This window comes from Rosa rugosa, chromosome 6 (assembly GCF_958449725.1).
Source record: "Rosa rugosa chromosome 6, drRosRugo1.1, whole genome shotgun sequence".
Lineage (NCBI taxonomy): Eukaryota > Viridiplantae > Streptophyta > Magnoliopsida > Rosales > Rosaceae > Rosa > Rosa rugosa.
In genome coordinates this window covers 47,403,406-47,544,781 of record NC_084825.1, presented here as the reverse complement: position 1 = coordinate 47,544,781, position 141,376 = coordinate 47,403,406, and the positions used below count along the sequence as shown (strand labels likewise).

General features: G+C 38.0%; 14 protein-coding genes, 1 long non-coding RNA gene and 2 pseudogenes across 17 annotated transcripts in view; 7 read left to right on the top strand and 10 right to left on the bottom strand.

Annotated features, from left to right (window-relative positions):
- Positions 1-14,467: 14,467 nt before the first annotated feature.
- On the bottom strand, positions 14,468-15,366 carry LOC133716895 (transcription factor bHLH80-like). The gene is made up of 2 exons (XM_062143537.1): positions 14,968-15,366; positions 14,468-14,602 (listed from the first exon to the last, which is right to left on the bottom strand). The coding sequence occupies exons 1-2, from the start codon at positions 15,364-15,366 to the stop codon at positions 14,468-14,470; spliced, it is 534 nt and encodes a 177-aa protein (XP_061999521.1).
- A 20,517-nt stretch (positions 15,367-35,883) lies between these two features.
- Positions 35,884-40,431, top strand: LOC133715186 (serine/threonine-protein kinase ppk15). 2 transcript variants are annotated; one of them, XM_062141578.1, is made up of 7 exons: positions 35,884-36,357; positions 36,861-37,623; positions 37,919-38,198; positions 38,394-38,501; positions 38,762-39,040; positions 39,308-39,451; positions 39,922-40,431. In XM_062141578.1, exons 1-7 carry the CDS (start codon positions 36,069-36,071, stop codon positions 40,108-40,110), a joined length of 2,052 nt encoding a protein of 683 aa, XP_061997562.1. In that variant the 5' UTR covers positions 35,884-36,068; the 3' UTR covers positions 40,111-40,431. The 2 variants fall into 2 exon arrangements, with proteins under 2 accessions (XP_061997562.1, XP_061997563.1); XM_062141579.1 differs by having other exon boundaries at positions 36,231-36,357; positions 36,833-37,623.
- A 782-nt stretch (positions 40,432-41,213) lies between these two features.
- Positions 41,214-43,761, top strand: LOC133715188 (uncharacterized). Its single transcript, XM_062141580.1, has 6 exons — positions 41,214-41,686; positions 41,776-41,904; positions 42,033-42,153; positions 42,252-42,333; positions 43,026-43,179; positions 43,299-43,761. Exons 1-6 carry the CDS (start codon positions 41,396-41,398, stop codon positions 43,428-43,430), a joined length of 909 nt encoding a protein of 302 aa, XP_061997564.1. The 5' UTR covers positions 41,214-41,395; the 3' UTR covers positions 43,431-43,761.
- Positions 43,762-44,512: 751 nt separating this feature from the next.
- On the bottom strand, positions 44,513-48,430 carry LOC133715184 (probable LRR receptor-like serine/threonine-protein kinase At3g47570). The gene is made up of 3 exons (XM_062141577.1): positions 45,696-48,430; positions 44,939-45,424; positions 44,513-44,782 (listed from the first exon to the last, which is right to left on the bottom strand). Exons 1-2 carry the CDS (start codon positions 48,370-48,372, stop codon positions 44,946-44,948), a joined length of 3,156 nt encoding a protein of 1,051 aa, XP_061997561.1. The 5' UTR covers positions 48,373-48,430; the 3' UTR covers positions 44,513-44,782; positions 44,939-44,945.
- Positions 48,431-49,015: 585 nt separating this feature from the next.
- Positions 49,016-57,385, top strand: LOC133716894 (uncharacterized; annotated as a pseudogene).
- Positions 56,065-60,600, bottom strand: LOC133715185 (putative receptor-like protein kinase At3g47110; annotated as a pseudogene).
- Positions 60,601-76,624: 16,024 nt separating this feature from the next.
- On the top strand, positions 76,625-79,448 carry LOC133718423 (putative serine/threonine-protein kinase-like protein CCR3). Its single transcript, XM_062145258.1, has one exon. The coding sequence runs from the start codon at positions 76,861-76,863 to the stop codon at positions 79,231-79,233; it is 2,373 nt and encodes a 790-aa protein (XP_062001242.1). The 5' UTR covers positions 76,625-76,860; the 3' UTR covers positions 79,234-79,448.
- A 3,340-nt stretch (positions 79,449-82,788) lies between these two features.
- On the bottom strand, positions 82,789-87,805 carry LOC133717530 (NF-X1-type zinc finger protein NFXL2). Its single transcript, XM_062144245.1, has 14 exons — positions 86,652-87,805; positions 86,433-86,546; positions 86,292-86,347; positions 86,135-86,201; positions 85,669-85,761; positions 85,226-85,311; positions 84,945-85,107; positions 84,671-84,844; positions 84,304-84,494; positions 84,131-84,212; positions 83,761-83,967; positions 83,571-83,660; positions 83,321-83,485; positions 82,789-82,981 (listed from the first exon to the last, which is right to left on the bottom strand). Exons 1-13 carry the CDS (start codon positions 87,762-87,764, stop codon positions 83,330-83,332), a joined length of 2,592 nt encoding a protein of 863 aa, XP_062000229.1. The 5' UTR covers positions 87,765-87,805; the 3' UTR covers positions 82,789-82,981; positions 83,321-83,329.
- Positions 87,806-89,498: 1,693 nt separating this feature from the next.
- LOC133713809 (phosphoinositide phospholipase C 2-like) lies at positions 89,499-93,139 on the bottom strand. 2 transcript variants are annotated; one of them, XM_062139836.1, is made up of 9 exons: positions 92,766-93,139; positions 92,479-92,675; positions 92,238-92,373; positions 91,868-92,143; positions 91,566-91,792; positions 90,874-90,991; positions 90,403-90,555; positions 90,222-90,308; positions 89,499-89,989 (listed from the first exon to the last, which is right to left on the bottom strand). In XM_062139836.1, exons 1-9 carry the CDS (start codon positions 93,084-93,086, stop codon positions 89,696-89,698), a joined length of 1,809 nt encoding a protein of 602 aa, XP_061995820.1. In that variant the 5' UTR covers positions 93,087-93,139; the 3' UTR covers positions 89,499-89,695. The 2 variants fall into 2 exon arrangements, with proteins under 2 accessions (XP_061995820.1, XP_061995822.1); XM_062139838.1 differs by having other exon boundaries at positions 91,566-91,789.
- A 1,827-nt stretch (positions 93,140-94,966) lies between these two features.
- Positions 94,967-98,383, bottom strand: LOC133713808 (phosphoinositide phospholipase C 6-like). Its single transcript, XM_062139835.1, has 9 exons — positions 97,653-98,383; positions 97,275-97,471; positions 97,025-97,160; positions 96,721-96,885; positions 96,415-96,635; positions 96,191-96,308; positions 95,930-96,082; positions 95,768-95,854; positions 94,967-95,516 (listed from the first exon to the last, which is right to left on the bottom strand). The coding sequence occupies exons 1-9, from the start codon at positions 98,142-98,144 to the stop codon at positions 95,205-95,207; spliced, it is 1,881 nt and encodes a 626-aa protein (XP_061995819.1). The 5' UTR covers positions 98,145-98,383; the 3' UTR covers positions 94,967-95,204.
- Positions 98,384-100,344: 1,961 nt separating this feature from the next.
- On the top strand, positions 100,345-102,322 carry LOC133714352 (peptidyl-prolyl cis-trans isomerase CYP20-1-like). Its single transcript, XM_062140451.1, has 8 exons — positions 100,345-100,506; positions 100,628-100,696; positions 100,779-100,848; positions 101,052-101,099; positions 101,190-101,213; positions 101,352-101,534; positions 101,667-101,742; positions 102,002-102,322. The coding sequence occupies exons 1-8, from the start codon at positions 100,432-100,434 to the stop codon at positions 102,138-102,140; spliced, it is 684 nt and encodes a 227-aa protein (XP_061996435.1). The 5' UTR covers positions 100,345-100,431; the 3' UTR covers positions 102,141-102,322.
- Positions 102,323-112,768: 10,446 nt separating this feature from the next.
- Positions 112,769-116,598, top strand: LOC133715456 (cucumisin-like). The gene is made up of 9 exons (XM_062141962.1): positions 112,769-112,996; positions 113,126-113,324; positions 113,800-114,043; positions 114,144-114,660; positions 114,759-114,862; positions 115,079-115,306; positions 115,381-115,492; positions 115,619-115,811; positions 115,949-116,598. The coding sequence occupies exons 1-9, from the start codon at positions 112,904-112,906 to the stop codon at positions 116,476-116,478; spliced, it is 2,220 nt and encodes a 739-aa protein (XP_061997946.1). The 5' UTR covers positions 112,769-112,903; the 3' UTR covers positions 116,479-116,598.
- A 9,995-nt stretch (positions 116,599-126,593) lies between these two features.
- Positions 126,594-129,139, top strand: LOC133714355 (uncharacterized). Its single transcript, XR_009848619.1, has 4 exons — positions 126,594-126,653; positions 126,857-126,904; positions 126,995-127,547; positions 127,803-129,139. It is a non-coding gene; the product is annotated as an uncharacterized LOC133714355 (long non-coding RNA).
- LOC133714354 (protein EARLY FLOWERING 4) lies at positions 128,716-130,171 on the bottom strand. The gene is made up of 2 exons (XM_062140453.1): positions 129,654-130,171; positions 128,716-129,143 (listed from the first exon to the last, which is right to left on the bottom strand). Exon 1 carries the CDS (start codon positions 130,122-130,124, stop codon positions 129,678-129,680), a length of 447 nt encoding a protein of 148 aa, XP_061996437.1. The 5' UTR covers positions 130,125-130,171; the 3' UTR covers positions 128,716-129,143; positions 129,654-129,677.
- Positions 130,172-130,711: 540 nt separating this feature from the next.
- Positions 130,712-133,666, bottom strand: LOC133714353 (DNA replication complex GINS protein psf3-like). The gene is made up of 7 exons (XM_062140452.1): positions 133,530-133,666; positions 132,858-132,962; positions 132,706-132,774; positions 132,524-132,624; positions 132,115-132,207; positions 131,223-131,362; positions 130,712-131,127 (listed from the first exon to the last, which is right to left on the bottom strand). The coding sequence occupies exons 2-7, from the start codon at positions 132,900-132,902 to the stop codon at positions 131,018-131,020; spliced, it is 558 nt and encodes a 185-aa protein (XP_061996436.1). The 5' UTR covers positions 132,903-132,962; positions 133,530-133,666; the 3' UTR covers positions 130,712-131,017.
- A 633-nt stretch (positions 133,667-134,299) lies between these two features.
- On the bottom strand, positions 134,300-137,285 carry LOC133715546 (GDSL esterase/lipase CPRD49-like). The gene is made up of 6 exons (XM_062142079.1): positions 136,987-137,285; positions 136,713-136,790; positions 135,996-136,136; positions 135,628-135,704; positions 135,398-135,535; positions 134,300-134,800 (listed from the first exon to the last, which is right to left on the bottom strand). The coding sequence occupies exons 1-6, from the start codon at positions 137,095-137,097 to the stop codon at positions 134,581-134,583; spliced, it is 765 nt and encodes a 254-aa protein (XP_061998063.1). The 5' UTR covers positions 137,098-137,285; the 3' UTR covers positions 134,300-134,580.
- A 2,258-nt stretch (positions 137,286-139,543) lies between these two features.
- The window catches only part of LOC133717528 (putative ABC1 protein At2g40090), a 5,205-nt gene continuing 3,372 nt past the window's right edge, over positions 139,544-141,376 (bottom strand). Inside the window, exons 10-12 of the mRNA XM_062144244.1 lie at positions 141,122-141,301; positions 140,702-140,815; positions 139,544-140,256 (exon numbers count right to left, since the gene is read on the bottom strand). Of these exons, the coding sequence (XP_062000228.1) occupies positions 140,047-140,256; positions 140,702-140,815; positions 141,122-141,301 (504 nt within the window). The 3' untranslated portion in view covers positions 139,544-140,046. The remainder of the gene's footprint in view (positions 140,257-140,701; positions 140,816-141,121; positions 141,302-141,376) is intronic.

Here is a 141,376-nt window from a genome sequence, read left to right as displayed (position 1 = left end):
GAAATAATGTTTCCCCAGGTACATTGAAACTGATCAAAGTCGACGGTCCACTGAACTTGAAGAACCAACAACGAGATGAATGAATTGAAGCTTCTAATTATGTGATTAGTTGCGGCTAGGGGGTGAATTAATTTGGAGTAGCCACGAATTTGTTCAACGTCCTTCTCACCTAGGAATTGAAAACTGTTTGGGACCATGATTGAACGTGCTTGTCTCATAAAGCTGGTTCGATATGATTTCCTTCATTAATTTCTTTTTCAATCATAATCAGTACTATGCATAGTTTTGAATTTTGATCATCATATCATCGGATCATTTATTATATTCATTATTCAACAAGTGTCTTCAATTTGTATTTTGGTAACTTACAACTTAGAATATGGAAGGAGAGAATTATTTCTTTCTCGCATTAATTGAGGCAATTCGTGTTTATTATATTTTTCTTGAGAAAAAAATTATGTTGTTGACTTTTGAGTTAATTATATATAAGTGCATTTTTGAATGTTTTTTTAGCTATAAAGCCACAAACTAATTTTTTCCCTCATAAGACCACTAGATTAAAAATTGTGTTATATTTTGGATATAAAAACTAACATATTTACATAAATGCTACTAGAGTAAAAAGTCAACAATCATTCTCTCTCTCCTCTTTAGCGAGGTCTCCGGTCAACTCCGGTGGGTCTCCGGCCAACTCCGGCAAACTCCAGCGACCACAAAAGCTACTGTCATTAACACCAAAAGCTACTGTGACTAGTAAGACCATCTCCAACGGTGGTGTCAAAATCCACCGTGGAGCTCCAACGGTAACATAAGGCCTGTGAAACCAACTCCAACAAATCTGTCAAATCCTACGTGTATTTGACATATCAACCCAATCTGTCAAATTTGAAAGATCTCTCAAAACTGTCAAATGCCTCAAATAGCTCATCTTCATCCGTTCATCGTCTTGAAAGATTGTTTTTTTTTTTTGCCAGAATCAGAAAGGCTGTTCCCAAAAACCCAAATCGAAAAACTTCTTCACGATCTCGATTTGAAATCCCAGATGGCCAGATTCGTTATTATCATGACAAGATCCAAAGCTTTCTCTCGATTTTGATATGAAATTCTCTCTCTCGATGTCGATCTAAAATCCCACATGTTGATATGTATATGAAATTCTCTCTCTTCTCAACATTGATGTTGTATGTCGATCTCAAAGAAACATTAAACTGCAGATAATTGAGATAGATGAAGAAGAGAAGATGGAAAAGAATTGTTGGAAAATAAATGAACAAGAACTCACCAGCAATGCCGATCTTTCAGATCTTGATCTGTTTCCCAAAAACTCAAACTAAAAAACTTGTTCATGATCTAAATATGAAATAGATGGAAAAGATGAAGAGGAGTCGTTGGAAGACAAATGAAAAAGAAGAGTTGCGGCAGGTTGCTGAAGTGAGAAGGTGAAAGATTGATTGATGAATAATTGATGATGGGTTGGGTTTTGTTTCCAAACCCAGCCAAAATAATGAACAAAGCAACAGCAAGAAGGGGAAGTTAAAAAAACAAGGGGTTGGATTGGTGGGTTGGATTTGGTGGATGGGTTGGAGGTGAAGTCCACAAAATGTTATTTGCCAAGTCAGCTGTCAAATTTAAATTTGACATCTCTTGTTGGAGGTGCTCTAACAAAAAATACTCTGATGAGATTTCCAGCAACCTTTCGGTGAGGTCACAAAAGCTACTATCACTAGCAATAAAAGCTACTGTCACTAGCAACAAAAGCTACACTGGTGAGATTTCCGGCAATGTCACAAAAGCTACTATCACCAGCAACAAAAGCTACTATCACAAATAAAAGCTACGCTGGTGAAATTTCCAACGAGGTCACAAAAGCTACTGTCACAAGCAACAAAAGCTATTGTCACCGACACAAAAAGATACTATCACCAGCAACAAATGGCTACTGTCACCATCACCAGCAACAAAAGCTACTCCTACCATTTTCAAAAGTTACTCTCATTACTCTTATCAACGCGCAAAGCAATAACCAAGCAGAACAAAAACTACTACCAAACAGAACAAAAGCTACTCCCAGAGACTGAGAAAGCTATTCTCATAGACTAACAAAGCTATGTAAATGTAAAGAATACAACCAAAATAAAAATGCTACTGCAATTAGAAAAGAAAACATGTTCAATGATACAAAAAATATGCAGCGTTCAACAATGATATAACTATGTAAAAAGCTACTTCCATAGTTGTCAAAAGTCACTACCATAGTTGTGAAAATCTATTACAATAGTTGTATAAAGCTATTGTCAATGTTGTAATGCTACTATCATTTTTCAATGGTGACGCTCTAAACCCATAGGCATAATTTTGCCATCTTCAGTGCGAGACTTCATTTCAACATTTCTTGGTTGGCCGAATGATCTCTTGGTGAATGGAGGCTTCAATATCCAAATTCATATGATTTTTGAAATCTACTACTACAAATGCAAAGGAGAAGAATTCTGCAAAAATAAAGATACAACAAAATATTAGTATTTGAAATGAAAACTGAAAGCAGCAATGTACCGCTGCGCCACAAATGTAGCACTCATTATCAACGAGATGATAAAAAAAAGCAATCTAAAAAGCTACTGTCATAGATATTTAAAGTTACTACAACACACGTACAAAGCTACTAGACTAGTAATAAAAAGCTACTAACATAGGTACAGAAAGCTACTAGACCAGTTATAAAAAGTTACTAACATAAGTATATAAATCTACTATAACACATGTACAAAGCTGTTAGACCAGTTATAAAAAGATACTGACATAAATATTGATTATACAAAACCAGCTGATTAAAAAGCTACTGACATTAGATTACAAAGATACTAACATATAGATAGAAAACTACTATCACTATGTTGGAAAGCAACTATAACAGTTATAAAGAGCTACTGATTTGAAATCAATAAAAATGAAAACAAAAAAACTACTAACATAAGGATAGAAAGCTACTATCACTGTGTTGAAAAGCCAGCAATACAATTGGCACAATATCACATATCACAAAATCACCCAAACAAAGCTCCAGTTAGGCAAGTGACTAATGCTTATCCCTATTGCTTCATATTTAGAAAGCCATGTCTTCGAGTAATCTTAACATTGCAAAAAATTCACCAAATTCTTAATCAATCAAAATATGCCCAATGTGCATTGAAATTTCAATTATTAAATCTACACAACGAGAGAACATGTGGACATTGTTTAGATGAAAGAACATGTGGACATTGTTTAGATGGTTATCGAGTTAATAATCAAATCAAACAGAGACAGAATAACATATATAAGAGAATCAGTAATTGAACAATCACTCATACAAATCCAATAAACAAAAGAAAACTCAAATAATACCCGAGCAGCCGGATTTGGAATTTGATAAGAATGCTTCAGGTTCACGATTCTGAACTACACTATACACACAAATTTCAACCAAATACCTCTATCGTTTCAGTCATCCACCACACACAGTTGAAAAATGAACCTAATTTTAAAAACCATAACAACAAAACCTCTCAAACCAAAACCTTCCAGTCAAAACTTAATCCGTTCAAAACCTAGTGGATCACTTAATACATAATAGGCTCTACATGAAAACAATTTCATACATATAAACAACCATATAATTCCACAAAATGCGGCCACACATACACAGAATTCCAGTACATCAAATCTAACCAACACAAAATGTCTCAATCACTCACTTAACACAAATCAACAAACATATCTACCAATAGAGATCACTGTAAGATCATACCTATTGCACAACAATAGATATGAACTAGCTATTATATGTTGTATGCATCAGTTAATGTAAATGAGTTATTTTGAATTCAAATGTAAATACATTAACCAATATATATAAACTTTTTAAGTAATCGAATTAAGTTTATATATTAGAATATCTGTTAAAGAATTTCAAATTCAAATGTGTGGTTATCCAGACAAATCTATTGGGAAGTTATTTTGACAGTTCCTTGATGGAAGGAATTGCCATGTAACTGCTGTGTTGAACAGCTTTATAAATAAAGTGGAATTTGTATTTGATCCATGCTAGAACATAAAAACGCTCTCATTGAGTTTGTCCCATCAAGCAATAAAGAGAGATACGGTGTGTATCTAGGAGAAGATCAAATAGATAACGGCAGCAGATCACCAATGGATAATGGCAGCAATCCACCAAGATAGTTTTATGATTTTATTTCATAACATTGATCTAACATTTGAGATAGTATACTTGAGTTATAAGTTTATGTTTCATATTGAATCTAACAATTGGTATCAGAGCAACTATGCTCAGATTTAGATCGATGTTTATTATAATGCAAATTTATATATATCCTGAGACTTGATGATGACATGTTGTTGTTCATATAAATATATCTGCATATCAATTAAATACAAAGCGATAATGACTTTACTGCTGTTATCTATTGTTGATGTCTAAAGTTCAGCGGTAGTTGAACCTTGGTTAACGCTGATCCGATGAGCGGACCACTACTTGTGATACTCAGAGCTTCCGCTACCTGTCAAGTAAAATACAGAGGGCGTCAGAGGGAGACCGCGTTGGGCGGTCTTCTCTTCTCCGATGTCTAAGTTAGTCAATGTATTTATGTTGACAAAGTAACGGTAGGTAAGTAGTAAATGCGTAATTAATGAGGAAAGAGGAGAGAACCTTTTATGGGTGAGGAGGGAGCTGATCTTCTCCATGTTTTCGATGTGGGACTGATATGTTTCAGTTCCTAGCTTCTGGAGCTTCTGATGCTATATTGGTGCGGCGCGTGGCGGTGCGTCAGCGGTGATCTGGGGGTAAGCCGGGGCTCAGGCGGTAGCCTGCTTGGCTGTGTTCCCGTAGATCACTCATTTGGCGGGTTTTGGTACTGCTGGCGGTAGCATGAGCGTGGCTCATTATAGCTAATTATGCTTGCAAATACCTATGTAAGTACATCTATATAAACTGAGTATTGTTTTTATCGAATTATATAATGATTATTTGTTATATGTATACATGTGAAAATTGTATCTAACTTCAGAAACTACTGCATATTTCATGTAGATTCATATTGCTGCCAAAGTAGCCATGATTATACTGATATATGCAATAGGCTAAATAAAATTTTTCTTTCTGAATGTGTTCAACATATGTATTCAATGCTATCAAAATAGTTGTAATGTATATGTATGAACATACATTCACAGAAGAAAACATGAAGAAAACTCGAAATTTTAAATTACAATCTAACTTCCAAAGCGGTTGGATATCAAGATTAGGCTTTCTGGTTTAACATATGTATGATAATGAACATTCATAAATATATCGTTAGAGATAAGTGTATCACAAATGATACCAGCATCTTGAACATTATATATGTTTATTTATCTATCTATATGTGATTCATTTGAAATGTTTATTCTATATGAATTAACATTTGGGATATGCATATAATTCTAGTATATAGTCAAACTGGAATATATGATGAATGACTGATTTAGATTAATTTCATCCAACCATGCATTTTCTAATGAGCATTAATCAAATTAACACAATGGAGAAAATGACAAGCTTGACTCAAAATCAATAAGTTCATATTTATTGGTTATTCAGAGAAGTCAAAAGGATTCAAATTTTACTGCCGTTTAAGAATCAACAGAATTTTTGAGACACATAGAGCAACCTTCTATGATGAAATGTTTGATCAGAATGAAGATGTGAATGTGGAAAGCAGTATTGTTCAAATGTATAACAACATGGAAGATTGATTCATTTTTCCAGAATTTGTGCCACCTGAAACAGATGATTAGTGAAGCACTTTTACCAGCAGCACAAGGTGAAGCACTCATACCAGCAACACAAGGTGAAACATTCATACCAGCAACACAAGGTGAAGCATTCATACCAGCAGCACAAGTTGAAAATCAATCTCAAGTAGTCAATTTTAGAAATCAAAATGATCCAAACGATGACGTTTAGGACAATGAAAATGCAGAAATCCCAGTAGTAGAAGCACATGAAGTCCTGAGAAGATCAGAGTAAAGAAAATCTGCAATATCCAGTGATTATCATCTATATTTGACTGCAATTGAGTTTGATTTGGGGGAAGAAAATGATCCTGTGTTTCATTGAAAGAAGCTATGCAATCTAATAACAGCCATAAATGGAAGTTAGCAATGGAAGATGAACTTCAAAGCATGTTACAGAATGGAGTTTGGACATTAGTAGATAGAACTGTAGATTTGAAACCAATTGGCTGCAAATGGGTTTATAAAATAAAAAGGGATGCAAATGGCAAGATTAATGAAAGATACAAAGCTAGGCTTGTGTCAAAAGGATAGAATCAGAAGGAGGGTATAGATTACAACGAGACTTTTTCACCGGTCTCAACTAAAGATGCCTTCAGAGTTATAATGCTTTGGTTGCACATTACAATCTAGAATTGCATCAGATGGATGTTAAGACAACATTTTTAAATGGAGACTTGAAAGAAAACATCTACATGCTTCAACCAGAAGGGTTCATTGAGGATGAAAAGAAAATCTGCAAACTCAACAAGTCCATCTATAGACTCAGGTAGGCATCCAGACAATGGTACTTAAAATTTGCTGCTGTGATTTCAGATTTTGGCTTTGAAGAAAATAAATTAGATGAGTGTGTGTACTGCAAGGTTAGTGGGAGTCATTTCATATTTCTAATTTTATATGTGGACGATATCTTATTAACCAGCAACAATATTGGTTTGCTGAAAGACACAATAGAATTTTTTGATGAAGAACTTTGACAAGAAGGATATGGAGGAAGCTTACTATGTACTTGGAATAGAAATCAGCAGAAACAAAAATCAATGCATGCTGGGATTATCACAAAAGAATTACATAGATAAGATGTTGCTGAGATTTGGTCTAGAAAAATGCAGATCAGGAAGTGCTCCTGGTTCTAAAGGTGATAAGCTGCACAAAGGGCAATGTCCTCAAATTCAAATGTGTGGTTATCCAGAACCAGAAGGGTTCATTGAGGATGAAAAGAAAATCTGCAAACTCAACAAGTCCATCTATAGACTCAAGTAGGCATCCAGACAATGGTACTTAAAATTTGCTGCTGTGATTTTAGATTTTGGCTTTGAAGAAAATAAATTAGATGAGTGTGTGTACTGCAAGGTTAGTGGGAGTCATTTCATATTTCTAATTTTATATGTGGACTATATCTTATTAGCCAGCAACAATATTGGTTTGCTGAAAGACACAATAGAATTTTTTGATGAAGAACTTTGACATGAAGGATATGGAGGAAGCTTACTATGTACTTGGAATAGAAATCAGCATAAACAAAAATCAATGCATGCTGGGATTATCACAAAAGAATTACATAGATAAGATGTTGCTGAGATTTGGTCTAGAAAAATGTAGATCAGGAAGTGCTCCTATTTCTAAAGGTGATAAGCTGCACATAGGGCAATGTCCTCAAAATGTTCTAGAGAGAAAAACCATGGAGAATGTACCTTATGCTAGATTGGTTGGAAGTCTCAAGTATGCACAAGTTTGTACCAGGCCAGATATAAGTTTTGCTGTCAATATGTTGTCCATATATCAATCAAATGTTGGACATGAACATTGGGTTGCTGGAAAGAAAGTTTTGAGATATTTGAAATCTTCCAGAGATCACATGCTGGTATACAAAAGGATTGAAGATCAAGAATTAAAAGTGGAATGTTTTACAGATGCTTCATATAAACAGGACTTGGATGACTTGAAATCAACGTTTGGATATATTTTCATGTTTGCGGAGTCATTTCATGGAAGACTAATAAGCAATCATTAACTTCTACGTCAACCTTTCAACTTCTATTCAAATATAGTACTGCATAAGTTAGCATGTATATACATTCAGACGTTGCTGATTTCACATCAGCAAATATGCAGTTTGAATAACTCCATCAGGATCACCAATGCTTGTGAAAGTCGATTACTACATAACAAGCATGATCACACTTGAGGTAATCCATGTAATTTTGATTACTATGATGTGATTATAAAAGACTGGCAACTTGCTAATTTGCTATCCTCTTCTATGATCCAGCTTAGTAAATCTTAATTGACAAGGTTTTGTAAAACAGATAGTATTTTTGAATTCAAGTGCACAATAAAGAAATAGGTTATTTACATGGTATACATCATATAATATCTAGTTCAGTGGGAGATTGTAACATCATACCTATTGCACAGCAATAGATATGAACTAGCTATTATATGTTGTATGCATCAGTTAATGTAAATGAGTTATTTTGAATTCAAATGTAAATACATTAACCAATATATATAAACTTTTTAAGTAATCGAATTAAGTTTATATATTAGAATATCTGTTAAAGAATTTCAAATTCAAATGTGTGGTTATCCAGACAAATCTATTAGGAAGTTATTTTGACAGTTCCTTGATGGAAGGAATTGTCATGTAACTGCTGTGTTGAACATCTTTATAAATAAAGTGGAATTTGTATTTGATCCATGCTAGAACATAAAAACGCTCTCATTGAGTTTGTTCCATCAAGCAATAAAGAGAGATACGGTGTGTATCTAGGAGAAGATCAAATAGATAACGGCAGCAGATCACCAATGGATAACGGCAGCAATCCACCAAGTTAGTTTTATGATTTCATTTCATAACATTGATCTAACATTTGAGATAGTATACTTGAGTTATAATTTTATGTTTCATATTGAATCTAACAATCGCAAATCACCATAGGTCCATAAATCAACCACAAAATCCAGTGACAAAAGCCAAGAATGCATCAAATTAGGCACATCGAAATCGATTTGAAGAACGAAATTGAAAACAGAAAGCAGCAATCGAAACACCAAAATGCAAATCAGAGAGAAGAGGTGGAGATCTATGATTAGAGGTGGCTTACAGCGTACCTAGTGGTGGTTGAGATCGAATGTGAAGAGAAAGCCACCGGATAGAAGAAACAGGTAAAAAGCTGAGTGGCGCCACCAGAGATGAGCTGATAAGCCGTATGAACTACGTTGGACAACCAACACTTCCCTCGCTCGGCTTGGTTCGGAGGCGGACTAGAGTAAGGAGTCGTCGGCAGCTTGCGGGACAGTAGCTTGCGACCTGGGATCGTCGAGTTCGGTGTTCCAGATCGGTAACCCCCGGGGGAGAGAGAGAGAGAGGGAGAGAATTTTTTTTTATTTGAAAACCAGAGAGAGATATTATAAATTGAGAGGTCATAAATTGTGGAAGGGCACAATTGTCATAGATGAAATAATTTGAAGATAGAAGTGGCCTTATGTGTACAAGAAAACTTAGGTGGCTTTATGGCTAATTAAAGTTTCAAAGTGACACTTATAAGTATTTTCTATTGACTTTTTAACAAATTAAATTCACTCTTTATCGTTTTGATTTAGTATAATTCGATACCATTATTTTGCCCTTTTATTTTTGTGATAGTGATAGTTTTAACTTGTAGACTAACCAAAATATAACCAGGCTGCTATATCGCGGCTCTCTCTCCTTGGCTCTCTCCCTCTCTACGTCTAGGGTTAGGGTTTTTGGGTAGTACAGTTGTGTAACGTTTATGTCTCTGCAATGTTGCTTCCATTGCTTCGATGACAGCCGAACTCGCGACAAGGTTGTCGCTCAAGGAAGGCGAAGAACCGATGGATCTCGACAATCTCCGCTACCCCGGAAAAGGTTTTTTGGCTTCACAGTTCTTCATGGTAGGGCGTCTGAACAGCACTAAGCCTATCATCCTGGACTCATTCGGAGTGTTGTTCGATCTATGTGGAGGTTGTCTGTACCAATGGACGTGCAGGAAAGAATGATCGTTTTCTTTTCACCTTTGCCAATGAACCTAATCTCGGTCATGTGAAGAAAGGGTGACCTTGGGGTTCCAACGTGCAATGATGCTCCTGAATGACTATGATGGCTTCTCTGACATACCAGTGCTTCCTCTGATTTCGTGTATATCTAGGTGGAGATTCAATGCCTACCACCGAATCTGATGACTGCAGCCACAACTAGCTTGGTTGGGGAGACAATCGGACCTATTATGCAGGTGGATCATCCTGGAATTCGACAAGGTGTGCTGAGGGTTAGGGTTTCCCTCACAATCAATGATCCTTTTCATCTGGATCGTAGGGTTCGGGTCTCTCCGGCATATGTCATTACTCTGCATTTTCGGTACGAACATCTTTTAGGTCGTTGCAGGGAGTGTGCTATGAAGAATCACTGTGGTGCGTGTTGTCCGAGACAGGTGGAAGTGGAGACGGCCTCAGAGATCAGCAGATCGGGGGTTGCGGGTTTGATTGTGCCTACCCTAGTTTTTAGGGAAAATGTGCAGCCGACTTTGCCGCCGTCCTCCCTTGATTCCCTCTACCTAATCTGTTTTACCGGGAGAAACAAGGGATTAGCATTCGACCCCTGCTAGAGACCACTGCACAACCTGCTCAGATCTCAGGCGTGCGACGTCAATGCGAGGAAGACTCAGAGGAGGCAGGCAAATGAGCCAGGCATAGTTTGGCTCTGATTCCTATAGGCATCCAACCGAAAGACCTAGGGCTGGCATTGTCTTCGGAGGGGCTCTTTGAGGTGTCCATCACCTCGATGGAGACCAAATCGAGGAAAAAGGGCAGACCCCGTGTTCGGAGGGACAATCCTAAGCCCAAGTAGAGTGTTGATGTGAAGAAGTCGGAGTCCAGGGCGACAAGCTCAGGAGGTACTAATGTGGGTGCCCTTTATGATGTTAGTGTGGCGCAGGAGACCCTTTCCAAGGATGGTTAAGGAAGGCAGCTCTGCATTACCCTAACTTTAGGTGTTGCTTGTGTTGACTTGTGGAGAGGTACACTGATGGTTCTTAGGCCCCAAGTAAGTCAATGCGGGTTCTTAGGGTTTGGGTAATGCAAAAGCATTTTTTTATTCTTGTTTAGTTGCATTTTCTTTTTTGGATATTTAGTTACTGGATTTTCTTTTAGGATTATAGTAATGAATATGATTAAATTCAGTTTAGTCCCTCAAACTTTAGGCCAAACATCAGTTTGGTCCCTCATCTTTTTTTTTAATCCAACTCATCCCTGATCTCCCAAATTGCATCAACCTCGTCCAAAATTTGAATTTGACTCCGAAGATGACGTCATGCGTTGAGTTGGAGCCGACAAGGAGGTCCCACATTTTTTATTTTGAACCACAAGAAGGGCAAAATGGACTTTTCAAATTTAATCTAATTTCTAATTTTTTTTTCTCTTATTTTCTCTTTCTTCTGCCTCGCACTCAATCTGAAACCTCCTCTCTCTCTCTCTCTACTCTCTCTCTCATTCCTAGCCACCATGAACATCTCCTCACAAGCTAAACAGATCCAACACAAACAATCGAAAGAAAAAGCAATCCAAAAATCTCAGCAAAAACGAAATCAAAGAAAGCATAATATCTCGACGGATCACAGAAAATGAGAAACCTCAGTGGGCGGAGAATACCACGGCATTGAGTGGAGTAACTCGGCAAGACTGCCGCGCGGATCACGGAGGACGACCTTGTCTAGGCCATTGACGAACTCGACGCTGTGAGGAGGAGTGGTAATCGCCCTTAACGAACTTGACCCGGCAGGCGATTCGGTATGTGGATGGAGGAGTCAGAGGACTTGGAATCGGAATGGGAAGGGGAAGAGAGAGAGAGGAGGTTTCAGATTGAGTGCGAGGCAGAAGAAAGAGAAAATAAGAGAAAAAAAATTAGAAATTAGATTAAATTTGAGAAGTCCATTTTGCCCTTCTTGTGGGTTCAAAATCAAAAACGTGGGACCTCCTTGTCGGCTCCAACTCAGCGCATGACGTCATCTTCGTCGTCAAATTCAAATTTTGGACGAGGTTGATGCAATTTGGGAGATCAGGGATGAGTTTGATTAAAAAAAAAGATGAGGGACCAAACTGATGTTTGACCTAAAGTTTGAGGGACTAAACTGAATTTAATCCTAATGAATAATTGAGCAGTGATTGTATTAGAGGGATCTCCGGATCTCACTTGTTTGACCTAGTAAGGTCGTATAATTGTAGTCAATGGAATTTATCTGTTCCCCTAAAAAAAGCTTGAAGACTAATTTCACAATGAGATGTAATTCTATAAATAAATGAGATAATAGAAATAAACGAGGTGTTTTTTTTAAAGGGGGGGGGGGGGGGGGGGACGCTAATTTCTTAATGAAAGATATAATATATGAATTTTTCAATAAAATGTGACAGATTTTTCTTCGATAATAGCTAGATGCATGTCATGTAATATCAAGGTTTTTATACATAATAACTTAGAACACACATCTAGTCTAACAATATTTATAATTTAGGGGGAGGGGGCTAATTTCTTAATGAAATATAATAATATATGAATTTTACGATAAAATGTGACCGATTATTACGTTTAATAGCTAGACGTATATCATATGTAACATCAAGGTTTTTATACATAATAACTGAGATCACACGTTTAGTCTAACAATGTCTATAATTTTATGAGTGACAAAGCACAAATTTGAGGAAGTTAAAGATTAGCAAAAAGCTTGAGGGCAGCCGCACTATCCATTTATTCAAAAAAAAAATTAGCAAAAAGAGCTAAGCACGACAAGACATCATAACATGCAGTTTTGAAAAGCAATGGACATGGAACCCTCCACTTGCCAAAGCAAGAAGAGATCAGAAAACCAAAACGATCAATAGTCCAAAAGCCAACTCGCATCTTCTCCTATTCCCCATATTTGGTACATAGGTCCAACATTTCTCAACTTTATAACGCAACAACTTTAATAATTTGATTTGAGGATGTGTGGAGATTCCTATTCCTTGGTAGGAGATGCGTATGACTATGTACCAAACGTTTGAGGTGATCCTTCAACTGTGGAAGAAAAGGTCTGGAAAGAAGAAAGAAATTAAAGTGATGAAACATGAACAAGATGTGTTGGGTGGGTGGCTGAGTGGCCGAGTGGTTGATGATCGATATTGGATTTCTTTACCAAAAATAGGAATTTATTTGGCTTTGAGCTAGTGGGGAACCTAGTTCTTTCCTTCCATTTCATGATTTTGACCAATTCTCACTTTTCTTTGTGATTATTTATTTATTTTCGGGGGGTCTTGGTTTGCAATGAGTAGAGAGTTCACTGTGTTTTGAAATTGTTCCTCCACTTCGTGTTGCCTCTTGATTCAGCTACACCCACTAAACCACGAGTTTCGTTTCTTTTTGGTAAAAGCAGAGCCAAAGCCGAGTAAATCAATCGATCCGAATTGAACTGAATGTTGCTTCAACTAAATCGGAGTCCGTTTTTTATTTCGAATATCAAAACAATTCATTCTGGCTTAGATTTGCATAAAAAATAGGACAATGATATAGGGCCACAAATCTGAGCCCAAAAACCACTATTTTCCATCTCCAACCCAAGGCTATGCTATAACAAAAACTTATTTGGGGGGCTTGGCTAGGCTAAACATAGCCCTTTGTTTAGCCCTTGGACTTCTTCTTCGTAGAGACCACGCTGGTGGCTCAAAATTCTGATCAACAAAACCAATGGCTGAGATTAAATGGCAAACAATAAAATAACATGGTGTTTAAACTTATAGCCCTAAGGGTTGGAGATGATAGAAATTATAGTCCTTACTATTTTAGCCCCCCACAACTGGAGATGGCCTTAGGTGTCATACCATATAAGCAAATACAAATTTTATTTTTAATTCCACATACTATTGCTTTTAATTCCACCTACTATTGCAACACCAACTTTACCCTTTTATATTTCCTTTTAGATATTAGGGGGTGAATCAATTACATTAATGAATTTAATTAGGTGATAAAAAAAGATCAACTATTAATTATGTATTAATTTAAGAGATATGTATTAATATTTTTCTTCATTTAATTAAATTCTTTCCTATATTTTTCTTTTCAAATAGCATTATTATATTGAATTAGGTGTCAAAAAAATAGGCATTAACTTTTCTTTCCATATATTTTATAGGGTTTTTGTCTATTTACCCTAATTCTAGGGATTTTTTTCCCACTTACCTCATTAATTTTTTTTAATTCCCCATTACACATAAAGACTCTAATAAGGTCTTCCCTAATACCCAATTAAGTTTTATTTTTTATTTTTTTTAAGACTATTTTATCCTCACCCCGTTAGAGAGAGAAGTCATAGGAGACTTCGCCGAAGTCCCGTCATCAGCCACCAGACTTCGGTCACCTGCAGTCGGATTCTTACCACCAGTCGCTGGATTCCTGTCAATGGTCGCGGGAATCCAGTCATCAGCCGCCGCCCACCAGACTTCTCTGAAAACCTCGCCGGAGGTCCCTAAAGAGGTCGTCGGAAAGATTTATTGCCCCTAAATAGATCTGTATTGCCCCCCAATAGAGGGGCAATAAACCTCTATTGCCCCCAATAAAGGTTTATTATGGGGCAATAGAGGTTTATGAAACATCGCCAGAAGTCTCCAAAAAGGTTGTCGGAAATTTCATGTGGGGCCAGAGAGGTGTATTGGCCTCAAATAGACCTGTGTTGGCCTCAAATAGACCCTTTAGTTGCCGGAATGGGAACCAATCTCCCTAAAATCAGACAAATAAAACTTTTATTAAAGGAAAAAATGAGGAGATTATATCAATTCAAAATATTTATTGCCCTCCAATAGACGTCTATTGCCCCCCAATAGCCCTTTATTGCCCTGCGATAAAACTTTTTTTTTTTCTTTTTGGGCCTTCTGCCCTCATTTTACCGAAAAAAAAAAAAGAATAAGAAAAGAACATATTGTAGAAAGAAAACAAGACCAAATTAGATGATAAAATTCTTTTCAAAGCTCTGCATGTATAGAACAAGACCAAATTGTATATAATTTTTTTCTTTTCTTTTTTCTTTCATTCTCGGCATTTAACCCACAGTTTACTAAAAAAAAAAAAAAAAAAAAATTACTCACCACCTCCCTAACCCGCTTATTAACCAAGGAAGAAGAAACGCTATTGAAATTCGAGTGCGAGGCATAGTCGAGGCTGGCCGGAATCCCGAAGCCGTAGAAATACCATTCGGACCCATCACTCGAATTCCCGACAAAGTTGGCCGAAGAGCTGTTCTGTCTGAGAAACGTTGCAGCTGGACCCGTCGTCGTATTCGAAGCAAACCCCACTGCTGTCGTTACGATTGAACTGGGCCCCTCGCAGTTATCGGCAAGAAGGTCAGTGAGGCACTGGCTCGGCTTCAAAAGGTCCTCTTCTTCGTCCTCAAGCAGCGCTTCCAAACATGACGCTGGGGCCGAGCATAACCGACCAAGTCCTTCGCGAGTCACTTCTCCTTCACTTCTGCCAGGTGCCGGTTGCATCTGTCTCGTCTCCGCCAGCCAGCTGCGAGTTTTCCTCGTTGATTTATAGGGACATTTTCGCTTCAAGTGTAGAAGAGAGAAGGAGCTAGCTGGTCATGTAGCCGTGAAATTTTCTCCAGCCCTGGATAGAGAGAGGAGAGAGAGAGAGATCGATAACATGGACGTGATTCATTAATTAGGTCAAGGGCGAAGTTGTTATTTTACTTGAATTTGGGTAAGTAGGAATGAAAATCTGTTGTTTGGGTAAGTAGGATAATTTTGACTTATTTTAGTTCTTTAGGTCAAGGACCCTTAATTAATTTCATCTAAAAAAATAGCATTAATAAATTGAATTTGGAAAATAGGTATGTCAGGCAAGAAAAAATTCCATGTTAGTAGCAATCATTAGTTATCATCTATAATCTAAATATAAGGGAAGAAACAAACAAAAAATAATAAACTCAAATATAACGTTTAAACCCTAGCTATATAAAGAGAAAAAAAATGGTTATTGGGCTGGAATCCTGTTTGCACCTTGCTGGGCCTAATGGTTATTGGGCCTGGACTTGGGCATTGGCTCTAAATTTATTTTCCTTTATATTTTATTGTTGTTTATATTTAGTTAATTGTGGTTTTATGCCGGCAATAAGTTCCTATCACTTAATGGTAGGGCGACGTGGGCTTAGTCCCAGCATGCACCTTCAGTGTGCCTTGTCTAGCATAGCGAGGCGGCGAGCTGTTTATATCAAAATGGACGCAATCTCCTAGAGGCATGATGAAATGGAGTGTCAATGGATTTTATTTATGTGCGGCAACATAGTGGGAAAGCTGTGATATTTGTAATGATGCTTCAAAGTCAATATTTGTAATGATGCTATTTTTTCCAAATATTTATTAATTTCATCCAAAAAATAGCATTAATAAATTGAATTTGAAAAATACGTATGTCTAAATTAAGAGGTAAGAAGAAAATTCCATATTAATAGCAGCCATTAATTATCATCTACAATCTAAATATAAGAGAAAATAAAATAAAATAATAAAATCAAATATAACGTTTAAACCCTAACTACATAAAGAGAAAATGGTGGTTCTAGTTGGACCTCCAAATTTGTTATCTGGACCTCCAATACTTAGTACACCTCTAATTTACTTTTTAGAATACTTGAAAAGCTAAGTAGACCTCCTTATTTTTACCAAAACGCCCTTGAACATGAGATACAACAATCTGTTACTCTATTTTTTTATCTCTATATTCAACCACGAGAAGAAGAATGAATCAAAATCACATGACATTGCTCTCTTATGAGTAGGTCTCTTCTCCACCAAAATTAATCAAAGGGTTGGTTCTCGATCTTGATATGTTGTTGGAACCCCTTTGAATTTGCTAAAAGAAGGATTTCGAGGGTTTTGGGTTTGAAGATCGAGTAATAGCTATATCATAATATTCAATAAATTTAGTTTAAGAAAATTTTAAATCAGATTGTTTTGAATTTACTTTTGTAATAAATGATGGGCCGTATATAAAAATTATTATTTTTACTTAATTATTTTAGGTAAATTATAAAACTACATAGGCAATATAAGGAAATATGAAGAAAAAAAAATTGAATATTATATTTGGTTGAATGTTATATTTGGTTGGAGGAGGTAAGAAGAGTATTTATTTATTTATTTATTTTTCTCTCTTTGTCCTTATTTGTCTTTTCATATAAGTTGACAAAGTCTATTAATAATTGAAAAAAGTTGGAGGTCCAAATATCAAATTTGGAGGTCCAACTAGAACCACCCAAGAGAAAAAAAAAATGAACAAAATAATATATATATATATATATAATCATATGAATATGTATTTTTCACGTTTTATTTTCAAAATTTACAGGAACCCAACAAAGGTTAAATTCATATACATGTGTTATGCAAATCTATTGACTGAATTATATGAAATTTTTTCTATGGGTGGTTCTAGTTGGACCTCCAAATATGCTATTTGGACCTCTCATACTTAGTACACCTCTAATTTACTTTTTAGAATACTTGAAAAGCTAAGTAGACTTCCTTAGTTTTACCAAAACACCCTTGAACATGAAATACAACAATCTATTACTCTACTTTTTATCTGTATCTTCAACCACGAAAAGAAGAATGAATCAAAATCACATGATATTGTTTCTTGTAAGTAGGTCTCTCCTCCATCAAAATTAATCAGAGAGTTGGTTCTCAATCTTGATGTTGCTGAAATCCCTTCAAATTTGCTAAAAGAAAGATTTCAAGGGTTTTGGGTTGAAAAAACGAGTAATAACTATATCATAATATTAAATTAATTTAGTTTAAGGGAATTCCAAATCAGATTGTTTGGAATTTAATTTTGTACTAAATGATAATTATTATTTTTACTTAATTGTTTTAGGTAAAATTATAGAACTATATAGGCAATATAAGGAAATTCCGGAAAAGAAAATTAATTGAATGTTATATTTGGGGAGGTAAGGAGTGTTTTTTCTTTTTCCTATTTTTATCTCCTTGTCTTTTCATATTACTTAACAAAGTCTACTAATAATTGAAAAAAGTTAGAGGTCCAAATATCAAATTTAGAGGTCCAACTAGAACCACCCTTTTTCTATTCTTGATTGAAGAAAAAAAATTGTTGTTTAAATCTAAGCATAAGTGTAATGAAAAGAATTTTTTTTTTAATTTTTTAGAAGAAAGCCAAAATAACTTAGGCCCCGTTTGCTTAGTAGGAATGTCAAAATTGGAAAAGGATTTATTTTCCTTTCCAGACGGATATGGAATGGAATATGTTTTGGTATTTACATGTGAGTGTTTGGAATATTACTAGAAATTAAATTTTGGAATTAATTTTTCATTTTTATTGTAGTGTTTTTTTTTTTTTTGAATCAAACCCACTGGGCGAAATAATATATTCATCACAAGCCAGAATAGGCCATTACATACCATGCCGCTGTCATTTAAGGACATAGACAGACAAGGAGGTAGTGATAGTACTCACAATGGTACGTAGAAATAGACCCACTCATTGTAAATTTCAGATCGTAGAGAGAGCGGAGATCCTCCTTTGGTACTACGCCAGAGGCGCTAGAGATTTAGGTTCTTAATACAAGAACATTATTGAATTTAGATAAAACTAAAAACATAGGGTTGGGCCAAGGGCCTAAACCCTAGCCCAAATAGCAATGGACTAGGGCAGAACCCCAGCCCAATAGTTCGTGGCCCAATAGGGTAGTCCACCAAGGAGACATGCTTTAGGTCCGTCATGATGGTTCGGGCCAAGTCCACCTTCCCTTGCACCCCGTCGTACCATCACCGTTCGGCCACGCTCCGTTCGACCCACACCGCCTGAACCGCGTCTTCCCGAGTCGGCCTGCCACCGCCGCAACCAAGCCACCCTCGCTGACCTACATCAGCACAGAACAAACCATCCCGGCGATCTAAGCTGTCTTGAGTCCACGCCGCCGCCACGATCTGCACCAAACCAGAACAGCCTTCCTGGAGCCAGGCGTCGCAACCGCACTCCATGGCACAGTCGATCCAACAAAGCCCAGCCACAGGGATTGACAAACCTGACTGTGACGCCACGATCCACCCTTCACCACCATCCCAGCCGAACGCAGTGACGAAACCCGAGCAAAGCCCTTCGACAACCCTATGGACAGTAGGTCTCCCGTCCGACAGCAACCCTATAACGATGGTGAGGCCAGAGGCCATCTCCAACGTTCGGGCGCCGCCGGACGAGAACAAGATTGCAAACCAGAGGCGGCCTTAGGGTTTCTCGAGTAGTTTTTAAGTTACTTACTTATCCCGATATGCATATTCCTATCTATTAGGTAACTTTTTTATTGTAGTGGTAAGTAATAAGAATGAAATATGAAATTATAATTTTCAATAACGCCCTTTTACTAATTAAAGTACATCAATTTATAAGGAATATTGGTGGGGAATATAAATTTTTAGAGGGATAATTAATGTAATTTTTCCTTTGACAGTGGGAAATGGAAATAGAATACAACCCCTGACTAGGTAATTCAATTCAGGCTTTATGAGGGAGTCAATTTCTAGTCAAATCTTATTTTTTATTTCCTTTCCGATCTTTAATTACAATCAAACGGCACATCTAAATGTAAAATGAAATTAATTCCCATTCCATACCATGATTTCCTGCCATCCAAACGGGGCCTTAGAGTCATTAAATTTTAGAAGGATAAGATGGTATTTTTCTCAAGAATTACATGACATGATTTGACAAATAGGTGATGTATGTAGGATATGGTATGACACATAAGATTAATGCCACAAATCTTTGGCCTCATTGAGGCCACAAATCATTTTCCTCTTTAATGTCTTCCCTCCTTCCCACAAACATCAAGAACACCTTTGAACCCCACCCACATCTCTCATACGTGCAATTGCTCATAGGAGGTAGTTTCCCTGGATCAAATAGGGTTTCAAGTTTCATAGTTCGGTTCAGGGAAAAAACCGACTCCCTCAACCCTAGAAGTACCAAAATATATTTATGGGCCTATCAAAAAAAGTGGCCCAAAACTTATTGGCCTAGGCTTTGTTTTTATGTATATATTGGATAGTCATCTCAGTGCAGCCTAATGATATACATACAAGCGCAAACCAACTGACTAACTAGTTCACTGTTCACATGTCATGAACAAAAAAAGATCCGAGTTCTACAAGGACCCACCCACCACTGCATTTCTTTATGGGCGAACCTTCATCAGAGTTAGCAACCGATGACAGTTCCAATTTCAGTGCCGTAAAATACCCTTTTGTCCTTTTATGTATTTTGTATTCACACACTTAATGTTTCTTGTTCTCTTTAGGGATGACAATAGGGAGGGTAGGGTAAGGGGATTAAATTACCACCCCCATACCCGACTTCATTCTCCACCCCCTTACCCACCCCAATCCCTGTAATAAGCAACTGGGGATTCCCCATCCCCGTCCTCATTGGGGATTAATTAGGTCCTCGTACCCGCCCCAATTCCCGTTAACAATATTACTTACTTATTATATAAAAATTCATACAGATAATTATGGATTGTAAAGTATGAAGTTAAAATCAAACATAAAAATAAAATAATTCTTTATTTCAATCAAACAAAAATAAATACAAGTCTCGCTTAGAAAGGAACAATAAAAATCTGCATTCGACAAAAAAAATTCCACAATCAACTGCTTAGTGTAACCTAATAACTTGCTCATTCACTCTAACAAGGTGAAGTGAATAATATCAAAAATATATTGACAGAAATTAAATATTGATAAAAAGATGAAGTTTACATAAATATTTATTTATAAATAATATCAAAAATATATATAATAAATAATATATAGGGGAAATGCCCATACACCCCTAATCCTCTAATATTCTTCCCATACACCCCACAAACTTATTTTTATTCCCTTTCACACAAAACTTTTCCCTTTTTCTTCTCATCTACCCATCTTACCTACTTTTATACCATTAGTACCCCTTTTCCCTTTCTTTCTCCGACCTTTGACTATTACTATGAACATTATTTTCTCTTTCCTTTTGATGAAATGTGGTGGGCCCATTTTAAAGTTATTTGTTTAGATAATAATTACAATAGAATTCATCCTCTATATTCGAAGGTAAACAGTTAATTTTCACATAATATCGATCATCTCCAAATTAGAATTAATTGCTATTTGCAAAATAACCAGTAAAGAGTTAGCTGAAGAAAAAGAAAAGTTGAGAAGTTAAAAGATTACAGGTCAAGGCTTAAAAGAGAAACTCCCGATTATTGGGATATTATCTTCATAGTCCAAAAAAGAATTTACAAAGTTGAGAAAACTATCAGAGATCTCGAATATACTCTCCGAGAGGAACAAAAATCTCTTGATTATTTGAGCATTGGTTAGATCCGCAAATTCACTGGTATCAGAGCTTGCTAAAAAAGCTCAAAGGAGAATCCCCAAAGGGGATAATGTCTGAATTGATATTAGAGAAGTTGAACTCTCTACTAAAATCTTCTGATGAGAAACATCAGAATCTGATACAAGAAGTATCTAGATGTTAAGATCATCTAGAAAAACTACTAGATACAATCTACCAATTAGAAAAATTGGAAAATAAAATAGATTATATCAAAAAACTTCCTAACCGGGAAGAGGAACAACTAACAAGTGTTAGCAGAAAAATCAATGAACAGCAAGAAATGCTGGATTCTATGAAAAATATATTGAAGGATAAGAAAAAGCCTCCAGTAAAATCAAAGAAAGCTAATGGATTCAAACCATTAGAAAAACCTGAGAAGAATCCCGTTCCAAACATGATTTTTTCTAGAACCTTCTACTAGTTTGACTAGTATCAAATATGAAAAGCCAAAACACTTGGTAGCAAGAGATGTCAAAATGATGAGCATCTTTGGAAAAAAGAAAGGAGTAAAACCCCTAAATGCAGAAGAATTCGAATACAATGAAATAGAATAGGAGGTAAAAAAACTCCGCAATTCCAAAATTAGATTTCAAACAAATCTATAAAAGAGGAAAGTTTGAATTGAAGGATAGCCATCATTTCAAATTATTGGAATTCACAACTCATTCTACAACAGGAGAAACATATATATTAATGATCACTCCTCAAAAAGTTGCCAGAGCAAAGGCAAAAAATTATCAATTTATGCACATTGGAGCAATCTAAGTAGGCATAAAACTTCTTGCCCGAGAAGGCATAAACTGTTCAGTTCTATGTGTCTTATAAGACGATAGACTAACAGATTTTCAAGCTAGTCTGTTGGGAACACTTGAAGCATCATTATGCAATCAAGTAACATATTTCAACCGTTTCCCAAAGTTCTCAACAAGCTTGAAAGATGCTGCTCATTGTCTAAGATTGAGAGTCAAGACAGATGGCATATCAATGAAAGAAAATATGCAAGAACTTGCAATAGTATAAAGAATATACTATAAACTGATGAGTACCACAGTAGAACCAAAGACAAGAATATCAAATATCTCAGGTCTTACTACTGGATTTCTCACTTGTCAAAAGAACCATTCACAACAAATTCACAAGGTTACTTGGAATGAAGTAACTTTTCCTACCGAATGGAAATTATCTGGTCCAAAGAAACCACCAGAAAGTGCAAAAGCTACAATCTATAAAAGTAGAAAGACTGAAGATATCAGTCTAAAATTTGATGATCACAGAAACAGTGATGTTGGTCCTGAGAATATTAGGATAAACAGAAATTTCAGAAGATGCAACAGTACTAGAAAAGCAAGTACTAGTGGCACCAAATTTGTTATAGAAGAACCAACAGATTCTATTATTGAAGAAGAACTAGAAGTTGATCTAAATAGACCAGTAAATATGCTTAGAGCAAAAAAGCTCTATGAACTTTATGACGAAGCAAAATCTTGCAAATATACTGAACGATTAGAACAACTAATCGAAGAAATGAAAAAATTCAAAATAGGAAAGGTAAGAAAAGTCCTTCCTTATCAAGATATAGAAATGGAAGACGAAAAAAGCTCCAATTCCAAAACTTTCATCACCAGAGAAAAGGGAAAACTGAAACTCCCTATACAGAAAGCCCCTACAGGCAAAAAGGAAGAAAGAAATTCTCAAAGATTTGTCCCAGAGGACAATATGCCTAGGGTGCCAATCACAAATTATGGTATATGGCTAAATCTAGACAAAGCTCTAGATAAAAGAATAGCTTTTGACCAATGGGTAGATAGCCTCATGATGGCTTCTGCTCTTACCCTTGGAAAGTTTGAAGCACCAAATCTTCAGGTGTACTATGAAACTACTCTCACTGGAGTAGCCAAAAAATACTATTTGTCTTTCAAAGATACTGCCAGAGGAAGAGACTGGCTGGAAGAAATAAAAAATTCAAAATCTCTGTATGATTTTGTAGTACCCCTGTACGATCAATTATGTGGAGATCTCTCAAATTTGAGTGAAAAGCCAAAGAAGCGGCCAAATCAAATATCTATGCTCTCAAAATTTGTGACATGAGATAATTTTGAAGAATATCTAAATGAATTCCAAGAATATTACTGTACAATAGGTGAACTAGAAAACACTGATCTAGTAAACCTGTTACACAGGAAACTGCCTGAACCATGGAGAACAGCTGTGAGAGAAAGCATAGCTGAAAAACCAACTAAAAGATTTTCAGTTGGAGGAATTGCGGACAGAATTAGGCAATTACTAAAAGAACAATGTAAAGCAAATCTTAGAGCCAAAATGACCAAGAAACAGCTCAAAGGAGTGGAAAACTTCTGTTACAGAATACTGGACATGCCTACCAACTGGGGTTGTCATGAATCCAAGTTTCGCAAGAAAAGAAAAGAAAAATATTACTCAAAACGATTCAGAAAGAATGAAAATAAAAGGATTGGAAGTTTAAGAAAAGCTCCAACTTCAAAAAAACAGAAGGAGATACAAAGAAGAAATTCTTCAAGAAAAAGAAGAATCACCAAACCAACCATCAGAATAGACAACCAGGCAAGAAAGCTTGCAGATGCTGGTTATGCAAAGCTGAAGGGCATTATACTAATGAATGTCCAGAAAAAAATAAAAGATCTACAAAAGCTCTATTTGAAGAATATGAGCCTATAGTAGAAAACAGCAAACATGAAAGGTTATGAAATAGCTTATTCTGATGATGAAGACGATGACAGGACAGTATATTCTGCCTGGTCTGAAGAAGAATCCTCATATGATTCTGAAATAGAATCCTGACAGATGAATGTTCTTAAAGTAAAAATTTGGGAAGAAAGTAAGACAGAAACAATAATGTCTTCATATAAGGTTAACCTTGGTACATTTATTTGTGACTACTGCCTATGTCATGAAAAGAATGGACTTCCCATGTTCTGTGAAGAATCGAAAAAGACTTATCACAAAGAATGCTTCATAGTCAAGAAGACAAACCAAGAATGTCCTTATCAGCCAACTGGTAGAACAAGAATATGAGGAATATCTCAGTGAACAAAAAGAGAAAAAGATAGAAACTTTGTTCCAAGAAATTACTGAATCTTCCTCAGACATAAAGGAAGAAAAGATTGATGAAAATATAGAACTAGTTGAACCAGAAAACATTCCAGAAGAATGTATGTAAACCATTTGTACCACAAGAACAAGCTCAAGACGAGATTCAACAATAAAATGTCATCTATACTAGTAGATATAGCAACTACATAGAAATTGGATTAAAATTCCCTGATAATAGAAAATATCATCTACATGCATTTATAGATAATGGATCAGGATTCACAGTTGCAAAAAGATTTGCAATTCCAGAAGAACTCTGTAAAGAAGACAATAAAAGAAGGGTTAAATATTGCTTACTCCCTATACTTATAGGGTTTCATCGTTTCAGTCCCTGACCATCGAATTTCACCTAAAAAGTCCCTGAACTCCCAATTTCCTCCCAATTAGTCCCTGCCGTCAAGCATCCGTCAAAAACTCCATTATTATCCCCTAAAAAGTCTATTATACCCTCAATTACTTTAAAAAATATATATATTTCTCTTCCTCTTTTTTTTTTTTTAAATTTTTTTTGTTCTTTTTACCTCTTCTTCTTCCGGCTCTCTAGCCTCCTTCTTTTCATCTCCTCATCAAGATGGTTCCAATCCACAGACCTTCAAGAGGTGAAATGAAAAAAAGAAATAAAAGAGAGACTAAAAATAAATTTAAAAAAAAAAAAAAAAAAGTAAGTGAGGGCATGATAGACATTTTTAGCAAGTTTAACATAAAATTTTTACGGCAGGGACCAATAGGGAGGAAATTGAGAGTTCATGGACTTTTTAGGTGAAATTTGAAGGTCAGGGACTGAAACGATGAAACCCTATAAGTATAGGGAGTAAACAATATTTAATCCATAAAAAAATAGATACTGGCGTGTAATTAGATAGAATGTTTTGGGCCGATAGACTGACGCAAGCAAAAAGTGTAGTAGGTCCAAACTTTACTACTCAATATCAGAGATCGCAACGAAATAGTGGTGATCATAAGCCCTATACGCCCAGATTTGAACCTGTGCTTCAAATTAAGCAACAAAGAGAATTGCTTATCGAAGATTCTTTTGAAGAAGAAGAAGAAGAAGGAACTTGCAAAGATGAAGAAGCTAGTTTCATCCATGAGCATAATCTCAAGCATTTCCAAAACAAGCTTGAATCTCAGAAAATCCCTACTCTTGATAAAATCAAGAAAATGCTCGAACAAAATATAGATGTCGACCCTTATAAATTTTGGGAAAAAGACCCAATGGTCTGTGAATTAAGATTACATGATATGAATGCCATATGTCATGTCAAAACTATTCCTCAGTATAAAGAGGAAGATAAAAAAGAATTTAGAAAAGATATAAAAGATCTCCTGAACAAGAGATTAATTCGACCATCTACTAGCCCTCATCATTCTCCAGCTTTCTATGTGAAAAAACATGCGAAAAATGTTAGAGGAAAAACTAGAATTAATGGTGATTGACTACAGAGATGTCAATAAGAAGACCGTTAAAGACGGTTATCAAATAGCTCAAGCAATAGTCTTGATCAATCAGCTCAAAGGAGCTAAAGTCTTTTCAAAATTTGATGCAAAGTCGGGTTTTTGGCAAATCAAGATGCATCCAGATAGTGTTCCTCTCACTGAATTTGGAACACCACAAGGTCATTACGAATGGTTAGTAATGCCTTTTGGCCTAAAACAAGCCCCTTCAATCTTCTAAAGAAAGATGGATGACATTTTCAAACATGTTGTTGAATTCTGTGTCGTCTATATCGATGACATTCTTGTCTTCTCCAAAAACAGAGAAGAACACATGAAACACCTTTATGAGGTTGTTAAGTTGATAATTCAGCATGGGATCATCTTAGGAGAAAAGAAAGTCTTTTTTATCCTAGATGAAGTTGATTTTCTTGGTATAAATATCAAGAATGGAGTGATAAAACTCCAACCCCATATCCTTGAGAAAATCTGGAAATTCCTAGATAAAATTCTTGATGCTAAGAGTCTAGAAAGATTCTTAGGAGTCATCAACTATGGAAGGGATTTCATTCCCAAAATCTCAGGACTAACAACAATGTTATCTCCTAAAACAAGTTCCAAAAGAAAATGGAGCTTCACAGAAGACGATGAAAAAATCGTGAAGCAGATAAAAGCCCTTTGCCAGAATTTCCCTCCTTTACAACAACCAGAAGAGAATGATGAAATCATACTCCAAACTTATGCTAGTGATAATTACTGGTCCGGTGTTGTTCTGGCAAAAACACCTGGAACTAACATTGAAAAGATTTGTAAATTTTGTAGTGGCAAGTTCAGCCATGCAGAACAAAATTATCCTACAGGAGAAAAAGAAATCTTGGCTGTCAAGAAAACAATTTTAAATTCTCCATCTTTTCTAGGAAAACTCTTTACTATACGCACCGATTCTGCTAGAGTAAAGAATTAAAAAAAATTTAAACTTGATAAAGCTGCTGATAGAGGAAGATTAGCAAATTGGCAATTATTTCTAAACCAATATGATTATAATGTTGTATTAATTGCAAGAAGGACTAAATACTGTTTAGTCCTTGAGCTTTTGACCATAAAACACTTCAGTCCCTGACCTTCTAATTTCACACGTTTAGTCCCTATACTTCAAAATTTCAGACCAATAGGTCCTTGCCGTCTAAAAGTCGCGACGAAATGTCTATTATGCCCTCAGTTAAATTTTTTTTAATAAATTTATTCATTTCTCTTTTTTTATTTTTATTTTTTTTCTTTATTTTATTTATTCTTTTTTTTCAAATAGAAAGAAAGAAAGGAAAAAAAAAATCCTTTTCCAAAAAAAATAAAATAATTAATTAATAAAAAAAAAAGAACTGAGGGCATAATAGACATTTCACCGCGACTTTTAGACGGCAATGACCTATTGGTATGAAATTTTGAAGTACAGGGACTAAACGTGTGAAATTAGAAGGTCAGGGACTGAAGTGTTTTATGGTCAAAAGCTCAAGGACTAAACAGTATTTAGTCCCTGCAAGAAACAATAATTATCTTTCAGACGCCCTAACCAGAGAAATGGTGATGTTCAGTTGAAGAGAAGGCGATGAAGGTCGCAATCCCAGAAATAGAAGAACAGAAAAAGAGCCTGAAAATGTTGATGAGGAACCCAAAGAAAAAATCCTCAAAAGATATTTGCTAAATCCAAAAGGATTAGCCACAACTGATCAATCCCAGGGTAAAGGATTGGCTAGCCCGTCTCAAACAGCAGACGGTAAAGGCTTATCAAGACTGTTTAAGGTTGTTGCTTTGCCAAAAAGCAAAATAATTCCGTCTGGAGTTATAAATGTTTTCAATTATGAATTAAAAACTTTCGATGAACCTGTGTTTAGAACAGGCAGATGATTAGCATATCACCAGAAAGCTATTTAGATAACCTTTTATATGATTTTCACGAAAGAAACAGTGGTCTCATGTTCCCAGCTCTGTTTGTCCAAGCGGAAGAACTCCATGAAAATGCCAGACCACAGTTTGAAGAAGTTTATGAAAATACACAGCAAAGTGCTGTCCATAATGAAAAAATTCAGTATCTTGAAGATCCTGAAAGTGCTAAAGTTCATGTTTTAGCACTAAAAGAATCAGATTGGTTCGACTTCCATAACCTTATTGGAAGTCATAATTCTGACTCATGTCTTCCTCCAACTCTCTTCATTGTCCCTGGATTGGAAGATACGTAGTCAATGTTCAGAGTGAAACATCCTCAAGAACACAAGCTTTGGCTTGCTGAAAATGGTTTTGTCCATAACCTCTGGACTAAAACCAATGATGATCTCAAGGGACTACCGCCCATCATAGTCAACACAGTCAAGAATGTTATAAAAAATGACTGCATCCTCAGATTAAAGTTCAGATCTACTCCACCAGAGTGGATTCAGAAGAAAAATGGCGAGGCTGACTATATTTCTCGATACCATTATGTGAGGATCATTCAAGGAAAATATCTTCACCTTACATGTGTTGGATACAATGGCCAACCAAATTCTAGTATTCCCCGGATGAAGGCCATGTTTCTGGAATATATCAAAAAGATCATCGAAGAAGATACAGAAAATATATTCCTGGCAGCAGGAGAAAAAATTATTGTTACTGCATATGACCATCCTGAGGTTATTAGCAGTGACCTTTTTCTTTCCCTCAAAAGAAAAGAAATAGATTTCACGTTAGCCTGCTTTCAGTGGATTGAAAAGATTGAAAAAGACAACCACTACAAGATGCATGAAGATACAGACGTAGAAGAAAACGGAACAAAAGCCAGGATGGATAACAACTCTTTTGTCCTAGGCAATAATTCAGAAATAGACAAAAACATGTGAAGCATCAGGTGTAGAAAACGCCGAAAGCAACTTTGGCCTTTTCCTAAAAGATGCTTTTGCTTTTCAAAAAAGAAGAAGATGAAAAACATTTCACCTAAAGGAATCTGTTTTTCGTCAATCGACCTCAATCATCCGGAGTACTCACGAGAGTAGAAAATAATGGAGTTGTTCTGTACATTTTAGTGTTTTGAATTTCAGTTTGAGTTCCGCTCCCTATGTAAGGAGCTTTAAGTTCAGTTTGTAAGGCATCCGAAAATTGAGCAGAAGAGTCTTCTCTCAAGAAGTAAGAAAGCCATAATAACATTGTGTTCTTTCCTTCCTGTCTAGTGTGGAGTAGTGTGCTTTCGTTTCAAGTAAGTATCTATAATCATCCTTATGGATAGCTAAACAGTTTTTTAGCTGTTTACCTAAGAATGAGGCTCTGAGTTCTCAACTTGTAATTATGTTTAAATAAATAATTCTAGATTGCTCATCCACTTCGTCAAAATTTTTCAAAATCGGAATGCTTTATGTTTATATTGCTTATCTGTTTTCTGCCTGTATCCTGTAGAACCTTGAAGTTTAGATTTTCTGTTTCACAGGAAGTACTAGTTTTGGCTTAGATAGAATGTTTTCTGCTTGTGTGATTCCGCTTGTTAAAGTAACCGTTAGGCAGGGAGCCATTAGGTGAAAAACTTGGGCATGTTGAAGGCTAGTTTTGTTTTTCTCAAAAGCTTAAAATTAGGTTTCCTAAAGTAAATAGTAAAATCCAAACCCAAAAGTCAACATAGGATACAATAGGCACTACCCTAAATAGGACTACCCTTATAAGTCTTTTCCTAAGAGAATAGTGTAATACAAACTTGTTGGTATAAGTGGGCAAAATACATAGTGTTTCTGGGTATACGAGAAAAAACCCTAATTATATATATACATATATATACACGTGGAATATATATATTGGTACAGTTGTGTAATGTATAGATCATCTTTGCAAATTTTCAACCAAATTGATGATCGTTAAGATATCTAACTTGCTTAAACCAATGGACGAACTGAATCTATCCAACCTGAACCGTACTAGCTTTAAGGCAGTTATCAATGCCTTAACGATCATCAATTTGGCTGAAAATTTGCAAAGATGATTTATAAATTAGTACATAAAAATTGAATGGTCGAGATGTGGATAGGCGACCGAAAAGTGACCCAAAACTCTAAATGCACACTTTAATTTCAAAGCGGAGCTCCGCTTTGGATAGGATATGTATATATATACATATTTCAGATAATTCTTATTAGGTGGGTATGGGCATGGGGATCAAAATACCATGTCCGCCCCGTACCCAATTTCAGAATTCAAATACTGGGGATCTCCATCCCTGTTACCCGATTACCCCCGAATTTCTCCCCGTTAGGGTCGAATACCTGATGGGTACCCTACCCGATGGGGATTATTGCCATCCCTAGCTAGTTCTCTTTCTCCTCCAAAAAAAAAAAGAGGCATTTCATTTTACACCCAAATTTGATTACACCTATTAGATTAAACCCATCCATGATTTTTTTTTTAATTTACACCCAAATCTGTTGATTAGGTTGATTACATAAATAAATTCTCATTAAGTGATGATATAGAAAATAAAACATGTTTTTGTCAAAAATTCCTTAATATGCCACAAGCTCTAAACAAATACACTTGAGAAACTAGACCGGCCCTTGATTGAAGCTCTCGTAATCAATATCTAGATTGAGGTTTATATATGATTTTCTTTATTTTGTGGTATGCTTTTTTTTATATAAAAGGTATGTTATATTTTTCATATAAACACTTGAATGGAAAGCAAACATATATAGGTTGATAACATATTATACAGTTGTTCTATTTGTAAGGTATGTACTAAAAAGGTACTTGATCATTATAATACTTTTTTTTTTTCTAGATAATTTGATTTCAGGTATGTATCTAACATATAGGAGGCTTAGTTTCTGATACATTCGATTACAGCCTAAATGTTAACAGGTTTTGTATAACATCTCTGTATTAGAATTTATTATTATTTTTTGTATCATACCTCTTTGTTAGGTTTTCTATTATATTATACCTATGATTGTATAAATAAAAATGTTACACCTATAATTGTGGTATATATCATTGCATGTCGATCTCTATTAAGCTTGAACGTTTCTATTATTTAAGCCCTACCTGCATATACATATTTAGTAGGTACATTAGACATAATAATTTGAGATAATGTAAAAGGGCAAATTAGATATACATGAAAATAAGGAAAAATATTGATTATAGGCATACAGTCCATATGGAAGGTTTTATTTTTTTATTTTATTTTTATGAATCACTCTATATAGAAGATTTATTAATGTGATTTGGGTGTAAATTAAAAGAAACGTATGTATGAGTTTTTTCTAATAGAATGTTGAATTTTTGGGTTTATATCTAATTTTCTCAAAAAAAAAAAAAAAAAAAAAACAGTTTCCTGTTCAGTCTTCTGTATATGGTGAAACTTGAAACCACACACACCTTTCCCATAAGAGATCGATATTCTGAAATCTATTTTGAAACCCTAGTCTATCGATAGTAAAATACATAAATACAGATGATACACGTATTATATTCCAGCATTGTGCGAATACGCTGAAGTCTGAACCAGAAATATAGTTCCAACGACATCGGCAGCATTTTCTGGCAACTATGATTCTGAATCAAGCAGAGGTTCAGGGCTCAGCACATGTTTATTATAAGCATTATGAGTTTCATATGTTTCTGTGGCTTCTGTCCTGCATGTGTTTATATATAATGATCCCTTTTTGGAGGAAAATATATATTGCTAATTTGCTATGTGCATATATATGTTGCCCTAGCTAAACATCACATGATCATTCATATTATAGATTTAAAGAATGGAAAAGGAAGAAAATCAGAAACTTTTTCTCGATCTCCTGCAGAAATATTAACATGTTCTTGTCTCATGTGTCAGAATCTTTTTTTTTTTTGACTTTGTCAAGGGGAACCCAAAGGCTTATTAGGCCCAAGATAAACTCATTCGGCGCATGTGAATTGCTCCAACTGTGCATTGCAGCACAGTGTCTGGCCACTTTGACAGATTCGGTGTTCGAACCTAAGTTGGGGAGCACACCCAACTAGGCAATAACCACTAGGCCACCTGCAGTGGTTATGTGTCAGAATCTTAATTAGTAATTAAAATAGAAGGGAAAGATCATCTTCAAAGTCCAAACCCCTTAATATAATCAAGAGTGTGGCAAGAGCGCATTATATCTCTAATTAACCTGCCCATGTTTGCTTCTGATCGAAAAGAATGAATCACATCAGCTTGAGTACGGAAAGTTATTTAGCCAAAAGAATTAATTATAATATGAATGATCAAGCCAAAAGAATTACCAAAGCCATGCCCAAAAGAATTATAATTAGCTATTGTGGTAGTTTAATTAATTAATTAATTGTATACGTCAGTTGTAGGCTTGTAGCTATCATTAGGTAATTCTTTTCCAGAAGTTTGTTTAGTTCTTTGAATTAGGTTTTGGAAACATTCAACTACTCCTTTTGTCTTATCATTATATTCCACGAAAAATCAATACATTCCACAGCCATCAGCTAAAGAAAAATCAAAGATGCTTGAAATATGCCTTTCTGACTTTAAGAATATCAAAGCATAATATAACCCGGGAGAGGATCCTCTCCTGAGCAAGCTAATTACTTGAGCTTCCTAACTTTTATACCAGACGATGACACGTGTCCATTATTAAATCCAATGGTCCACAATTTCTCCTTTTATCTTTTCCCTTCCCGTTCTCTCTATTTTCTAAGCTTTCTGTTCTTCTTTTCCTTTCATACCCTGAGCTAATGGTCTACGACCCCATTAGAAGTTATTGCACAATCGGGTCTTGTAATGCAACCACTTACATCGCCTCTCGGGGATCATTGAGTCTGACCCAACCTTAGAGACTCTGCGGTGGTGTTCAATGTCAGATACAGCTTCGAATTCTTTACCCCCTATATAAAATGGAGTGAAAAATTGGCAGGTTGATCGATGATTACTCATGTTGGTACAACTTAAAGCTTAAACCTGTTTGGCTCCAAAACCAGTTGGCTTGCAAACTGTCTCTTTTGAGCGAGTGATTGCGCAGGCGTGCCAGCACCGCGGGGTGCAGTCGTTGGGGTAGTCCCTTGACCTGACTTCTTCTTCAAGCGCTGTGGACGAGGAGAGCACCAACCTCGTCACAGGGTTCTTCTCTAGTCTTTCGGAAAAGGACTTTTGCCTTACGGATAAGGACTTTGGGTGTGATCTCTTCGGTCACCAAAATCGATACTCAACGTTGTAGGTTGAGCAGAGCAATCACTGGGAAATCTTGAGAAAGCACGGGGTTTGCTAAAGCGTATCTTTAGCTTCGCTGGGTTGCGAGGGCGTTACCCTTGCTTCGCTGGAAGTAACGGTGGCGGTTGCGCTCGCAGTCGGCTCCTGGGGAGACTGGGACTGGAAGTACGGTCGCCGGGTTTCAACAAGGTTGAAGGTTTGCTCCGGGGAGGCTTTGTAATCGCTAGGATTGATTGATATGAGAGAGGTCCTCTTTTCGTCCTTGAAACCTGGTATATATACCTAGGGTTTCGACTGTTCTTTGTCATAGAATGGATATTGATTGAAGTTTCCTATTCAATCCTCGCTACCCGCCTCCAATAAGGTTTCGTTTTCCTCATGGATCACGGAATGGGTGAAGCTGAAACCCAAACCCGAGTAGACTTATTTTTGGGCCGCAGGTATCGGCCCGTTATGCTAAACCCACTAAAGGATCTTGCCAAAATTACTTTTGGGCTCAAACAAAACCAACTCAGAAGTTCAAACTTTTGAGTGGAATATCAAACAACCCATAAGCAAAATTATGGTCAGGACCTGGTTAGACCTGAAATCTAGGGAGACCTAGACGCTGAAATGAGACCCAGTCTCACAGTACGTCCAGGTGATGATGATGATGATGAGTTGGGAATGGACTCCATGGATGTATATATCAAGAAAATCCAGATGTAATTTGACCCATAAACACCTGGAAGTAAAAGAAGAAAACCCCTCGCGATCCTTTCATGGCTGATACTTAGATTTTGCTTTGTTTTGGTTCGTGTGAGTGAAGAACACAGAAGAGAGAAGGGGAAGGAAAATAAAGTTGGGAAGAAAAAGACAAGGGAAGAGGGAGAAAAGGAAGGAAAAGATTAGGGAAATGAAAGGAGAAATTGTAGACTATTAAATCTCCACAATGAATACGTGTCGTCCTTTGGTATAAAGATTAGCTAGCTTGTTTAGGAGAGGATTCTCTCCCAATATGGCTTTCCAACGGGCAGTTGCATGATCGATTCAAATTTGAAATGGGATACGTACGAATTCAAGCAACGGAGAAAAGAGAATAATGAAGGAGACAGATGAAGATGGAAGCTAGCTAGGGCTTAATAATTATGATCATCCTTTTACTGTGTCATATGGCACATGGAAAAAGAAGGAAGCTGCTAGAAAGTGAAAAACTAAAGCTGTCTGTGCGTGTGTCCACAACTAGGGTTGGAGAAACAACATGATGATGAGCCGCGGTGGGTCGTGTTTACTCATTTCATGACCTCCATATGAAAAGTAGGTTACACCAGTAATACAATTGAGTGAAAGGGAACAATTGGATCCATCTTCCCCACAACAAGAATTTTGGACCAGTTTTGCATTAAAGAAGGCACGTAGCCCCAACTCATGTTGCGAAAACGTTTTAATTCCTACGAAATTTGGTATTCGATCGGTTTATTATAAAGACAGTAACACAAATTTATGACTTTCTTTGGCAGATGATCGATTTCATTCTCATGTATAAAAGAGATTGCATGTCAAACCCTAATCAATCTCATGGTCAGGCGAGTCATGGATTTGAGGATTTACATCCACAAGAACTGTATTTTACAGCTAACTACTTCAACAAACTAATTAATTTTACGTTACCTCTAAGCAATTCTGTTGAATATCATTTATGTAGGAAAAGTACAAACCAACCATCAAATGCTAATCCCCTTTACTAGATAGTTTGGTTTGGATTGAGCTACATAATGTTCTTAGCCAAGTTCAACGTCATTAAACGAAATAATTCTTTGTTGACCATAAAGCACCTATTCAATAGTACCTTGTGTTTGAAACTGGACCACATTTTGCTTAAGAATCAAATGACATAAATGAAACGAGAATGAATCATAATTATTGAATTTTGAGATTTGTAAGTAATCATATCAACAACAAACGTAAATTTAATCGCACGTAAATAATAAAGTGCAAATGCATATAAAATGAAATGCACATCTCCTTCAATAGTTAGTTTAAGAATAATGATATATCATAAAGGTAAAGTTGCAATACTTTTGCATGTGTCAATCAATTTCCTCGATTATGTGATGATAAAGGAAATTGAGAAATCCTATTCCATCTAATTTATTATAGTGAACTTTTTTTTATGACATTATTATAGTAAATTTTGTTTCCTCAAGAATCACAAAACATTAAAAATAATAACTATGTTTCATAAGGGACAGTTTTTAAGGGACTGTGAGGGACAAGTGAATCTGACGGCTGAAAATAAATGCACAGTTTTAAGTTTTTATAATTTCTGCTTTTATATTTAATACATGTGGTTGAGATGCATTTGTCCCTCACAATCCCTTAAAACTGTCCTTTAGGTGAGCAAATCTGTTATAATAATATACCTCATTATACTATTTTATGTAAGTATGTGAACATATCAGATATAAACCGAATCTACTTATATTTATTCTGTTAATTAATAACTAAAATTCCATATCTTTTCACATCAAATAACATGTCTAGTTGCAAGATTTCCTTTTTTCTCTTTTTCATTTATTAAATAAGGAAAGTACTAAAGCATTCAGTATAAAGAAAAAGAAAGGGAAAAAAACAATGCTCATGGAAGAAGATTGTAAGTGAGAAAAGTATAAGAAAGTGAAATTGATATGGTCCCCTAAACGACCATACGTGACTTCCCACCAATATTAGTAGAAAAAAAGAAAATTCATCTGCACCATTTTCCACTTGTAGGCCAATCCTCCCGCCACGTTTACGACCGAAACTACAGATGGGCCCACCCCCAAAAAAACCCAGAGGCCCTCACTTTTCAAAGTTGGTGAGACACCACAGCACCACCCTCTCTCTATCTCTTCTTTAGCTTCGGTTCTACAGAGACTGGGAGGAACTCTCTCTCTCTCTCTCTGTTTTTTATTACAAGCATGCAAGCCCGGAACCATGTCATAGTTTCCACTTCTGCCCCTCCCAGTTCCCTATATTACTTCCTTGCCACTTCTGCTCTGAGTTTCCACGTCCATGGCGGTCTCGGACGTCGAGGCAGTGCTCGAGTTCTTGAAGAAAAACGGGTTCTCCGAGGCAGAGTCTGCACTGAAAGAGGACATGATTGAAAAGGGCGATCTGGGTTCTTTTGATTATGAGAAATTCTTGTTTCCGATGGTGCCTGCGCCACCGCCGGTGAGAATTCCGGCGAGTTTTCAGAGATCGAAGGTTCCGGGTCTGGTTGAAGTCTCGAGCTCGCGATCGAGCTCCGGGGATGATGAGTTTGTGAGCGTCGGGTCTTCTAGTACTAATAGGTGCTCTTCAGGTAGTTCAAGTTTTGTTGACTTTTTAATCAAAATTCAGCTTCTAGTTGATTGCTATGAGCATATTGGATCATTAGTGTGATTGTTAAATCATTCTAATCACCTGTAGTGAGTGTATCACTCTCATAATGTTGAATTGAATTCGTTTAGTACTACATTCTCAGCAATCAAAATATTTATTTTATTCTTTTTTCGTGTTCAAGATAAATAAAAATGGTACCACTTTTTATTGCTGAATCTATTGGCTATGATGATTTTGATTTTCTTAGATGGATTTCGGAATAACGAAATGTTGCATGCCCTTTTGCTCCTTTTGTCACTGATCTTCGGATGATATGCATATTTGAATGCATGTTTGGAAATTAACCAAGCATAGAGCACCTGCAATACTCATTAACCCAAGGCTGATTAGATTTTCAGTTGTCAAAAGAATTGTGATGCTGATCTTGCCATTGCTTTCTTTCTATTGGTTGGTAGTGAAGTCCCAGCCTTTTCTCTTTTGCAGAATTTACAAATCCATATGGAATTCGATCTACATCTCCAGGCAGTTCCAAGGCTTCATCTGATAGATTCTCACAATTCGGCACCGCACGCGATTACCATGATTTTGATATGCAAAATGACTTGTTCTGGCATGATGAGAAAGATGATGCAGACTTCATGACTCCTTGCTTTGACGGGGTAGACTTCTTTGGCTGTCCCACTGAGGATAAGTTCATCATGACTTCAGACGCTGACAAAAAAAACGAGGACCTGCTGGGTCTGCATCATAAATCGGAAGCATTTCGATCAGAAATAAGCCTTGATTACTTGGACAAGAAATGTCTTACTAATATTTCTTCCACGGATGCCAAAGGTGTTTGTGTGACAGACTACTGTCAGTTTGAAATGAAACATCAGCTTGAAGGAGGCTCTGAGGAGGAGCCTGCTGGTGAAAAGTTGAAAGAAACTGATTTGGATATCTCCCATGTGAATGTTTTGGGGGGTTTTCCTTCCGTGAATAGAATAAGAAAGAGTTCTAACTACTCTCCTAAAAGGAGTTCCACAAAGGGCTGGTTGGAAAATGTAAAAGGTTCTTCTGATTTACATGGTAAGATTGCAGAGAAAGATATCAGGCCGGATGGAATTGACAGCTCTGAAGTTGGAAACAGTGATGTAAATGAAGAATCCCATGATCCTGATGAAGACAGTGATGAAGTTTCTATGTACAAAACTGATGAGAATGAGTATGAAGTTTTCGATTTAAGAGTCATACACAGAAAAAACAGGTTTGTTGGGTATAGTCTGCTTTGTGTAGCTTTGATTGAATCGTAGCTGAATTCATCGTGTGCATGTCCAGTGAACTAGCACTTTTAAATCATTACAGACCAAGTTAAGAATAAGGCACCACATTTATGACATTGACAACTTAATGATTCATCATTACTAGGAAAAACACATAGCTTGAGAGGGTCTTTTTGTATCTATGTTTGAATCTTTACATAGGGGTTTGAGCTTGTGCACATGTGTTTTGGTACTTGATATGTATCTATCAGTTTTAATAATGTGTTGTGCCATTTGCAGGACTGGATTTGAAGCAAACAAGGATCTACCTATTGTGCTAAAGACCATAGTTGCAGGCAGATACTATATAACTGAATATCTGGGTTCGGCTGCTTTTAGTAGGGTTGTACAGGCTCATGATCTTCACACAGGAGTCGATGTTTGCCTCAAGATCATCAAAAATGATAAAGATTTTTTTGATCAGAGTTTAGATGAGATTAAACTTCTTAAGTTTGTAAACAAGTATGATCCTGCAGATGAGCGCCACATTCTGCGACTTTATGACTACTTCTATCACCAGGTATACCTTTCTGATCCAAGATAAAAAGAGATTTGATTTAATTTACTTCATTTTGAGCAAGACTTGTTGATTATCATCTCAGGCAGGGAAAATGGTGATTGTCTTTATCTTTTCTGCGATGATTGATTGGAATCTTTACAATAGCATGTATCTTTAGATTATTTTGTGTGCTTAAATTTCTGGTTTATGAAACAGGAGCACCTCTTCATTGTTTGTGAGCTACTCAAGGCGAATTTGTACGAATTTCAGAAGTTCAGTCGAGAATCTGGTGGAGAAGCATACTTTACATTAAGAAGGTTGCAGGTTTGTCTGACTATGCTCTCTCTCTCTCTCTCTCTCTCACCCTCCCTCCCTCCCCTCATAGTTTCAGTGCTTTTGATTGTTAAAATGCCATTACGTTGCCGGGATATATCTCAGCAAAAGTGATTTATTTTGTTTACATCTACCGTACCTTCAAGAACATATTAATTTGATGCACATAGCTTTCTGCTCCTTGTAAAATTATATAAGAAAGTAAGAAACAATACAGCCAGTATGGAACTTAACCGTGTACTCTTTAACAGGCCATAACCCGTCAATGTTTAGAGGCATTGGAATTCTTGCATCACCTGGGAGTTATTCACTGCGATCTCAAGCCTGAGAACATTCTCATTAAAAGTTACAGAAGATGTGAAATAAAAGTCATTGATCTTGGAAGCAGTTGCTTTCGAACAGACAACTTGTGCCTATATGTACAATCTCGTTCCTACAGGGCTCCTGAAGTCATGCTTGGGCTCTCATATGACGAGAAGATTGACATGTGGTCTCTTGGATGCATCTTGGCTGAGCTATGCTCCGGAGAAGTATGTCCCTTTGTGGCTTGGTTTTCATTATATTGAGCTTTGTTTTATTCATTATGCTGAGTTTTACTGTATAATACTAATTCCATGCTGGATGCCTGATTCTTTTTGTCCCCTTGGAACTTACCACTCTGTTTAGGACCTCTGATATGATGTTTTCTTTGGTTTACCACCACCTTGGGGGAATAACCGAATAAGTTATCTAGTAGAACATTCACACGCAAATAGAGATGATGTTAAAGATGATTGCAATGTCTACATCTTGTTCAGGTGCTCTTTCCGAATGATGGGATTGTGACGATCTTTGCACGTATCATTGGAATGCTTGGTCCTATCGATCTGGATATGTTAGTGAAAGGACAGGAGACAGACAAGTACTTCACAAACGAATTAGATCTCTACCACATAAATGAGGTTCATATTCTAAACCTTATCTAAATATTAGTTGTAGAATCTTTAAAGCTTGTCATGCTGTCCTCAAAGATTCATACATGAATAATATGAAAGGGAAAGTATCTTGCTGTTTAATGACAATTTAACCTACCATCTTAGACGGTGAAAAGAAGTTACAATTTCTTTATGGGTTCTTAAATAAGAAATCATGAATTCTTTCTTTCTACTTTATTTGTTTTTTTTTTTTTTAAAAAAGGCATTTGGACTAAGAGAGAAATTTGCGTGGGGCACCCGCACCACGTGTCTCTACGGCAGACCAATCACCTCCGAGCAGGGGGGTGTTTTGGGTATTGTATATTTAAGGAGCAGGGGTGTTTTCGGAAAAGACAAAAAAATTTCTTCCTCCTGATTGGGCTGCCGTAGGGACACGTGGTGGGGAAACCCCCACCTAAGTATTTGCCTTGGACTAATGCCTGCAATCCCATATTCAGGAGACAAACCAATTGGAATACATAATCCCTGAGGACTCCTCCCTGGAGCAACACCTGCAAGTAACCGATATTGGGTTCATCGACTTTGTCCAAAGCTTGCTTGAGATCAATCCCCAGAGACGCCCAAGCGCAGCGGAGGCACTAGAGCACCCCTGGCTTTCCTATTCATACGAATCGAGTTCTTTCTAAAACTTGTGTGGTAATGGTTTCCCTAGTGGCTTTGTTTATATCTCAGTTTTGAAGCCCACTTTGTGAGTTGCGCTGCATCCTTTGAGCACAGGACTGGGATGCCTCTTCCATATTGCAGTTTTGGTTTCTGTACATGCTTTGTTAATATTATCATGCCTATTAACAATTTAACATATCCATAATTCAACTGTACAAAACGCTCCACCCACATGGTGGTTGGCTATTCCATAAACAGAATATGAGTGACCAAATCATTAGAAATGTAATAAAATCATCACTGGCATTGATTTGGGTTTTAGATGCCAATGACTCAATTGAGTATAGAGTTCCTGTAGTAGCATGGTGCTGTTTTCTACTTTCATTCCTCTTTCAACCAAACAACCAAACTGACAAAACTCAAAGTATAGGAACACCATAGAAATTACGTTCCAACACTGAAAGAAATCATTTGTTTGATCAATGAATGAGTTTGAGTCAGACTAGACTCGAATATTTTACAGTGTTTCAGAATATTGAAACTCTGAAGTCTGAAAATGATAGATTAATCACAGTTTACAGGGTGGTTCACTCGATTTACGGATTAAAAAAAGTCGAACTTGGGATTACCTGTAGAATTCACCTACCTGTTTGTTTTTTTTTTCATAAAATTGGAAAATTTTAGACAAAAACTATGGATAAGAAGGAATCAGTAATTAAACTATACACATAATATACATGAATAAAACAAGTAAATAAATTAAATCTGTCAGTGTCATGTTCTATAAGATTTTAGAACAGAGTTCCGAATTCCATTGCTAAAATTATAAACAAAGAAAGAAGAATAAAAAAGAAAATTGACCAAAAAAAAAAAGAAAAGTCATCTTCCTGTCTTCCATTTATGATCTGATTTCATCCATCAAAGCTCCACAGCAACAAACGTCGGTCTTAAAGACATAAAGATTGTCTCTTCTGATTGGCGCTTCCTTTCTCACTTTTACTCCTCCTCCTACCCACGCTCCCTTCCCGCGCGTGGCCGCCTCTCCCCTCTTATCTCATTCATTTCCCATTTCCCAAGAACCCAACCCAACCCAACCCCACCCCACGCGCGTCGGCCCGCGCATTCCCCCCTAGACTTCGTCGAAGGCCACCATCGGCAAGAAAACAAGGTAACAAAGAGAAGAAACAGAAAACGAGAGCTTTTGATTGGTGTGGCTTTTATGACCTTTCTAATAACGAACCTGAATCCAAACCCAAACCCAAACCCCCCGATCAATCACTTGTTCTTTCTTCTTCAGGACGAGTCATAATGGCCGAGTTGACTCAGAACGAGGTGGCTTACTCGCCCCCCAAGACTATGCAAGTGTGGAAGGCTTTGCTGAATTGGCTGGGTTTCTTCTTCCAGATCTTCGTTCAAATCGTCAGCTCTCTCGGCCACCATCCCTTACTCTCTTCTTCTTCTTCATCCTCTTCTTCCGACGCTTCCTTCAAATCCTTGCCGGCTGTCGAGTTGCAGGAGCACGACTCTTCCGCCGCCGTATCCGCCGTTGAAATCGATACTCCCGATTCTGACTCCGACGATCCTCCCCAGAAGCTAACGGTAACTCTTCTCTCTCTCACTCTCGCACGGTGGCTCCGATTGTAACAAAATTTAAGAGCTAAGTTTAGTTGTAAATTGATCGGTTTCAGGTGGTTCTTGACCTGGATGAGACGCTAATATGTGCATATGAGTCGGCGAGCTTGCCGGGGATAGTTCGGACGCAAGCGACAGAAGGTGGGTTGAAGTGGTTTGAGCTCGAGTGTATTTCTTCGGACAAGGTGCTTTGCTTGACTAGCACTCATTTTGGTTCGTCATTGTGTAATTGATTTAGCTAAAGTTAGGTTGCGTTGATTCCAAATGTGGAGTTGATGTTTGTTTACGTGGTGGTGTTTTTGGGGTTTTGAAGGAATGTGATGGGAAACCGAAGGTGAATTATGTTACGGTTTTTGAGCGTCCGGGGCTGCATGAGTTCTTGAAACAAGTTCATGGGTTTGCCGATCTTGTGTTGTTTACTGCTGGACTTGAAGGTTTGTTTGCTCGTGATTTTACAGTTTCTTTTTCGGTTTTATGCTTGATTTTTCAGTTTCTCCCTTTATGGAATGTTGAGTGTTTTGAATGGTAACAGGTTATGCCAGACCACTTGTTGACAGAATAGACGTAGAGAACCTGTTCAGTTTTAGGCTTTATCGGCCTTCAACAACCAGCACGTAAGTTCATCTTTCTGTATTTGATCCTTTTCTGTAGATATGTGATATGTCTCCTCTCTTTTCTCAAAATTCATCACTATTGATAGGGAACACTTCCTCCCAAGTTTAATATCTATTTTGGTTTCTTTTGTCATTGACTACTTCAACTTGACATTGGTTCTTTAGATTTGGTTTCTTAAGCACTTGCAGACATTGAAATTTTATGGTTGGCGTATTTAGTTTATTAAGAGAGGAATGGTTTTGGCATAGATATCACGATATTTACATCTCGTAATTTAAAGTATTGCTGTTGAGCATCAGAGAACCTATGTTACCAAGTTATAAGCGTATTGGTTCATTTTGGAGCAGCCATAAGCAAAATATCAAAATATCACTGCTTGCTGTTAATGGCCCTCATAGAAGTTCCTATGTATGTTTTGTGGAGTCACTTGAATGACGGTGTAGGGTGCAGACATATCAGAAATTCTAATTTTATGTCTTGCACACTTACCACACTTTTTATGTCGCCAAGGCTTTCTGCTTCTAGTTCTTTTCCCAACTTGTAGATGTAGCATATAGTTCATGGTGAGTTGGTGACCCTTGGTTCCTTAAGTATTTATAGAACATTTTGTTTGAATTGCCCATGTGTTGTTGTTGGTTAAGACTGAGTTTGGTAATTGGGAAAACCTCTGATGCTGGATGCATTAATACAGGGAATACCGTGAGCATGTCAAGGATCTCTCTGGCCTATCAAAGGATATGGGCCGAATTGTTATTGTTGACAACAACCCTTTCAGTTTCATGTTGCAACCTTTGAATGGAATTCCGTGCATTCCATTTTCTGCTGGGCAAATACATGACACACAGGTAGGAAGATCCAATTTTGTGAACTCTTTTACACTCAATACCTCTTCACTGGTCATCACTTATCTTCCACTTCGTCGCCCCTTTGTCTCTTTTCATTTCCTCACACCTTTGTTTTTCAGCTTTTGGATGTTCTTCTTCCACTGCTCAAGCACCTATCGCTACAGAAAGACGTGAGACCTGCGCTTTATGAGAGGTTTCACATGCCCGAATGGTTTCAAAAGCAGGGAATCCCTTCAACTAGTTGGAAATAGTAGGATTGGCAGATCAAGCTTGCAATTCTCAGCAGTTAGTTTGTTCAAGGCAGTGTCATCATCGACTCCCACAATTCTTCTGTACAGCATCACTGTGCACACTGCAAATTTGTTGATACAAGGGTGTACTTTCACTAGAGGTCTAAGTGTTGCATCTCACTGTCGTATACGGAAGCCATTATTTATTATGTAGATCTGTTTAAACCCTGATTCTTGTGTAACTTTGTTTATATGGTTGCTGTTAGTTCTCTTGGATGCCTTAGCATTTTGTTAGAATTTTGTGAAATTGTTGCCAATAATGATGAGTAGTTTACACATCCCTCCTCATCAATTGCACTCATTTTTTCATTGCTTGTGTACCTTCGTTGTCATTTTTGTTTTCTGTACTATATAAATTAACAAGCATTAGGTATTCTGATTGTTTGATATTAACAGAGACTAAAACTAGTTAGGTTCCCCGTCTGCATTTCACACAGGAAGCAAAGATTTTGTGAGTTTCACTTGTCAAACCTCACTGCTAGTGTAGATTACTTGAGGAAAGGGAAAAGCGAAAAGAATATTGGCCAAACTTTCATCTGATACATTATAGAGCAATTTACCAAAAGATGTCTAGACCTTTCCCTAACTTGATTTCGTATGTTTCGTCTGAAACTCCTATTTTTCAAGGTTGTCTTCGCGTAATTGTGTTTCATAAGCTTGGAACCTTTGAATTAACTGGAAATTAATGGAAGTACTGGCACTAGTTATAAGTGATGAAAGTCAAATCTTCTTTCGTGCAATCCTTAACAGTTTGAATATAAGTGTTGCTATTTCTCGTACCTTAGCAGAAGAGGTGCTGGGTTGATTGTGACGATCAGAGATGCTTTTCCTCTAATACCAGGTAAACAAAGGGACTACGTTGTTGGGCTCTATTTACCTTGTGTGAATTTTTTATGCAGGAGGTAGTATTTGTTTACATATATAGAACTTTTGAGAACAGAACTCTAATATAAATTGGACCAGTTTTCCTTCTCTGATAGTTCACATATTATCTGGAAATTGATATTATCAAATAGTGAAGCGAAGCTTTAAGATTATCTCAGTTGGTTTAGCCATAGCCTTGGAGTAATTAAATAGGGACTGAATTCGTGAGTTATTACACGATACATATTCTTAAGCTACAAGCCTACAACATTTGCTAGCCTTCATCCGCTCTCTGGAACAAGAAACTCCAAACCTATCGAAATCAAGCACTTGCACAATTTAGCATCAGGAAGAAGACGTTCAGGTTATCATGCTGCCTATGTCTACTCTAGTAGTAGCACAACTTCCCACTGTTAAATAACTCAGAGTATCGCTTCCCATGCCATAATCTGTAAGTTATTTGCACAATGAACATAAGGATTAGGCACTAATACACTAAAATTTAGAAGAAGAAAAAAATATCATCGAAATGCACCCATTAGAAAGAAGTAAATTCAGAAAAAAAAAAAAAAAAGGAAAAAAGAAGAAGATTCAATCAACAGCACCTGTTGTTTATCTTCTTGGTCTCTCTCGATTGATCACAACACCAATGTAAGCAATTTGTATACGGTGGAGGTCCCTGAGGACATCCTCCATACACATTCTATTCTTTGGTGATTCCTCCGAGCACGCCAGTCCTATCTCAAAGATTGAATGTATACACTTCCACACACCTGTGTCCATCTTGCTTAGGTTCTCATAATCTCTATTTTCCTCTTCTGCTTCAATTTCATTGTTATGACCTCTAAGCATGTAGTTCACTTCATTTCCTGCAGTTGCTGTAGGAGCTGTCTCTTCTAGTGTGGCGAGAAGAGCAGCGTCCACAATCTGCACAAGCCTTCCGGGTAATGCCATCTTAACAAAGTCGTGGAGTTTCAAACCGTCTTTGAACATTTCGTCGGTGGGCCTTCTTCCTGTGAACATTTCCAATACAAGAATCCCATAACTATACACATCTCCCTGTCTTGATGCCTCTACACCACTTGCGTACTCTGCAAACTCAGTATATAGTCAAGTATGTCAGCTCTGTGTATATATTATATACTTTTGTCAGTTTGTGAACCCTTCTACAATTGTTTCATTAGAACCCACTACTTATCCATATGCATTCAGCGAAAAGAAATAAGAAATTATCCATATGCAAGAAAAAGTAAACTTGATGAAGTGAGAGATATTGATGATATTTGTGTAAGAACTGGTAAGTTAAATTTTCTACTTAAATTAATGCACTTTCATATACACACACATAGTGGAAAATGTTACCTGGAGCAGCATAGCCGATTGTTCCCTTTATTCCAATTGTGCTACTTTGAGTTTGCGAGGACTCTGTGGTGGTTGAGATGAGTCTGGCTAAGCCAAAATCACCTACATGAGCAACCATATCATCGTCAAGAAGAACATTGCTTGGCTTCATGTCGCAGTGAATGATTGGAGGTTCACAATGGTCATGAAGATAACATAATGCAGAAGCCACATCAACAACAATATTCAATCTTTGAAGAAGGGTCAAACTCATTGATCGGTTTTCTCTGTGCAGCCACTCCTCTAAACTTCCATTTGACATATATTCAAAGATTAGAGCTTTGAATTCAGTACCATTGTAATCCATGCTGGAGCAGCAAGTTAAGATCTTGACAAGATTCCGGTGCCGGATATTTCTTAGTGCATTGCATTCTGCAGTGAAACTCTTGGAAGCTCCTCTCTGTTGAAGGTTGATGACCTTTATGGCAACCACGCTGTTTTCTTCCTGATCAAGAATCCCTTTGTATACAGAGCCAAAACCGCCTGATCCAATTAGAGTGCTCGGAGAGAATCCACCAGTAGCTTGACGAAGTGTCTCGTATGAAACCTTTGAGAGGAAGTTGATTGATGAGTCTACAGCTAATGGTTTCTTTCTCATTTTTCTCCTCCAATAAAGAGTAAACAAGGCTGCAAACACAAGAGAGCATCCAGCCACCAACAAAATTGTGAACTGCAGTTTGAATTTTCTCTGCTTTTTGATGGTGCATGCCGGTAGCTGAAATTCAGAAACACCAATACAACAAAGTTTGCTATTTCCAACCAAGGATGTTGCGCTTCTGTTTCGAAAGGCTCCTTCTTTTGGAACCTCACCTTCCAGATTATTGAAAGATAGGTTCAAATATAGCAACAAGGTAAGTCTTTGGATATCCTTTGGAATTTGACCTGACAAGTTATTTCGTGAAAAGTCCAAGTACCGAAGACCTTTCAAAGAAGCCAAAGAAGAAGGTATCATACCTTGAAAGAGATTCCCTTGTAGGTGAAGAAGCTCAAGGCTCATACAGCCACCAATGATGACTGGAATTTCTCCGGTCAAATTATTTTCAGAGATGTCGAGGGCAAAAATATTCTTCAGCTTACCCACTTCCACAGGCAGGCTGCCAGTTAGTGAGTTTTGTGATAAGTTGAGAAAGACAAGGGAGGAAATACCAATCACGTGTGGTGGTATATCTCCACTAAGCCTGTTATCTGATATATATATCTCCTGCAAATGTTGGCAGTTTCCAATACTTGGAGGAATGTTTCCTTCCAAGTCATTTCCTGACAAGCTGACTTTATACAACTGAGTGAGGTTTCCTATGGAAGATGGGATCCATCCTGATAATCTATTACCTCTTAAACCCAATGCTTGCAGCTTTTGTAACTTGGCAATAGAGGTAGGAATGGCGCCTCTGAACAGGTTTTTTCCCAGGCTTAAGGCTATTAAATTGTTGAGATTTTCGAATGTTTCAGGAATTACTCCTGATATGTGATTGCTTTGAAAGTACAATCCAGTCAGTTGAGTTGACAAGTTGGCTACAGAGTTGGGTAAAACACCTCCAAAATTGTTGGCACCCATATCAAGCATTTCCAGTTTGCTGCAATTGACCAAGGATGTTATAAAATCCAAGTCATTAGCAGAAAAACTTCCTAGATTATTGTCACTTGCATCGAGCCACTGGAGATCTGGAAGATCTCCAAAACATTTGGGAACTTGCCCTACAAAATTATTTATTCCAATATCAAGACTGCGAAACAGAGAAGCATTGGAAAATGAAGATGGGATTTGCCCAAAGAGTTCATTTCCGCCGACGTACATTTCTAGGAGATGAGGCATGTTGAGGCCTATGGCGGGTGGAATACTGCCCTTAAACTTATTTTTTGCAAGTTCGAAGATCTCCATAGATGATATGTTAAAAAGGGAAGGAGGTATCATACCAGAGAGTTTATTGATCCCAACGCCAAAAAAAGCTAAGCTTCTTAATCGGCCTATCTCCTCGGGAACGTTGCCCACCAAATTGTTGTCTGTTAGAAAAAGGAAAAGGATTGATGAAAGATTTCCCAAGGAAGGTGGGATGCCTCCTGTCAATTTGTTTTGCTCAAGATCTAGATACACAAGCTTCACCAATGAGCCAAGGTCCGGTGGAATTGTGCCTGTAAGACGGTTTGACAATAAATCTATGTGACTCAGTTCCGGGCAGGAGGTCAGGTTGACTGGAATTCCCCCCTCCAACATGTTGTGACTTACATTCAAATAGCGCAGGCGGAATAAATGATCAAGTTGCTGTGGAATCTTGCCAGAGAAGTTGTTGTTTCCAAGGTCGATGGACCTTAGAAAAGAGAGGTTGCCAATGTATGGTGATATGGCTCCATTCAAATGATAACCTTGTAGGTCCAAGGCCATTACTCTTTGATGCCTCTTGCCGCAAGTAATTCCTTGCCAGTTGCAGAAGTGAATGGAGTCATTCCATGAGTTCAAGAACCCTAGTGGGTCAGTGATTATGGATTCTTTCAATTTGAGTAAAGCAAATCGATCGGTTTCATTTCCAAATGAGCTTGCAATAGTGGTAGGTAGGAAGAAGTTCATAACAAGGAGGAGATGGGTAATCACATGAAGGGATTTAAACCAAAATGCACATAGCCTGGGTTCATGAAACTCCATTGAGTTTGCAGAAGCAGGAAGGTAGCTGGTGATGAGAAAATTATGCAAGGCGGTTTAAGTTAAAGGGTTTTTTACTTCAACAGTGTCTGAACACTTCGAGGACTTTTAAAATGATACATGAACTTTCAAAGTTATCAATGTGATACCTGAACTCATTTTTTTCTATCAACGTCGTACCTCCGTTCATATTCTGTCACAGTGCCGTTAAATATAAGCACGTGACTTCCACGTGACTAGATTTTGAAGGATAAAATTGTCATTTGACTCTAACTTATTATTAAAAAATAAAATAAAATAATTTGAAATTATTCTCAGTTTTGTGGACAAAAAAAAAACAAATGCAGAGGACCTCCTCCTCGAGTAGCCCCGCCTCCTCCACCACCACCATCACCACCCAAGCCCTAGACGACTACTCCTCCTCCGACTACACCACCATATCTCCGGAATCAACTTGAATCCGATGAGTTTGCTCATCCTTTTGGTATCGAACTCGAACTCCTGAAACAACCTCCCCACCGACTCAAAGGCGACCTTGTGAAACGGTGTCGGAACAGTCGAGCATGTTCTGGCCTGACAACGATCTTCGAACTCCTGAAATAACCAACTCAGGCGCCTTTCTTTTGCCGCATGACGATCTCAAATAATGGCGATCGAATTCCGATTTCTGGAGAAGCTCAAAGCTGGAGACTCATCAGAATTCAAAGATCGAAAATCGAAAATCAGGGATTTTGGGTCTCTGCTGGGTATCAGAGAAGCTCAAATAAACCTTGTTATGGACCTCCCGCCTCGCCGCCGCGAAACGTCAGCACACGTTGCAGCACCGTCACCAAAGCTCCCACTTGGATCTGTAATGCGGTTTCTGTTGGGTTCGTTCATTTTGATACAGAAATATTGAATCTGATTTTTATTTTTGTGTGTGATTTAGATCGGCTGAGCATGGATGATTTCGAGGTGGTGTATAAGAGCAATGGTCAAGATAATGGAGGTAGGAAGTAGAGTCTAGAGTGAGAGAGATTGCATTTGCAGAAGACATGGAGAGAGTAGAGGAAGAAGACAACAGGTGGAGATGGTAGAAAAAAATGATTTAAAAAAAAAGATAAATAGGTTTTTTTTTAAAAAAATTTAAAATAGGTAAAATGTTGAATATACCTCTAGATTTAGGGCAGATTAGTCTTTTTATCATCATTTGATGCCTCACGTGCGTTACACGTGCTCGGATTAACGGCACCGTGACGGAATATGGGCAGAGGTACGACGTTGATAAGAAAAAATAAGTCCAGGTATCACATTGATAACTTTAAAAGTTCAGGTATCATTTTAAAAGTCTTCGAAGTGTTCAGACACTGTTGAAGTAAAAAACCCTAAGTTAAATTAGCTGACGAAGACGGACATCAAATTCTGGGTACTGTTCACGAGACTTGAAATCAGCCCTGCAAGTACGCAGTCTTCACTCCTATAAAAAAAAAGTAGTCTTCCACTAACAATAATCAATTGATTTATTGTAATGCCTTTTAAGACTTAGGTTCCGGTTTAGGGCCATCCCAGCGCACTAAAGTCTTCACAGGAATGAATTTTTTTTTTTTTTTTGAACAATTAACATGCGAATGATTAAGAACGGATTCCCGACTTATTATGTGATATATACATCTCCTGCAAATTTTTGCAGTTTCCATTACTCGGAGGAATACTTTCTTCCAAATTATTTCCATACGAATATATGAAATGTGCACATAAAATTAAAACACCAATTTGCTAACGATCGTTAGCGTGAACGTAATAAGGATGCAGACGATGGACGGTAACGGCTATATCATTACCTAAGTACCTAACCCGGACTTCTTAACTGCTTATAGTATGAACGTGGTAAAGTCATAAACAAAAGAGATAACCTTTAGTCTGAAAGCACAAAAATGATCATAAAGTTGCAAATTATTGGTCTAATATGGAGGTTTGCCGTCCACTGCTTTGTTGAATCCTGATACATTGCAGCTTAATTATACACGCTAGAAAATGCCAGACTTCTTTGTTGGGTTTCTGATTGAAATTCCAAAAAGGCATAGACTTCTTAATTATACACGCATAGACATAGTTTAGGCGTGGAAAATAACATACGCTTGGGGGATCTCTAACTAATGTACATTGGGGTTCGAGATGATTGCCCTATTCGGCTTCAGTGTATGTTTCCTATGGAAGAAGGATCTTTCCTGATAGTCTGTTGTCATCTAAACCCAATCTACGTTGTTGGTCTCTATTTACCTTGTGTGAACTTTTTATGCAGGAGGTAGTATTTGTTTGCATAGCCCTTTTGACTTTTGAGCCCAAAAATCTAATATGAATTGGACCAGTTTTCCTTCTCTGATAGTTCACATATTATCTGGAAATTGATATTATCAAATAGACAAATAGTGAGGTGACGCGTTCAGATGAGCTCAGTTGGGTTAACCGGAGATTAGAGTAATAAAATAGGGACAGAATTCATGAGTTATTACACCATATATATTCTTAAATTATAGGAGCCATTTTAATGAACATCACTAAAATTAGGACTAGTTGAGAACTTTTATAATTAATGGTTTAGGAGACCCACTTTTCGATTCTATTACGGCAAATCAACCGTTAAATGTTTATATATGCATGAGTAGATTACTTCTGAAAATTTTCTTCCAAATTGCTAATCGTTAAGGTGTCGAACTAGATCAAATCAATGGACGAACGAAATCTGTTAAACACAGGGGCGGAGTCACGTTGGGGCACGGAGGGTCCCGTGCCCCAGTCAGATTTTGGTATATATATAGCTAGTTACGTTGTATTCACTGGATGCTGCCTTGTCGCAGTGATAGAGCCATATGTATATGTGAGGCTGCCAGGCTGCTCCGTGGTTCGAATGCTGGTTCAAGCAAAGTGTTAATATTTTTATTTTATTTTTAACATTAATCCTATTATTTCAAAACTCAATGTGCTAATTTTTTTTATTTCTTTTTTTTTTAACATTAATACTATTATTTCTTCTCAGCAAAAAAAAAATTAATAGTATTATTTCATATACTTTCAAAAGTTCAAAGATAAATTATATTTCTATTATGAAAAATTGTCTAAAATCTAAAAATTATAAGTTTGATTAATAAAATATGTAATTTAAAAAAATATTGATCTTTCCTTAACCTTATTCTAATTTTTATTTTTATTAAAATTTTGATATATTTTAAGTTTAAGTTTCAATTTAAAAAAAAAAATTAAAAAAAATTAAGTGCCCTAGTTGAGATCAATTTCTGGCTCCGCCACTGGTTAAACATGAACCATTCATGTCCATAACTGATAAATCACAATTATAAATACTTTAATGATTTTCAATTAACAAATTATATATAAGTTATTGACAAAAGATATATTAACAGATACATCATTTAAAGATTGAATTAAACATATAAGGACTAAATCTTACAAATAAAGACAATCTGCTCTCCATTTGCCACATGTCATGAGTTAATTTACTTTTTTATGTTTAACTACTTCTTTTGACTTCTAATCCCTCTATGTTACTTCTCAAAAAAAAAAAAAAAATCCAGAGAGAGAATCTCAGAACTCTTCATCAAACTTCTTCTTCTTCTTTATCGCTGAATGTGTCCTTGGTTCAGTAGCAGCTTCATTTGCAGTAGTAGGAGCAGTGTCAGGTGCAGGAGCGATGGCAGGAGCAGGAGCAATGGCAGAAGCAGTAGCAGTAGCAGGAGTAATAGAAATTAGATCTCTCAATCCATGAATGAAATTAAAAATATAGAAAATCGCAATATTCCCACAGCAAGATTACCAAACCAGTAGCAATTAGTAATAGTAATCAACATGCCAAAACAAAAGGGTTTTGTATAACAACAACCTCATTGAGGACTTTCATCAAACACCTGATGTGCATGAGTTCCTAATCCACCAAAACAACACCTTACTGGCTCATTTAGCAACATCACTATCACTTGCACTCGCTCGTAAAATAGGAAAGCAACAAACACAACACTCAAACTAAGGATCTTTGAAGCAAGCAAATCTTTCAATATAACACCAAACAGTTCAAAAACCAATGATTACCAAAGACCCTTTAAGTAAGATGAAAAATTTAACTACAAAGAATTTACTTTGAAGAAATATTTTCAAGAGTTAAATCTTTTAGTGACAATTTAGAGATGCTTTCTCTAGAGAGCTGAGGAGAGGTCAATTTCACATTTGTCCATTTCTGAAAAACACCACAAAAAGGCAAATGATTTGAGTAAACAAAGATGACCCGAGATATCAGATTAAGAGAGAAAAAGAGAGGGAAAGACTCACCCAAGCCCAGCTGTCAGGCTTGAGGTGATTGTAGAGCGGTTTGACAATGGCGAAGAGCGACCGTTAATGCTAAGCACGAGACCGGCATTGAGGTGTTGGGTATTAGGTTAGTGGCAATGCGCGTAAATTTTGATGAAAACTGAGTATTTTAGTCATTTTCCATTAAAATTCGGAGTTAGGCCTGCATCATTTTGTTTTTGGGTCTAGGTTCGTGTCCTTATCTAATTGAATGTGGGTTTTTTATGTTTATATCTTTGATCTTGTACTACTGTGTAATTTCTTAATTTTCAATTTAGTTAAAAAATTACATATATAATCTAAACATAAATATTTAAACATCTAACGATTAATTTACTAAAATATAATTGAAAAATGAGTGGAACAAAAATATTCTCAATTAATCCTCATTTTAGTGCTCTCATGAGAATTAGAAGGTGTACAAAGCCTACAACATTTGCTACTCTCCATTTGCTCAAGAGCGGAAGGCTTTGCTCAACTGGTTGGGATTCTTCTTCCAGATCTTCATTCAAATCGTCAGAGCTCTCGGCCATCGGATCCGTTACTTTCTTCTTTTTCGTCTTCTTCTCCCGAGGCTTCCTTCAAATCGTTGCCGGCTGTCGAGTTGCCCGAGCACGACTCTTCCACCGCCGCCTCCGCCGTTGAAATCGATACTCCCGATTCTGACTCCGACTATCCTCCCCATGCCAGAAGCTACCGGTAACTGTTCTCTCTCTCACATGGTGCTCCGATTCTAACAAATTTTACGAGCTTAGTTGTAAATTGATTGGTTTCAGGTGGTTCTTGACCTGGATGAGACGCTAGTATGTGCATATGAGTCGGCGAGCTTGCCCGGGATAGTTCGGACGCAAGCGACAGAAGGTGGGTTGAACGTGGTTTGAGCTCGAGTGTATTTCTTCGGACAAGGTGCTTTGCTTGACTAGCACTCATTTTGTTCGTCATTGTGTAATTGACTAGCTAAAGTTAGGTTGTGTTGATTCAAAATGTGGAGTTTGATGTTTGTTTACGTGGTGGTGTTTTTGGGGTTTTGAAGGAATGTGATGGGAAACCGAAGGTGAATTATGTTACGGTTTTTGAGCGTCCGGCCGGGGTTGCATGAGTTCTTGAAACAAGTACATGGGTTTGCCGATCTTGTGTTGTTTACTGCTGGACTTGAAGGTTTGTTTGCTCGTGATTTTACAGTTTCTTTTTCGGTTTTATGCTGCTTTTTTCCTCCCTTTATGGAATGTTAATTGTTTTGAATGGTAACAGACTAACAGGTTATGCTAGACCACTTTTTGACAGAATAGACGTAGAGAACCTGTTCAGTTTTAGGCTTTATCGGCCTTCCACAACCAGCACGTAAGTTCTGCTTTCTGTATTTGATCCTTTTCTGTAAATACGTCTCCTCTCTTTTCTCAAAATTCATCACTGTTGATAGGGAACACTTCCTCCAAAGTTTTATATCTATTTAGGTTTCTTCTGTCATTGACTACTTGACATTGGTTCTTTAGATTTTGGTTTCTTAAGCACTTGCAGACATTGAAATCTTATGGTTGGCGTATTTAGTTTATTAAGAGAGGAATGGTTTTGGCATAGATATCATGATATCATACATCTCGTACTTTAAAGTATTGCTGTTGAGCATCAGAGAAGCTATGTTACCAAGTTATAAGCGTATAGGTTCATTTTGGAGCAGCCACAAGCAAAATATCAAAATATCACTGCTTGCTGTTGATGGCCTCTTCCTTTACAAAAAAAAAGAAAAGAAAAAAGGCCTCTTAGAAGTTCCTATGGATGTTTTGTGGAGTCACTTGAATGATGTTGTAGGATGCAGACATATCATAAATTCTCATTTAATGTCTTGCACACTTACCACACTTTTTATGTCGCCAAGGTTTTCTGCTGCTAATTCTTTTCCCAACTTGTATGTAGCATAGAGTTCACGGTGACATATCATAAATTCACATTTTGTTCGAATTGCCCGTGTGTTCTTGTTGGTTAAGACTGAGTTTGGTAATTGGTAAAACCTCTGATGCTGGATGCATTAATACAGGGAATACCGTGAGCATGTCAAGGATCTCTCTGGCCTATCAAACGATATGGGCCGAATTGTTATTGTTGACAACAACCCTTTCAGTTTCTTGTTGCAACCTTTGAATGGAATTCCGTGCACTCCATTTTCTGCTGAGCAAATACATGACACACAGGTTGGAAGATCCAATTTTGTGAACTCTTTTACACTCAATACCTCTACACTGGTCATCACTTATCTTCCACTTCGTCGCCCCTTTGTCTCTTTTCATTTCCCCGCACCTTTGTTTTTCAGCTTTTGTATGTTCTTCTTCCACTGCTCAAGCACCTATCACTGCAGAAAGACGTGAGACCTGTGCTTTATGAGAGGTTTCACATGCCCGAATGGTTTCAAAAGCAGGGAATCCCTTCAACTAGATGGAAATAGTAGGATTGGCAGATCAAGCTTGCAATACTTGACAGTTAGTTTGTTCAAGGTAGTGTCATCATCGACTCCCACAATTCTTCTGTACAGCATCACTTTGTACACTGCAAATTTGTTGATACAAGGGTGTACTTTCACTAGAGGTCTAAGTGTTGCATCTCATTGTCGTATACGGAAGCCATTATTTATTATGTAGATTTGTTGAAACCCTGATTCTTGTGTAACTTTGTTTATATGGTTGCTGTTAGTTCTCTCGGATGCCTTAGCATTTTGTTAGAATTTTGTGAAATTGTTGCCAATAATGATGAGTAGTTTACACATCCCTCATCAATTGCACTCATTTTTTCATCGGTTGTGTACCTTCGTTGTCCTTTTCGTTTTCTGTACTATATAAATTAACAAGCATTAGGTATTCTGATTGTTTGATATTAACAGAGACTAAAACTAGTTGGGTTCCCCGTCTGCATTTCACACAGGAAGCAAAGATTTTGTGAGTTTCACTTGCCAAACCTCACTGCTAGAGTAGATTACTTGAGGAAAGGGAAAAGGGAAAAGAATATTGGCCAAACTTTCATCTGATACATTAAAGAGCAATTTACGAAAAGATGTCTAGACCTTTCCCTAACTTGATTTCGTATGTTTCGTCTGAAACTCCTATTTTGCAAAGTTGTCTTCGCGTAATTGTGTTTCAGAAGCTTGGAACCTTTGAATTAACTGGAAATTAATGGAAGTACTGGCACTAGTTATAAGTGATGAAAGTCTGAAATCTTCTTTCGTGCAATCCTTAACAGTTTGATTCTAAGTATTGCTATTTCTCGTATCTTAGAAGAAGAGGTGCTGGGTTGATTGTGACAATCAGAGATGCTTTTCCTCTAATACCAGGTAAACAAAGGTACTACGTTGTTGGTCTCTTTTTACCTTATGTGAATTTTTTTTATGCAGGAGGCAGTTTTTGTTTGCATATGTAGTACTTTTGAGAACAAAACTCTAATATGAATTGGACCAGTTTTCCTTCTCTGATAGTTCACATATTATCTGAAATTGATATTATCAAATAGTGAAGTGAAGCTTTAAGATTAGCTCGGTTTAACAAAGCTTAAGAGTAATAAAATAGGGACTGCAGTCGTGAGTTATTACACCGATACATATTCTTAAGTTACAAGCCTACAACATTTGCTAGTCTCCATTCGCTATCTGGAACAAGCAACTCCAAACCTAGAAATTGAAATCAAGCACTTGCACAATTTAACATCAGGAAGAAGACGTTCAGGTTATCATGCTGCCTTTAGACATCTCTAGTACTAGCACAACTTCCCACTGTTAAATAACTCAGAGTATCGCTTCCCATGCCATAATCTGCGAGTTATTTGCATAATGAACATAAGGATTAGGCCACTATGAACATAAGGATTAGGCAGTAATACACTAAAATTTAGAAGAAAAAAATTATCATTGAAATGCACCTATTAGAAATAAGTAAATTCAGACCAAAAAAAAGAAGTAAATTAACAGCACCTGTTGTTTAGCTTCTTGGTCTCTCTCGATTGATCACAACACCATTGTAAGCAATTTGTATACGGTGGAGGTCCCTGAGGACATCCTCCATACACATTCTATTCTCTGGTGATTCCTCCGAGCACGCCAGTCCTATCTCAAAGATTGAATGTATACACTTCCACACACGAGTGTCCATCTTGCTTAGGTTCTCATAATCTCTATTTCCTTTTCTGCTTCAATTTCATTGTTATGACCTCTAAGCATGTAGTTCACTTCATTTCCTGCAGTTGCTGTAGGAGCTGTCTCTTCTAGGGTGGCGAGAAGAGCAGCGTCCACAGTCTGCACAAGCCTTCCTGGTAATGCCATCTTAACAAAGTCGTGGAGTTTCAAGCCGTCTTTGAACATTTCGTCGGTGGGTCTTCTTCCTGTGAACATTTCCAATACAAGAATCCCATAACTATATACATCTCCTTGTCTTGATGCCTCTACACCACTTGCGTACTCTGCAAACTCAGGATACAATCAAGTATGTCAGGTCTCTGTGTATTATATATTTTTGTCAGTTTGTGAACCCTTCTACAATTGTTTCATTAGAACACGTTACTTATCCATATGCATTCAGCGATAAGAAATAAGAAATATCCATATGCAAGAAAAAGTAAACTTCATAGTTAGAGATATTGATGATATTTGTGTAAGAACTGGTAAGTTAAATTTTCTATTTAAATTAATGCACTTTCATATACACACATAGTGGAAAATGTTACCTGGAGCAGCATAGCCGATTGTTCCCTTTATTCCAATTGTGCTACTTTGAGTTTGTGAGGACTCTGTGGTGGTTGAGATGAGTCTGGCTAAGCCAAAATCACCTACATGAGCAACCATATCATCGTCAATAAGAACATTGCTTGGCTTCATGTCGCAGTGAATGATTGGAGGTTCACAATGGTCATGAAGATAACATAATGCAGAAGCCACATCAACAACAATATTCAATCTTTGAAGAAGGGTCAAACTCATTGATCGGTTTCCTCTGTGCAGCCACTCCTCTAAACTTCCATTTGACATATATTCAAAGATTAGAGCTTTGAATTCAGTACCATTGTAATCCATGCTGGAGCAGCAAGTTAAGATCTTGACAAGATTCCTGTGCCGGATATTTTTTAGTGCATTGCATTCTGCAGTGAAACTCTTGGAAGCTCCTCTCTCTTGAGGGTTGATGACCTTTACGGCAACCACGCTGTTTTCTTCCTGATCAAGAATCCCTTTGTATACAGAGCCAAAACCGCCTGATCCAATTAGAGTGCTCTGAGAGAATCCGCCAGTAGCTTGATGAAGTGTTTGGTATGAAACCTTTGAGAGGAAGTTGATTGGTGAGTCTACAGCTAATGGTTTCTTTCTCATTTTTCTCCTCCAATAAAAGAGTAAACAAGGCTGCAAACAGAAGAGAGCATCCAGCCACCAACAAAATTGTGAACTGTAGTTTGAATTTTCTATTCTTCTTGATGGTACATGCCGGTAACTGAAATTCAGAAACACCAACGCCACAGAGTTAGGTATTTCCAACAAAGGATATTGCGCTTGTGTTTCGAAAGGCTCCTTCTTTTGGTACTTCACCTTCTAGATTATTGAAAGACAGGTTCAGATAGAGCAAGAAGGTAAGTCTTTGTATGTCTTTTGGAATTTGACCTGACAAGTTGTTTCGTGAAAGATCTAGATATTGAAGACCTTTTATAGTAGCCAAAGAAGAAGGTATCATACCTTGAAAGAGATTCCCTTGTAGGTAAAGAAGTTCAAGTAGCATACAGTGACCAATGACTTCTGGAATTTCTCCAGTTAAATTATTTTCAGAGATGTCAAGGAAATAAATATTCTTCAGCTTACCCACTTCCATGGGCAAGCTGCCAGTTAGTGAGTTTTGTGACAAGTCGAGAGCGACAAGGGGGAAAAGACCAATCACCTGTGGTGGTATATCTCCACTTAGCCTATTACCTGATATATCCAACCTCTGCAAATGTTGGCAGTTCCCAATACTTGGAGGAATGTTTCTTTCCAAGTCATTTGCTGACAAGTCGAATTGATACAATTGAGTGAGGTTTCCTACGGAAGATGGGATCCGTCCTGATAATCTATTACCTTCTAAAACCAAAACTTGCAGCTTTTTTAACTTGGCCATTGAGTTAGGAATGGTGCCTCTGAACAGGTTATCCGCCAGGGCCAAGAATATTAAATTGTTGAGATTTTCTAATGTTTCAGGGATCACTCCTGATATTTGATTGCCTTGAAAGAGGAGCAAGGTCAGTTGAGTTTACAAGTTGGCCACAGAGTTTGGTAAAACACCTCCAAAATTGTTGGAACTCATATCAAGTATTTCCAGTTGGCTGCAATTGGCCAAGGATGTTATAAAATCCAAATCATTGGCAGAAAAACTTCCTAGATTATTGTTACTTACATCGAGTGACGAGAGATCTGAAAGATCTCCAAAACTTTTGGGAACTTGCCCTACAAAATTATTATCCCCAACATCAAGTGCATAAATAGAAGCATTGGAAAATGAAGATGGGATTTGCCCGGAGAGTTCATTTGCGCCAAAGTACAATTCTTGGAGATTAGGCATGTTGAAGCCTATGGCTGGTGGAATACTGCCCTTGAACTTATTATTTACAAGTGCGAAGGACTTCATAGATGATATGTTAAAAAGGGAAGGAGGTATCATACCAGAGAGTCTATTGCAACCAACGTTGAAATGAAATAAGCTTCTCAATCGGCCAATGTCCTCTGGAACGTTGCCCACCAAATTGTTATATGCTAGGAGAAGTGAACTGATTGATGAAAGATTTCCCAAGGAAGGTGGGATACCTCCTGTCAATTTGTTTTTCTCAAGATCTAGATACACAAGCTTCACCAATGAGCCAAGGTCTGGTGGAATTGTGCCTGTAAGACGGTTTGACCTTAAAACCATGTGACTCAGTTCCAGGCAGAAGGTCAGATTGACTGGAATATCTGCCTCCAGCATATTGTAACTTACATTCAAATAGCGCAGGCGGAATAAACGATCAAGTTGCTGTGGAATCTTGCCAGAGAAGTTGTTGTTTCCAAGGTTGATGGACCTTAGAAAAGAGAGGTTGCCAGTGTATGGTGATATGGCTCCATTCAAATGATAACCTTGTAGGTCCAAGGCCATTACTCTTTGATGCCTCTTGCCGCAAGTAATTCCTTGCCAGTTGCAGAAGTGAATGGAGTCATTCCATGAGTTCAAGAACCCTAGTGGGTCAGTGATTATGGATTCTTTGAATTTTAGTAAAGCAAATCGATCGGTTTCATTTCCAAATGATCTTGCAATAGTGGTAGGTAGGAAGAAGTTCATAACAAGGAGGAGATGGGTAATCACATGAAGGGATTTAAACCAAAATGCACATAACCTTGGTTCATGAAGCTCCATTGAGTTTGCAGAAGCAGGAAGCTAGCTGGTTATGAGAAAATTAAGCAAGGCGGTTTAAGTTAAATGAGCTGAGGCAAATTCTGGGTGTAAGAGACTTGAAAGCAGCCCCGCACTAGCTAAGTGGATCAAGTAGTCTTCCACTAACAATAATCAATTGATTTGTTGTAATGCCTTTTAAGACTTAAGTTATGGTTTAGGGCGATCCCAGCGCACCAAAGTTGATGACTTTTACATAGGAATGATTTTCTTTTTTAACAATTAACATAGGAATGATTAAGAACGGATTCCCGACTTATTATTTGATATATCCATCATCTGCAAATTTTTGCAGTTTCCAATACTTGGAGGAATACTCCCTCCTAATTCATTTCCGTATGAGTTAAGTTGATATAACTGACTCATGTTTCTGATGGAAGAAGGGACCTTTCCTCCTAATCTGTTGTCATCTAAACCCAATCTTTGTATGTTTTGTAACTTCCCGATAGAGCTAGAATTACACCTGTGAAACGGTTACTGTTCAACCCCAAGGCTATTAAATTGTTGAGATTTTCTAATGTTCTAGGTATCAGTCCTGATACTTGTTTTTATCCAAGGTAAAATTTAGTGAGTTGGTTTGACAAACTGGCTACAGAATTAGGTAAAACCCCTCTTAAATTATTAACTCTCACAAAAGCATTTTCAGTTTGCTGTAATTTGCAAAGGATGTTAATAAAACCCAAGTCATTAGTTGAATTTCCCAGATAATTGTTACTCAAATTGAGTGACCAGAGAACTGGAAGATCTCCCATACTTTTGGGAATTTGCCCCCAATCTATTTCTGAAATATAAAGTCTTTGAAGCTGAGAAGCATTGGAAAATGAAGAAGGAATTGTCCCAGAGAATTCGTTTCCACCAAGGAATATCTCTTGGAGATTAGGCATGTTGAGGCCTAGTACAAGTGGAATACTGCCCTTAAAATTGTTGTCTACAATAATGAAGGTGTTCATAGGTGATATGTTAAAAAGAGAGGGAGGGATCATACCAGAGAGATTATTGGCACCAATTCCAAAGAAAGACGAACTTTTCAATATACCTAGTTCCCCTGGAACATTGCCCACCAAGTTATTATCTGACAATGAAAGCAATGTGATTGATGTTCCAAGGAAGGTGGGATGCCTCCTGAAACCTGTGTCTCTCAATATTAAGATACACAAGCTTCATCAATGAGCCAATCTCTGTGGAATTTTGCTGGTAAGGAGGTTTTCTCCAATACATATGATGCTCAGTTCTTGACAGAAGGTCAGGTTAACAGTTAACTGGAATACCCCCTCCAACATGTTGCGACTTAGATTGAGAAGCTGCAGTCGGAACAAATGATCAACTTGTTGTGGAGTCTTGCCTGAGAAGCTGTTGTTTTGAAGGTTGATGAACCTAACAAAGGAGAGGTTGCCGATGCAAGGTGATATGGTTCCATGCAAACCAGGGCTTTTTAGGTTCAAAGCAGTTACTCTTTGATGCCTTCTGCCACAAGTAATTCCATGCCAGTTGCAGAAGTGCACAGATTCATTCCAGGAGTTTAAGAACCCATGTAGGTCCAGGGATTCTCTGAATTTAAGCAAAGCCAATTGATCAGTTTCATTTCCAAAGGCATTTGCAACAGTGGTTGGTTGGAAAAGGTTCATAAAAAGGAGAAGCGATATCACATTAAGGTATATAGACCAAAATGTGCAAAAGCTAGAAGCATGAAGCTCCATTGAGTTTGCAGAAGCAGAGAGCTGGTAACAAAATTATGCAAGATTGAGAGGTTAAAAGTAAAGTTGTTTCCAAGTAGCAGAATACATGGGCTTTGGTTATCTAGTCAATATTATTATCCTGACTATATAAACTGGGTTAGTAAGTTATAAAATTCATGAAGAAACCTGAGTTGCCTCACAATTAGTAGATATCTCAACCAATGGGCCTGAGTTGCCGGACAATTACTTGATTTTTCTCATAGCTTGCATCACCAACCACAATGCTTTCAGAGTTCTTTTCTTTGAACAAATCAACGTTATGTGCTGCATTATAAATTCACAAAAAGACCCAGCTAGTAACTACAACTCAAGAGGCGCCCGAAAACTTGAAGCTTTTCTTATTAGCCAAAGAGCAGATATATGGCCTTCTTATTCTATACTCTTTCCTCCTCTGAACTGTCAATGGATGGAGTTGAATCCAGGTTCGAGTAGAATATAATCAGATGAGGAATGCCAATCAGCAACAGCACCAATAAAATAGATGTGCAGAAAATTTCCAATATTAAGACCATGAGTGATCCTCATTCATACTGGCGAAGAATATATTGTTTCTTTTATTCATCTTCAGATTCCTAAGTTCAATGCTGTTTTGTTTGAAACTTTTCACAATCAGAGCAAGTGGTTTTGTCAATGTCATCTAACATTTGAAAGGATAGTACTTGGCTGACCAGGTGTGGTTAGTACCTCCTGACCAGGTTTTGGGTGCTTCTCAAAGTATCCTACACGTGTCCCTCTTTCTTTTCCAACCTTTTCTACTTTTATCTGTTCCTATTATTAACAAGCTTTAATGTAAAATTCAAAAGCATCCTGTCTAAACGGTTACTTTCGGGGCGGAATCACTGCTGTTCTAGGCTTATTGAATAGTCAATCTTAGCTTGAAATAAGTTTAAACAGACAAAATTGCAGTATTCAGAAACTTAAACATATATTTTCAGACTGCATATTGGGCTTCATATAGAACTTATTTATTTAATATGAATACAGAAATTCAGAGCCTCATTCTCAGGTAAACAGCTAAGAAGCTGTTTAGCTATCCATAAGAATGATTACAGTTACTTACTTGTAATGAAACCACACTTCACACAAGGATAGGACGAGCAAACTGCTATTATGGCTTTCTTGTTTTGAGAGAATATAATTGTAATGAAACCACACTTCACACAAGGATAGGACGAGCAAACTGCTATTATGGCTTTCTTGTTTTGAGAGAATATAATTCTGTCTCAATTTTCGAATGCCTTACAAAGGAAACTAAAGCTCCTTATATAGGGAGCGGAACTCAAACTGGAATTCAAAATACAAAAATGTACAGCACAACTCCGTGATCTTCTGCTTTTCTGAGTGCTCCTGATGATGGAGGTCGGACAGGGAAAAACAAAAGCATTTGGGTGAAATGTTTTTCACCTTCTTCTTTTCTGAAAAGCAAAAGTATCTTTTTGAAAAGGAAACAGTTGCTTTTTTGTTTTGGTGCCTTTTTCTTTCACCAGCTGCTACATGTTGTCATCAGTCTCTGAGTGGTGGCCAAAGACAAACGAGTTGTTGTCTGCTTGGGCCATTCTACCTGTTGTAGCATTGTCTTATACGTCCGTGTCGACATACATCTTATAGTGGTTGTCGTTTTCAAGTTTGTCCATCCACTGCATGCATGCCATTGTTGAGTCTATCTCTTTTCGAGTGAGAGATAGGAATAGGTCACTGCTGACTACGTCAGGATGATCGTAAGCAGTGATAATAATCTTCTCTCCTGCTGCCAGGAAGGTATTGCTGAGGTCTTCAGAGATGATCTTCTTTATGTATTCTAAAGTCATGGCCTTCATCCATGGGATGCTAGAGTTTGGTTGTCCATTATACCCAACACAGGCAGGTTGCAGATATTGTCTTGGAATAATTCTCACATAGTGATATGGAGCAATATATTCAACCTCACCATTTGCTTGCTGGATCCATTCTGGAGGGGTAGATCTAAACTTCAGACGAAGCGTACAGTCTGTTTTTCTAACATTCTTGACTGTATTGACGATGATGGGCGACAAACCTTTTAGATCATCATTAGTTTTGGTCCACAGATTATGGACAAAACCATTTTCAACAAGCCAAAGCTTGTGTTCTTGTGGATGTTCACTCTGAACATTTACCAGGTATCTTCCAACATATGGTCCCGCGATGATGAAGAGGGTTGGAGGAACTAGGTCTTCTGAATTGTGCCTTCCTATTAGATTGTGGAATTTATGTTAGTCTGCTTCAGTGAGTGCCATGATAGGGACCCTAGCACTTTCTGGGCTTTCAAGGAAGTTAATTTTTTCTTTCTTGACAGCACTCTGCTGTAGTTCTTCGAACTGTGGCCTGCCATTTTCATAAAGTTCTTCAGCTAATGCAAAGAGGGCTGGGAACATTAGACCACTGCTTCTTTCTTGGAAGGCAAATAAAAGATTATCCAGAATTGCCTTCTGATGGTAAGCGAGTCTCCTGCCAGTTCTGAACACAGGAGTGTCAAAAGTTCGAAGTTCATAGTTAAAAACATTAATTACTCCAGTTGGAGTAGGTTTGCTTTTTGGCAAAGCAACAGCCGTCAACGGTCTTGATGAGCCTTTACCGTCTGCCGTTTGAGACGGGCTAGTCAATCCTTTACCCTGGGATTGATCAGTTGTGGCTAAGCCTCTTGGACTTAGCAGGAATCTCTTGAGGATTTTTTCTTTGGGATCCTCATTGGTTTCATGTTCTTTCCCAGCTCTTCTGCTTCTGGGATTGCGACCTTCGTCGTCGTCATCATTTCTTTTGCTGAACATGGATAATTCTCTTGTTAAGGCGTCTGGAAGATAGTTCTTGTTTCCTGCAATTAATTCAACAACATAATCATATTGGTTAAGGAATAATTGCCAGTTAGCTAGTCTTCCTCTATCAGCAGCTTTATCAAGTTTGAAATTTTTGAAATTCTTTACTCTGGCACAATCTGTGCGGACTATAAAGGGTTTTCCAAGAAAAGCTGGAGAATTTAAAATTGTTTTCTTAACAGCCAAAATTTCTTTTTCCCCTGTGGGATAATTCAGTTCTGCTGGGCTGAACTTGCCGCTACAGAATTTGCAGATCTTTTCAATGTTAGTTCCAGACGTTTTTGCCAAAACAACACCGGACCAGTAGTTATCACTCGCATCTGTTTGGAGGATAATTTCATCATTCTCTTCTGGTTGTTGAAGAGGAGGGAGATTTTTGCAGAGATTTTTTATCTGCGTTACAATTTTTTCCTCATCCTCTGTGAAGCTCCATTTTCTTTTGGAACTTGTCTTAGGAGATAACATTGCTGTTAATCCTGAGATCTTGGGGATGAAATCTCTTTCATAATTTATGACACCAAGGAATCTCTCTAGACTCTTAGCATCAGGAATTCTATCTGGGAATTTCCAGATCTTCTCAAGTATATGAGGTTGAAGTTTTATTACTCCATTTTTGATATTTATTCCTAGGAAGTCAACTTCATCAAGGATAAAGAAGATTTTCTTTTCTCCTAGGATAATTCCATGCTGAACTATCAGCTTTACAACCTCATGGAGGTGTTTCATGTGTTCTTCTCTGTTTTTGGAGAAGACCAGAATGTCATCTATGTAGACGACGCAGAACTCTGCAACATGTTTGAAGATATTATCCATTTTTCTTTGGAAGATGGAGGGAGCTTGCTTTAGACCAAAAGGCATTACTAACCATTCGTAATGTCCTTGAGGTGTTCCAAATGCAGTGAGAGATACACTCTCAGGATGCATCTTGACCTGCCAAAAACCCGACTTTGTATCGAATTTTGAAAAGACTTTAGCTCCTCTGAGCTGGTTGATCAGTACTCTTACTTGAGCAATTTGATAACCGTCTTTGACAGTCTTTTTGTTGACATCTCTGTAGTCAATCACCATTCTAGCTTTTCCTCTTAGATTTTCTGCATGATTTCTCACGTAGAATGCTGGAGCATGATGAGGGCTAGTGGAAGGTTGAATTAATCTCTTGTTCAGGAGATCTTCAATGTCTTTTCTGAATTCTTTTTGGTCTTCCTCTTTGTATTGAGGAATGGCTTTGACATGACAGATGGCATTCATGTCATGCAATCTTAATTCACAGACCACTGGGTCTTTTTCCCAAAACTTCTGAGGGTCTACATCGATGTTTTGCTCGAGTAGTTTCTTGATTTTTTCAAGAGTGGGAATTTTCTGAGACTCAAGCTTATTCTGAAAGTGCTTGAGGTTATGCTCATGAATGAAACTAGCTTCTTCTTCTTCACTAGTTTCTGCTTCTTCTTCTTCGTCAGAAGATTCTTCAACAAGTAATTCTTCTTGTTGTTTTATTTGGAGTATGGGTTCAAATTTGGGTTTGTAGGGGGTAAGATCACCACTATTCTGTTGCGATCTCTGATATTGGGTAGTAAAGTTTTGACCGACAATGCTTTTGGCCTGAATAAGCCTATCAGCCCAGAACACCCGTTCTCCTTTTCTGAAGCCTATTGCTTCTTCATCCTGAATAAATCTCTGTTGGAGAATGAAATCATTACCTAACAAGAAATCTGCGCCTTGACCTTCAGATTGCCAGACGTTATGGATGGTAAATGTTCCTCCACCAATGGTGATGTGAACATTTTTTGCTACTTTATTCATGGTGAGATGGCTTCCATCAAAAGTAACACCCGTAGCTGTTTTCTTTTCTTCTTTCCAGAGTTTTTCTGGAATTGCAAATCTCTTTGCAACTGTAAATCCTGATCCATTATCTACAAAGGCATGTAGATGATATTTTTTATGATCAGGGAATTTTAGTCCAATCTCTATGTAGTTGCTGTATCTACTCGTAGAGACGACTTTCGATTGCTGAAGCTCATTTTCTTGAGCTTGTTCCTTTGGAATGAACGGTTTACATTCTTCTGGAACATTTTTCTGAGTGGGAGATTTATCAAAACTAGAAGGTTTTGTATCATCCCAGTTTGTAGGAATTATCTCTTTGCTATCTGGATTACTGAACCATGACGGAGGGTCATATCAGACTTTATAATCAAACTTGCCAGAAGGTTGGCCAAGTAGATCCCATGTTTCAGTAACTATTATAGCTGCTTCTTGTTTTTCTAAGAGATGAACAGTTTCTGGTGGTTTCACCAGTTCTACATTTTCTGGTATCTCAACCAGTTCAAAGTTGTCATCGATTTTTTCTTTGATGACGTCTTCCTTTTTCGAGGAAGATGGTTCCATGGTTTCCTGGAACAAAGTTTCTACTTCTTTCTCTTTTTTCTCAGAGAAATATTCTTCATATTCTTGTTCAACCAGTTGGCTGACAAGTCCATTCTTGGTTTTTCTTCTTGCTTCAGCTATGAAGCATTCTTTGTGATAAGTCTTTTTTGACTCTTCACAAAACATAGGGAGACCATTCTTTTCGTGACATAAGCAGTAGTCACAAACGAATGTACCAGGGTTCACCTGATAAGAAGACATTAAGGATTCTGTCTTGCTTTCTTCCCAGTTTTTGATTTTCAATACATTCATTTGTCTGGATTCGAAGTACTCTACTTCAGAATCAGTCTCAGACTCAGATGATTCGTCTTCATCAGACCAGGCAGAATATACTGACCTGTCATCTTCTTCCTCATCAGAATAGGCTATTTCGTAGCCTTTCATGTTAGCTATTTCTACTATATGCTCGTATTCCTCGAACAGAGCTTTAGTAGATCGTTTACCTTTTTCTGGGCATTCATTGGCATAGTGCCCTTCAGCTTTACATAACCAACATCTGCAAGCTTTCTTGTTGGGTTGTTGTTTATGCTGATGAGTATTCTTCTTTTTCTTGAAGAATTTCTTTTTAGGATTTTCTTCCTGTTGTTTCTTGTAAATGGAACTTCTCTTGAATTTCCAATTCTTTCTTTGATTACTCTTTTTGAATTTTCTAGAGTAATATTTTCCTTTCTTCTTTCTGTAGAACTTGGATTCATGACATCCCCAGTTGGTTGGCATATCCAGTATTCCGTAACAGAAATTTTCAACTCCTTTGAGTTGTTTCTTGGCCATCTTAGCTCTAAGATTGGCTTTGCATTGCTCTTTCAACAGTTGCCGGATTCTGTCGGCAATTCCTCCAACTGAAAATCTTTCAATTGGTTTTTCTGCTATGCTTTCCCGCACAGCTGTTCTCCATGGTTCAGGGAGTTTTCTGTGCAACAGGTTGACTAGATCAGTATTTTCTAGTTCACCAATTGTACAGTAATATTCTTGAAATTCATTCAAGTATTCTTCGAAATATCTCATGTCACAAATTTTGAGAGCATAGATATTTGATTTGGCCGTTTCTCTGGCCTTTTCACTCATATTTGCAAGATCTCCACAGAACTGATCGTACAGTGGTGCTGCAAAATCATACGGAGATTTTGAAGTTTTAATTTCTTCCAGCCATTCTTTTCCTCGGGCTGTTTCTTTGAAAGAATAGTAATACTTCTTAGCTACTCCTGTGAGAGTAGTTTCAAAGTACATCTGAAGATCAGGAGCTTCAAATTTTCCAAGGGTTAGAGCAGATGTCATCATTAGGCTGTCTACCCATTGGTCAAGAGTTTTTCTCTTGTCTAGAGCTTTATCTAAATCGAGCCAGATACCATAGTTGGAAATAGGTACTCTGGGTATCTTGTCCTCTGGGACAAATCTTTGAGAATTTCTTTCTCCATTTCTGCCCGTATGGGCTTTCTGTATAGGGAGTTTCACTTTTCCCTTTTCTCTAGTGACGAAAGTTTTGGGGTTATCTCCGTCTTCCATTTCAACATCTTGGTAGGGAAGGAGTTTTCTTTCTTTTCCTGGATTGAAGTTTTTCATTTCTTCGATTAGTTTTTCTAATCTTTCAGGATTTCCGCAGAATTCTGCTTCCTTATAAAGATCATAGAGCTTTTGTGCTCTAAACATATTGACTGGTCTGTTTAGATCAGCTTCTAGTTCTTCTTCAGTGATGGACTCTGAGGGTTCTTCAGAGTTTTTTGTACCACTAACACTAGCTTCTCTAGTGCTGTAGCTTCTTCTGAGAAGATTTTTGTTTATCCTGATATTTTCAGGACAGACATCACTTTTTCTGTGATTTTCAAAATTTAGACTGATTTCTCCAGTCTTTCTACTTTCATAAATTTTAGCTTTTGCACTTTCTGCTGGTAGCTTCGGACCAGATAATTTCCATTCAATGGGAAAAGTTACTTCATTCCAAGTAACCTTATGGATCTGTTGTGAATGGTTCTTCTGGCTGGTGAGGAATCCAGTAGTAAGACCAGGGATGTTTGATATCCTTGTCTTTGGCTCTACTGTAGTTATCATCAGTTTATAGTATATCCTGTATACTATTGCCAATTCTTGCATATCATTTTTCATGGATATGCCATCTGTCTTGACTCTCAGTCTTATACAGTGAGCTGCATCTTTCAAGCTGGTTGAGAAGTTGGGGAAGCAGTTGAAATATGCCACTTGGTTGCACAGAGATGCTTCAAGGGTTCCCAAAAGACTAGCTTGAAAATCTGTTAGTCTATTGTCTTGTAAGACACATAGAACTGAACAGTTTATACCTTCTCGAGCTAAAAGTTTTATGCCTACTTGGACTGCCCCAATGTGCATAAATTGATAATTTTTTGCTTTTGCTCTGGCAACTTCAGCAGGAGTGATCAGTAGTAGATCTGTTTCTCCTGTTGTAGAGGGGGTTGTAAATTCAAGTAATTTGAAATGATGGCTATCCATCAGGTCAAAAGTTCCCCTTTTGTAAATTTGTTTGAAATCTAGCTTTGGAATTGAGGCGTTTTTTACCTCATGCTCGATTTCATTGTATTCAAATTCTTCAGCATTTAGGAGTTGAACTCCTTTCTTTTTCCCGAAAATGCTCATCATATTGACATCTCGAGTTTCTTTCGGCTTTTCATACCGAATACTAGTAGAACTAGTTGAGGGATCCAGAAAAATCATGTTTGGAACAGAATTCTTTTATGGTCTTTCTAATGGTTTGAATCCATTAGCCTTCTTTGGTTTTACAGAAGGCACTTTCTTGTCCTTCAGTATATTTTTCATAGAATCCAGCGTTTTTTGCTGTTCATTGATTTTTCTACTAACACTCGTTAGCTTTTCTTCTTCCGTTTTTGGAAGATCTTTGATATAATCCAGTTTGTTTTCCAATTTTTCTAATTGGTGGATTATAACAGGAATTTTTTCTAGATGTTCTTGATATCTAGATATTTCTTTCTGCAGGATCTGATATTTTTCATCAGAAGATTTTAATAGAGAATTCAGTCTCTCTATTATTAAATCAGACATTGTCCCCATTGGGGATTCCCCTGCTGAGCTATTTTACAAGCTTTGATACCAGTGACTTGCGGATCTAACCAATGCTCAAATAATCAAGAGGTTTTTGTTCCTCTCGAAGAGTATATAAGAGATTTTCAATTTCTTCTTCAATTTTATAGATTCTTGTTTGCAATCTATAGATGATATCCCAATAGTTGGGAGTTTCTCTGCTAAGACTATCTCGAAAGATTTTCAACTTTCTCAGCTTTCCTTTTTCTTTTTCCAATTCTTTGCTAGTATTGTTACAGATAGCAACTAACTCAAGTCTGTCGACCACTGAAATTATGAATAGTAAAATTTAACTGCTTACCTTTGAGCATTGAGGATGAATAGACTGCAACATATTATAATAAACAAATTCAAAATATGGGCCCGCTATGTTTCCCTAGTAATAAGTGTAAAAGAAGTAAACCTGCAGTAGACTTGGGAGATGAGGCAAAGGAAGAGAGGCCAAAAGGTATCTTATGTGTAGGGTTTTAATTGGCTATGGGCAGCCCTTGCTGACCAGGGCTGGTTAGCGAAGTTTTTTCCCATTTGAAATCCACTTTCAAACTGGCTGGTGAGGTCAAAGTAATAAAACAACAGACTGATGATTAAGATACTTCTTGATTACCAAAAAAAAAACCCTAGGAGAGATTTTCTCTCTCACCCTAGCTCTCTACGGCGCCCTCGCCTCCTCTTCTCCTAACTTTCTTCTCTACGTCTCTCACCCTCAACCCTCACTCAGCCACATGGCCTCCATTGATGCTATCACTGCTAGCTGTGCTGCCTCCCTTGCGCTTGCAGAGGGAGGTAGTGCTCCTGATCTGGGGAGAATTGGTGGCGGCCCTGTTCGTCGGTCTTCCAAATCTTTTCTGATTGGGAAGTCTCTGACCTGCCGACCGGTCAACCCTACGGTCTTCAAGGCTCACCTCATTTGTACCTGGATGGATGTCACTCTGGTGATGTTGAAGAAGAAGTCGGGCAAGCTACTTGGGAGTAGGAACAAGAATCATCGCCCTAGCAAGAAGCCGAATGTCACTGCTTTACGACTCTCTTACCCTGCAGTTACTGGTATTGATCCCAGCCCTAGCGACAAGGGCAAGGGAAAGCTTTAAGCTTTTCCAGGTTTCCTTGCCTAATACTAGAAGTTGAGTCTTCTACTACTTTCATCTTAGTTTCTCTAGTTGTACACCAATTGAGGTCTCTAGGCGGCTAGGTTATTACTTCATGGGAAGTTGGTAGGGAGGATTAGAGACCTCTAGGTTACTACTTCATGGGAAGTTGGTAGGGAGGATTTTCTTTCTTGTGGTTAGGCTCAATAAGTGAGCGAATGTGTTAACAGTGAGGGTCACCTGTCCTTTGTCTGGTAGCTTATACCATTTATGATTGTGGTGTAAGACAACATTTGATGTATGTGCCTTCTGGCCATGGATAAATGAATGAAGTTATCTATTTTCTCAAAAAAAAAAAGATGCTTCTTGATTACCAATTGGATTTCCAACAAGATTGGATTAAAATCATTAAATTACTAAGCCTAACACAGAAGCCAGCCATTTATGTGTGTAGATTTTGTGCACACTCTGATTCTTATGCAATTCTTTTCTATACTTAGCTTGCAATTAGTTCCCTCAGATTCCTATGTATTTTGTTACAATTCTGTGAAATTGTTGCCAATTAAATCATAGACAAAGGTAGTAGTCCTGTTTGCTATACTATAATGGTAACCCTCTTTGTGATTTTCAGTTGTTGCCGAATTTCACTGCCAAACTTCACCGTTAGTCTAGATTACTTGAGGCAGGGGACAGGTTTCTTTGCTCAAAACTTTCACCTTATACATCGAAGAACAATTTACCCAAAGAGCCAATTAAAGGTACTTCATGTCTAGGCCTTTCCCTAGATTCCTAATTTACAAGGTTGTCTTCAAGTATTGTATCTCAGGGAAGTCCTTGAACTAAAACTGGAAACTAATATTTATAAAAGTGATGAAGGTGCGAATTCTTCATTCGTGCATCCTCAACAGTCCGAGTCTTCTGAGTTCTACTAATTAATGGTGCCTTTTTACAGACTACAGAGTCTACTTCACAAAATGTTATTCCATTCCTGATTTCACATCTTATCAAACTTCATTGCTACTACATTAATACTTGATGCAAGGGAAAAGTGTTTTTTTTTTTTTTTTTGGAGTGCTGAAAAGGGCAGAAAGCCCAACAAACAAACAAACAGAGAACTAATTTATGGCACGAATACAAACCACTGGAGGCCATGAGGTACGGGCCACTCAGATCATCAAGCATAGAAGAAATGGCAAAAGGGTCTTATTTGGCAGTAAAGAAACCACAACTCTTAATGTTAATCAATGAACCACAACTCTAATTGGCCGGTATTCCTCTTTGTAATTTTCACTTCTTGCCAAACTCTCACTGCTACTCTATAATGTCTATATTACTTGAAGCAAGGGGAAAGGGTCTTACTGTAAAGAGGAGCACAGCTCTTAATGTTAATGAAGCATCATATTATCAGGAATTCAGGATAGAGAGCCCTTTTACAACGATCCCTGTAGCCCAAGCTTGTCTATAAAATCAGCAACAAAAAGCAAAGGCTAGCCTTCTTTCTGTTCCTCTTTTATTCTTTGTGGAACTTATTTATTCTCGTACTTAGTAATTGACTATTTTGAATGCATCACTTTTTCAAAGCTGCCTTCAATAATGTATCATTCCATGTTTTCCTAGACACAATTTCAGTGCCCTGCAGAGAAAGGCCAACTTTGTATCATTCTCTTTGTATGATTAAGATTTGGTTGTGAACCCTTTTGTACAGTCTATGAGAAAGCTTCTAATATTGTATTCAAAGATGATAATTACCTTGGATATATTATTAGCTATGTTCTATTCTCCCCTAACAGCTATTAGTATTCTAATTAGCAATTAGGCCAGTGCTTCTCATTCTCATCTGTGATGATCAATTATTGCTAATCTCTTGCTTTACGGTTGTTTTCTAATATTGGTGTTTCACTTACTAAACTTCTTGTTGAGCTGTTTAGTAAATTCAAACCTCTCTTCTTTCCTGAAGATAAATAGATAATAAAAAACCAAGAAATGAGAGAGAAAATAGTGGGCCGCTGGTTACTCTGAGTTTGCACTCTATTTTGCTTCACTACTTCCCTTTAACTTCTTTATGTCGAATTCGTCAAGCCCGCTTGTAAAACTGAGGCTGAAATTAATCTTCCATTGAAGCCCAGTCATCCGTCCCGTCTGAAGCAACAAAATTAATGTATTGATGCTTCATTATTTCATCACTGTCATTCTAAGGCTCTAAATTAACATGTGAAAATTATGGCCCAACCCTGTGAAAATTGGGGGGGGGGGGGGGGGGTTGGGGGGAAATTCTCTACAGTCTAGACCATGATATATATCCAAAACTGCACACTATTAGCACATGCCAAAAATCATATGTACTTATTTTCTCACCAAAACTTTTCCACTCACAACTAATAATTTTTAAACACTTTTCCAACTGGTGGAAGTGTGGAACTTAAAAAAACTACTCAATTTTTTTTTTTTTTATGATTTTTCAAAGTCAAAAAAAAAAAAATTTGTTCAAGGTTTTGGTGTTCCATCAAATAGTACATGTTCTAAAAATCATGCTCTACATAAATGGTGAGCTTATGGTATAGGAGAATTTCAAGAAAAAAAAAATGTAAACAAGGTTTAATAATTTCAGTATGTCATTGCATTCCACAAGTGTTTCTATGAGATCTCCCATACAAAACTTCATTTTTATTGTGAGATCTCACAATCACAATGCGAAACATTCACATGACACCATAAACTACATAATTTATTCATATTTTTGTACCTTCTAGATAATCCTAATTACTTGGAAATTTTGAAGATTCAATCCGACAGAAATTTTGCCCCATATGATCCACATACTCATGCATTACTAGTCTCCTTGATTCATTGTTTCTTTCCATTTTGTGAGAGACCATCTATTTTCACACGTCAAACGTTGAAATGTGAATAGAAGTCTTCAATGGAAATGGGTTGTCAAAGATTCTAAAGAACAATGCAATTTTTAATCTTTAATTGATGTTTATGTTTGTTTTTATTACCTTCCTTACATGATTCGAAGTAACACATTATCTAATTTCGTCAGCATGACCAAGTTTTCTTTGTCTGTTCAACGGGCTACCTCACCACTGTTCTCCGTTCATGGAAGACTTCCATATAGTATGCATATTTCTTAGGTCATAACAACACCAATTTCATCCATTTTCGAGGTTAGATAACATCAAAAAATTATATGAGTTGGATACATTATGTGTTTACATCTTATGAACGCATTATTCTATGAAGTATTATTGTTTCGAATTTTGAACATTACCTAGTACATGTGAATTAACAAAAGTTATGAGACGAGATTAGATGCTCGTGGACAGTTACTATAGGTCTATAGGGCACAAAGCTCATTCCTCAAACCCAAAGGACAGTGAGTTGCCATAGCCCAGAAGTGTCGTATTAAACTTTGCGAGATTGGCTAGAAACCTTTATACATCACATAATGAACAAAACTATTAATACAAAAATGAAGCCTTTTTTTTTTTTTTTTGGGTACAAGAAAATGAAGCTTTCTTTGTGACGAAAAAGATTCTGTAAATTAGTAAATTGCAAAAAACAACACGACTGTTTGATATTGAAATTTTGCAGAAAGCTGCTCACCTTTTTTGGAGGTCTCCACCAAACTTGTTTGACTATATTCAAAACCTAGAGAAAATTACAAAATTCCAAGCCACGAATTAATGTTATTTGACAGATTTCTAATAACTGATTGTTGAAGTTTGAATATCAAATTTTTTTTGTTAAATATCTTTCAAAACAAGATTGTTCATGATTAAGTTTCTAATAGCTCTGCCACATATTGTTCATGCACGATTCTTGACCCTCTTAGTTTTGGCATTTTTTCTCATTTCTCAAAAGCCAGAAACGTAAAAAACCTCAATAATCGTGAAAACCTTCAAAATGAAATCCATGGTTTTGCAAAAATGGATGCTCTCGTGCTTCACCTCCGAGGAGCCTAGGCATATTTATTTTGATTCTTCACACACGTGTTGTGCTTCTTCAAGCTACTATTTGGTCATCTTTGGTTTTATGTTGGCTATACCACATTACCACATGTTTTGTACTCTTCTTTGTGCAAAAGAAGGTTATCCATGAACTAGTTTTGTAACTCGTTACAATTTTTAGCCTAAATGACAATCGACTTTTGCTTCATCACATCTAAATTCGATTTTAGAGAATCTAGATTTGTAGTTATCCTCAAAGGCACTTTGGTTTTATGTTGGTTATCACATGTTTCGTATTCTTCTTGATGCAAAAGAAGGTTATCGAAATTTGGTTAGTCCTAACTGATTTTGTATCTTTTAAGAACTTTAGTCCAAATGACAATAAATTTTTATTCTCTCATCTCGAAATTCAGAATCTAAATTTGTACTTACTCTCAAAGTCACTTTTGGATTGCTAAACTCTTCACATTTTTCTCTTCAAACTTTTGCCCAAAAGGCATTTGAATTTTTCTTATAACATTCAGGTTTAAACTTAGAACTTAAACTTGTAGTTAGCCTCAAAATCACTTTAAATTCTTTTACTTATCATATTTTTCATCAAATTTAAGCCCAAGTGACAATCAAATTTTTCTTATTGCATTGAAATTCAAAGTTAAATCTAAGTTTGTGCTTACCCTCAAACTTAAAATCGTTTTTTTTTTTTATACTCCTAAACTGTAACTCCTCGTGTCTATTGTCAAAAATAGAAATTACATAAAAATGTCAGTTGCATCTTCATTTTCAAGTTTTCCCTCATCATATATGTAATCATGATTTCGACAAAACCGATCTAAGTTTATATTTGTATATCCTAATAACCGTCACACGTGCATTCAAATAACAGTCAGACATATGAATATTCAAATAATGATTCGACAATATGTCGTGTTTACAATTTCAAGAAAGTTTCGTACCCCTGAACCCCAATCTCCTCGTGTCCATTATCAAAGTGGAAACGACATAATAATTTTTGTTGCATCTTCATTATCACGTTCTCCCATCATATGTGCAATTACACTTCCAACAGAAGTTGATATCTTTGTCATATATTCGTATATCTTAACCATCGTCACACGTGTAAACGAATAACTGTCAACTTATATATTAGAATGACAATTCAATTGTTTGTCGTATTTATCATTTAATCAAAAATTGCAGTCGTAAAACTCTAAACTCATAATATCTTTTTTTATGGAAATGGAATTGTCATAACAATGTTTGTATTGCATTTCATTATCATATCTTGAAGACTTTCATTATACTCAATCTTTTCTTGAATAATTCTAAGATATTAGTTTTCTATTCCACCATATAAACCTTATATAACAGATAATACACTTTACACACCAAAACAGGAAAATCAATAAAGGAAAAAGAAAGAAACGAATTAATATATAAATGCTGCCAAGTAATCTCTCACATGAGAAAAAGCCTATTAGTCTATTTACTAGTAGCACCAGTTTCTGTACTGAAATTTATAACCTGAAAAATTCTCTCTGCCCAAAATCTTTACAGCTTCTTCTTCTTCTTCTTCTTCTTCTTCTCTTCTTCCCCCCAATGAAGCAAACCAGACGACTCCGACCCACCACTGATGCCGTCAATCCCAATCTTTTCACATGACGAAACTACCCTTCTCCGTTCTCATTACCATCCCCACCTTCATCTTCACCATTTTGTTCACCCTCCCATTTTCCCATGCACTCGGCTCCGGCGCCACCCTCGCCGTCAGCTACGCCACCGGCGCCGTCTGCGGCTTGGTCTCCGGCCAACCCACGCAGCGCATAGTCTGCTACCGGCGAGGCCAAACCATCTCCGTCGAGCCCAACATCTCCTTCTCGTCAATCTCCGGCGGCCGGACCTCCCTCTGCGGCCTCCGGTCCGGCGGCTACGTCCTGCTTTGTTACGACAATCTACTCTCCCAAGACTCGGTCTTTGTTTCGAAAAGAATCTACTTTAACGAAAGTGGTGAATTGGAAAACATAGCCGTCGGAGAAAACCATATTTGCGCCACCGTGGTGGGTTCCGGCGCCGTGAAATGTTGGCGAGAAGACGACGGAACGTTTCAACTGCCATCTGGGTCGGAGCAATTCGGGTCCATCTCATCTGGGTCGGGCTTCTCCTGTGGAATTTCGAAGAACGGCTCAAGGGTCCGGTGCTGGGGGACTAGAACTTCCATGGCGGCCGAGATTGAAAATGGGTTTGGAGAAATGGCCATGGCGAGTATCGAAGCAGGTGCTTATCACGTGTGTGGAGTCAATGTTACTGGGTCAATAATCTGCAGAGGCAGCAACGACTCTGGTCAATTGAATGCACCGCCGGGAACGTTTTCCGGTTTAGCTCTCGGACCTAAACACGGCTGTGCGATTAGAGCTTTAAACCAGTCTGTGATTTGTTGGGGCGGTGGAGGCCAGTTTGGGTCTAATGTGACTTCAGCGACGTCGTTTGAGGTGATCGTTTCCGGGTCTAATTTCACTTGTGGATTAACCACAAGTAACTTTTCGATTATATGTTGGGGTCCTGGTTGGCCTAGTTCAGAGGTTGAAGGTGAGCTTGGTCTGGGGGAGATTCTTCCGGGTCGTTGTGTACGGTCCTCTTGTAGTGAACGTGGTATCTATCCTCAATCTCAAAAGCTCTGTTATGACTCTGGGAACATTTGCAATCCTTGGAAGCCGATTTTGGTTCCTACATTACCACCCTCACCGTCGATTTCACCGCCGCCGGAATCTCCATCCCGGGCTTTGAAAACGGGGTTGTTAGTGTTCTGCATTGTGGGTTCTATAGGAGGGTTTTCGGGGATTTGTAGTGTGATTTATTGTTTGTGGAAGGGTGGTTGTTTTGGGCAAAAGAAAGTTCATAATTCAGTTCAGCCTACAATCACCAGAGCTGGCAGTTCCAATCACGGGAACACATCAAATAACAGCCCTCCTTCGAGATCAGCCACCATAAGGCGGCAGAGCTCGAGGATCATGAGGCGGCAGAGGAGTGGGCCTTCGTCGAAGCACCCAGATAGGGCTGAGGAGTTCTCACTGGCTGAGCTTGCAGCAGCTACAAATGGTTTTGCATTGGAGAACAAGATTGGTGCAGGGAGCTTTGGGGTGGTGTACAGAGGGAAATTGGATGACGGGCGCGAAGTTGCTATCAAGAGAGGAGAAACAGCAACCAAGGTGAAGAAGTACCAAGAGAAGGATACTGCTTTCGATTCGGAGTTGTCATTCTTGTCGAGGCTTCATCACAAGCATTTGGTTAGGCTTGTTGGGTATTGTGAGGAGAAGGAGGAGAGGCTGTTGGTTTATGAGTACATGAAGAATGGTGCGCTCCATGATCATTTACATCACAAGAACAATGTCGAGAAGAGTAGTAGTTTGATTAATTCTTGGAAAATGAGGATCAAGGTGGCTTTAGATGCTGCCAGAGGCATTGAGTATCTGCACAACTATGCAGTCCCTTCTATAATTCACAGAGATATAAAGTCCTCTAACATTCTGATAGACGGAAATTGGACTGGAAGAGTATCTGATTTCGGATTATCACTATTGGGTCCGGAAAATGACAGCGACTATAGGCCAATGAAGGCAGCTGGAACCGTTGGCTACATTGATCCAGAGTACTATGGTTTAAACTTATTAACAGCAAAGAGTGATGTGTATGGGCTTGGTGTGGTGTTGTTGGAGCTTCTGACAGGAAGAAGAGCAATCTTCAGGAACAGTGAAGACGGAGGGACACCTACCAGTGTTGTGGACTTCACTGTGCCGCTGATCATGGCCGGAGAGTTAGATAAGGTTTTAGACCCAAGGGTTGGACCTCCGGAAATCAATGAAGCCGAGGCGGTTGAGTTGGTGGCGTATACTGCAATGCATTGTGTGAATTTGGAAGGTAAAGATAGACCAACCATGACTGACATTGTGGCCAATTTGGAGCGAGCATTGAGTCTCTGTGAGGAAAGCCCCGGTGGCAGCATATCTAGCGGCTCAATCATTTCTGCCGATTAGTAGCGAGTGTAATGTCCTTCCCCAAAACCGAAAAGCCAAACACAGGAATTTTTTTGTTCAGTCATTTTTATTTATTTTTGTTATTGAAATGGCACCTTTTGGTTTTGGGCTGTAGAGATTTAGAGTTCCTGTCTAACATTGAGCTGTAGTGTAGGGATTTCTTGTGCAATGACAGCTGAAAAAAAAAAAAAACATGAATTGCAGTGTTGGTTGTTCATTGGGATTAAATTTCTCTTCTTTGTCATTAACAAACTTTTATATTTGCGGATTTATTTAGAACGTTTAAAATAACAAACTGAGAGGGAGAATAACATTATTGTTAAATCTTTCGATGCATACGTGAAAACATGCTTGTGTACAAGGAAATGTGAAATCTTGACCACGAGGATGGTCCAATTCACACAGAGGTGCAGGACATGGTTGTCTGGCGAATTGGGAGGGCGAATATGAAGTGGGAAAGGGTCAAAGATTGTGAACACAAGTGTCGCTTTCCATTTTTCTAAACATAAATGTGCTTTGTGCTGCCTAAAAGGTTAGCTTTTGTGTACTTGGAGCCCGCAACAGTCATCTATGAGAATTGTCCAATGCCCAAAGTATTGAGTTAGCATGGTCCAGCAAGGAAAAAGAAGCAACAAGGAAAAGAGTTCGAGTCGCAGTCTTTGACTTTGAAATTTCAAAAGAGAAACTAAAAATTGAAAGAGTCACACCCCTACAAGGCATTGGAACAAGATGCTGGACAGGTTTCGATAATAATTTCTGTGAGGGGTCTAATTATGAAGATGTTGTGATGGCTTTTTTTTATCGTAAAGGATAAAATTCAGAAAACTTCTCGCAACATCGCAAATAGTGAAAATCTAAAAACTCTACCAAATTATTCAATCAGTAGGACCGACATGCCACGTATACAAAGAGCAAGAACTAAACCCATTAAATTAAACGGTGGCCCTATTGGAAAACTTTGAAAGACAAAGCATGTCGTTAAAAGTAATGGATTAATTTATGAAGATAGCAATATCATGCTGGAGTTTTATATACCAATAAATATACCAATATTTATGAGACTATGCAGAAGTATGAACTCTGGAGATTTGGGGTTGGCCGGTGACACCCCACCTCCTCCCTCGATCATATTTATTAAGATGTAGAATCTGTTCATATGTGACCCATGTGAATCTGCAATGAATATGAATTTTGGTAGAATATTATTATTCATTATTGTAACTTATCTTCCTTCTAATACAATATACATTGCAACAAATTTAAACAGTGCGTGTATGATTAGTAAACAGCCAAAAGGGAAGAGAATGAAGGACTTTGACTTTTAAGGTTATAAACTGAATCCAATTACAAATTTGGAAGATTAAAGTAGCAGTTGGATCAATTCCTGTATTACTATTAGACTAGAGAATATGGAGGGGAAAAAGTCCAGATTTACTAACTCCCATGAATCAATGCAACTTAAAGATTTTTCTTGCCATTCAAGTCTTGTTTTGACGTAGTGAGATTTTACTCCCCTTTTCGTCGTGTTTAGTTAATTCCATCACTTTCACACAATCAAACCCCTAGCGTTGATCCAAAAAGAAATGGGAGAGAAAGACCTACTACAAATGTTCTTATTTTCGTCAAGTTTACTATTAGGGTCAAAAGACTTAGGCCCTGTTTGGTTTACTGGAATCATAAAGAGGGAAAATGAATTGAACTCATTTCCTTAACTACCTTGGAATGGAAAGGGATTTAATATTTCCATTTCAACGTTTGGATGAAACTGGAATTGCAATCATGATTGGGAAAAACATATTTCAGATTTTCCAATAATATCCAGGGCAATAATACAGTTATTACTAATAATACTCGTCCTTGGATATGAAAGATCATAAAATGTCAAAGGTATTGAAAGTAATGTTTATAGCCATCACAAGTAAATCAAACAAATTGCACTTGACAAGGAGACACGTTGCAATTGCACTTACTCATGATTCATTTGGATTATGGACTCATAATATAGAAATTGTATAATGGTGTATTTGCAGAGTCATGCTTCGTTCATACAAATTTCCAGTTCACGAGCTTGTTGCTTTAATCGTATCTCACCACAGTAATTGTACAAGAGGAGTAAAAGTTAGAGAAATTAAAACACCACTAATGGTTGGTTATATGTAGATCAGGGTAAAATCAAGACTGAATTTTGCAAAGGCTTCTGTCATGATCTATGCATGGAAGAATAGAGTAGAATTACATCGATCAATAAGGAGCAGACAAAAAAAAATGGCTGGGGGGAAAGCAAATATATAAATATCAAGGATGATCCATTTGTTACTGCAGTGACTTCCATCAATCTTATTTCGTCTACCTTGATGACGATACAACAATATTAAAGGAGATAGACTCGAGATTAAGTTTTAAAATTGATCTACAATTAATGAGGGGTATATAACGTCATTTGGCTATTCCCAGTATGGTTGGAATTGAAATACCACCTCCTAGGCATTAATCTAATTCCACCCTAAAGACGGAATTGATTCCATATCAGCTCGCTCTTTCGTTTCCTTTCCGTACCTAAAATTAAGGCCAAAGCATTGGAAAAGGAAATGGTTTCCTTTTCTGGTCACCAATTCCAACAAAACAAACGGGGCCTTAGTACGATCTAACCCATCAACTAACGGGTAATGAACGAATCAAACAATGTGTCTTCATATATCCTAATTCACCTACTCAATTAATTACTTACCCATTTTTTCTCCACTTAAATAACAGTGAATATTAATGAGGCAACTAAATTAATTTCAACTGTCTTTCAATCCGTATCATTGAATTTAAATTCAATTAAACGCAATTAAATAAATAATTAACTGAATACGTGTACAAAACTTGTGTCTTCTAATTCCATAGTTTTTCTTAAACTTTTTTTTTTTTTTTTTTAAAACACGCCTCCAAGGAATGGAGGGTTTTCTTCTACTTGACCAAAGAAATAAGAGGCTCTCCCGTCAAAAAAAAAAAAAAAAAGGAAAAAAGAAATAAAAGGCAGCAGGGACCAAGTCAAACACGTGTTGGAAGTTAAAACCCCGACACACGTGTAAACGTTTAACTAAATCCCAATGAGCAAACTTGGAACGTTCAACTTTTGTTTCATCGCGCCTGCGCCGTCGAAAATAAGCTAAGCAAATCGGAAATTACAGACTAATCCAGACTCACATCATACACCAGGCATCACGTTAAAATTCGGAAACTTCTAGACTTCAACAATTTGATGACTAGTAGTGAGTTGACTATGACCAGCTGGTCAAATTCCTGTTTAACTAGGCTGAATTCTATATATGTCGCATCAAATCCAGATGAGTAATGTAAAGCAGTTGGAGTGTCAATTACTTCCGAAATATATGGATGCATGAATGAATTATCTATACTATTATTAAGAGAAGAGAGTTTGTCAGCTAAAACAGAAAATTTTTACTAAAATATCCCTCAAATATTAAAAAACATTTGAACTAAAATATTTGAGAAAAACAAAATAGTCAATTTACAAATAAAAGAAAAACAAAAATCAAAAATAAAATATGTGCAGTAATTTTCTCCACATTCTGTGGAATAACTTCCCACATAATTATCCACACTCATAGGGTGTGTTTGGAGTCTAGTATAAATGAATAGTAACAGTATCTAACGGAACCAGGAATTTAAGTTGAGGGGGCTAAATTTCCCTTATCTTGCAAGTTCTTCTCCAAGTTCATTCTTTTTTTTATTTGTTTTGCTGCACAAGTATAAGAAACAGAAGCCCAATTGCATTTATCTTCATGTAGAATGTGTAGCACTTATTAACAAAACTTATTGAGATTGTAATGGACAAAATACTAATAGACTTGGATAATAAATTATGATGATGGCTTGGGTAATTATTCATTATCTATTAGATTTTTTTTTCAAATAAAAATTGGGGAGGGAGGGGGGGGGGGGGGGTTGCTGCAGCACATCCCAGCACCCCCTTAGTTCCGTGCCTAATCAAAATTCTGCCTAGGTAAGACTAGTTTCTTGGCAGCGAGGAAAAAGCATGGTTAGTACTCAAATTCAGTATTGGAGTATAATGTATTACCCTCGTCGATCAGATTCGGGGGTGTCTTCTTTGCCTTTTCTCTTCTACTTCATTCATCCAATCTGAGAGCCAGAGGAGACCCCTGTAGCCATAATATGATACTGCAGCTAAAGCCACCAGAAGGATGACCACAAGAAGAAATCGCTTCATGTGGGCCAAAATTTTCTGTTGAGATGAGAGGTCAAAGTTAGCAAGACGATAAAGAGGCAGTTCAAACTGCTAAGGGTTTTCTTTTTCATGAAATACATACTTGCAGTGTCGAGATTTGTGCCACTTCTTGTCCTCGTTCACGCCTTTTCTTCCTCTTTGGTGCAGGCTTATCAGTATCTGGTTCCTTCACCTTCAAGATATATGATGGCATTAGAATGATGAAGAGCAGGTCAAATACAAGTCTAAACTTTGCACAAACACATTGATGTGCACCAGCATGATGTTATTACCTCCACAACTTTAGGTCTGCGAGAATGCAATTCTGAATCAACGACCTTTTGTTTACTTTTGCAATTAGAGTCGCAAGGGAGGAGTCCAAGTCCAAATTGATTCTTAGGTATATCTTTGGGATCAGTACCAGCATTGCGATAGGCTGCCTGCACATCATGACATAACCACTCCCTTTTCAAGGTCTGGCATCCACAACGAACAGTAACCTTGCAGATGAAGTTAGAAATCAAGTCAGATAGATAAAGCACATGAAATGGTAATATTTAGTGCTATTACATTTCCCAGACTTAAAATTAGGTATTCTTCACATTCTTCTCCCTAAAGAAGGAAAAAAAAAAGTATAGTTTTCAATTGAACATTCCTCTATACCTTTTTAGAGCACTTCTCAGGTGATGAGCACTGACCAGGATGACAAGTCTCTGGGCACAGATGTGTACAATAAGGCAACTTTCTGCAAAATAAACATCAATTTTGATCTCCACTCTCAAGCTTATTCTTAACTGAAACTTGAGAAAAGAAAAAAAGAGAGATATTTTGATTACCTATGACAGAGCCCCTTACAAGAGCGAACAGCGGTTTGCTCCTTTTCAGACAAACTATTATAGTATATGCACTCAAAAACATGGACCATGGAACCACAGTGACATGATCGCTTAACGAGCACTTTGCAAGGAAGGCAGTCTCCAGGATGACATGACAAGGGGCAAGGATGTATACATGCTGGCGCCCTCTCCTGAATGGACGCAGTTAAAAAATAATTAGGAATGAGGGGGAAATACAAAAGGGGTCTTGCAGAGTTTTCAGTCAAAGATTTAGTTCTCATGGAAGGCGTTCCAACAGAAGAATATAAAAGGGGTGGTCCTACAGGAAATCAATACACTGGTCTAGACACAAAGGAACTAATAACACCTTTTCGCAAGGAAGATAACACACTTCACAAGGCTCACTTCTTGCTTGCTGCCCTGATGGCAAAGACTGATTCTTGAGCGGGTGGCAAGTTTTGGTGCAAAAGTGGTTACCACAAGGTAGAGGATTCCCACACAAGTTATCGCAGGAAAATAGTGATTTATCTGAACAGACCATCTGAAACAAGGAACAAAGAACAGACAATGGAACTTAGGAAGATGAGACCGAGATGATAAAACGATGTATTACTTGAAATGGTCTGCGAGCAAAAACCAACCATTCTGTCTGCTGCAAAGTGCTGGCCCACACATGATCTCCAAACAAGCTCCGGGCATGGAGGGCATGGAGAACCAGGAGTACACTCAGGCTGATGAAAAGACTTCTTTTTCTTCGGTTTCAATGTAAATTCTGGATTTGGAGGAGGTTTAGGTCCATGGCACCTTAAGGTTACAAAAAAAAAAAACGACAGGAAAAAAAAAAGTAGAATTTAGAATATAGTTGTTAAGAATGGTATGGTACAGGTAAAAAGAATATCTCAAAATAACAAAACGTTCAAACCTTAGTTTGCACTTGTGGCCACATGGGTATTCTTCTTCACAAAGTAGTTTACATGGGTGGCAAGCTCCATAATGGCATTTATGCGGCTGGGAAGGAAACAATACGTAAGTACCAATAACATGACTTGTGAAATACAATGTTGAAAAGGACTTATTTTTCTTATCTATAGCTAAAAAATGTATCAGGAAAAACTAAAAAGTGCAGGTCCAAACTAAAGGAAAGTAAATGCAACCAAAACCAGCTGTTCAGCTAGCGTGCAAGGTAGCTATCAATTGAACATTTATAACAACAGTTAAGACAAGATGCTTGTGATCATTCCATAAGTTACAAACTTCAAAGCACCTCAACATATGTTGGAAGAAACCTAAGACAGTACCATAAAGCTCTAAAGCAAAGAACAGAACAATATTAGAGAGAAACTACGCCAGAGCAACTAAATCTACCTTGCTATTTGGTCCATGCCTGCATAAAGGAGTAATAGGGCATGGCTTACGACATCGAGGAGGCTTCTGATCCATCTCAGTGCCACAAGGAACCTGAATCAAACCCATTAAGATGGCAAATACATGTTTAGACCAATTACTTAAAGCAACTTAATGAAACAAGTGCACAGCGAGCCCACGCAAAGGGTTTCCTAAAACTTTCTTTTTTTGGCAAGTGGTCACAATACCAATCACCAACCAGTTCTTCTTTTCTAAATGATATCGATCAAAATGAAAGCTAATTCATAACATAAATATAAAAAAGATATATTCTTCCATGAGGAAGAAAGAGTAACAATGCTTTTGCAGCAGTCAGAACCAAGGCCAGCATTCATATACATGATGTTATATAGACTGACAAGACAGTACTTATAATAACCCTCTAGTGTGTAGAGGAACCACAAGTACTCAATGACAAAACTCGCACCTCAAAGTGTGTGGCACCACATAAACATGCAATTGTCACCATCACTGGGCAAGGAGCACAAGCACCTCTGCACAAACGCTTACAATTATATTCATGAAATTTTAGCTAGGGCTTCACAAGTAGCAATGTAGCATAATCACTTGATAGGAGCACATACCTATGGCAGGGAGATGGGCATTTGTGGTTCTTACAGCGAAGCTTTCTGCCACAAATCTAACAGTTCAAGATATCAGTACAACACACAATTTATTTACAGAATTGCAGAATACTGTATAAAGGCTAAAAGAAACATACATACCTCTGAGCATGGTGGGCAGTCCCCATCACAGCAGCGGCGTTTACAAGGATGCCGCCCACAGTCTCTTAATCTCTGGCACTTCCTTTCACATGCCAAATCTTGATGACAAGGAACCTATTCTAGATCCAATTACACCAACATATCAGCCAACTCACAAAAAAATTACAAACAATCCATTCACAAACCAAAACATTTTGAGCAAAATAGCAGACACTCTACCTCCTTCTTCAAGCCCCCGCAGCGACACCTCTTAGTGACAACTGTTCTGCAAGTCTCAAGGCACTGCCCGCGATGACACCTCTCCGGGCACCTATGGTAGCCACAACTTAACATCTTATCACAAGTTGCACCACACAGCGGCACTGCATCCTTGCAGGACAATCCATCATGCACTCTCTTCCCACATGGGCATGTCCTCTTCCCCTGAAACGGGCACGGTCCACACTCCCCTGAATGACACCCTTTACTACACTTGTGCTGCCCACACCCCAGCATTCTCTCACAATTCTCCTCACACCTAAAATCAAGCCTCTCACAACACTCCTTCTCCTCCTCCCTCTTCCCACATTGGCACCTATACCTCCCCCTCACCCGACACGGCGGGCAAGGCCCCTCGTGGCAAATCTCCGAGCAGCGGTGAACACCACACGCTAATTTCTTCTCACAAGCATTGTTACATGAGAAATTCTTAAACCCACACCGCCTCATGTCCTGGACAGAGCCACAGAAGCAGCGAGCCTTCACGAGCTTCGGGCAGGAAGGGCAGGGCCCCGGGTGGCACAGAAGCAAGCAATGGTGGCCGCAATTGTGCTTCAGAGGCCTATTACAGACCTCACCGCACGAATGAGGAAGAATCCACGGGTCATCACTCGGTGGATTCTCGAGTTTTCCACAGAAGCACCGGTAAATCTTTGGGATTTGAGACTGGGTGTACTCTACTCTACATTTAGGGCAATTCCAGAGTGATACCTCCGCCGCTTTGCTCTGCGAAATCGGGAGGCGCGTGGAGGCGCGTAGCGCGGACAAGTCGGAGGCCTGGCGAGCCCAGCTCTGGATGCAGAAGAGGTGGAAGACGGAGAAGCAGACGGAGGTGCAGGACCAGGTCGGGTCGCCGGGTCGGATCCGCTCCAGGCATATCAAGCATGACAGAGCGCCGGAGGAGGATGACGTCAGGAAGGATTGGATCTTGGAGAGGTCGGCGTTGGTGGCGGAGGTTTTTCCGGTGAAGTCTAAGTAGGATCGGAAAATGGAGTCGGATAGGTCCGAGTGGCGGCGGGCCGGTGCGGATCCGGATCCGGATTGGCTGTGATCGGAATCGGAATCCGAGTTCATTTTGGGGAGAAGATTTTTTTGTCTCTGATCGATTTGTAAGAGCGCGGCAGATTCCAGAGCCTATTTAGATTTGAGCGCCACTCTAGTGGGCCGAAAAAATTACCAAGCCCATGTAAGTTTAGGAAGGTCCAATATAATTTCACTGAATGGCACGTTTACTTGAAATGAAAAATGTCATGAATCAGAGATAACGTGAACATAAGAAGGATGGAATCGGTATGGGAATGATTCATAAACCCATACCCCACTGGTTATCAAATTAATGGCACGTAATTTTCTTACTGTTTAATATTGAGAGTCTCTGAGTTATTAGAATGAGAGTCGAGAGTCTCTCGCCACCCCTTTGGTGCGGCTTCCAGGGAGGCCTTTGCCGCCTCTACATACTCGTCGATTGCACCAGGCTATTGATCGCCCCTTTCCTTGTTTCGGGGAAGGGTGGATTGTATGCTGTTTAGATTGGCTCAGCTTCCGGCGGGGATGGCTCCTTGGTTGGGGGAGGAGACCCAAGATCGGTTTCGAGTGGCGTCTCCCTTCTTATAGGGATTGGAAGATCTTCGATGGAGGCACATGAATGGTAGCAGAGTCATTGCTGAATGGAGCGGGAGCCTTGCTTTGGTGGAAGGTCATGATACTGTGGTTGTTGTGGGTGCAAATCGACGGCGGCGACGGGATTGGTCAAGCACTGAGTCTGGGTGCCTTGTTCTTGGGTGTCCAGATCAGTGTGATGGGGTGCTCACGAGATATCTGGAAGATCTGGGTTTGGGACCCAGGAATTAACGATCTGTCCTTTTTTTTTTGCCGGATTTTGGTGGCGTTCCTCCATCGGGAGAGTAGTCTCCGGTTATATTCAAGGGCGAGGAGGAGAGGATCGAGCTTGGGTCATTTGGGCCTTGGTTCGAATGTGGTGGTTTACTCAAGTGCAGACTCAGGACAGTGGACTTGTTCGTGACCTGCTGGATCTTACATTTGTGGGAGGCTCTTTGCAATCTACTAGTATTTTCGTACACTAATTGAGGTCTCTAGGCGAACTTACTTGTTGTTCAGTTGCTTCGAGTCATGTATCTTCTACTAGGTTGCGATTTTCTCTTATTTGTCGCTTGTCTAATTGTGCACATTTGTTTACAATGAGGGTTACTTATCATTTATTCGGCGGCTTGTGCCATTTAGAACTTTTGGTATGAGACAACTTATGATATACGTGATTTATGGCCATGGATAAATAATGAAGTTATCTATTTCTGAAAAAAAAAAAAAAATCAAATTAATGGCAGGTTTACTTACTTGGAATGAAAAAAAGTCATGAATCGGAAACAATTGGAATGAAATAAGTCATTAATCGAAGAGAAAAAAAGAATCGGTATGGAAATGATTCCTACACCCATGTGCCCCATTGGTTATCAAACTCCCCCAGATTAAGGAATCAATATATTTCTAATAATGAGGTGACTCACACCCATTCCAATACTTATATATGTTAGTAAATGCAGAAATCTTATATATTAAAATCATTCTCGTACTTATGTTAGTAAACACAGAAAATCTCATACACCAGAATCATTCCCTTCATTTTCATTCTCATTCTAGGTAAGTCAACGTGTCATAAAAAGATTATTCAAGAATCAATTTCTGATAACGAGGTAAGACCCACACCCATTCCAATACATTTATATTTTTTTAGTACAAGTAGGAAATCTCATACCCGAACATTCCCTTCATTTCCATTCTCAATTCAAGTAAGCAAACGTACCCTGAATTCATGTTCGAAAGTTTATTATGTAATAACAGCTGTGTTCTCAACCATTTTCTCAATCTTACAAATTTACACACTGGTAAAGCAATTCTTTTTACGATAAAATACACACACTCCTCACAAAAATGTACAATCTAAATGAAACTCCATAAATACTTCTTCTCTGCCGTTTGTTGTAGTTTCAAACTAGATCGAAATGCATAAGAAGCTTTACAGATTTGTACTTCTCTCCCTTGCGGTCGTGTAAGGGAACTGCTCGGATGCCCTTTTTCAGCTCAGATAGGGGTAGACTTGTTTGCCCTCCAAAGTCGTCCTTTTCTGACATGTCATACTCGTGAACTTCAATACGAATCACAGCCAATTCTGGACAAGTTAATGGGAACTCAAATGTTTCGTCCCAAGCAGGAATCCAGTTGTCCTCTAGCGTCTTTGTTTTCTTCATTTGAGTATCTGCAGCAACTCCAGCAATACCTACCTGAAATGTACATCATCCACAACAGTTCCAATCATTAGTTTACATTATTCAGAAGCAAGTGAAATCAGAAGGAAACAACGAAACCATAAGACACAGGAAGGTAGGCCAATGCTGAGGTATAAATGCATAACCATATGTCAGAATAGAGATCAGATTAGCCACATCAATCAAAATGATGTTTTCAATAAAGGAAGAAAGAATAAGAATAATCTTTTAGTTTGTTTCCACTAACCCTTGCATAAAAATCGGGCGGTGAATATGCATCAAAGTGTGTGTGCTTGAAATCATAATACCACCCTTCTCCCATATAGACTTTCACCTGTCAATGGACAACAAAAACATAACCATTAGCTATGAGTAAACTAACATTACAGCATGAAAAACTGACTACAGTCAGAAGCCTGGCAACTCACCTTCAAAGTTTTTTTAACTGATGACTTATGTTGAGGATCAAAGACCTCATTATTTGGACCAGTCGTCAACAGAAAATCTGGTTTTTTCACATAGCCGCATCCACCATTAGCTCTAAACATTCCTTGCATCACCCACAGTGATCTTCCATATCCCTGTCACAAGGAAACCTTTACTGACTAATTTCAAGAGGTAAACTCAACATTAGGACCGATATAACACATTTAAATTCTCACATGATGGCTAGCTAAACACAACAAATTAACATCCTGATTTTGTACAATTGTCATCCTCTTTGTTCAATATACATACATTGATAATATAAGCATGTCACCCATAAGAAAAGGAAAAAAAATCCTAATGGCTAGCTCCTTGACTTTTACTGTCTCAAGTTTACTCCAAAAGGGAAAGAAGTGGTCATAATTTGAATTACCAATAAGAGAAAAAACTTTCAGCATAAGTAAAATCCTTACCTGCATATTAAATGCAACCATTTGAGCACCATGTGACCACCCAATCATTGGGTTATAATTTGATGAGTCCACACGTATACCCTTTGGGTACACCCTCAGAATATTCCTCTGGGTAAATCTGAACAGAACCAATCATCAGAATGGAATTTCTTTCTATTAATAATCAAACATACAAATCTGCATTACCAAATATTATGATTCCTAAGTTGGAAACAAAGATGTGACTGCATGAAAGTGCAAGCATAATAGCACATAATACAATACTTGGCATATAACAAAAGTGCACACAGGTCAATTCTTGGCCTAAATTGAATCTTCCCCTCTATAAGATCTATCCATGACAATAACTTAACTCTATCGAGCAATTTAAGTGTAATTAGCATAAAGCAATTAAACTGATTCCTTTCTTGATAAAGCACTAGTACTTGCACTAGGTTGGATGTATGAGTCATGGTTGGTTTAGAGATGACAGTTCTAGTCTTTAGTTTCTGGTTCACATATATGTCAAACCAGACACGACACCAGTAAGGAACATGTTGCATTAGTGTTCCTATATCTAAAATGAGTAGTCGAACAAGTAGATTTTAGCGGTACACTCTTCTAGCAGTAAACATTAATATTCTGCAGACCATGCCATAGGATGAAACGATAAGGAATACAGCACAGTTCATAAAAGATTTTTGATTAAATACCTGACTATCTCTTTTCCATGAGTTCCTGATGCCTTTTCAAGCTGTTGCTCACTTAAGCTAAGACGCCGCACTTTATTAGGATCCACTTTGAGACACTCCCCTAATCCACCTTTGGGTTTACCAGCATGAATGGCAATTAAACGCTTATATTCAGGTGCTTCATTTTGTGGGCACTTGGACTCCTCAACACATTCCTCATTGCTATCTTCTTCGTCCAATTCATTCTGCTAAAATCATAACTTAAGTAAGAAATTTGCACATCAAATCAGCAATGTAGCAAGTTACACACACAGCCTCACCACCTTGTCATCTTCTGCAGCTGCTCCTTTCTGTTCTGGGACTTCTCTACCCCAAGCTTCCTCATCAGGAGCTAAACTCGTTCCCCTCTTTAAGTCATTTCCAGCTGCGGCAGCTTTTGCGGCAGCTTTTTCGGCAGCAGCTTTAGCCTCAAGATATTCTGAAGGTGGTTTGGTTGATATAATAATCCTTCTCTTTAGTGATTCTGGGGATGGAAACTCTTTAAGACACTCGGATCCCGGAGGAGAAAACAGCACATCTCCAAATGTTTGAGTAATCATCTAAAAATGAAAAAAAAATCGATGACACACAACAGTAATAACAACAGGTAAGAATTATGGATAAAAGAAAAATAATAATTACAAAATAACGTACCTCAGCCACTTTAGCCTGAAGATCAGGGGTTAGATGATCCTCTAAGGTAATTACAACAGGGTACTCAGATTTTACAAAAGCATGTTCCTTTATACACTGGAAGCATTTGATAAGTGACACTGGAGCAGTCAATGTCCTATAACAAAACAACAAACCTTGAGGCGGCCAATTCACTATCACATTACTACTTCTCAAATCGGTCCAAATTACACAAAGATCTGAAACTCATAAACACACATACCCTCCATGAAGTACATCCACATCATCTTTCTTCGAATTGGGCCAAATATCAAGTTCAATCACTCTCACTCCTCTAAGAAGAGCTTCTTTAATCGGCACATCACTGCAGTCACTGCTCAGCTGATTTCCGGTCAAATAGGAATTATGTCCGGTGTGTATGTAATAATGCGACAAAGGCGCATTCATATCATGGTGCACCTAATCCACAAAATTCACCAAAATTTCACCTCGAAAACCCAGAAACTAATCCCAAATAATCGAAACAATCCACCCGGTGTAAGTAAGTACCTTGGTGGAGATAGGGGGGTTATTGTCACTGAAGAGGAACTTGAAGAAGGCCTCGAGGTTGAGAATCTTGCGGTGGAAGATATTGAGGTGCTTGAAGTCGTTGAGGCTCTGATCCAGTAAGACCTGGGCTTCCTCCTTGGTGAGGTCCTCCTTCTGGACTTCGGTCAGGAAGCGGTGGAAGTGATCGAGGGTCATGAGGCCATTCTCGGAGTACTGGTCAAACTGGGACTTGATCTCCGGCGGAGCCTCCGATACGGCGAGGCGGAAGCGGCGCCGGAAGCAGAAGCACACTCTGTACGTCTGCTTCGTCTGCTTGGACATATCGGAGCCGGAGAGTTTTTCAGGCGATCGGGGGGGGGGGGGGGGGGAGTGTTGTGTCTGTTTGTTGTTTGGGATTTTTTGGGTGTGGAAATGATGGAAGTGTAGGCAGAATCAAGAACCGTGGGAAAATTGAAGAAGGATGAGGTGGGGTCCAGTTTCAATTCCAGCTTACTCTTCGCTTTTATTACTTTACAACTGCCTCTCTTCTGAGAGGCAGATAAAAAGTGGTGTTTTTCTGACTTAAATTCTTCTCGAACTATTATTACACGACAAATTACTAACGGATAAAGATGTATCGTAGCTAACGGCTCTTGTTTTTCCAATTAGAGCAATTCTAACAGATTTCATATATTTTGATTTTTCTCTATTTTAGGAAAAAATAAGTCTCTTTTGCTCCAACAGATTCCCTATAACTATTCATATTTTAGGGAAAGTGAGGAAAGAGAAAACTAAATTCTCTTACCATGCGCTGAGAGAATATGAAGATTTTAGAGATGGTTGTAAAATAGGGAATCTGTTAGAGTTGGAGAAGAAAAATATATTAAAACTTTGAGTTTTGCTTCCCTATAATACAGAAATTATAGGGAAGTTGTTGGAATTGCTCTTAGTTACAGAGGTTCAAAAGCTGCTATGATGAGGGTGGTGTTGGTCATGCTGTTTGTTCTTGAACCCCAAAATCCGAAAGAAAAAACAAGTCAAATATGACTCTGATATCACACACTTACCTTAATAAATCACAACTAATATCTCAGGCTGACTTCATGGTTAAGCAAATATCACTCATTTGATGATTTGATAAGTACATATCAACCAAGGATTATACTTGCTTGCCAGCTGTTCCGCGTAACATTCCTTTGTATTGATAAAAATATAGTCGCTATTTTCTAATTTTTCATTTCAATTGACTAAAATACTGATGGAGAGCCAAGTGTCCAATAATACTTCAAGAGCATAGTGCTTTTTTTACACAGTAATAGTGACCCCTGTGTAAATGCTCAAGGAGTACGTATTTTACTACAACACATGATACACGTGCTGTGATGTGATGCGATAGTGAGCCTGAAGTCCCGAACTACCTGTCTCTCTGTAGGGTATTGACCAAGAGCATTATAACAATTTTAGTCGGCAAAACAAAGAACGACGCTTGCAAGTTAATCAATGAATAATTGAATGGCATATACCAATTCCAATTCTGAGGACAATACAGCCTGGATCATATTACGTCGACCATAGTGGTGAAGTAGTGGTGCCAATTTAAATTGCTGACATACTCATTTGAATCATCAGTTCATCACCATACCATACTACCAGACATTGACTTCAACGCCCACTGACAAAAGCCAGACAATGACTATACCGTGTAGACGGATCCATCAACAATTCAGCATTCACAAACGACCCTACACACAATTTACTCACCTCTTCATGTCGGTAACCTTCTTCTTATAGAATGATTGTATTTCTTCTTATACAATGATTGTATATCCAGAATGATCTAGCGATGAACCGGAGACAAATTCTTAATATTGTTCTTTCTTTTGACCGTGTTTGAATATTTTAAAGACTTTCTAGGTCTAAAGACTAATCTCTCAGCGCATGTGAAATGCTCTGACTATGCATTGCAACATAATGTCAGATCACTTTGACAGCTTCGTGAGTCGTACGCGGGTAGGGAATTCTCAATCAAAACGCTCAACCACAAGGCCATTTGCAATGGTTCATCCCAAGTCTAATTTTCATGTACTTGTCTAAAGTGGAGTCCAACTGGCATATCGATTGTGATTTGGAACTGTATCATTGTTAGTATACTCATGTTAGATAAATAAACACGTCTGCAATGTACAAACTCTTCATCTCATAGAGTGGATTGCGGATGGTGCTTTCTTCAAATAGCTGATTAGATAAACTCATCATTGATTTGTAAAATTAGGAAAACCCCACTGTCCACTAGCAGTTTTCTAAGTCAATGTCATGGCTTCAATCCAAAGTAATCCCAAGAGCATAATCAACTTTCTCACTAATTACAGATCGAGTACCTGTGTATGCTATTGAAACCATGACAAAGGCCTCAAAAGACAAACACCATGATGGATAGGGATGATTGCTATGGAGTATAGACTAGGCAGGTGCGAGATTTGACTCAAATTGAAACCGCATTAGGAGCCTTACAGATGTGTATTTCTCACCCTTATGATCGTAAACTGCGACTGACCGGAACCCGGTTCTTAGCTCCGAGACCGGCAAACACGTCTGGCCACCAAAGTCATCTTTATCAGACCTGTCATACTCTCGAACTTCAATCCGAAGTATAGCGAGCTCTGGAACGGTCATACCGAATGTAAACTCTTCATCCCAAACAGGTATCCATTCGTCGTTTTTTATTTCTGTTTTGTACTTGGCACAATCTGCAGGCACTCCAACAATATAAACCTGCCATAAACCCATGAAATACTTTCAGTACTAGCCAGACACTAATGGACCATGCACTTTTCCTAGTTGAACATTCATCTATAATTGTTAGACACAAAAGTCTTATGGAATTGGCTAGTAGTTCCCACTACTGTATGAGGTTTTGTACATAGAAAAGGCTTCTAAATCCATGATCAAAGTCCATAAAACACTAGTGATACAGCAACAATAAATTCTCGAATCACTGGAAAAACAAAACGGATCTTACTAACTTTTGTGTAGAAGTCTGGTGGGGAGAACGAATCGAAGTGTGTTTGACTAAAATCCAAGTGCCATCCGTTCCCAACGTATACTTTCACCTGTCAATGAACATCAATGCTCTGAGATCATTGCCAATATGCTGAAAACTCAAGTTAAATAAATTGTCCTCTCACCTTCAATGTCTTTGTCACCATCAAGTGCCTTCTAGGATCAAAAACCTCATTATTTGGGCCCTTATGCATCAAAAAGCCAGGCTTTTTCACGTAACCGCACCCTCCATTGGCTCTAAACATCCCATGCATCAACCATAGTAATTTGTCACGTCCCTGTTATAAAGTTTTGTATGCAGAGATCGGGTTATATTTCTTATCGATCTCTGCCATCGACATATTATTAGTTAATGGTAAGATTAGTCACGAAACTTCAAAGCTAACCTGCATATTAAACGCAACCATTTGAGCTCCATGCATCCACCCAACATGCGGTTTGTAATTCGAGGAGGTAACTCGTGTTCCCTTGGGGTAGATCCTTAGAATGTTCCTCTGTGTGAACCTAGAGATCATAACACAACACCAAGTATCAGAATCATTACCTAACGGAAACCACTAGAGAACACAGATAACAAAAGGCTCAGATATCTGCTTGCCGCAGATATTACCTAACAATATCAGCTCCATGATCTTCAGCAGCCTTTTCTAGTTTTTGTTCACTCAAACTAAGACGTCTTACTTTTTCACCAACCTCTAGAGCCTCTTTCAAACCACCTTGTGGTTTTCCAGCATGGATTGTTATAAGTTCCGCATACTCAGGTGCTTCTGACTGGATGGGTTTGATGTCAACTGCAGTTTTGCTCTCAGTTTCTTTATCACTGCAGTCACTCTGTACCCATTAAAAGAAGTAACGTAAAGAAACATGTGCTGAGAAACCAAATTGGTGAGAACATAAACTGCATTACTCAGCTCACCTTTTCTGATTCTTCAGATGAATCCTTGTCATTGCCTTCACCTACTTTTGGTGGCTTGGTTGAGATAATAATCCGATATTTTAAAGCTTCAGGTGAAGGAAATTCTGTCATCGGGTCTTCTGGCTTTGGATAATACAACATATCTCCAAATATTTGGGTAACCATCTACACATTAAATCACCAATTCTAGGTCACAAACTAACAAAAAATGTGAGAGCAACAGATGCGTACTGTAACTACAATCTCAACCTTCAAACAGAACTGAATACTAGACCATCTATAAGAACTAATGAAAGCTAAGTACCTCTGCAACTATACACCGAAGCTTGGTCGTAAGGTGGTCTTCAAAAGTAATAACAACAGGGTATGGAGATTTATCAAAAGCATGTTCTTTAATGGATTTCAAGCATTTGACGAGTGTCACAGGAGCCGTCAAGGTCCTGCATTGTGCAGAAGGTTCTTATTCTACTTTGCCATCCCTAAACTATAAAGGAAAAGTCGAAAAACAAACAGTAGTACCTAATTCAACTGAGCTTTACTAAGCGGATTAGTACCTTCCATGATAAACTTGAACATCCTGTTTCGAAGACGTTGGCCATAAATCAAGCTCAATTACTTTGACCCCTCTCTCCAAAGCCTTAATGATTGGCACATCACTACAGTCACTGCTGAGTTGATTCCCAGTAAGGTACGAATTGTGCCCTGTATATATGAAATAATGCGACAACGGAGCAGTCATATCATGGTGTACCTGAAAAACAAAAAAGCACCAAAATTTCCAACCACATTTAACACAATCTCACCCACCAACAACAATAACAAACAAACCCAAATTGGTCCCCTGATTTCTTCTCAGCATCATAAGCACAAATCAGAGTAAAAATTTCACATTTCCTAAAAAGCGAAAATTAGGGAGTGCGGATTTCACCAACCTCTCGTTTGATGGGGCCGTTGAATTCTTCCTCGAATAGGAAATTGAAGAATTCGTCCAAAGTGAGGCCGTGCTCATGTGTTTGGTGGGCCGGCGCGGCAGTTTTGTTCTCTTTGGACTGTTTCTTGTCTTTCTTGTGTTTCGGGTCCGTAAGATGCTGTCGTCGGAGCGAGAACTCATGTAGGATGCGCTTGGCGTCGGCCAAAGAAACGGATTTCTCGGCCTGGTGTTCGATCAAGAACGTACGGAACTGGTCGGGGGACATGAGGTCCCCGCCGGCGGCGAACTTGGAGAAGATGTCCTTGACGTCTGGAGGTGGCTTCAACTCGCTGATCTTGAACTTGCGGTTGAAGAACTTGAACATCTTGTAGTTGTTGGTGTTATTCCCGTCGCCCATTTTCTTGATCTTTTTTTCCGATGATGAGCCGAAAGTCTTGCTCTCTTTGGTTTTGGATTTTGGATATTCCGATGATGATCGATGAGAATGGGACATTGTTTTTGTGTTTTAAGGATCGTTTGGTCGAGAGTAGCAGAGGAAACTAGGAAGACGGCCTAGGATTCAGCTGGTTCATTCGACCATATATTCCAACGTCAAACTTCGAAAACCTCTCTCTCTCTCTTTGGAAATTAAAAAGAACAAAACAAAAATAATGAAAATGATAAAATACAAAGAGGGTCGTTGAATGAAGATAAACCGGCACCGCCTTAAAAAAGGAGGGACTCAGGGAGGTTCAAAGACGTGGTTTGTCTTCTTCTTCTTCTTCTTTCTTAAATTCTTCGGACGTCGACAAGGACCCTTCTCAAATAGTCAAATCCCATAATATCTTATCTTACTTTATTCATACAACATTTCTTTTCTTTAAACAAGGGGTGATGGGTTGGATCTCCACTGTTTTTTTTTTTTTTTTTTGCGAGTAAATGAAGATTTCTTTTCTTTAAACAAGGGGTGATGGGTCGGATCTGATAAAGTACGGAGAGGATAAATTCAAAATGTGACAAGTCCATGTTTCCATAACCAATAACCAAAATGGGAATTAGTAGAAATGGATAGTGGAAAAGGTGATGTTAACATCTGATCTTTAGAGTTAACATTACACCTACTTGTTAAATGAAGATTTTGTAGTTTTACCTTTTTAATTTTGAATAGTTACATTCTCAAAAAATAAAAATAAAAATTGAATATTTAAGAATTAAGACGTTGCTATTCAATGTTCAAAATTTATTATATGATGTAAGTAAGTTTCCGCAACTTTTTATGGTTTCACTTTCACTATTCCACATACTTATGAGTCTACTTGTTGGTTATCACCAACACGTATTAGGCTAGCTTTATGCAAAGCAATTTATTCTTTTAACTATATGAGTTTAAGGCCATATGAGAAATTCAATGTATTGAAACTTCATCAAACTCTAAAAAGTAAAAACCTAGAGACTACAAAGAACTCAAAGATGAGTTGCATATGATTATCAATAGATTCAGCCAAACTCATGCTTGAACTCATTAAGAAAACAAGTCAAGACGGAACCAAGGACTGAAAAATCGATAATATCCTCGATATTTCCATTTTTTTAGGATCTCGATATATCTTTGACTTACCAAGAGAATATCAGGAGAAATTTTTGAAATTTCTCGTTATTTTAGGAAATATTCGAAATTTTCGCGATATTTCCCGAAATATTCAAAATTTTCGCAAAATTCCGAGATTATCGCCCTCTCTCGCGATATGTGGCTCGTGAAAACTAACTCTTGTCCTTATCCAATCCAACTAAACTGATAACATCTAAAGGGGAAAACTTTAAAAATTTATAGGGTCATGTATTGCTCTTTGTGTCTTTTCCCTCTATGCTTATAAATCTTCTAATTATCTAATTTGCTAACTAGTAAACATTTGGCTCTATTAAAAAAAAAAAACTTTTCTATGTATTTTAATGGACCATTTTCTATTTCTTTTTCTGTTTATTTGAAGACCGATTTATTTTAACATATGTATTTAATTGTAAAATATTGTTATAATTAATAATTAACTCTCCTAATCTCCTATTTAAATCATTTTTGAGAATTCTCATGTAGAATATATCTTTGTTATGTCAGTGTATCTTATTATACTCCAAATTACTACAATCATTATACAATTAAGTTCATCAAACACTTGTTTTGAAATATTATAGGTAACTGATCATGTAAACATTTCATAAAAATTCATTAATGATTTGCATGTTACTTTCTAAATTTTCATCATTTTTTTCAAAAATTTACTTAGATCGAAATTTTCTTGATATTTCCATCAAAATTTCTATTTTTTTTACTATTGATATTCGATATTTTAGTTATTGGACGGAACACATAATACTCAATTTGGCTTTAATCAAACAAATTATGTAAGGAAATGACTAGTAATTGTTGGTCTATCTAATAACATCTAACGAAAATATTGTTCTCAATCCTATTAACTACGAACTCATATATACGATCACTCTGAGTGAAATGAAATCATTCCTTATCCTCAAGCAAATATGTTTTGTCAATTTACCAAACTGAATCGTCATTTTTTTTTTTTACTTCTTTTGTCAAAAACGTCTTTCTCAAAAAAAAAAAAAAAAAAAAAAAAAGCATTTTGGAGTTGGAGAAAGACGAGACAAGACAAGAGAGGGAATATTAAGAAAAGTATGAACAAAACAAAAGAAACGGTCATGGTCTTCTACGATATTTTTTTTTTTTTGGGTCAGTCTGAAGTCTACAATTTTGCTGCGGAAGACTTGGTAAACGAAAGCGGAGAGAGATGCCCAGAAGGTTGGTTTCTGCCGCAGCTCTTTTGTGGGGTTTGCTTCTCTTGGCGACATTAGTTGTCATTCTGGTACCTCCCCATAACTCTTAGCTCGTTCTGATTCCCTTTTCAATGAACTTAGATTTACTTTGTGTTTTAATAATAATTTGTCTAAAGTGTTGTACCATTGATCCTGTGAATTTCATATCAGAATCGATTTAGCAATGATAAAGTCCTATCAGAGCCAAACACCCTCAAAAGCAAAAGTGAGATTGTTGAGGTGAGGATTGATTCTTACTCTAAGCACCCAATTTTCTGTGGAAGTAAACAGAGCTTATGGTTTGTGTTTCTGGGTTTGGCAGGAAAGTGATGATCTGGAACAAGTCACCCACCAAGTTTTCTTCGATATCGAAATCGATGGAAAACCCATTGGTATGAATTCTTTAACGGATGAGCAAAATTTTCAGGGTAGTTGCTAATTTGTTCCAGTATTTAATTGAGTTGAATGAAGGTTGAAACTTTATGTTCCCCCCAATTCCCATAACATAAAACTTCAGAGAAAATGTAAAGTCATGGGTGTCTTTCTGTAGATTAATGTTGTTTTCTTGATTTGTTCACATTGTATTGTCTTTCAGGTCGCATAGTCATGGGTCTTTTTGGAAAAACAGTTCCAAAAACCATAGGTAGGTACCCAATAATTCATTAGGTGTGATATTCTTGTATTATCTGTCCATTGATGAAAGAGTTGATCAAAGTTTGTGTTTCAAATGCAGAGAACTTTCGAGCACTATGCACTGGTAGCCAAGTAACTTAAGCTCCATTAATTACTGTGATCTTGTGATTACCTGCCTCATTCCTAATGTTTTTCTATGATTAAATGGAAGCTATGGCTTTTGTGTTGCTACTTTTGAGTTTAATGAGCGCTTGTGTTTCAGGGGAGAAGGGAATTGGAAAGAGTATGAAACCTCTGCACTACAAAGGGAGTATATTTCATAGAATTATTCCCAGCTTTATGATTCAGGGAGGGGATTTCACTCTTGGCGATGGAAGAGGTGGAGAATCGATTTATGGGGAAAAGTTTGCAGATGAAAACTTCAAAGTAAAGCACACTGGACCAGGCAAGCTAAAGTCTTCCTTGTTTCCGAGTAGTTACTCATGCAAAAGTTCTCCCAAAATGTAGATACTGCAAATATGTGTATTCCTAATTTCCTAGTAATTTTGAGTTCCGGGTCCTTTTGTGTGACAAACAGGTTATTTATCAATGGCAAATTCTGGCCAAGACACCAATGGATCACAGTTCTTCATCACGACTGTCAAAACTAGCTGGTACTTTTTTCTTCTTTCCAACTTGTGGGGATATCTTCATTGTTGAATTTCCAAATATGGTGTTCTCAAACAGGCAACTAGGTTAATCAAGTAGTAATTGTGAGCAAGGTTATCATTTTGAGTTTGGACATGAAAATTGCCAGAGGATCCATGCACTGGGCGAATGAGCTCTTTTGCTGTTGACAGATTTAGCTCTATCTCTGGATATGATGTTTTCAATAACTTACATTCTTGCATTTGGTTATCCTTCTCTTCACAGGTTGGATGGTCACCATGTTGTATTTGGCAAGGTGCTTTCTGGAATGGACGTTGTGTACAAGGTTGAACGAGTAGGAGGATCGGATGGGATACCTAAGGGTGAGGTTGTTATCAAAGACAGCGGTGCACTTCCAATGTGACCAGCCTACCCTACTCTTTCATAAAAATGATAAAATGGCAATATCAGTGAACTTCCGATGCGACTGGTCTAATACAAATGATAAGCAACTATTGCCTATTTGAGATATTGTTGTTCATACTGTGTGCTTATATTGAACGTTAGCGGCTTAATATTTAGAAAGAAATTTGGTTTAATTGTACACATCAAGTTGCTCACTACTTCCACTACTTCAACTCCATGACGAGTTGCAATTGATTGTGAATCACCAAATTGTTCCTTGAGTTTATAAAGTCATTGGAAGAAACTCCAAAAAAGAAGCTTAACAATGAGTAACATATAATCAGCTTGGATGGACAACCCTAGCAAAATTGAGGTCATAAGAGAGGCTAGATACAAATGGTATAACATTGATTAGTATTAATGATAGAATTTGTTAACTGTTCCTAACAGCAAACTTGCTATTGAACCACAACAAAAACAAAGCTGAAAGCCTGAAATGAACCAACAGAATCCAGTAGCCTCGTAATCAACAACAGGTACTGAGCATATAAGTGAACTGAGAGATAAACAAGCTTGAAACAGGAATTGCCAATATGCCCGCACTTCTAGTGTTCTGATCATATTAGGCTGCAAAGTGATTGAATCATAAGACCTCCGGAACAGTTTCAAGCCTAACACAGATCCTACAGGAGCAGAGGAACTGATCATTCATTGAATATCTGGTTGAAATTTCACCTCAACTTCTAAACAGGTAACGCTTCTATGTGTCTAACTTTGTAATCAGCATTTATCACTATATGCTGTGGGAGTGGTCAAATTCTGCTGGGCCCGGAATTAAAGCGATTAACTCCGTAGTTAGTATGGCGTCAAATTTCAGTCATGAATGCGGCGATTATTACGACAATAACTACACACAATGATTATGATTATAAGTGCGCAATGAATGACTATCATAAATACGCAATGAATGACGGTCGTAAATACGCAATGATTAACTGTTATTAGTGCAGCAATAATTGTCATCATAAAGTGTGTAAATAAATGCAGCCATAAAAGTCGGAATAATGACGGCTTGCTCCCTAAGTAAGTCATCGCCTATATAAAGGAGGCTCGACGTCCAGGTAATCCATCTGATTCAAATTCTCTCTACTCCACTACTGAGAAACATACTGACTTAGGCATCAGAGAGTTTTCTGCAGGTACGCCCCCTTTCTCTTCGAGCCGACGGTCGAACTCCAGGTCAATGCTCGAATGAAGCCTCTAGATTGTTCCCGGTCAGCTCCTGCTCCAGTCCGCATTCATTGGTGAGTCAAACTCCTCTACGGAATTTTTCTGCACCAACAAGTGGCGCCGTCTGTTCACTTTTCCCTAAAAAGTGATGGCAGGAGCTGCACCTCAAGAAATTTCATTTCCGTCACTAAGGACTGGGAGTGATGGAATATAAGCCCCAAAGAGACAAAGAGTCCGGGTAACGTTGTCTAGCGTTCTTTCCTTTAGTAATCTTGTTTCTAGTTTTCACTTCTTTTTGCATTCAAAGTATACTTGTGGTCGGTGTTATCGAAATGTGTGTGTAAGGTTGGTGGCCAAAGTAAATAACCAAGGTCGGTGACCAAAAAGAATAAAACGTTGTTTATTAGATTCAAAGGGAAATGGGGGCAATTCCATATCTCATGCTGAAAATGAATCTTCGCCTTGAGGAAAGAATCGAGGCGGCTAGGGCCCGAGGAAAGAAATGAGGCGGCCAGGGCCCGAGGAAAGATTCAGGGCGGCCAAGGCCCGAGGAAAGATTCGGGGCGGCCAGGACGGCCTGGGCCCGAGGAAAGAATTGGGGCGGCCAGGGCCTGAGGAAAGAATCAGGGCGGCCAGGGCTCGAGGAAAGAATCGGGACGGCCCAGGGCTCGAGGAAATAATCGAGGCAAGATTCGAAACAGCCAGAGAATGGAAATTTCCTCTTAGAACGAGTGTCCAAAGAGAAAATTTGGGGGCATTGTGGGAGTGGTCAAATTCTGCTGGGCCCGCAATTAAAGCGATTAACTCCGTAGTTAGTATGGCGTCAAATTTCAGTCATGAATACGGCGATTATTACGACAATAACTACGCACAATGATTATGATTATAAGTGCACAATGAATGACTATCATAAATACGTAATGAATGACGGTAGTAAATACGCAATGATTAACTGTTATTAGTGCAGCAATAATTGTCATCATAAAGTGTGTAAATAAATGCAGCCATAAAAGCCGGAATAATGATTGCTTTCTCCCTAAGTAAGTCATCACCTATATAAAGGAGGCTCGACGTCCAGGTAATCCATCTGATTCAAATTCTCTCTACTCCACTACTGAGAAACATACTGACTTAGACATCAGAGAGTTTTCTGCAGGTACCCCCCCCCTTTCTCCTCGAGCAGACGGTCGAACTCCAGGTCAACGCTCGAATGAAGCTTCTAGATTGTTCCCGGTCAGCTCCCGCTCCAGTCCGCATTCATTGGTGAGTCAAACTCCTCTACGGAATTTTTCTGCACCAACATATGCTCGGGATAGTTTCTTGGGTCACCCTTTTGCTGATTCTGACCTCTATCTTCATTGCTTGTAATATTCTGCTTCCCCTGGTGTTGAGTAAAAGTGAATCTTTTCATGCATTTCAGGTTACTAAATCCTCTAATTTTGGTATATAATTGTAGAAGAATGCAGAGATCGTATTGAAGCTTGAAGCATTTTGAATCGCCTTGTTGTTGCAAAACTGATGGGATGCTACTCTGGTAATTAACACACCTCTATAATATAACTGGTGCCTTGCAGCAGAGTAGTTTTCAAAACTTCTGTTACTTGTGAGACATTATCTGAGGAAATGTCTAATTCCTTTTATATTGAATTTTCTTTTGTCATTAATTAGAAAACAGTTTGTCTGGTATTTGTACCATTGGTTTTCAGCATTGTTCAACATCTTTCGGCTAATCTATGCATGAGTCTAACTCGAGCATCACAGTGACTTAATTTTTGTGGTTATTCAGATGCACCGAGGTGAAGGCCGATTATTGAGTTAAGTACCAATCAGACCGACGCTTTATCACTCTTGTTTCCTTCATTCACTTGGAGATTCCCTTTTGGAGAGGATGGGGAAAATGATTATCCTATATATGTCCCGTGGCATCAACGGAATCATGGGACAGAGTGACAACATCATAATATTTTTATAGGGGAGACTAAAGGAGCCTCACAATTTCAAGAGGCCCCTAAACAAGCTGCACGTACAACTGGAAAATTTCTTTACATTTCTACGTCGCTAGATTCCTCTAAGATATCAGGAATCTTAATGTAGAAATTTCAAGACAATTTCATCTGCCCTCCCGAGCTCTGCCCCGAACTCGTCAGCCTCAACACTGTTCCGTCGATTCTCAACCTCCTCAGCCACGACAACACCGACATTGTGGATGCACTTGTCGTTCAGTTGCTCCAGGAGTACTTGACTGACGAGGACACTGTGGATGCACTTGTCGACAACAACGAGCCTAACGGAACCACTTATCGCCAGTGGAGATTCCAGTGTCAGGTGTTAAGTTACCATTCGAGTGTCATCCATTATCAGTTGTTAGAATTGATGAGTGCTTGTCTTCGCTTGTTTCTGTTCTCCCTATTGAGAAGAATGAGAAGTTTTCAAGTCATAGTTCTGCCATGAATTCTGTAAATTGCTCAGAGAGTGTTCAGCTTACGTAGCACATTCCTCTGCCCTTGGTTTTGCACCTGCCCCATGTGTCCCTCTATATGTTACATTTACAACTGGTTTCATCAACAATTACTGCCAGTGGGAGGAGGTATTTGCTTCTCCATTTGGTAATTGTCACTTTTTGAGAGCAGTATCTACCTTGCTATTGAAGAATACGGAGCATTGCAATCATCTTTCCAAATCTACAAATGCGGAGTTTGCCTCGTGCTACTTTTCTTGAGATAATTCAAAGGAATGCAGACATGGATTTTATGGAAATTGGGAGGCACTTAAAACCAATATGGTTGTTGGAACTTTAGTAGATGCATTTTGGGACATCAAGTTGAACATGCATTTCCTTCTCCTTCTTTTTTAAGTGTAAAGAGCCAGATAAGCAGTGTTTCAGGATGCAATTTTCAGTCCTAAATTTTCAATTTCATCTGTGACTTCAAAGTTGTTGGCATTTGAGTCATCTGTGTCATCTATGGAAAAAGCAATGATGGAAGCTTCCCATGCAACCACTGTCCTGAAAATTGATTTTAATTCTCTTTCTAGTAACAATGAGCCTGTGTTTGTTTTGAGTTACAATGAGAAGCCAATTGTTAAAGCTCCTCAAGCTTTCATTAATTCAAATATCAAAGACAGAAGGGTTTTTTCACTATTCAAGGGTGACATGTACCCTTGGGCATGGCTACTTAAGAAGGATTACTGCTTGGGTAACGGACTCAGTGTTGGTTACGAGTACTGACAGGAACTCAGTCAATTTGCTGCTTAAGCATGTTGTGACAGCAATTGCGGAAAATGGTCATAATGCAAAATTTGCGATCACTCAGTTGTACTCATTAGCATATCATTTCGTCGTGTTATTGGTATCGAACCGTCTCTCATCCTTGAGATGGAAAAGCAACATGAGAAAAGGTGCTCTAAGACTCATATGCTCGACTCAACACAAGGACATTTGATCATACTAGCACCAGAACCAGTTCATTTGAGAGCTGCAATTCCATGGACATTGTGGATTCGTCTCTGCTTGCCTTACCTGGTGTCAAAAATGGTTTCTTCATTAATTGTATTCACTAGTCAATTTCGTTACTCTGTCTTGTTGCAGGAAAACCTTTATATATTCACCAACAACTTGCAATCAAATGGTTTCTTTGGAAAATTTCAATTGTGCTGCTCTACCTAGTGCTTTATGGTCGATTTGCTCAAAATTGTAAGGAAATAGATCAGTTGCAAACCCACAGTACAATAATCATTACAATTGTACGTACTGGGTGCCATTTCTGAGAGTTTAAATAGCCAAATTGAAGCCATCTGTTAGCCAAGGAGTACTTTTTGTATTGATGAATTAGTTACTGATTTTCTCCAAATCAATTCAGATCGAGTTCTCTTCTTCAAGGTACACAGGTCGATTTGTTTCAATGACTACTATTGCTATCCAATCTGTTGTGCATCTAATTTTCCATGCTTGGTTGTTGTTGATTCATGAACATAAGTGCAGTATTAGCAAGAATACTTCACTTCTTACGTTACCATATTTTGCACTGGGAACCACCTCACAAATCTTTGAATCTCTGAGTATGATCTTTGTCAATATGTCGAACCACAAGAAAGCAGCACTTGATGTTATTTTCCCTGCGGCTATCTTCTATGTTGCTTATGTGTTGTCTCTACATATGCACCTTGTAGAGAAATTAATGCCACCTCAAATAGTGGAATTTCCTCGACATTACATGACAAAGAAAGAGATAGCCACCTTTTGGATTTGGCTTCCTACACCACTGTTACGTTTAAAAGTTTGGGTACTTAACTTGCATGGTTTGATTGTGACCAAGGCTCAGATGTTAATTGGTGATGCATTATTGAAAATAGAGCTCATGTTTGATAATGTATCTCACATCATTCCCACTGGAGGAATTGCTATTAGACTTGTTTGTCATTTTGGTGCAGACTTGCACATTACCAACTCATATTCACACATGGATCACTCTCAAATGTATTGGCTGCACACCAAGGTGATTTTACTGGAAACCACTTATACATGGGCATTTTCCAAGTTGCTTTTGACTATGGTCTTGCGTTTGTCTTGCAAATTGTCGATGAAGATTTTCACACGGTCTACTCTACATTATGGTGTCTTCCGCTGTTCAACTGTGATATTCCTCATGTTATAGTTTGGTCGAGATATTGGCGACTGGATTATATTTCGGAATGGGATCTTATGATTATGGACAAGGCGACCACACAATCTGTTCTTACCATGATCTGCACCAATGAGACCACACAATCTGTTCTTACCATGATTTGCAAAGGTGCAGCAAAGCATTCCCAAGCTGACAAGCTCATGGTTGAATGTAAAGTGGATGTTCTTGTGATTTTGCTCTTCCTTTACAAACATGTTGTTCATATAACAAGTGAGAGGCCTTTGGTGTTCCCTGTCCCTGCATTTTCTATCGTTCCCAAAGGTTATGCTAGTAGAAAAGCAACTATACTCATACTTTTGGTTAGGACATCCTAATTTGAAGAGCTTGGGAAGGGGATCTCCACAACACCAACTCTTGAAGGGTTTGGATACTGTCACACTGATGCATGTGCCAAGAAAAGAAAATCAAATGGCTAACGCTTTGGCCAACTTAGCAGCAACTTTGGCATTGTCAGAGGATGAAATCATAAACCTTCCAATTTGCCAGTTCTATGTGATGAATATGCTACAGGACATGCTCCTTCTATTCCTAAACAAAAGACTACTCAAGTGCTTTTGTTTCTGACTCCTAGAGAAGAGTCATAAGATGTTGGATAACGATATAATTTAGCTGGCATGGTTATACAGGTTGTTGACTACTGTGTTGGTTATGGAAGAATGGATGGTTGAAGCAGATGAGATGATAAAAGCAATGCAATGAATGTGAGTGGAATGGTTTCTGCTGAAAAAGTCTGGGCTCATTTCTCTATTGTTGCATATTTAAGGCCTGAGGGCATTGCCTTTATTCATGTTCAAGGGGGGAATGTTAGGACTCCTATTCTATAATTCCTTATTGTTTTGGGCTACAGTCTTCAGTTACCTAAATGGGCTGCTTATCCATTTTGGTATCTATAATTAAATGGTAATTGGACTTGGGTCGGGTTATCTTGTAAACAGATATTTAGGGTTGGCTAGTAGAGCTATATAAGGCAATCTGCCTCCATTATAAGAGATTTATGAATCTTGTTTGAATTATTTTCTTTAAATTTCCTTTAATTTACTTGTTTCAATTCCTTTCATGGATTCTGATCCTAACAAGGTATGCAACTGCTATTGCTCTTTTTGTTCCCTCATCGTTTTTCATTTTCATCAAATTCCTCATCCATTTTCTGGAACCATTACACAGATGAAAATATCAAATGTCATGACAACTCTGGAAAACCAAGATGAGCTGATGAGAGAAGTTAAATCTCCCCACAAAAGAAAAACAGCAGCTCTGGCAGTAGCTCAGACTTCTCTTCTAAACGGTTTTGGTGCTCAAGCAGATCTTGTTAAATGGAGGCTATCAGAGCATCTTTAGCAATACTAGCCATTTTTGAGTCAAATTTGAGCTAAAGTAGCTAAAAAGTCATTTTAGCTAGCCATTTTAAAATTACGTTTGCATCAATGCTCTCTATTTTAGCTAGTTTTGAATTTATATTATTTTTTAAATGAACATTAAATAGTTTAAATGTATTTATAAATTACATAAAATAACTTAAAATGAATGTTTTAAATTATAGAGAGCCTCATCCCGCTCTCTATATTTAGGAGCAAGATAGCTAAAAGTTATAATAGAGAGTCACTTAGGAGTCTGGTGCAGCTGCTAAGATAGATAAAAAGCTAAACATGCTCTCCAAAATAGCTAAGGAGCCACAATAGAGAGTCTGCTAAAGATGCTTTCATGTACTATATTTTGTTTTTCCTTTTTTGGTTATATATTCAAGCTGTTTTCTTATCCCAGCTTGTATTCCATCTCCTTTCATGTAAATCAACTCACCTTTTAGCTTGTATTCTAAAACTCAAAAGTATCATTTAGTATCTATTTTTCATATAAATAAGTGCCACTATTTTTGAACTTAGAGGAGAGATCTCTCCTCTTTTTAGTCTGTGGAACAGTGGAACCTCCGATAACTCGGAGGTTATTGATCATTTGCAGAAGATTTTTGGTGAAGGTCACACTTTGAGTAAAAAGTTAAGAGAGAGATAGTTACATAGTCAAAAACTCAAAATGATTTGTTTTCAGATAAAGAACAAGATTACTGAAACGTCGATCATCAGATTCTGATTCAACAAATGTATCGACAATGGGTCGGAGAAGTCAATAATAAGAAGGTGAAATGGTTATAGACTTATAGGAATACATGGGTGTTGATAAAGTACGCACTCAAACAAAGCTCCCCCCATGTCGTACTGTCGTAGTGAGAAGGAGATGCAGAAAGGGAATTGAATTTTGCAGCAGAAAAACAGGGGACATTTAACTTATTCCACAATTCTTGGGTAAGCTCAATACTTTTTCCATAAATATATAACGAATCAGTTTCAAAGACCATATAAATAAACCCGAAGAGATTTTGAAACTGGGGAACAAGTAGCTAGGAGTAACGATTGCCTCCAACAGACTATGGAAATTGATCAGCTCCCAACCACGGAAATTCAATAATGGCAAATTAGTTTATGTTTTAGGATATTAGGATGCAAAGAGATTGTAGAGAGAATTGTTGTGTCTTTTGATTGATAATAGGAGCTCTATATATAGAGATTACAAAGTATAATTTTTTGGAGTATAAGGATTCTTATTCTAACCTGAATTGAGAATTCTCTCCTATTACAACTATAAAACTAATCCTAGTTTGACAAGGCACACTAAAGTCAACACTTTTCAACAGTTTCATTGCTAAACTGTATCATCATTCCACCCAAAATATATTTAATTATGGGTTATGTATCTATGGAGATACATTATACATAATTCATGAGATTAATCCGTTAATTAATGTCATATTTGTATCAATCATACTCTCATGACATGACCAAAGTGCCAAAAACAATTCACGAAATCTTTCCGCTTTATTCCCACAAAGATTGCATGTCTTGTTTTCCAATTTATGGTTCATATCACTCGGAAAAAGTATTGAAAGAGTAGAGACCTCTTTTTATCTCTCCCATAATTCTTTCGGGTCCCTGAGACCCGGACACTCCAAAGCAGATCAACATCAAATATCTAAAGCAAATCTAATGCAGCACACGAAATGTTGATTTGTTTGCTAATTATGCTTCCACATGGGACACTGTATGGCAAAAGATACATAGGAAAGTACATATATTCTCCAACTCAAAAGCTTCTGCTTTGATACTACATATGTGTTTGTGAACCTAGTGAGGCCGAGGTCCACACCAAGGAAAGACGAGAAACAGAAGCACCATAATTCATTTGCTTTCATGTCATCCATACAACTCACGAGGATGGAAATAATTAGCCAAAATTATGCAACTATAACGTAGACGTACAACGTCAATATTGCTTTGCATTTCATCTGTCACCAGGTTGGAAATTAATTAGCCATATATAAAATGCGTAAGAATTCAGTCCAAAAATTCTATAGTACTGTGATTTAGGCTACTGCCGTAGAAAAGGCTCGACGGGAGGGGACTCGGAATCGCATGGAAACGCCTCTTTGGGGATCAATTGGGTCTTTTAAATGGACTGGCCTAGTATTGCTATTGTGATAAAGCTACTTTCTATACTTATGTTCATTTACATATATGATAACAATTTGTTGTTGTTTTGATTACTATGAGTTCTTTTTGTGCAATTTTAGTTCTATATGAGACAGTAATTCATAATTTTTTTTTGTTACAAGATTATGAACACATTTTTTTTATAATTTGTAATTTTGGTTTTTTTATACTTAAATAGTGTAAAACAATATGTAACTTTTTTTTGGATTGTAGTAATTTTTTTTTTCTAGTTTAGTAAGTTTGATTCAATTAGTTATAAAATCAGTATATAAATATGACAAACATGACAATAACCACACCTATACGAGTTTTTTCTTCTTCTTTTGAGTAAATTATATCTTTACTACTATAAATGGAGGCCCTTTTTTGGTGTCAATGGCTTCACCAAATTGTGAAGTGCCTATAATAGCCTTCAATAGCATAATTATCAAATTAAGTTAATAAAATATAAATAGATAAAAGTGTAAATTGAAAAAATAGCCAAACCACCATTATTTTATGTCCAAAAAATAAATAACCACTATTCTTTTTAATCGATCTATTTTCCATTAACATCACAATACCACCCACGAGAAACGCAGGCACGTTGCTAGTTTCGGATAAAAAGCAGTGGACTAGGTTCGGCCAAAAACCGATCCTGTTTGGGAATAACCACTACCAAACCGAATGCAAGTTCGAACTCCATTCAAATTCTGAAATTAATTAGGAGTTAGAGACTTGATGTGGTTTAATTATGTACTAACGTAAGGATTACAATATTTGAATATGACATTGTCCAGTCTAGATGAAATTGTACCAAATTAACAACAGCAGACTGGGGTGCTATACTTGAAAATTACATAATAATTGAAGAACTTGAAGCAAAATGCAACAGCAAATTTGGTCTTGTATATATAATTGTCGGTTTCAAAAGTTATTATTAAATTTCCATAAATGCAAATTTATCTTATCTTGTATGAGCTTTTATCCTTTGATACTCAATCGTCTTTGCTAAATGTGGGTGAAAAATGGTCAATTATCCCATAATTTTATGTTGCAGCACTTCCATTTTAATTAAGAACCGTTTTTGGGTTTATCCTATTCTTAATGAAATCCACGATATTTACTATTGTTTTGAATAAAATTACATGCATCCAGAATTGTACGTACGTAGAAGCCTTAAACTTTTGGCTAGCTTACATGAAAAAGTTTGAGCTTTGAAGCTTTACTTTTTCACCTTATATTTGCTCGAACAATTCCTGCTATAAATACATGTTTGAAGTTCTTGGATGAGACTATGAAAGCAATGCCCTTTATAGGCTCTAGCCAGTAGCACCATACATAGAAATAGTATGGCTCTTCGATGGTTTCTCCTTCTCAGCCTCATTTGCAGTATTCTACTGCTTGTCGATGTTACTCACTCAGCTGCTCAGGATGCCCGAAAGGTATATCTCTCAAGTTCTATTAGTCCGAATAATCCAAATTAACTTACATTAGCTTATGCATTTGATATCACTTTGCGTTGATTTTGAAAGTTTCGCCTCACTTAACGTGGATCTTGCAATTGGATGCAGTCTTATGTTGTGTATATGGGTGGCAAGCCAAAGAACGGGGTACCCATATTACCTGATCTTCATGTGAATATGCTACAAGACGTAGTTGACAGTAGCAACATTGATATTGCACATGAAGATCTGCTTCTTCACAGCTACAAGAGAAGTTTCAATGGATTTGCTGCAATGCTCACAGAGCAAGAAGCACAAAAAATGATTGGTACTGCTGCAACCCTACCTTTGCATTAAATAAATCTTACTATTCATACTGGAATAGATGGCGTAGTGTACGTATAAATATTATAATAGCTAAATTCTGGTATTGATGATGAAAATGAAAGAACTGGCTAAACGAAAACGGAAGAAGAAGAAAGATGAAGACCATGAAGAAAGGTTATTGGTAATTTTTCAGGGAAATTGTACAATTGCTAACTCTTACTCAGTAGGATGATGAATCTCAATCTCCCTTTTTATACTGACTCGATTACTAAGCCATGCTAACTGATATTGCTAACTGCTCCCATAGCTGATCAATACGTGAATTTTGATCATACTTTTATCTTGACCATCTGTGTGTTGACTTCGACGTATACTCTTAACAATAATTAATGTATATATGTGCAATATATATATATATATATATATATATATATATATATATATATATATATATATGATCAAATGTATGTATACAGGAATGGATGGTGTAGTGTCTGTCTTCCCAAGCAAACAGAGGAGCGTCAAAACAACAAAGTCATGGAACTTTCTTGGGTTTCCAGAAACAGTTAAGAGAGGCGCCCTTGAAAGGGATATCATTGTTGGTGTGATAGACAGTGGAATTTGGCCAGAGTCGGACAGCTTTAGTGATGCTGGTTTTGGTCCCCCACCCAAGAAATGGAAAGGCAAATGTCAAGGCAATGGAAATCTTACTTGTAACAAGTATGCTAACTAATCAATCCGTTCTTACATGCATGTCACTAAATAAATTAATGACTTTTTGTACTAGCTAATATGGATTTATTTACTGAAATCTCAACAGTAAAATCATCGGAGCACAATATTATTATGCTTCTCAATCATTCAAAGAAGATGTTGAGTCTCCAAGAGACTCAAACGGTCATGGAACTCACACCGCATCAACAGCAGCTGGGAACACAGTGATCAAGGCGAGCTTTAATGGTTTAGGGTCGGGAACAGCAAGAGGAGGGGTGCCATCAGCGCGTATTGCTGTGTACAAAGCATGTTGGGGCAGCAGTGGCAGTTGTGACGATGCTGATGTTCTAGCCGCATTCGATGATGCCATTGCTGACGGTGTAGACATTCTCTCTGTTTCCCTCGGGGGCACTATTCCATTTGATTATTTGAATGATTCATATGCAATTGGGTCATTTCACGCTACCAGAAATGGGATATTAGTTTCCATGGCCGCTGGTAACGAAGGTCCGGGCGCAAAAACTGTGACAAACTTTGCACCATGGCAACTTTCTGTGGCTGCTACCACCATAAACCGCCAATTCATCACCAAGGTTCAATTGGGTAACGGTAAAATCTATGAGGTAATTAATTAAATCTAGCTTCGCAACTGCTACTTACAATTAATTAGTACTTCTCTACATTTCTAACTAGTAACTTTTGTTTGTATATTAACTACCAGGGACTTTTACCAAACATATATGACCTCCGGGGTAAATTCTATCCTTTAATTTATGGTGGAGACGCGCCCAATACAAAAGCAGGTGCTGACGAGAGTATCTCTAGGTATTGATCTTTCAATTAGGACATCATCCATTAATGACTTATTAAGCTCGGGTTAAAATTCTCTACTCGAAAAAAAAAAAAATATCGGGTAAATATTGTTTCTAACTTAATTGGTTATTGTTGTTCAATCTGTTGAAACTTACCCTAATTATCATCCCAAAATGTGACCATTCCCAAACCTAGATATGATATATCATGTTACTAAATTAATTACAGGTTTTGTGTAAGAGATGCCTTAGAAGAAGATTTGATCAAAGGTAAAATTGTGTTGTGTGATGGCCCTATGGATGAGGCTGGGATTGGGGCCATATTGGGTGGTGCAGCCGGAATTGTTCTGACTGGAAAAAAAGTCGACGATGAACTGTTTGGCCTTTATCCCGTGCCTGCATCTTTCGTCGGGTTGGAAGAAAACAGCGACATTTACAAATACATAAATTCAACAAGGTAACTATTAAGGAACTAAGAAGCTTAACAGTTGGTTTTAGGATATGCATGTTAATTAATCCTGATTTTTATAGGAACGCAACTGCAACTATATGGAAAAGTGAAGAGATTAGTGATGTATTGGCTCCATACGTGCCCTCCTACTCATCGAGGGGCCCAAATCCGATCAATCCCAACATTCTCAAGGTGACTTGATTCATAATGAAATATTAATTGTATATTTAGGCTCAAGCTATAGGAATGATATTACAAGTGATCGATGAAGTAGAACATGCATGTTTAATAGTTACATATCAATATATGGCCTTGCAGCCAGATTTAGCAGCTCCAGGAACTTACATTCTGGCAGCATATCCCCCAAGTGGTGGTGGCGGTAGAGCCGGATACTATTTAGACACCGGGACATCAATGGCATGCCCCCATGCTACGGCCACAGCTGCATACGTCAAATCATTTCACCCTAAATGGTCAGCGGCTGCTATCCAATCGGCTCTCATCACTACTGGTTTGTTTTTATACTTTGCAAAGAAGAGTTTTTGATCTCTTTTGGGAAAGTAATGTTATGTTGCAGAATATTGGACTAGTTATCAAACTAATAATAAAAAGATATAGAAATCCTTATTTATTTCCATTCTTTTGCAGCTAAACCTATGAATGCCACAACTAGCCCTGACGCTGAATTTGCATATGGAGCTGGCCTAATAAACCCTTCTAGGGCGCCATATCCTGGTTTGGTGTATGATCTTGATGAACAAGACTACATAGATTTTTTGTGTTCACAAGGATACAGTGGTAAACTTTTGCAAGCCATAACCAGGGACAAAACTAGTTGCTCATCAAAATCTATTAATAGAACAGCTAATGACATGAACTATCCTTCTTTTGCACTTTCCATCAAGGATCCGAAATTTGTCAATGGGGTCTTCCATAGGACTGTCACTAATGTTGGATCGTCAAAATCCACATACAGAGCTAAAACGGTGGCTCCATTGGGACTCAAAATCAATGTGAATCCAAGTGTGCTATCGTTCACATCTCTCGGGCAAAAGAAATCTTTTGTTGTCACTATAAAAGGGCCGATTGAGAAATCAAATCTAGTCTCTGCATCTTTGGTGTGGGATGATGGTGCTTTCCAAGTCAGGAGCCCCATTGTTGTCTATGTTGCTGTTTAATTAAGAGGTGTGTCATGTAATAAAATGTAAGCAAAAGAAAAAATATTGGAAATGTCCAAGTCTATGGGCACAATTATAATAATATATGTCTTATTTAAGAATGAGATTTTTGAGAGAGAATTGTGTGTGTTCTATTATTGATAATAGGAGCTCTTTATATAGGGATTTACAAAGTACATAATCTTGTCATACAAGGAAATAGAATCCGAATATAATTAGGAAATCTAGAACCTTCTCTCCTATTACAACTCTAGAACTAAACCCTAGTTTGAAGAGGCACACTCAATGTCGATATCCTTCAACACTCCCCCTAGTGCCGCTCAAACTTGGTGATGACGATTTGATCGTTGCCTCGTTAAAAACCTTGCCAGGTAACAAAAACCATGTGGGACAAAAATAACCCTGGTCGAAGGACAAAAAGAGCACAAGACGTCCTTCACTCTTCGAGATCGATCATACAGACATCATTCCTCTCCCTGATGTCGACATCTCCCCCTGATTGCTACAATCATGGGAGTTCGGATAATTTTCTCAATCCGAGGCTCTTCACATGTTTCTCGATGGTGGATTTAGGTAACGACTTAGTGAATAAGTCCGCTACATTATCCTCTGATCGGATTTGATTCACTTCAATCTTTAGAAGTGATTAATGTTATTGCTGATTGTAAAAGAACTTAGGCGATATATGCTTGGTGTTGTTGCCCTTGATGAAACCTAATTTCATTTGCTCAATTCATAAATGCATTTAGGTTCATCTGTGGTAGACTTCAAACCATAAGCTCCTCGAATGTGTCTAATTACAGACCTTAGCCATATGCATTCACGCACGACTTCATGTAGAGCAATAATCTCTGCATGATTTGAGGAAGTAGCAACAAGGGTGTACTTTGTAGACCTCCAAGATATCGTGGTGCTTCCCATGGTAAAGACATAACCGGTCTGGGAACGACATTTGTGAGGGTCAGAGAGATACCCTACATCAGCAAAATCCATCAAAACATCGTCATCATTTTGATGTAAGAGAGGAGGATGGGTGGCCGGCAGTTTTTGCCGATCACAGCATCTTGGACGGTGCCACTTGGGCTAATGAGATCCGTTCTCATTCTTCCGTCATTCTTTTCTCTCTGCAGGGATAGAACAAGCCCATATCTATCGTACATTTAAGTTACGAAATATTGTCTTTATACCAGTCCAATGGCGTTGCGTTGGCGCAGAGCTACATCTAGCCAACAAGTTCATAACAAATGAGGTGTCCGGTCTTGTATTGTGTTAAGTACAATAATGCGCCTATTGCACTTAGGTAAGACACTTCTGCCAATTAACACGTTTTCGTCATCATCCCTGGGACGAAACATATCCCTCTTAGGGTCAAGACTACGGACGACTATGGGAGTGCATCTTTGACTTTATCAAAATGCAAAGCATTTATTGACACGCGCGGTATACAAGTTCTAAATCTAGACAAAACAGTGTTCTCCCAAGGTCCTTCATCTTAAACTCGGATTTCAGGTGTTCAGCGGTTTCCCTTAACTCTCAAGAGTTCCAATTATGTTTATCAACATAAACCGTGACAATTGAAAATCCAGAACTTGTCATGAAAACGCAGGGGCATAGTTCATCATATCCCTTCCCAATCAAGTAGTCACTTTAGTGAGCGTTTCACCCTCATTGCAAACGCGCTCCGTGGTCAAGAGCCACTTGATTTGGGTAAATGAAGTACACAAGACCCTTCATTATATTCCGTACCTAGATCCCCATAGAGATATGTAGTGACCGCATTCGTAAGCTGCATGTTCAGTTATTCGGAAACTACCAAACTGACAAGGTAGTGGAGTGCAATGACATCCATTACGAGAGAATATGTCTTCTCGTAGTCGATTCCAAGGCGTTTTGTGAGAAGTCTTGCGCCATAAGGCGAGATTATCATATCTTTTTCTCATCACGCTATCTAACAAAGACCTATTAATGTCAACAGGTTTTATGTTAGGAGGTGTTGGCATCTCAGGCCCAAAATCCTTCCTCTTTGTTAGTGAATCCAATTCAACATGGATCACGTCTTTCCATTTAGACCAATTTTCTCTACGTTGGCATTCTTCAACGGAGTAAGGTTCGATGTCATTGGTCTCAATAATTCCACGTCTTCATGTACACTAGTGTAAATCGTAGAGATCTCTATATTCTCAGGAATTGGTTCTAACATTAAGGCGTCCCCCAACGATGTCTCTTGGACATAACCACAATCCAAAATATTCTCATGAGACCGATTTTAAGTATCAATGATCAATGGATCAAGTTGTGCCAAACTCGCTCTCTTCCTAGGGCGAGAATCCATCGAACCTATGGGTCTCCTACGCTCTCTAGCGGAACCCATGGCCTATGACGCCATTATGCCACCTTTGTGGCGTCACCATACCACCATCCATGGTAGTGGTGTCGTACCCATCTCCTCTGGGTGTCACCATGTCCTCTTGTGGGGACATCAATCCTTGCAGAAATGTTTGCAGAAGGTATATGTGATCTCGTCACTTTTAGGGGATCAAGATGAGACATAGTGGGGACAGACCACGACAATTCCTGTCATTCCTGTTGAACATTGACGTTCTAATCTCTCCCTAACGACGGGAAGACTGTCTCATCAAAGTGACAATTAGCAAATCCAGCGAAAAAGAGATCGCTTGTCAAAGGTTCTACATAGCGGACTTATAGTTGGAGACTTATGTCCAACACAAATATATATATGCATTCGTTGCAATGACTCATGTTGATGCGTTGTGGTGGCGCAATTAGCACATAAACCGCACACTCAAATATGCATAAGTACGAGATATTAGACTCGAACCCAGTCACTAGCTGTAATGCAAATAAAAGTTGAGTGGCTGCTATGAGTCATAGACGAATTATCATAGCTACATGCGATATTGCATAACCCAAGCGGAAATATTGGCATGCATTACCAAAGTCCGGGCTACCATCGTAGTCTTTTAATGGTGGCTTTTCCGCGAGACGAATTGGGTGTGTACATGGGAATATGATACTTGATATCAATACCCAATGATATGCAATAGTCATCGAAAGTTTTCGATGTAAACTTTCTAGCATTATCAAGTCAAATTGACTGAATGGGATGATCAAGGTAGTGAGCCCGTAGCCATATGTTCTGGGCTGGGAGTTCATCATAAGCAGCATTACGAGTGGATGATAGCGCGACACGTGACCAGCGTGTCCGCACATTAACCAACATTATAAAACATCTAAGTAGTCCGCAAGTTGGTTGAATCGATCCACAAAATCCCCTTGGATTCTATGTAAGAATGGAATTATTTATTTAGTGTCATTTGCATAGGATGGTCATTATTCTAAAAAAACAGGCTTTACAGAACGAAAGATTGGCCTTATAATCAACCAATGAAGATTTTGGTTGAGCCACAATGTCACAATTTACTTTGAGAAGTAGAGAGAGGAGCCAAGTCTCCATACATGGCGTCAAAGCCATGATTTTGCCGCAGGGGGATCACGGCGCCGGCGTTGGCCGGCAGGTGGTGCATGGTGGCGGCGCCCCAAGGCGCGACGGCGGTGCAATTCTCTCTTTGAATCGACTTTTGATTCTCACTTCTCTTCGTTCTGAAGAAGAGATGTCCGTGTGAAGTCTTTAGTATCACGGATCATCATATCATGACCTGGGTGTCCCAAACGGTCGTGCCAAAGCCTATATGTGTCAGAATCCCATAAGTCATCTCTCATGACATAGTTGGATTCAATGACTCGAATAGTGGTTGCATACAACCCACTAGAGCGACACATAAGTTTCTCTAATACTCGTTTATGTCCGTAGTCATTAGAGGTGATGCAAAGGAACTCTTGTCCATTCTCACAATGTGTTTCCACATGAAAACCATTGGCTTTTATATCTTTCAAATAAAGTTTGAATTAAGGTCATTAAGTAAAAGAATCGACACTTTATTAATAGCCAATGATTACATTAAAGTTTCTTAACCAAAGTCTAATCCACAATAAAAATCAAACTTAGACAAATCGTAGTCACTCAATCCGTTTGGTAACTCCAATCAAATATGACCAGGGAAGTAGAGACAGATGTCGGTGGAGCGAGGCTCTCTTAAGTACCACTAATCACAATCACTTTCCTAGACATCATACTTCATTGGATGCGCCACTTGAGAAAGAGTTAATACAAAATTGTCATTTATTGATTAAGGCATAATTGCCATTACATAATTCTTGGAAAAATAAAAGACTATTCGAAATAAAATCTGCGGCATTTTGTCTTCATCGCCAGATTTAAAGTCTTTTTGAACTCGATGTCTTGATCACCATGATGCGGCTACCTTCTTAGTTACATTGCAAATTCGGGTCCATTGATCAGACGCTCCATATCAGAAATAGACACCATAAAGAGGATTCTCCCTTGATTGAGGCGCATTGGCGCAATTTGCATGGTCCCTAGGACCAGTGGCTTTGGAAAGTGATGACCATGGCCAACGTTGGCTCCATGGTTTCCAACCCTTCTTCCCTAAAAATCACGGCTCCTACGGTCGCGTGATTGTCGCCTTGGGTGATTACCTTCTCAAGCATTTCGATCGTATGGATCATGACGTCGATGGCGACTTTCTCTATCCATGGGACGATGCATGCTCTTGATGGCCATCTTGAGGCCTATCAATTTCTCTGTTCATAGCTTCAATAAGCTGTTGAAAATTTGTGATCCGTCTTGCATTTACATGAGTCCGAAATAAATCACAGGACCTCATAGCATAGACAGGGAAGGTATTGAGGGTTTTCTCAATCAATTGTTCTTTTGTGATCGTCTTGCCACAGAAGCGCATCATTCTTGTGATGCGGAAAGCTTCCGAATAAAATTGGATGACCGTGTCAAATTCAGAGAAGCGAAGATCATTCCATTCTGCTTCTATATTCGGAAGGATGGAGTCACGAAGCGCTTGCCAAAGCTTTATGGCTCTATCCTCATTTATGAACTCAAACTGGAGGTCACTATCCATGTGACGTTTCATGAAGGCAAGTGCCCTGAAATTATCTTTCTCAGTTTGAGGATCTGGAGCTGTTTCTATAGGATAAAGCTCTTGGATTGTATGCAATAAATCTCGGGCAGTAAGATGGATCTCAATGACAATGGCCTAGTCTAAATACCCTTTGCATAATCCAATGGAACAAAATCAAGTTTGTTCGTGTTTGACATCCTGAAAAAGGGTGAAACAAGAACGAATTAGTTTCAGAGCTAAACTTCCACGAGAACTAAAATAATAAGATTTCCGAGCTATGCTACCAAGAAATCGATTTCCAAGAATATTTGGATTAGACCAAACAATGATGTTTAATATGGTCAAAAATTGATGCTTGCGGATGCTCTTAGTCCGAAGATTATGAACACTCTTAGTTCATTGATTACGAACGCTCTTAGTTCGAATATTATGAACACTCTTAGTTAATTGATTACGAACGCTCTTAGTTCGTTTAGCGTGAATCCCCACAATTCCGCTTTTTAAATAATCGAACCCATGTTCGTATATTGCAAATCCTGTAGCAAATAAAGAAATTTAAAAGACAAGAAAGCAGGAACTTTAATCTTTAAAACTTACTTGTTGAAATTCGGAGCAGATTCGCTTCTGAACAGCTCCCACTTCGAATGGTGTACAGGTCTCAAAATGACTCCAATGGGGCTGAAATTTGGAGGTTGGATAGAAGAGACAGAGACGCACAACTTTGATGAATGAAGGATTTTGATCTGAGGTCCCAATCAAGACGTTTCGGGGCGTGAAAACAGGGTGATCTGCACAGGAACGAGCGTGCTGCTGTGCTGCAGGGGCAGCAGGCGTGTGACGATGCTGTAGGGGCAGTAGGCGGCACACGGGTGCTCAAGGGCTACAGGGGCAGCACACGGTATGGCTAGCTAGGGCTAGGAGCTTGCGGCAGTTGGTATTGGCCGAAACAGGAAAAACTGGGCAAAAAGTCGTTTCTGCCGGTTTTTCTGTAGGAGGACCAGTTGGTTTGACGGCCGGTTCAGGTTCTTTTGGACCGGTTCTTGGTGTTCCTCTTCCGGTTCCTGAATCATAGGACAGAGACGGTGCTGCTGACAAAATTTTGTGGCAATTGGGTGTCCGGAAGGTGGTGAACCGGTGGAGAGATCGCAGCGGATGGTTTGTGGCTTCCGGCGGCCGGTTTGGTAGTTTCCGTCCGGTTTTGGTTGTGTTGCCGCCGGTTCTAGACTCCTTGGGTCGGGGGCTACTAGTTGGGAGGCGAAGGCAACTAGGGTTTAAGGGTTTCACCTTGTTTTAGGGTTTTGGTTATTTGTTACAGGGTTAGGGCTCGTGCTGATAACGTGTTTAAGAATGAGAGTTTTGAGAGAGAATTGTGTGTGTTCTATTATTGATAATAGGAGCCCTTTATATAGGGATTTACAAAGTACATAATCTTGTCATACAAGGAAATAGAATCCGAATATAATTAGGAAATCTAGAACCTTCTCTTCTATTACAACTCTAGAACTAAACCCTAGTTTGAAGAGGCACACTCAATGTCGATATCCTTCAACATGTCTCCAATATTTCATCTATGATCTATTTCTTATTTGCTTACTTGTTTCAACTTTCCATCAAAAACTAACTTATTTACATAATTTTATATTTGGTTGAACACATATGGGACACCACTTATGAGGGAACGCTCCTGCGGATGCTCTTGCTAATTATGGAGCAGACCATGTTGGCAATTTTTGGTGGGATGAGGCACCTTGCTTTTTATTGCAGTCTCTTAGCTTTGATGCTTCATCAAGAATTTCTTACCGTGGATCATGATTTTGGGCTTTTTCCTGTATTTTTTGCTTTACTTCATTTCAAATGTGTTTCTCCACGGGGTTTAGACTTCTTTGTGATTCTCAGTTCAAAGAACTTGGATTTACTTTGTGTTTTAATAATAATTTGTCTAAATTGTTGTACTAATCAACCTGTGAACTTCATACCAGAATCGATTTAGCAATGATATAGTCCTATCAGAGCCAAACACCCTCAAAAGCAAAAGTGAGATTGTTGAGGTGAGGATTGATTCTTACTCTAAGCACCCAATTTTCTGTGAAAGCAAACAGAGCTTATGGTTTGTGTTTCTGGGTTTGGCAGGAAAGTGATGATTTGTGTCACGCCCCTGATTTTTAACACAAATAAAAATCGATATATAATCTCATAATTATATATGCGTGAACGTTCAGTCATCAATACAAAATACCTGTAAACTTTTTCCCTTTTAAACCAATTACATATTGATGCCCTGAACCCACTGTGTCAATATTGACCCGCTCCACAGAGTCATATATTACATAAGCTTACGAATTAAATTGTCAACAACAAAATAAAACGTAAATACCGCTCAGAGTTAACTATACAACGGAAGTTCTTATCAACGGTAAAGTCACAAAAATGGCTTCCTACCGTAAAGCTGCAAATGCACTACCTCCACTCCAGCCCTGATTATCCTAACCTGCAGGATTAACCCCTACACCATTTGAATAGTGTACTGGGTTGTCACACAACAAACCCTGTAAGCTTTTGCAAGCCCGTATGAGTAACTCAAAACAGTTAACACAACTCACACCAGAAATAAGGAAAACAACTCACGCTTTGATTCCTTAAAAAAAAAACACGAAATAAAGGAGAATAACTCACACTTTAATTTCCTGTCAAATCAAAATAAAAGAAAGCAACTTACACCTTGGTTCCTTTTAAAACGAAACATAGAAAGCAACTCACTCCTTGATTTCTATCAATTGTACCAAAATCGTACCATAGAAAATACCCCACACATGAATTCTATCAATTAAAACATAGAAAGCAACTCACTCCTTGATTTCTATCAATTGTACCAAAATCGTACCATAGAAAACAACGCACCCTTGAATTCTATCAAAATAACATAGAAAACAACTCACACCTTGAATTCTATCAATCGTACCATAGAAAGTAACTCACACCTTGATTTCTATCAAATATAACATAGAAAACAACTCACACCTTGAATTCTATCAATCGTACCATAATTGTACCATAGAAAGCAACGCACACCTTGATTTCTATCAAATCGTTAATAAGGAAAACAACTTGCACCTTGTCCCCTTAAAAACCGTTAATAAGGAAGCAACTCACACCTTGTTCCCTAAAAACACGTAATGTCATGAGTTATCAATAACCAGTTCCCGTTACCCCATGAATTACCTATATGGCAAACAGATTAGAGCTCTAACTGAAAACGTAACCACTCGTCCGGCCAAAGACGTGATTACCTGATATCCTGCCCAAGGTCATAGACTTTCGTTCCTCAGGCTGCACAGTCCCTTGGAGCAAAACGTTAAAGCAGTCGCACAGGACTCAAAAACATTACACAAATCTCAACGCTTTCAAAACAATCGAAATCAACATTTCCATAATCATTGTTTTCAGAAAAGCCATAACACAAAACAATAAAAAGCATCAATCCATGCATATTGTTTTCATACCCAAATCTCAACGCCTTTCAAAACAAATCGAATCAACAATTCCACAATTATTTGTTTTCCGAAAAGCCATAACCCAAAACAATAAAAAGCATCATTCATGCATATTGTTTTCATAAATCACAAACCCACCAAAATATATATATATATATATATATATATCACGTAAATATATATATACGTAGTCATCCGCTCATGAATGCCTACTAATACCAACTATAGTTTACAGTTACTAAATAACTCTCAAAACGATAAAGGTATTCCGTTCGTAAATGAACCTTGTGAGATTACTCACCTCGAAACTCCCGCTGCGTCTTCAATACAGAACAAAACAGCCTAACCACCAACTAACCGTCCAAGAATACTTCGTCAAGTACCTAAGGAAAGTACAGCCTTGCTTCAGTCAATGAAACACAAGGAATAACGTCTGAAACCCTAAATCGAACCAAATTTCCCAAAGTGACGCCAAATGAGGCGAAACCACATCCGAGACCACCCAATGTCTCCAGAATACTTATACGATCGATATGTCCGAACCACAAATCGATCGGACGCTCGGATCCTCACGGATTGAATAAATCCACCGGTATGAAACGGTAAAAATCTAACAAATCCATACGAACTCCAAAATTTGCATATTATATATCGAAACGCTCGTATCAACGAGTAGAACATATATAATACTAGAAACAGTCCCTTAGATGGCCAGAACACCACCAGAACGCCGCCACAGGCGGTGGCGCACCGCCGCCGGCCAAAACTCATTATTTCCCAAAACTCCCAACATCAAAAATGTTCATCTAAGCATGCTTGTGAATTTTCATAACTAGCTCGAAGTCAGAAAACAAGCATAAAGGGTCGAAAACTACCTCACAAGCTTTGAATTTTTGTTCAATTCGAGTTGAACCGATTTCCACGTAAATCGATCCAAACAAACATCATAGATCGATTCAGAGGGCTCCCACGAATCCAAAGAAGGAAACTTGAAGCCGTGCCGTCACATGAACGAGCATTTCCGGTCGGGTCCGAAAACACCAAACTGCACCGCCTTGCTGTGCCCTACACGGTGGATATCGCCGCTAGAGGACGCCACAAAGACAACCAGACGGAGGAGACGAACCAGCTGACCAAGTTTCACGGCCAGATATCGCCGGAGCTGCGAGTTCTGGCCGGGTCGGATCGTCCGGATCCGGGTCGGGTCAGCCGGATATTTTTGATTCTGAAGGTGCAGCCGAGAGAGAAGAGAGAGAAATATCAGTTTCCAAAAATGGAAATAGTAAATTTCTCACTCGGAAAACTTCTATTTATACCAAAATGGAAACTTCTTCGAATGGTCATAACTTCTTCATACGAACTCCGATTGACGCATTCCGCATGTCAACGAACTCGTATCGACGCGCTCTACAACTTTCGTGAAGGAAGTTTTCGGAGAATCCCAACGTATCAAAAGTCAACCTTGAACCCCCTCTAAATCTACACTTTTCGAATAAAAATTCATCCGAAACACTCCCGCTCCATCCACGAGCCACGAAACCGTCCAATAACCATAAAATTAATTCCGGAAAATCCTCAGAAAATAAATACGAATTTCCGGGGCATCACAATTTGGAACAAGTGACTCACCAAGTGTTCTTCGATATCGAAATCGATGGAAAACCCATTGGTATGAATTCTTTAACAGATTAGCAAAGTTTTTCAGGCTAGTTGCTAATTTGTTCCGGTATATGATTGTGTTAAATGAAGGTTGAAACTTTGTGTTCCCCCAATTCCCAAAACATAAAACTTCGGAGAAAATGTTAAGTCATGGGTGTCTTTCGGTAGATTAATGTTGTTTTCTTGATTTGTTCACATTGTGTTGTCTTTCAGGTCGCATAGTCATGGGTCTCTTTGGAAAAACAGTTCCAAAAACCATAGGTCGGTACCCAGTAATTCATCCGGTGTAATATGCTTGTATTATCTGTCCAGTGATGAAATAGTTAACCAAAGTTTGTGTATCAAATGCAGAGAACTTTCGAGCACTTTTGCACTGGTAGCCAAGTAACTTAAGCTCCATTAATTACTGTGATCTTGTGATGACCTGCCTTATTCCTAATGTATTTCCATGATTAAATGGAAGCTATGGCTTTTCTATTGCTACTTTTGAGTTTAACGAAGGCTTGGGTTTCAGGGGAGAAGGGAATTGGAAAGAGTATGAAACCTCTGCACTACAAAGGAAGTATATTTCATAGGATTATTCCCAGCTTTATGATTCAGGGAGGGGATTTCACTCTTGGCGATGGAAGAGGTGGAGAATCGATTTATAGTGATAAGTTTGCAGATGAAAACTTCAAAGTGAAGCATCTGGACCAGGCAAGCTAAACTCTTCCTTGTTTCCGAGTAGTTACTATTGCAAAAGTTCTTCCAAAATGTAGATACTGCAAATATGTGTATTCCTAATTTCCCAGTAATCTTGAGTTCCGGGTCCTTTTGTGCGACAAACAGCTTATTTATCAATGGCAAATTCTGTTTAAGACACCAATGGATCACAGTTCTTCATCACAACTGTCAAAACTAGCTGGTACTTTTTTCTTCTTTCCAACTTGTGGGGATATATTCATTGTTGAATTTCCAAATATGGTGTCCTCAAACAGGCAAACTAGGTCAATCAAGTAGTAATTGTGAGCAAGGTTATCATTTTGAGTTTGGACATGAAAATTGCCAGAGGATCCATGCACTGGGCGAAAAAGAAGCTGTTGACAGATCTACCTCTATCTCTGCATATAATGTTTTCAATAACTTACATTCTTGCATTTGGTTATCCTTTTCTTCACAGGTTGGAAGGTCACCATGTTGTATTTGGCAAGGTGCTTTCTGGAATGGACGTTGTGTACAAGGTTGTAGGAGTAGGAGGATCGGATGGGATACTAAGAGTGAGGTTGTTATCAAAGACAGCGGTGCACTTCCGATGTGACCAGCCTACCCTACTCTTTCATAAAATGACAAGATGGGCATATCAGTGAACTTCCGATGTGACTGGTCTAATACAAATGATAAGCAACTATTGCCTAGTTGAGATATTGTTGTTCATACTGTGTGCTTATATTGCACGTTAGCGGCTTAATATTTAGAAAGAAATTTGGTTTAATTGTACACATCAAGTTGCTCACTACTTCCACTACTTCAACTCCATGAAGAGTTGCAATTGATCGTGAATCACCAAATTGTTCCTTGAGTTTATTATGTCATTGGAAGAAACTCCAAGAAAAGAAGCTTAACAATGGGTAACATATAATCAGCTTGAATGAACGACCCTAGCAAAATTGAGGTCATAAGAGAAGCTAGATACAAATGGTATAACATTGATTAGTATTAATGATGGAATTTGTTGACTGTTCCTAACAGCACACTTGCTATTGAACCACATCAAAAACAAAGCTGAAAGCCTGAAATGAACCAACAGAATCCAGTAGCCTCATAATCAACAACAGGTAATGAGCATATAAGTGAACTGAAAGATAAACAAGCTTGAAACAGGAATTGCCAATATGCCCGCACTTCTAGAGTTCTGATCATATTAGGCTGCAAAGTGATTGAATCATAAGACCTCCAGAACAGTTTCAAGCCTAACACAGATACTACAGGAGTACAGGAACTGTAGATAAGAGGTCTAGACTTCTTATGCTTATACCATGAACTTAAATCAGGTAAAAGATCTTCAAAATGATGATACTCTTGAATCCTTGGAAGGCAACGAAAGAGTTTCTTCCTTACTATTCAGTAATCAATGTCTCAGTAAGAATATCACGGGAGGTTGATAAAAGGACTGATATAGTGGTCTTTTACAATACAAGGCAGAGAACTATAGCAGAGCAGATCCACAATACAACTTAACCAAACAGATTCAGAAGTTGCTAATCCGATGGTCGCAAATTTCTTTCATGAGAATAGGTGAGAGAAGTTGCCCTCTACTATGAGCAGCATGTACACATTCTTCACCACCCAAATTCAGATCCTAACTAATAACAAGCTACTCATCTGAACATTCCGTGTTGACCTGCTGAGAAGATTGCTTAACATGAGGCCTAGCAACGAACAAGGCATTGAGCGAAAAGCCATAAGTACCTCGTCTTTAGTTTGGCAGGTTCAACAGGAAAGCAGTTGCACTGTAATCCTCCTTGTAAAACAAGAACACAAAATTTCATAAGCATCACAGATCACGGCTTATGACTACATCAACGAAGCAAGTTATGTAGTTTCTAAAGCAATTTCAAGGCATTTGACAGCAAACCCAACCACACCCCTACCTTTCTCTCCCGCAAAATGATCAAAACAAGCCTATCAACCACACAATGTACTAAACTAACCCCAAAACTCACTTCAGCTTGGAGATTTAATCACTAGAGTTAAAGATACACATTCCAAAATTAATGCATTCACATCAAAATTAAGCACATGAGCTACAATATCCAATCACAACTACGAAAAATTTCGCAATCAAACCTCAAATTAAAGGTCCACACAAGACGAAAATGTTCACAAATTCAACACATGACAAGCTATACTATAGCATTATTCGATTCAGCGATTTTATTCACCAAACAAGACTCACAATAGCACTCCCAGAAACCCTAGCACAGCGATTATTGAATTCAAAATCAAAGCGATGGCAGATCAGTAATTTTACTTTAGGAAAACGCCGACGGACGGACTAGCTGGGCTCGCAGCGCTCCTTGTTGGGAAAGACGGTGGAGAAATCGGAGGACAGGTCGGAGTAGAGCGAGACGACCTTGCGGATGTTGGCGTTGATTTCCTGGATGAGGGCGACGTTCTTGACCATGTTGGCCGGAATCCGGGACTGGTGGTTGTCGTTGACTTGCTGGATCAGAGCGCGGTTGCGGTCGAGGACGGCCTGGACCTGGCGGAAGCTGCGGTTGAAGTTTTCGACCCAGACCTCGCCGCCGGGTTCGGGTTCGGGTTCGGGTTCCGGATCAAGTGAAACGGTGCGTTTGGTGGGTTGATCGTCCATGCTCGAAGAGTCGAGTCCGGAGGAGGATTCGCGGGTGGTCATGTGAGCTGCATGGAAATTTTTTGATCGGTTTGGCAGGTGGTAGGTAGGTCTCTTTGTCTGCTTTGGGTTCGGTGGCAACAAAATCATCAATCGCTTTTTTATTAAATCACAGTTAGCAATATCGTGGGTTCATAAACCGATGAATTTGCTCGTGATCGCGATTATAAAAACAAAAAGAGGTATTTATAAATAAAATAAAGTAATCACTATCAAGATAAGGCTGCATACACTAATCAGATTGTTAAGGACTACCGACACTTGGTAATTTAGAACTGTTGAATAATTTTTCATTTTATCTTTTAAGAAACTAATATGGTGGATAATAGAGTTGCTAAATGAGCCGTTTGATTATTACCTAGTTTGATGTAGCACTTATTTTCGTTTATGATTCTTTGAAGAACTATTCCTAACTTACCATTTAGTTGTTAATTCTTCTTTTTTAAGAAAATGAGAATTCTATAAATCGGTTGTATATAATGATAGATCTTGTATTAAACTGTCCTGTCATAAGTCAAACCAATCAATAAGGAGCTCGAAGAGATGAGTGTGGGTGTAGAATTGAAATTTTGTTATAGAACAAACTAGGTATAATAGATACAAGAAGATAAAGTTTGGTGTTTGTATTGATGGGTAGGCAAGTGACCAAATCAAACATACATTTATCCTATGGAAAAGGGAAAAGATCAATGGAAGTTATACATGTTATGGGCCAAACTTGTATCCAAGGAATCTTCGTGAAAGGCAAAAGTTCCTGGAAAACTTGTCAATTTAACCAAAATCCCCAACATCATGTTGGGAATAGAGGGTGTATTCTTGTTTGGAACCGCTATTACAAAGTTTAACTCAATCGAAGTACTGCTAAGCTTGAGCTTATGAAGTTATATTACAAACTTACAATGATAATCATACACCAACCAGAAAAATATATCAAATTGTTATAATGAGTCAGACAAGATGAAGAAGCAGAGTAAAGGTCGCAACTAGTCAGTTGATTTCCTCTTCCTCCCAAGTACGGAAGCTCTCTGCAATCTCGGGCCACCCATCCGCCACTTCTTAAAGGCTGCCATGGAGGATTGAGCTGCCTCATACACTGCAATTACATATCCATAGATATTATCTGTCAAAATTCATATATGAGACACACAATTGTCAAGACATGATAAAATTATGTAGTTTAAATCTCACAGTTGATTTCTTCTTTTGTTAAGAGCGTCAAGAGTTTTGAAGCTGCTGTATATGCTGCAGAATGTGCCTTGGCCAGGACTTCCTGATACCTGTTTCTGAATGCAGATAACAGGAATGATCCCATGTCTCTATCACCAACCCTGTCCATCATTGAAGAAAATACTAGTCAAAATCAATTTTCAGGCCCCAAAAACATGGACAGCATAAAGTACATAAACTAGGAGATCAACAATATACCACCAAAACAACATAAACATGGAAATCATCCAGTTGTATTGCTTGATTATTCAGAAACTATTCACCAACAGAGTGAACTTGAGTGGCCTGTATCATTTATTTGTCATCAAGCAAGTATTTCGCAACACAAAACATTGCAACTGTTGCACAAATAGGTATCACAGTATTTAGAGAGAAAAGGGGGCCTGTGGATTGAGCAACAACAGATAGCTATCCTATAATCAACATAATAACAAAAATATGTTATTGATTATACTGGTTTTTCACTTTCTGCTTTGATTTGAGATTTTTCACACTCTTTCTGTGTCAAATATACCCATATTCATCTATTGTAAGGACCTGGATTTCATGAGACAATATTAGGAAACTAAGAAATTAATTCCCTTTACCTGAAATTTTTAACTGACATAAACACCAATACTTTTGATAAATTAATTTGCTTTGGGAGTACTCAATTTTACGTTGACAAAGAAGCAAATTCACAGTAACAAAATAGTTGATCCATAATGGATTTTAGCCATGCACTCTCTCACTCCTCTGTCACAAGGGGATCACACAAATTAAATATCTACCTATTATAAGATAACAAAAGAATATCACCAGGAGAGAACACTAACAAAAGTATGCATACAAGAAATGGGTTGGAGAGACTCACAGTGGTGCTATCTTGCATCCAAATTCATAGAAGTATAGACATCGAGATCTCAAATCCACAGCTTTTCCATCAGCCCCCAGTTCCAGCCTTGTTCTGATAAAATATGAAACCACAGGAGTTGAATATATTATCTAATGAGTAAATGTAAACTTACTCAGTCAAACAAGTCATTCTTCATGCATTCAGTGAATATCTAATATATCAGGTGTACCGACTTATCAATTTATCATATTCCATTATGAGACAAAGAAAACATAAACTACCACAGAAAAGAAACTTCTAGAAATCAGATTTTAGAGTCTAATTGAATTTTAATGACTGCAGGCCAGATAATGGGTGAAAAGGGAAAGTAACTCGACCCTACAATTTGGCAACTGAAAATATTGAATTGATGTATAAGGATCATTACTGTTGATTGAAACACGCAGGAAGCTTCATCGTCACTACTTGTCTTGCGTGTAATTCATAAGCAAGCCAGAACGGCAGCTTGACCCTTGAACCTGGTTCGACCTGCAATACACACCCAAGAAGATATAAGAAATGGTCATTTCACCAAGGACCACCCATTCCAAATCCACTGTGGTCACTTACACTGTAGGCTTCAGCACTAGGATCAATTCCAACCCCATTTGCTCCTTTCTGGAAAACAACTGAGACAAGCTGGTTGCCAACAGCAAACACATTCAGAACACTGGTCTAAATAAAACAGATGAAATCCGGGGTACAAAAAGACAAGAACTAACCTCTTCCTCGGCAAGAATATCGTCAATGTCATAGTAATTTCCCATTTTAACAAAAGATCCCGCTTGGTGTCCTCACAGTCTTCCCTGCAACTCCAAGACAAATTCCTGAAGCAATGAACTGGTTAATATCACATAAAGCACCAGAACCCAAAATGCAATACAAGTTAATTATTCCAATTTTCACACTCATTCAACAATCAAATCTCTAAACCAATCTAAAATTCTCCGGATCTCCCACATTTCAGTGAAACATTAGGGATGCATTGGAAACCAAATTTGGGTTTTTTTGACTTGAATTCGAATTTTGCAGAAATAGAACCAACGGATTCAACATATATTATTCACACCAATTACCCAAATTAACGAACACCGATATCAGAAGGTTGTGAATTCTCTTCAAACAAATCGCAAAACCCAGAAGCATGTATAGTTCAGCTGAATACTAAAATCTCCGAAAAGTAGCTTAAAACCCACAAAAACCCAACTGGTAAAACACACACATCCCAACTTAAACGAAGAATCAGAATAAATAAATAAAAAAACCCCAATTGGCAACACAAACCTCATGAATTCTCTATAAACCCAGATTCAGATCGGAAATGAGAATCACAAATTCGAACTGAAATTGATGAAAGTAAAGTTGAAAATGATTGAATCGGAGTAGAGGCTTACCGGGAGTAGTTGTTTTAGAGGTTCGGGTTTGTGGGTGAAAGAGACGATAGAAATAGAAAGGGAGGGAAGAAAGAGGATCCAAAAATTGAAAAGGGAGGGAAAACTCCAAAGTCCAAATTATAGGAGGAGGTCGCCGCTCTCACTCTTTTATCTAGATAAAGACTTTTCTATTACTTTTGTTTTGCTTCAATTCGGGCCCAATATGCTAGAGAAGGTTTCGGTCCAGGTCCAGGCCCAGTTTTGGAGCCGAAGGCCGAAACCGATTCGGTTTGTCGGTCTCTGTTTCTCTATTGAGAATCAAAAGTGTGAGTCTACAAGATCACCATATTTTTCGTGAGTTCAACATGACAGCTAATGTCTTGGCCAAAAAAAGTAATGAGCATGCTCCTAGTCTTCAAGGATTCCTGTTCCTGCCTCTCAGGCTTACCTTGATGGTATTGATGGAGTTGTAAGACCTAGAAGAACCGGGAATTGTTCTAAACTTTTAATGTTAGTTTATTTTTTTTCTTTTTGTTTTGGGACTTTTTGGCTACTTCTGTAACCAAAAAAAAAAAGAGTTACTTGAAATTGAAACACAGGATTGTTTCTTGAAAAATAAATAAATAAATTGAACAGTGAGTAAGGACAATGCATAACCCGAGTGTGTTTTGAGTATGACCATCCAACAAATTGTAGTCTCTTATTTGCCATTTTGCTAAATAGGGGATTCCAATGTTGTCGCTTCACATTTTGATTAAAGTAACAAGAACAAAGATTCAACAGAAAGAAGGGAGAAACAACCAAGTATATATGATTCCACAGTAGAATGAAAGTTATCATTGTCAAGGAGAAGGCACAAAAGTTATTACAAATAAAGTCTTTTACCAACCTTTGCCTACTAGCTACTAGCTAGGCTACAACTACTAGAACCAATTGCAGGAAAAAATAATTGTACGATTAATGTTGAAGAATATGATGAGTACCATTGCAGTTAAACTAGAGTCCCCATGGAGTAGTGGATACTTAAGTCTTCAATATGCAACTGCACAGCCTCCGAAAGGGAAACTCTGTTTTATAGAGAGTTCCAGTGAAAATCTCTATAAAACGTCCATTCGGAGGGATTTAACGTCGTCTTTCCATCAGCAGCAACAAGATCATATGGTGAATCCTCTGCAAATTCTGTTGGCATGGATTTCCAGTGTAAACTTGGCTTCCAATCAGCTTCTCTCAGTACTTTCAGTATCTCCTCCGCCACTATTTTGCTCCCTTCAGCTGATAAATGAATCCCATCTCTGAAAAACAAAATGAAGAGACTGAAGTTCTATGTACTGGGATAGACTAATTTTAACTACATGAAAATGAGTAATTGAGATTCATTTCACCGCCAAATTATACTATCCGGTATAAAGGTTCATGAGGAGAATGCATGTCAGAGTAACCATTAGACTTCCTCCCTACTTGACATTCTTTTAGATCAACTAAAGACTTTTTTTTTTTTTTTTAAGCTTATGGTAAGGGGACGAAACCTTCTATCTGAAGAAAGCAGACATTTAGTTCATGTTTCCAATAGACAGTTATTATAGTGTATGAGCTATAAACTTAAAACCACTCTTCAGAGGGATAAAAAGTCTGGTTAAATTATTAACACATGTTCCTAAATAGGCGTACATGTAGCCAGACGTCTGAAGGTGTAACAGCAAATCAACTGTAAAAATGTTGCTAAATACCACAGGAGTAATCAACCTAATATCGCAAGTGGATGTAGCTAGTATGAGCAAACTAACACATTAAGTCGGACAATGGATGATTTAAGAATATACAAGCAAGACAATGCAAATGTCAACGGTAGTGTGAAAAAGTGAGAGAGCAACATGATCAGGCTAACTTACGTAAAACAGTTTTCTCCTTTCTGTATTGCCGTAAAAAGATCAACCACCTTGATATCCAGTTCCTGGCATAGCTTTATACAAGCTTCGGAATATTGTTGGCATAGCTCATTCGTTCTTACTAACTCGCTGAGATAAGGACTGGTTTTGTTTTTCCAAGAGCAAACACATGCTTTAGGATATCAGACATACAAAAAAGGTAAAACAACAGTACAAGAGTTCCATCTGAGCACCTTTTATTTGCACGAACTGTGGCCTCATTCACGGGAGGACAACTAAGAAAAATGATGCGTGTTGAATCTGAAAGGCTCTGGTTTTCAAATACATTTTGTTAGAATGCTAAACCATGCTGAACCATTGTCAGTTATATATATCTGAGCAGGATATTGTTTCACTAAAGGAACCTAATAGAAACACATTGCAGGCATATGAACCCAAATTACATACACAATAAAGCCTAGAAAAACAACAGATGCAGAAGTCAAACAGATGGTCCAATAGTCCAAAATGTATGTTCAGATAGGGCCTCCCTCACTCCACTACAGTCTATAAAACTAATTAACAGAAAAGCTGAAATGATTTGGGTGAATAAAGTAAGTACCTGGAGATGATTTGCAATCTTCCTCATGTTCTCAATATACTCAGGAAGTGGTACATGAGGTCCTAGCCCAGATGGATGAGGCCCCATAGAATCATTCCCGCCAAAATAGACTATCACCAAAGAAGGTTGAACAGCTGCATCCTATATAGGCATCATTGAAATCAGACTACATTCAAGTAGTTTGATATGTGTTTTTTGGCAAGCTGGGCAAAGTGGTTCAGCAAACAGCAATCATATATAACTTACCAAAAGGATACAAATCAGTTTTTATGTAATTCCATACTCAAAAGCAACTTCACCAAATACCAGACATGCACACTCTGTTATTGGTGCGTTGACCTTTGAATCCAAATCTCCAAAATATAATATTTCTCTCTTTGAGAAAGATTTTGTTGGCCTACTATTATTCTCATAAAAAGTTGATTATTGGTCAAGATGGTAAATTGACCAATAGTTGTTCTGTATTCTAAAACTTCCTCCTGTGTGAAAAGGTGTCCCCCTCACAAGTTGCACCCAATCATTTTTATATTATAAAACAACATGGGTTACAATAATCCATAAATTAACAAAGCCTTGAAACATGGGTTTGCCAAACAAATAAAATATCGCATCAAAAAGAAAAGAAAAAAAAACAAATAAAATATAAAATAAAAAAAACATGATGGTCTGAATTGACCAAGAGGAAACATAATTTGCAGATGAAAAAGTAGATTTTACCTTGGGAAAAACTTGATCAAGCACCTCTAGCGCACGCCGTGAATTCCATCCGAAGTAACCACGCAGCAATATGTCTGCCTACAACAAAACCACAAACCCAACAATATGGGTTTCAAAGATCAGAGCTTTCAGCACAGGAAATGTTTCCCAGCAAAACCCAAAATGGGTGTGAGATGTCCTTACAAGCGTAATGGTTCCCCCATTTTCAAACAAAGGAAAAAAAAAAAAGGTAACAGATGACTAAAAGGGAACAATTGGGCGTCAAGATTGTTACTTTGCGAGCGTAGAGGTCGGAGAGAACGGAGCCCCAGCCGCCGTTGCTGAAGCTGAACTGGACTATGGAGGATCCGAACAGAACAAACTGAGGCCTCGGGGGTCCCACCATCTTTCTCCGACTCTCTGAGCAAATAAGAAGGTGAAATGGGTGAAGAAGAATGAGTAGAGTTAGCTCTAAGTGGTGTTCTGTTTGAGTCGCTGGCTGCGTCTATGTTTGTTTGTAATGTATGTGCACCTAACTCTTCGTTTCGATTTTCAGTTTGTATTTATAGGAGTGACAATGTCATGTGTGTCCATGATGTGTCATGATTCTGATGAAAAAGGATTTGGGCTTTGCGATGTTGGATTGACAGAGAATATATAGAGTTTTGGTCCCAAAAATTAAATTTTTTTAGTCATCAAAATCAGTTTACAAAGACACCATTATCCCATATTTGGCACTTAGCACTAGACACGTCGCCCCGATTCTAAAAACATATATAAAGATAACATTTGATATCTAGTTCTTATACTTGTTAAAGACAATATTACACTACAGATAATAGTGATGATGCGCATTACATTATGAATTACGATATATTTATCTTCGTATTTATACATAACATAGTTTCTTCATATGTATATGCAATTCAATGACTGTAATCCATACAAAACTCAGTTCTCTTAGGACCGACGAAAAAAATATATGCTTTCTTTCTTCATTTTCTCAATGTTTACATCTCCAGGGATTTATGTTTACATCTCCAGGGATTTGACAACTCGTATTTGCGAGTTTGCACCCAATTCGAATCAACTTTAGCATTCTGATAGTTAATGGAGATGGATGCACCCACCCACATGCTTGAAGTACAAAAGCGGAATCTAATAACTCTTTAACGAACTCAAAACCACGATTTGTGGTTTGCCATTTCAAGCAAAGTAGTTCGAATGTAAGCTTAAAATTTACAACCACAATAAGTATAAGAGCAACTCTAATAGCTTCCTTATAATTTTTGTATAATAGGGAAGCACAAGTCAAAGCTTTAGCATATTTTTATTCTCCAACTCCAACAGATTCTCTATTTTACAACAATCTCTAAAATCTCCATATTCTTTTTTAAAATTTTAGAGATTGCTGTAAATATAGAGAATTTGATTTTCTCTTTCCTCACTTTCCCTAAAATAGAGATAGTTATAGGAAATCTATTGGAGCAAAAGAGACTCATCTTTTCCTAAAGTAGAGAAAATTCAAAATATGGGGAAGCTGTTTGAGTTGCTCAAAGCAAACAAAATCTGCAGTATCATATGCATTTTTTTCTCATATGATTGTAGTTATTGGAACCATACTCTACCTATTGTTGAGATTATAGATCCCACATGGGAAAAATGAGACTTTGCCTGTGAGTTTATAAGGGTTTGGGCTACTTCATCCATTGCCAATTGATTTTGGATGTGAACCCCAGATTACTTTATCATGACATTAGAGCGGGCTATCCAACGTGTGAATGCTTAACAGCCACATGAGCTCCACGTCACCCAATATGTGTTATCCACGTGTATGGCTTGAAAATTCGCCACACGTGCAGGAGCGTGTTGAGATTATAGATTTTGGATGTGAACCCCAGATTACTTTATCATGGCATCAGAGCGGGTTATCCAACGTGTGAATGCTTAACAGCCACATGAGCTCCACATCACCCAATATGTGTTGTCCACGTGTATGGCTTGAAAATTCGCCACACGTGCAGGAGCGTGTTGAGATTATAGATCTCACATGGGAAAAATTGGACTTTGTCTGTGAGTTTATAAGGGCTTGGGCCACTTCATCCATTGTCAATTGATTTTAGATGTGAATCCCAAATTACTTTATCATGATAAACCTACAAAAACTAAAAAAAGGCAAAAGATGCATGAATCATACCAAAGGAAGAAAAGAGAAGATCACTAGTAAACCCTTTCTTCAAATATTAGTTGGCATTTACTGTACAAGAAAAACCATCATAAAAATTAATGCTATGGTCAGGGGATCTGATAGAGCAGGTGAAGCTGGAAAATGATAGGCCACCCAACTTCACTGCCCCAACCAGATCTTCACATTAATACCTCATTGATTCAACGAGTACCAACCACCAACCAACAAGGCTGTGACCATGATATGAAATCATTAATCACATGGTAAACCATTTTCTCACTTCCTTCAATACCCACCATCGGATCGCAAACAGGTTCAAAACTATACAAACTCATCCGAATATGTGTCTCTTACCCTACACATTTCCCTTGGAGAGTGACATTTTCATAAGAGATAAGCAGATATGCAGCTGTTATATTGCCAAACTTCACAAAAAGAGATGAGCCAACGGGCAAAACAAGAACAATAGTACAGACCAAACCAAGCCTCACCAGCAAAGCAAAGTAACAAATAGACAATAAACAATAGTATAGTTGATTGGAAAAAGACAGAAAGGGACAGTGAAGCCGGCTGGAACTAATAAACTGACCACCAAAAAATGCAGCATTTATTCCATCTATTCTCATACTATAAGATTCCTAAATAACAAAGAACAACGACCTGCTTGAACTCAAAAACCAACCATAGTTATTATTCCATCCAATGATTTGTTTAGATAAACATACAATATGCAGCTTTGTCTGGTAATTCAACAGGATTCATTTTCCAGATAAGAATACAGTGTATAAGTTATCAGTAAAAGAATCAGTTTCAAAACTCAAATGATTTCTATGCTTAAAAAGCATATAACTAAAATCCTGGACGAATTGGCAGTCCATAGGGTTCTCTTTTGATGAGGTTCTACAACATTGAACAGGTCCCGGGGGACATTGTCAATTTTTATATGCACACAAGAATGGTAATGGAATGCAATTTATGCATTCCTTCATCGTGTCAAAAAATCACCTGTCAATCCATGCTCAGATATCCTGCATCTAGATGGAGAGGCTTGATTTATGGAGACAAAAAATGTGTGTACCCATTTTTGGGTGAACAGAAATAATTTTAGTTTCACCAATCTTTGGTTTTTTCCCGAGTTTATATGGCTCATATTCCGTTTCTGCAACATTATTTCAGTGCCAACTGCCAAGACAATTTCCTGAGTCGCAGAAGCCACAATGCTACTCGCATTATAAAAAGCCGAGCTTCTAGTTGGATTTCGTCTAACCAGGCAGTCAACCAAGACAAAAAGGATCTCTTTTGTAGTTTTGCCTCAATGATGGCTTCAGAAGAAATCCTTCCAACAATCATGAATGTCTCGAGAGAAGGTTCCTGCAACTGTTTGAAAAGCATTTCCATAAACGGGTTCAAAATTTATGTTTTATCCATTAAAATCAACAACTAAGGATTGAAAGCAAGTTATAATATATGTGAAATACACGACAGTCCAAATTATGTCGACAGAATATAAACCCTCCTAAAAGATGCTTAAGCTAACTGTGCTAACCATTCTGCAGAAACACAACTCTAAGTCACAAGATGTGACAACATTTTGTTACACCTTAGTAAGGCATCTAAAAGAACTCTATAGCTGCCTGGACACTTAAATGATAAAGGCACCCATGCCAGGTACATGTTTTATAATCACAGACTTTGTCGTGACTTTTGACATGCAGCTTAAGGCTCATGTACTCAACATCAGCTACTTGACAATCAGGCTTACTCTGACTATAATCAGGTTTTCAGTGGTAACAGAAACAGATAGGCAAGAGCAATGTCATACCAGAGCATTGCTAACTGATCGTAAACAATCGTTAGTCTTCAGCATTAAGAGAATTACACGTGGCAGCCTCCTCAGAAGCTCTGTAATTTGGGGGAAGTACTGAGAAGCATACATCTGCCAAATAAGACATTAAAGTAATTTAAGCACAGCTATCCAGCTCAACCACAAAGGATTAAAGTATGTTCAAGCTATCCACCTCAACCAGATGGCAAAAAAAAAAAAAAAATCGAAATTGCAAGGTTTACAACGCTCCTCAGTGAGTTGATTTTGGTCCATGAAAAAAATCTGAATATATGCATTTGCTCTATGAGTTAGAACTACATAGAAATAATGTATTGGGTAATGTTGTAACAGCATATAACACAAGTCTAAAAATATTACACACAGTGAAATGCACTTTAACCCAGTACAAGAGCTCACCTGAAGTTCTGAACGGTCACCGTCATTTCCTTGTATAACCAAGTGATCAATAGATGTGTCAATGACTCTATTCCAAGGCCTCATAGTAAGAATTCCTGCAAATAATGCATACAGATCCTCTCCAGCACCTAATTTTGCACTATTTTTCTTTATTGCATCAGCATCAGAAAATATCAATCCCTGCAATGATCATCTTAAATCAGAGAGCCAGCAAAGTAAGTGCCTACAATATCAAAGAAAATCATTCCAAGAAAA

Excerpts from the sequence above, each read along its gene's own strand:
- LOC133716895 (XM_062143537.1), bottom strand. The coding sequence starts at position 15,366 with ATGCAACCGGCACCTGGCAGAAGTGAAGGAGAAGTGACTCGCGAAGGA. Across the intron at positions 14,603-14,967 it reads ATAAGCGGGTTAGGGAGGTG|GGAGATTGGTTCCCATTCCG; the intron begins GTGAGTAATTTT and ends GTCTGATTTTAG.
- LOC133715186 (XM_062141578.1), top strand. The coding sequence starts at position 36,069 with ATGGCGGTCTCGGACGTCGAGGCAGTGCTCGAGTTCTTGAAGAAAAAC. Across the intron at positions 38,199-38,393 it reads ATGACTACTTCTATCACCAG|GAGCACCTCTTCATTGTTTG; the intron begins GTATACCTTTCT and ends TTTATGAAACAG. Across the intron at positions 39,041-39,307 it reads CTGAGCTATGCTCCGGAGAA|GTGCTCTTTCCGAATGATGG; the intron begins GTATGTCCCTTT and ends CATCTTGTTCAG.
- LOC133715188 (XM_062141580.1), top strand. The coding sequence starts at position 41,396 with ATGGCCGAGTTGACTCAGAACGAGGTGGCTTACTCGCCCCCCAAGACT. Across the intron at positions 41,905-42,032 it reads AGTGTATTTCTTCGGACAAG|GAATGTGATGGGAAACCGAA; the intron begins GTGCTTTGCTTG and ends GGGGTTTTGAAG. Across the intron at positions 42,334-43,025 it reads CGGCCTTCAACAACCAGCAC|GGAATACCGTGAGCATGTCA; the intron begins GTAAGTTCATCT and ends GCATTAATACAG.
- LOC133715184 (XM_062141577.1), bottom strand. The coding sequence starts at position 48,372 with ATGGAGTTTCATGAACCCAGGCTATGTGCATTTTGGTTTAAATCCCTT. Across the intron at positions 45,425-45,695 it reads AATCGGCTATGCTGCTCCAG|AGTACGCAAGTGGTGTAGAG; the intron begins GTAACATTTTCC and ends CTGAGTTTGCAG.
- LOC133718423 (XM_062145258.1), top strand. The coding sequence starts at position 76,861 with ATGACGAAACTACCCTTCTCCGTTCTCATTACCATCCCCACCTTCATC.
- LOC133717530 (XM_062144245.1), bottom strand. The coding sequence starts at position 87,764 with ATGAACTCGGATTCCGATTCCGATCACAGCCAATCCGGATCCGGATCC. Across the intron at positions 86,202-86,291 it reads TGCCCATCTCCCTGCCATAG|AGGTGCTTGTGCTCCTTGCC; the intron begins GTATGTGCTCCT and ends GCGTTTGTGCAG. Across the intron at positions 83,661-83,760 it reads GCAGACCTAAAGTTGTGGAG|GTGAAGGAACCAGATACTGA; the intron begins GTAATAACATCA and ends TATATCTTGAAG.
- LOC133713809 (XM_062139836.1), bottom strand. The coding sequence starts at position 93,086 with ATGTCCAAGCAGACGAAGCAGACGTACAGAGTGTGCTTCTGCTTCCGG. Across the intron at positions 91,793-91,867 it reads CAGCTGCAGAAGATGACAAG|CAGAATGAATTGGACGAAGA; the intron begins GTGGTGAGGCTG and ends TTATGATTTTAG. Across the intron at positions 90,556-90,873 it reads TGGTTGCATTTAATATGCAG|GGATATGGAAGATCACTGTG; the intron begins GTAAGGATTTTA and ends TCCTTGTGACAG.
- LOC133713808 (XM_062139835.1), bottom strand. The coding sequence starts at position 98,144 with ATGTCCCATTCTCATCGATCATCATCGGAATATCCAAAATCCAAAACC. Across the intron at positions 96,886-97,024 it reads TTCGGTGTATAGTTGCAGAG|ATGGTTACCCAAATATTTGG; the intron begins GTACTTAGCTTT and ends TTTAATGTGTAG. Across the intron at positions 96,636-96,720 it reads CATCTGAAGAATCAGAAAAG|AGTGACTGCAGTGATAAAGA; the intron begins GTGAGCTGAGTA and ends TAATGGGTACAG.
- LOC133714352 (XM_062140451.1), top strand. The coding sequence starts at position 100,432 with ATGCCCAGAAGGTTGGTTTCTGCCGCAGCTCTTTTGTGGGGTTTGCTT. Across the intron at positions 100,849-101,051 it reads AATCGATGGAAAACCCATTG|GTCGCATAGTCATGGGTCTT; the intron begins GTATGAATTCTT and ends ATTGTCTTTCAG. Across the intron at positions 101,214-101,351 it reads CTTTCGAGCACTATGCACTG|GGGAGAAGGGAATTGGAAAG; the intron begins GTAGCCAAGTAA and ends CTTGTGTTTCAG.
- LOC133715456 (XM_062141962.1), top strand. The coding sequence starts at position 112,904 with ATGGCTCTTCGATGGTTTCTCCTTCTCAGCCTCATTTGCAGTATTCTA. Across the intron at positions 112,997-113,125 it reads CTGCTCAGGATGCCCGAAAG|TCTTATGTTGTGTATATGGG; the intron begins GTATATCTCTCA and ends AATTGGATGCAG. Across the intron at positions 115,812-115,948 it reads ATCGGCTCTCATCACTACTG|CTAAACCTATGAATGCCACA; the intron begins GTTTGTTTTTAT and ends ATTCTTTTGCAG.
- LOC133714354 (XM_062140453.1), bottom strand. The coding sequence starts at position 130,124 with ATGATTTTGTTGCCACCGAACCCAAAGCAGACAAAGAGACCTACCTAC.
- LOC133714353 (XM_062140452.1), bottom strand. The coding sequence starts at position 132,902 with ATGGGAAATTACTATGACATTGACGATATTCTTGCCGAGGAAGAG. Across the intron at positions 132,625-132,705 it reads CTAGTGCTGAAGCCTACAGT|GTCGAACCAGGTTCAAGGGT; the intron begins GTAAGTGACCAC and ends TGTGTATTGCAG. Across the intron at positions 131,128-131,222 it reads AACAAAAGAAGAAATCAACT|TGTATGAGGCAGCTCAATCC; the intron begins GTGAGATTTAAA and ends ATGTAATTGCAG.
- LOC133715546 (XM_062142079.1), bottom strand. The coding sequence starts at position 137,097 with ATGGTGGGACCCCCGAGGCCTCAGTTTGTTCTGTTCGGATCCTCCATA. Across the intron at positions 136,791-136,986 it reads CCGACCTCTACGCTCGCAAA|GCAGACATATTGCTGCGTGG; the intron begins GTAACAATCTTG and ends GTTTTGTTGTAG. Across the intron at positions 135,536-135,627 it reads ACAGTTCGTGCAAATAAAAG|TCCTTATCTCAGCGAGTTAG; the intron begins GTGCTCAGATGG and ends AAACAAAACCAG.